Genomic DNA, 121,896 nt, shown 5'->3' with positions numbered 1-121,896 from the left:
GTTGACTCACCTGCTTACGGAGAAGAAAAAAAGAGCGGGGGCGAAAGATGGGAAACAATGACACATCACGGACGGTTTCACAAAACACAACGCGACTATTGAGTAACAATTTCTCACCAAACCACGCCCAATTAATTCTAATTACTGTAAACGTGTGTGTGTGTGTGTGTGTGTAGTCTGTTTTGTGGTTTGCTGAAAATGTTCACCAATTGCATGCTGAATATATACAATGAGCGCGCACACGTCTGAATTTACACACACTGAAACGCTTCCATGTCTCACGTGAACATTCACGCAAATACGTGATTTTAACTGACGAAATGCAAAAATTTGCAACGAACCTTACGTCCAAGCGCCAAAACAATACAGACGAAGTCGCGTTGCTGTGACGTCACAGACGTGACAAATATCAAACATAAGGAATGTTTTCAAACGTTCTTATTTTGTTTGTGTTTCTGCCGCTAGTGCTTGTCGGTCAAAATTAAATCTTAGCCATACAGGAAACAACAACTTCAAGGTTTGTTGCATACATGTCGCACGTGAACATTCACGCAAATACGTGATATTTAACTGACGTAACGCAAAAAATTGCAACGAAGCGTTCGTCCGCGCACCAAATCAATAAGACGAAGCTGCGTTGCTGTGACGTCACAGACGTGACAAATATCAAACATAAGGAATGTCTCCAAACGTTTTTAATTTGTTTGTGTTTCTGCCGCTGGTGCTTGTCGGTCAATGGAACTGCCTCATTTTAAATTAAATCTTCGCCACGCTTAGGAAACAACAACTTCAAGGTTTGTTGCTTGAAATTACACATTGGATCCAGGCAATGGAAAGCATTGCAGAGGTGGTTGGCGACATCAAATGATAATACATTTTTCTTTAAAATATTTGAAATGTCATGAAGGGACCTTTGCTGTTTGGCGCGTGAGGTCGCAAAACTGGAAAGCTGACTTCGGGTTCTTTCGGCATTTTCCGACTTTTCCCGACTCGTGTCACGTCTTTCCGCTTTGGTATAGTGAGGCGTTGAAGTTTAGTTTGTCGCCAAGTAAATGAGCTTTTTTCTCGACGAAAGGGTTTTCGTATGGCATCTTATCACGTTAAAATGCACCTCAATGGGGGTGGGGGGTGGGTGGGGTACAATACCTTGAAGCATTCAATTTTTCATTTATCTTCAGCTAAATGATATTAAATTATTTTAATTTGTATTCTACTTCTCTTTCTATTTTTTACCAACTAATCCTGATTCTTGTTCTACTATGTCTACTTTTATTTATACTTCTCGTTTTATTTTTAGTTCTGCTGAGACCTCTTTCAATTCTACTTCAGTTTTGTTTCTACTTCTGTTGTCAGCTTTTTCTGTTTTTCTTCTTCTAATTCTAGTTCTTGTTCGACATCTACTTCTATTTTTTTTGTTCTACCTTTTCTTGTTTTACTTCCGTTTGTGATCGTATTGTCATTGTGTTTGTATTTACTGCAGGCCAAGTGATGGCAGAGAACTTGAACTCGGAGTCGCTGTTAGATGCGTTTAGTCGTTTCGCGGTCCATGGAGACACCATGGCCAGCGGAAAGGAAATGAACGGGAAGAACTGGGCCAAACTCTGCAAGGATTGCAAGATCATGGATGGCAAGAACGTCAACGGAACTGACGTTGACATCGTCTTCTCCAAAGTCAAGTGAGAATGTCTGCATCGCAGCTTCCCCAGGCAGTTGTTCGGGGAGTGTAGTCAAGATCTGTTATTTTGCTTGTGAGTATCATAGCGTGAGTTGTGGCCTACAGCAGCTTCTAGCAGGTGTTGAATTTGTTGAGTTTGACTGTCCCGTTCAATAAAACGTCTGAAAATGCATTCGCCAAAGTGCCGTTTGCCATTTATTGAATGGCACTGTCAAAACCAACGCAAAATGGAAACACTCACAACGAGCATGATTGAGATGCCAACACTGAACTAACTGCATGCTAAAGAACTAATGCAACCGATTCCAGGGTCTTGATGTCACTCACTTCGTTCAAGGTTGGGGAAAAACTGGTGGTAAAGGGCACTCCAGGCCTCTATCAAGTCATTGAGTCTCCAAGTGCGTTTGTGTATTTGTGTTCGTGTAGGCAGAAGTCATCCCGTGTGATCACCTTCAATGAGTTCTTGCAAGCACTGCAGGAGTTAGCGCCAAAGAGGTTCAAGGGCAAAAGCCACGAGGAGGCCATCACGGCCATCTACCAGCTGGTAGAGGCCGGAGAGCCCGGCAAATTTGGAGTCACGGTCAGGGAAACACAAAATACGACGACACAAGAACAAGAATCTTGTCTTGAGTTTTTACTGGAAAAATTACATGATTTTCTTCAACGAAAAAAAAAAAGAAAATCGATAAAAAATTGCATAGGGAAAACAAAATCCACAAGGCTTAGCATTAGCGTTTAGCATTGGGGTTAATTAAGATAAACGTTTTGTAAATATGTTAGGTTAGCAATGTTATCAGTATTACAACTCGTGTTAGGATTAGATTTCACAACGGTTATTAAGATTTGAGTGGATGAGGGTTAGCATTAGCATCGACGTTTGGGTTAGAATTAGCGTTAGTATTCTGTTTAGGGTGTAAAATTGTAACTACAGTCATTCCACGGTGAAGTGTGAGTGTATTGTCTTTTTAAAATTTTTTTATTATTATTTTTTTTTTGGTGTTACTCAGAAGCCTGTAAAAGCTGGGGCTGTCGGACGTCTGACGGACACGTCATTGTACACGGGGTCGCACAAGGAACGCTTTGACGAGAGCGGACGAGGTCGAGGACGCGAGGGCCGAGAGGACATCGCCAAAGACTCGGGATATGTTAGCTCCTACAAAAATGAAGGGACGTACGATGCTAAAATGAGGGATGAAAAATGAATCCACTGCGTACACACAATCAGGAAGTATAAGCAGCCTTCAAGTTTGACCCCCGCCTGTTCAATGGGTGCTACTTCCAAGTGAAAGAAAATAAAAACCATAATTAAATACTGTACTTACTGTTGCTACTTTTGTGTGTGTGTGTGTGAGTGATACAGACAGAAAAAGGTCCAACTGCCTATAGATGCCACACGATGGCGGCAAAGCACTTTTTTCCTATTAGACAATGCTATGGCCTGCCAAAATGAAGCTCTTACTTCAGTTCAACATGTTCTTTGCACCAAGGCGAAGCCAGACGCCAAAGCAATATTTTGAGGCTTTTTTTGTAAACATGATTGGTTCTCCCTAAAAAAATCCACTGATATCTATATACTGTACTGTTTAGTTTCCCTCTGATATCCCAGCTAAATCAGCGTTTTATTTGCGGTATAAGATGTATTGTCGAAATTCCCCACTACATCAAAGAAGTACATTTTTGACATCACATTTCCACAGTTGTCAAAGGTCATCATCATTCAGTGTGTTTTTTGGAGTTACGAATGTCAAAAGAATGAATTGAGCTTGTATCTCAAAGCACCACTAGTCCTGATCATATACTGTATTCAAGCAGGGGTCTTATAAAATAATAAAAAATTCAATTGCAACTAGAAGACGCTTAAAGGCAGTATTTCTTGTAAATCATTTTATTCCACAATATAAATTTTGCTCCTCTTGAGTACAAACATTCGATACAAGCTATGTATTTCAAAAAAATATATTTTAAATATGAGACCCAAAAAAAATATATTGATATAAACAATATATGGAAAGCATTAACAGCTGGATAAGTGCTAAGCGTGATCGGGGAATTTTTGCTCCTGTCTCTTTAAGGCACGATGGTAGATAATAATACGTACATTTTTTAAGTGAGTAACACACACCTTCACACACACACACACACACACACGTCCTCCATATGTGCTGCATTAAAGAGCCATGACGATGTAATGTGTGAAGCAACACTGGCACTGAGTGACCCACCGGCCGGCCTGTTGGCTAGCTTGTGTCCACATTTCCTGTTATTGGCGTTGGAAGTACATCGGTGCAAAGTATAAACAGCTCGGCCACATTAAGGACGCCCTTTGAGGCAACTTTTTTTTCTCTCTCTCACACACACAAACGCGCACACACACACACCTAGCTATGTACATGACTTAATGCGTCTGAACAGAGCGACTCATTGGCAAGATACCCTCCCTGAAGCTTTCTGGGAAATTGGTACTCATGAGCGCAACGGTGCACCAACTTCTCGATTGTGATGAGGATGATGACGACGATGGTGGTGAAAATGTCATTTAAAAATGTGAAAATGTCATTTAAAAACGTAATATAGTTGTGCCTTGGCTGGGTTTACATTATTCAATGTATCTATAGATTTTTCATGAATGTGTAGCTTTTTGATGAAATATGTTATGATTTAAAAAAAACAAACCTGTGTATGCAAACTCAAATTAAAGCTAGATCTGATCCTGTTTGCGCATTTAAGCAAAATAAAACATTGCAAAATCCCACCGGCGTTTATGACTGCCAACACAATTGCATATTCATACATATTCATGCATGCATTGTTCAAACAGGCTCAATACATACTGTCGGATATCGAACCTGTTTGAATCTGGATTCAAACCAGATAATGTCATTTAACATGGTCAGGTGCTTATAGGTGTGTCACCTTATATCCAATTTGGACGAAATTGTTTATGTTCATACAGGCATTCAACACAATGTCAAATCTATCTCAGTCTGGATCCGATCCAGATAAGTCCTTTTAAGTATTTTAAAACTCTTTTTTTTGTGGCAATTTAGAAGGACTTCTCGATTGAGGTGTACACCTTATAGGACACACTAACGGAGTAAAACGTTCTGAAATGTTTTGTCTTGATCTCATTTTTTTTCCCCACAAAACCTGGCGGTTCAACAGGGGTGTGTAGACTTCTCCTATTTAGATATGAATGCTCAAACGGTTTGCCACAGTGCTGCGAAACTACAAAGTCATCACTGTGGGTCCACTCGGCTTCTTCATCGTCGTGCGGTGGCGACATATTGCGAGCTCTCCTATTTTATGATCAATAACGTACGGTATGGGAAATGTACAGTATGCTAGGCGGAGACAGACTTTGGCTGCGTTACGGCGGCGGACGCTCAGAAGGCGTACGCCCCCACGATGACGGTGAGCCTCAGCAGGGAGCTGGAGTGGTAGTTCATGGTCAGGTGGTGCGTGATCATCTCCAGGTCCACCACATACTCCCTGGGGCCCGACAGGGGCTTGGTGAGCACCAGCATGGCGCTGGCGTTGCTAGAACGCTGTGGGGGTGGGGGGGGGTGGGGGGGAAGAAAGTTCACTCACTTGGCCACGTCCATTAAACGCACACATACACCAGTTGGGGCCAATTGATTGAAGTAGTGGACCGGTCCATTCCCCCCCCCCCCCAATTTTTGACCCAACAGTTCTTCAAGTGGATGATTTATACAATGCGGTACTATTTTATAAAATTAAAACCGTATCACCCCTCCCCCACAAAAAAAAAAACATTGAGGAGGGGGGGCTGGAATATTTTAATTCATTTCAATGGGGAAAATTGATTCATTATTTTTAATTGAGTTCGGAACAACACATTGTTTTGTACAAAATCTCAGCAAACCGTACGACTTACCCGAAGGAAAAAGTCACCCGCCTCATTACCGGCTTTGATCCTGAAGGTGTTGTGTGTGTTGGCGTAGATGTTGGTGGCTTGAATCTGGAAGATGTCAGCGGGCACGGGCCGCTCGGCCTGGATGCTCATGTACTTGTAGACGATGGATGGCGGCAGGCCCTGGCACTTGGCTTGAGAGCGGCAGATGCAGCGGCTGCCCAAAGGCAAAGCAATTGTCCGACATTTAGTGACCGAGCAACAACGTAGGCGCAGAACGAGCGTGTGGCATTGACATACTTTTCTGAGGATTGGGTGTAAGGTGCCGCGCAGGGGTTTCTGGGATAGCAGCGGAAGCCGCCGTAGTAGTTCCAGCACATTTCATCGTCTTGGCAGTTGTGTGTGCCCGCCTCACACTCGTTCACGTCTAGTCATGACACCACAAAGAAACGACTTTGTGTGAAAATAATGGAACACAAAAATTGTGTGTGTGAGCCAGAACCAGTTCAGGGTGTCCCCCGCCTAATGTCCGAAGACAGCTGAGATAGGCTGCTGCATGCCCGCGACCTTCATGAGGATAAGCTGACTACAAAATGGATTGATGGAGAGTATTTGTTCCGTTGTATTATTTTTTAATTCCCGACAGCCCATTATTTTCATTTCGATCTCATCAGTGGTTATTCAGCGATTAAGATGCTCACTAAGCTAGTTAGCTGTGCCTGCAGCTCTAATATGCATCTTCCCTTTGGATATTCTGCTGGTGTGATGACTTTCGAGTGCCTTATTGCCTGCCATGAGTGCGCACGTCATGCAGAGAAAAGGTAGACGAGCAAGGAGGGAGGAAAAAAAAATGTCTCTTGGTAGCCAAAGGAGCTACTACGAACACACCAGAAGGTACCAAAATATGCAGCCTGCCATTCAGTAGGAGTTCTGGGGGGAATCCTGTACGGCTGACGGCAGTTACGTGAAGGGGTATTAGGAGCAAGGCCGTGAAAAAAATGAGTCGGGTCACAGGTAGCCCAAACCACAGGTCTATTTGTGGCACAGCAACGTGGATTCATCTCCTTCCTCGCACAAATGGCACGATTCATGGACACCCCTTGAGAGGCCTGCACCTGACTGAGGCAGCGGGGGCAAAAACATAACATCAAATAAATCCACTTAAAAAAAAAACTAACACCAAGTGTGTGTGTGTGAATTCAGTGAGGTGGCTTAGAGGGGAGACACAGTGTTGATGTGTTGGTGGCTTGTTGTGCTGTTTCAGAGGGTAGGCCTCGTTCTAATCATGAGCCGCACAAAATAATTGGTTCATTGATTGACATGGATTCTCTTGATTTTCTTATCGGGTTAAAATGTTACTTACATTTTTGCCTGTAATATTAAAAAATGTGGGCGGCCCGGTAGTCCAGTGGTTAGCACGTCGGCTTCACAGTGCAGAGGCACCGGGTTCGATTCCAGCTCCGGCCTCCCTGTGTGGAGTTTGCATGTTCTCCCCGGGCCTGCGTGGGTTTTCTCCGGGTGCTCCGGTTTCCTCCCACATTCCAAAAATATGCATGGCAGGCTAATTGAACACTCCAAATTGTCCCTAGGTGTGAGTGTGAGCGTGGATGGTTGTTCGTCTATGTGTGCCCTGCGATTGGCTGGCAACCGATTCAGGGTGTCCCCCACCTACTGCCCGGAGACGGCTGGGATGGGCTCCAGCACCCCCCGCGACCCTAGTGAGGATCAAGCGGTACGGAAGATGAATGAATGAATATTAAAAAATGTTAATGATAGAGGTAATAACAATGACAGCTCTGATCATGGTGACAAATCATATCCGCCTGAACACAGAAGAAGATAATCTCTCAGTTTTACTGTGATCCTTACATGTGATGCTAAGACACAAGTTCATACACTCATTGGGAATCTCTTGTACTACACTACACTAAACTAATTCAAGTTCTGGATCGAGGACAATATAAACCTCAGTGAAATTTGTACCAGTGTCTCAGATTAAATGGCTATGACCAGTGGTGTTTCCCAGGGGTCAATCCTGGGACCCCTATTGTTCATTCTGTACATGCTTCCATTAGGCCAGCTAATACCTAGCTATAAAGATGACACTGAAACCTACATGTAAACTGGGATAGACTCCAGCTAGTGAGGATAAGCGGTATGGAAAATGGATGGATGGATGGATGGATGGATGGATGGACTATAGCTTTAAGTAAAACTGGTCAGCGACGCAAAAAACGGTTTTGGGAGTACTGGAGAAGACTGACTGATTGAGGACGTTGCAATACCTTGACACAACCTGTTGCCCTGCAGCTGGTACCCTTCTGGGCACTCACACGAGTAACTTCCCGGACTGTTGATGCATTGGTATTGACACATGTAGCTGGAGAAGCTGCATTCGTCAATGTCTGTACAGAAAAAAGCAACATACATAATGACGTCACGATACACAAACATTTACGGATAGTGAGCTTTCGTGTGTTTTTGTTTGTTTGTTTTTTAATGAACAGGAATTGCATTACTAACTTTCTGGATGAACTTAATTGTTGTGAATTTTGCCATTCAGCTCCTTATCGGAGAGCAGCAAGCCATGCAAAAAGCAGTGAAACACTGAATAGCGAGAGAAGGTCAAATTTTACCTTCATTCGGAAATTTCACCCAGAAACCCAAATTTTCTCAAACCTTTGGGAAAAGCTAGTGGCGGTGCATGGATGTGATGTTTGGCGTTTACCTTGGCAGGAGATCAAATCCGGGGCCAGCTCGTGGCCTTGGTTGCACTGGCACATGTAGGAGCCAATCAGATTGTAGCAGTGGTGCTGACATGGATTCTGCGTGTCGCATTCGTTGACATCTGACAACGTCAGACAACGCAAACGGTTAGGATGCGCATTCCGCATTAATGAGTTACATTAATACACAGGTAGACAAATGCCGGGCTGGCAGTCTGTCAGCAGGAGGACCTAACACAGTTTCCCATAAAAGCAAGGGCTGTGTTGTACTGCACAAACAACACCATTGAAAAGTTTGAGGCCAATAATTCATTCTGACTTTTAATGTCATTGATGATCGGCAGTCCTTTCAGAGCCTTTTTTGGCTCATTGTTCTGGGACCACCGACTAATTGTGTGTTCTGTGACCGCCAAAAGAATAAAAGTAGAATCGCTTCTTTTACCAGAAAAAAAAGTGTGTTTCGAGATTTTTCAGTTCCGTAGTAATTAGCAGTCGAAAATGGGTTGGATGGATGTTGACGCAAATATTTGTTTGCATTTGCGACATCTCAAATGACAAAGTACAAATCAACAAAAAAAAACATACCGTGAGAGATGGATTTTGACGACAAGATATTACACAACTATGAAATATGCAGCGAGTGACGCGATCTCACCACATGGTTTGTTAGTGACATTTTTACATGCCGTTTGTCATTAACAACTTGAACGGCATCCTCTTTTCTCACAATCTCAAAAACACACACTTTCTACTACCTATACCATACTCAATTTATCCCAGTCATACAAACACTCTGTTGAATGTGAGATGTCCGAAATTGTCAATTACCAATTGAGGTGACAAGCCGAGTTTCACTGCCTTATTTATATTCAACCCACAAACTGTGACAATCTGAAATCCAATGTGATGCAACGCTGCCATCTAAAGGCACCTGCTTGTCATTACGGTTATGTAAAAGCTTGACTTTCACAGATAAGCTGAGCGAGACGCCCCCACCCCACCCCCCTCCATGTCGAGCTGGTGAAAAATATACTTAACAAAGATATCCATACGAGATGACGAATATAAATGTCCATGGCAGTGAATGACAAAATTTTTTTTTATGAATAATGTTTTGAATAAATACTTAAAATTATGTCAGCGGTGTCCGTAATAATTTGGCCTGCTTATTCCACCATGTCGTGCCGTGATTTCGTCAAGATGTGTGTGGTCTTATTTCCTGGTCTTTGCAAGCATTCTAACATACGCGATGACGATGACAACTAACAACTCCTGCGGTTCACTTGGCCTCCATATTATGGAACTTGGCAGAGGATAAATAACGATGTCACCGTCAACGAAGCATACCGTGTTGCTTTTTTACTATTTCCAAACACACACACACACATTCACACACACAGACACACACACACACACACACACATGCACGCATACTCGTCCTCTGCGTGACTTACCAATACAGCTGTGGTTGTTGTTGGCCAACTGGTGACCTGCATTGCACTCACAGTAGTACGAGCCCTGAGTGTTCACACACGTGTGCATGCAGTAGTTGGACAGCGCACACTCGTCTCTGTCTGCAGAGAGACACGCGCACACACACGCACCATGTGAACGGTTCCTTTGAGGGTCGTCGATTTACAATCCATCTGCTTGAAAGTCATGTCCGAGGCAATTTTTCAACGTGGTGAAAACGGTAATGCGCTAGTTAGTAATCAGAACTATCTCTGTAACTTCCTCAAAAGGAAATACGGATGTATTTCATGGCTTTCGGGGACAGCGGTTACTCCAGTGGGAAGTGGAAAGTCATTTTCCGTTACGCCACTAGTATGCGAGGATGTATGTGTCGCAGTTATGATGTTTTAGGAAATGACAAAGACTGACCTACACATTGGTTTCTGTTCCTCTGATAGCCCGCAGGACACTGGCAGCTGAACGAGCCCCTGGTGTTGAAGCAAGTCTGCTCGGGCCCGCAAGTGTGTCGGCCTGTTGCGCACTCATCTATGTCTGCACTCCACACACACACACACACACGCACGCACGCACAAACACAGGTGTCCTCAAACATATGGCAAACAAAGCCGAGCAATGCTACGCAAGATGCATCGTAAAAATACAACCTTGGATACGCCGTCAGCCATTTATTGAAATGCAAACTATCAAACACACAAATAGAAAATGAAAACACTCTCAAAAAGCTGCTGTAGGCCACTACTCACACCCAGTCGTGCATACATGGACTAATTTGGAAAACGGTCACATACTTCCAAATTTCGGCTTGTCTGACATCAACATGACAGAAAAAAACAAAACTAAACTGAATGCAACCCTTGAAATTCATGAAATACAAGTCATGAAACACAGTGTATGATTGATCACCATCTGTTGCATCCCTCCCACCTACTCTCTTCTACTCTTCAAAACATAACACACACACACAATGAGCATCCAAATACGCCGATGCACTCCCATCCCAGCAGGCCCACCAGCAGTCCTCCTGGGTGGTCCCTCCAGTGCAGGCAGCCATTCGGCATCAGTTTCACAGTACGTCAAGTCAGTTATCCCCAATACCACACACACACACACACACACACACACACACACACACACACACACACACACACAGGATTAGGATAGAGGGAGTCGTTATTTTTGTGATTTGGCATGTGCACGGACCAAAAATAGTGCAAAAAAAAAAAAAAGGATGTTTGCAGTGAGTGGAAAAAGCTAAAAATGTTCTGCTGCTGCTATTGCTGCTCGTTGATGTGAACAATGTGTGACGAAAAGAAAAGAGCCAAAATCTGTCAAAAGCGTGATGGAATTGTTCGGGTCATGTTACGCGTTAGACATTACGGGAAGTTGACTTTTAAATGTTAAAACAAATAATACTAAAAACAAATTGTTGGGTCCCTGGAGTCAGTCCCTTGCCATCTATCACATGTGAAATTCAACAAACAGTGATAGTGGTGGTGAAACAGTGCTAATTGAGTTCATCGTACATAAAAATTAAGAAATCATCATATCTTGTTGCGCCAGTACTGGATCCATTGCTTGGCAGCATCACTAGTGTCTAAGAGGTCCTGATCTTAGACATAATTAAGAAATATAATAATAGTAATAATATCATCAAGCCAATTTAGCCCACTGAAAAGGCCAATCACGGCTCACCAGTTTTCTGAAGCTGAGCCACGATTGGTTGTCACCTGAGCGCCGAGCAACTGTAATGTCAAAATGGCCGCCCCCTGACGTGGCTATGATCGCGGGGGATTTTGCTGTTTAACTCTTATTCCTCAAACACAATACTGTATTAATCACAATGCCGTGTTTAGACGAGTGGGGCGGCATTGAACATAGTATGGTCAAGAAAATTTTGGGCTTGACTTCCCCTTTAACTCATTCAGTACCAGCCAATTCTAGACCAAGTCTGAAAAGACGTTTAAAAGCGTCTTTCGGAGTGAATGAGTTCAGAAAAGTCATCAAAAATCAGAGAGAAAGATATTTGGGGTATTTTTTGTTAGCGTTTCATTTTGACCGAACAACATGTAAAAGGTTAAGACACCGGGTCAAATTGTGGAGAAAAAAAAGCATAATAGGTCTCCTTTAATACAAACCCAAGCACGGAAGACCAAAGCTTTTGAAAGCGAGTGTCGGCCACCTAAATGCACCCGTAGTATCTGCTATCGGTACACTTTGTGGCGAGACAAAGCATTTAAGTGTGTTCACAGACAAAAGCGAGCTCGGTCCAAAAAAGTGGCACCCTGAGAGACATCAGGTGCAAACTTTATACGGGCACACACAAGGCTCCCCCACACGCCACTATATATTTAAATTTAAAAGAAAAAAGGGATGAAAGCAGTGTTGTGGCGGAAATCCACGCTCACTGATGTGGCTTGGAAGGCGCCCGTGACGGACTTCAATAGCACCACGGTAAAAGAAGGTACCGGTAGTTGTCAAAGCCGGGATGTGGTATTGCTGTTAAATAAACGACGGCAGCACCTGACCTCCTCTCTTAGTTCTAAATTGTCATTGACCTAATTAGTCGAATATAAGGTGTGAGTGTGAGCGAGGATGGTTGTTCGTCTATGTGTGCCCTGCGATTGGCTGGCAACCGATTCAGGGTGTCCCCCGCCTACTGCCCGGAGACGGCTGGGTTGGGCTCCAGCACCCCCCGCTACCCTAGTGAGGATAAAGCGGTACGGAAGATGAATGAATGAATGAATAATCAGTCACAGAAATAATGACTCCCCATGTTTCTTTATATTTTTTTGACACAGTTTCTCAAAATTGTGGAGGATCATCATTGAATGAGTGTCAATAAACAGACCAATGTACTTTTAATGTCAGGATCAAGTCAGGACCGCACCTTGCAGCTGGAGGTATGTGGTGATTCACAGGGACTGGAAATGGCGTGCCTCCTGTCAGCAGCCTCGCATAAACAGCGGCGGTAAAAACTTGATATCACAATACTGACGTGAAGCCACTAGAGCACCACTTCTTTAGATCACTACCTGCTAATTCCTGCCAGGCACTTACGGGTCTTGACTGAGTGGTGCTTTTTAACACTATGCACAATTGAGGCAAGCAGAAGCGCAAGTAGGCAGGCCTGACTCTGACTGGATGTTTTTATTGCAGAGCTGGGCAAAATGACTTTTAAGTCAAGTCAAGTCAAGTCAACAGTATTTATAGAGCACTTTCAAACAGCCATCGCTGCATACAAAGTGCTGTACATGGAGTGATTTAACATATACAATAAACAGTAAGACGAATCAGTAATAATTTTAGGAATTTTAGCCAAATTCCTGCAGATGGGGAAAGTTGGTGATTAGGGGCGGATGCCTTCATTTGTCCAAACACATTTTTGGAATAATGAAATATAAATCACACGCACACAAGTTCGGCATATTGGGCTTTGGGGTGAAATTTCAGGATGAACCTAAAATGCAGTCTAATCATCCGAGGTGAACTTAATTTGACCTTCTGTCAACTTTTGAATGTCAAACTTTTTATGCAAATAAATAATGTCGTTTCAGTTCTTTTTTATACTTTGCTTTTCGTTTCGTTTCGTTTCTTTCTTTAACTATAATAAACTAGCCACTGAACTTAGAGAGTCACAGAGTGTCATGAGCAGGTTGCAACAGGGAGATCGGAGTTGTCACAGGAAGGAATATAAGTAGACTTCCTTACAAGGCAGTTTAGTCCAACTTTTTTCTGATGAAAAAACATCTTAAGAAAGGAAATTGTGTGTGTTTTAGGGGGCTGGAACGGATTAATTGGATTTACATTCATTTCAATGAGGAAAGATGATTTGAATTTTGATGGACTTGAGATACAAGTGTGGTGATGGGACGAATTAAAATTGTCTCTCATGGCGCCGTTGCAGATTTATTGGTGACGTTCTCTCCCACATCCTAAAAACATGTATGGGAGGCGAATTATCTGTAAGTGTGATTGTGAGTGTTAATGGTTGTTCGCCTAAGTGTGCCCTGCGATTGACTGGCAACCAGTTCACGGTTTAAGGCCCCAGCATGCCCACAACCCTCTTGAGGATAAAGCGGTTCAGATGATGAATGGCTAAAAAATAAAAATAAAAATAAACGCTTTCTTAAAAATCTGCAATACAGCACAGATGCGAATAATGAACCACTTGGTCTTGATTTTAACTGACTGGGCATTTTGGTTTCAATTTGAAATGACATCAAGATGAACTTGAGCACGGTTTCGCCCTGTCATGATTAAGACGAGAGACCCTGGCATACAGTACTGTACATCGAAAAGTAAATTATTAGTACACGTGTGCGCGCTGTAAGGCAAAGAACGCTCTAAATAAAAGCATATGTGCAGCCGGGGGAACATCTCACACACTAACCGCTACTTCGCCGCTGAGCCTTTGATGCACTCCCAGTACTCTGTGCGTGTGTGTGTGTGAGGTGAGGGGGCGGGAGGGTTTAATCCCATACTCGGTGGGCTCTCGGGTCCAGTAAATCTGCCCAAACTGTAACTTACTGCATGGAGTAAGTCCATATAGTTGACACATAAAACTTTTTTTTAACTGCAACAAGCCACCAAAAGTGATGATGTGTGAGGTCATCCGCATTTGCTTGACACAGCTCTCTTGTTAGCAACACGCTCGAGTGAGGCTTTCCAAGGGACAAGTGGAAGTGGAAAGAATGAGGAGAGAGAGGGAAAAAAAGGGTGGAGGACTTCTCATATTTTATTTATTTTTTGTTGTTGTTGAAGATTTGAAGTTAGATTTATGGCGTGATGTCAGAATTTTAAAACTCCCTTCGCTCTTTTCGGGATTAATTCGAAAGGCCTCCTGGGAGTTTTGGAGGGGGAGCTCAAAGAATGCGTGTGCATAATAGTGTGTGTGTGTGTGGGTGTGGGAGTGTGATGTGGTTGCACATGAAAGTGCAGTGCTGGGAAGTAAGAATTTAAAAATATGATGTTACTTTTCAGGTATCGGTATCAATAGTTTGGGAGTTTTCATGATCATTTTCACTGAACACCAGAGTGCAAAGAACAAGTCCAAAAAGATGAAAAAGTGCATGATCATTAATTTTTTTTAATTTTATTTTTTTTAACTTTAACAGATATATTCACTATATGTCGGGGCCTGGTGTAATTATCACTGCAGAGCATTTAGTCTTGTTTTCACTGAAGTGATCGCAATGGAAAAGCAGGAGGATATCCAAGGAACAGTTTGGACAGCATCGCTTTCTCTTTATGTATCCGGGATTACTGTATTGGATAATTGAATCTTTGCTAAAGGAAAAAATGGGGGAGTGGGGGGGTGTCACGCGGGCAAGAAGCGCGATGCTAGTGCAAAATCACATTTATGTCAGAGCTAAGCTGTAATGCACTGGTTTGCCACGGTAACACGACACACACTTTCAACATGCGTACATGTATAGGTTGATGTATTGTGCATAAAAAAGGCCAACAAAAATGTTACCAAAATAAATGTAGAACAATAAACAATTAAAGAAAAGTTTGTTTCGTGCACGCGCAGTCTCATGAAAAAGAAAAAAATAATAATTATTAAAAATGGGAGTGCTTCCCTTTGATAGCAAGCCGGAGCAGAAGGAAATCAAACGAAGCAAAGACATAACTCTTATTCGCATTAGAGCGTGAAATATTTCCGCGTTATGTTGTTGAGAGGGGAGTTTTAGTTACGCTGAAAGCCTGGCTCACTTTGATTTGTGCTCATACTCGGTCAGAAACATGCCCGATGTGTGCCAGGAACATTCCCTCTTTCACTGATCTTTGGTAATAACCTGTCTTGCTCCCTGGGAAGTATGAATGCACCAGCAAAGACATACCACAAGAAAAAAATGATTGCGGAAAAAAAATTAAATCAGATTCATAAGTGTACTACAACATTAACTTCAAATTATACAATCTCGTTACATTCAGTGTTTGTTCACCCGTAGCCGAAGGAGAACAAGTTGATGCCGGAACATATTAATCGCATTTCTATTCATTTCAATGGGGAAGGCTGATTTGTACAACAGATTTAATAATCATGATGACAGTAATCTCATAAAAATATAATACGTAATGTATTTGGTATTACCTATGAATCAATTGTTCGGTTCAGCAACAGGTGGATCTCCCCCCCCCCCCCCCCCCCACCGTAATGTCATAGCTATAAATTACAATGCATTGTCGAATCCGCAAAAAACAAAATGAATAAATAAAGCGCTGCGTGGGGATTTATAGGCACTGTGTATCCCTTTCCCGACATGAGGTCAACGGAAAGATCAGCACACGGTGAGCAGATGAGTGGAGGAAGCAGCTGGCCTCTGGACAGCCGCCACCAACAACAGCAGAACAACAGCTTTGTGGACACGTTCACCTAGGACACCGCGCAGAGGTGCTTGATCCCCGAGCACCCGTCGCTGATGTCAGCAAGCGGGGGGAAATACACAGGTGTTGCCTGCACCATGGATATGTGCGCCACAAAAAAAATATATATACGTATATTTTGGGGTTACTACCCCCACCAAGTGCAAATGTGGCCAATTATGGACCCGAAGTCGTGAAATTAAGTCGGGCCCCTCTCTCTTGAACGTATCACATCTATCATCATCATATCTAACTACATTTAAATTCCTTATTTCGATCCAACATCAGACCTGAGAAATGCTTGGTTTATTCCCGTTGACTGTCGCAAATTGCTGTCAGTTTCCAACTTTGAAAATTCCTAAAATTTCGCAACCCTTTTCCTGAGACTCAGATTTCCTTCAAACCAACTTTGCGCACCGCTATCTGGCATCGAGGTGCAACACACCCTTGCAGATAGACTCGCAGGCAAATATTCTATATTCTCCGTGAAAAAAAAAAAAGACTCATGTTACTTACTGAGTCACTTACAGTCGTTGGTAAGCATGACTGTAATATACTGCCCCTCGGAGGCCAAATTGAAAACACCACAAGCAGCGGCAACGAATTAATCGTGACGCTGTTTACTCCTTTACATTCTAGTTAATTGTGTTATTATTAAGCACATTACTACAGAGTGCCATTTTCCCGATTTAAAAAAAAAACAGACTTCAAAAAAAGTTGTTATTATAATTTTTTTTTTTAAAGGTTTAACCCTGGGACAGCGGTTACTACAATGGACAGCTAATTATGTCTTCAGGTGACAGGGTGCATGAAAGGATTAAATTGAGCGGGAGCGGTAAAACTAAAAATGTTTGATTTGGTCTGTATATGTGAGATGTCCGATGAATGGGGGTTCACTGTCAGAGAAACATGGTTGCGTGTCTCCTTCCTCCAAATATCATCGGGTTGTCAACGCGAGAGGTGAAACTGTAAAGTCAGCGTGGTGTTCCGCTCCCCCCGTGCTCCTTCCCCCACCTGCTGCATTCCAGCTTCCCGCAGATCGATGTGATGGTTATCTGTCAAGGTGGTGAGTAATTTTTACCATCACAAAAGACGGCAGCAAACGAAAAAAGAAAAAAACAACCCGCTTTGACATTCCAGAGATACTCCTCCCGAGCCATTGCATGCTAATGGCAAAATGTTAGCACTCTGGGAAAAAAAAATAAAAGTGTACAGGTTGCCCTCGTCTTAGCGGCACTAATACTTGGGAAATATTTCCATTACAACAGGTGAGGAAGTCGGTGAAGTTCGCCAGGCACATGGGTGTTAATGTAGCCGGCGTGACCTCGGCAAAAGAAGACGGGTAAACAGGAGGGGCAAGTCTGTTCTTGCCCCGCGCTGCAGTGCGTGAGTGTCTAATTTCGACCATGAAAAATACAATGATGCCACGCCTTCGTGTCATTATCTGTTTTTTTAAAGTGTTTTTTTGGTTCTTTTTTTTCTGTCTCAAAAACAAAACAAAGGCAAATAAGAAATAACCACCAATATTTTAGACGGAAAGAAAACAGGGATCTGATTGCTTGATGTAAGGGATCAGGGCTGATGAGAACACATGGAAACAAAAACCGAGGAAGACATGACAAAAGGCAAAAAAAATAGCTCCCAAAACACGATTTTAAAAAAATATATAATGTCTAAAAAATTCATGGATTATAAAACAGTTATCTATTAATTTGATCATTCAATTGGCTGTCCGTTGATTTATTGGTGTGGCTCGAATGAGTGTTATCAATGATCAGGATTTTAGTCTAGAGTGGTACGTTATGTATTTAATTTGTTCCAAAACCAACTGAATTCAGCAAAAATAAAGATCCCCAGTAAAATTAATTGACAGGGTATTCATCCAATGTGTCTCTTTTTAATTTTAAAATTAATTTTTAAAGACAAAATGCACTTTAAGTGAAGATACTGCCGGACTCAAAAACAGCACTCCGAAGTAAAAAGGGGGGGAAAAAAAATTGTCATGGGCCACTCCAAGTCGCCTTTGAGGGTGGTCTTGGAAGGCGTCCCAAAATAATCACGCTAACCGCTTGTCAACAGTGCTAATGACTAATTAGACCACTTTTGATGGACAACATTCATTTGTGGGAGAGGGTGATCTCACCACTGCTGGAAATAAGACTTAAGAAGCGCAAATAAAACTTACAGCCAGCCACTTGAGGCCATCTTGCGTGCGCGCGCCTGTGTGTGTGTGTGTGTGTGTGTGTGTGTGTGTGTTTAGTGGGCGGGCGAGGTCATGGAAATGCAAGTATCATTAAGCTGTCACACTCGCACTTGAGTTTTATAGCTTGTGTGGCTGTTGAAAATGTCGCTGCCAATTTGTGTCACTACAACAACAAACCGAATGGGTTCAACATGAAGGACAAAGGGTTGGGTTTTTTTTTCTTTTCACTTACTTGTCAAAAGATATCTGCAGGGTAATCATTCATAAATAAAGAAGCTACATCTATGACTGTCTCAATCAAAGGCCGACATTTTGGTAATTCATCATAGCGGATAATGAATACATGCTTGTGAGTAGTGTCGTATTATCTGTCTTCATGTGTCACCCCGCAGTTGTCCGTTGCCTAACGGGTGGTAAAAGCGCACCTAGCAATGCTCGTTGAGCAAGTTCTTCGGACTTCTTTGAAAATGTTCACCCTCCGTCTACTATTCGATTGTTGCCTTGCTGTGGTTTAATCCAGCGGTCCCCAACCCCCGGGCCACGGACCGGTACTGGGTCCATGGGTCATTTGGTACCGAATCGCACTGGAAGAATACGTAACTTACATTACTTCTGTTTTATTAATTTTTGGAAGCGTTTTTTTTTTTAATGACCAGATTCTCTGTTTCATCCGTCTACAGAAGGTGTCACCAACATTTTTGAGGGTGAGAGCAACTTCATGTGTACCGATTGTGTGAAGGGCTACCAAATTGATACACGTCTGAAATAACATATTTGTCCAAAATACCTTCAATAATATGAGGATGGGTTATTTTTAATACTTGATGATTTAAATTGTCAGACTTTGATCGTGTTTCGAAATGTCTCACAGTACTGCCAATGTTTGCATTTTTAAATCATAATTTCTACTAGCAAATCACAATGTCCAGGCACTGGCGGGCTACTCAAGTGGTCTTCACGGGCTACCTGGTGCCCGCGGGCACCATGTTGGTGACCACTGGTCTACAGTATGTCACTCTTGACGCAGGGGCGCGCTTCTCAGTCACGTGATAGCTTACCGCTAAAATGAAACCCAGGGGCTCGCTAAACGAGTGAAAAACAAACGTCTTTGGAAAGTTTCTTTGGTAAGGGGAAAAGGCCCAGCCAGGAGACAGAAGAGGAGCCTACGACTTTCAAGAAAAGCGCTTTACAACATTTTACTTGACAAAAACATATCGTAATGGCATAATTAAAATAGAACGTAAAAGAAAGGTTTTTGTCCCATTTTGGGCTACAATTACACAGGCGTTGCGCTGCTCCTTCTGATGGCCACCTGGGGGCAGTATAATGCACAATACGAATTTGCATGACGGTTTCAGCCACTCAGTCAAATTAGTAGATCTTTGTAGAGGATAAAGACCTCATACCCTTTTGAGTATCATATTGTCTGTCTAGGAGAGTGTTGCTCCACAGTTTTTGTTCAACTGCCGGTTGCTTCACGGCTTACAACACTGTGACATATATCAAACCTATTTTGACAAAGTAAGGAGTAGAAAGTACAGACATTTGTGTTCACATGTGGGGAGTAATAGCAAAATAATGAAGACTCAAGTAAAGCACGGATACCTCATAAAGTATTTGTACTTCCCAACGCGGCTCTTTCTTGTCATATCATCATTTTTCTGTTCAAAACACTCCTTTGGCAGTCCAACATGTGGAAAATTGGCCGTGTCCTTTTCCCCGCCGAGTGTTTCGCTGATTTCTCGGGTTTACTTGCCACACACACACACACACACACACACACACACACACACACACACACGCATGCACGCACAACATGGAGTCACCGGAAAACAAGTGAGGCGGCCCGTAAAAGCCGTGACGTTATTACGAGCCTTTCTGCAGTTGGGCGCTTTGCTACCACACTTTCATGTTTCCTTCGGGTTTTTTTTTGGGGGGGGGGGGGGGTTCTCTTCTGCCCGGCCTGACGTTGCACTCCTGCTTTGACTCAACAGCAGTGAGTGCTGCCATGCACGCCCCAATAAAAGCTTACGACTCACAAAAAATACACACCTGAGGAATACCTTTGATTAACCCCAAGTAAGGTTCATCTGTTCTAGTAGGCTTTTCCTGGCATGTTTTGTGCGTTCTAGCAGAAGCATGAAGGACTTATATATTTAAAATTAAGAAAAACATTTTAGTCAGCTCCTTTTTACTTCTTTACTTTGCTTTTAAATGCTTGAACTCTTGGTTGTCAATGCGATAAAAAATACAAAGCACATTGGTTTGACCTTTGAATGAATTAATAAAGTTGCCTTGCCTTGCCTCACGTGGAACTGTTCATAATTTCCTCCACCTTGACCAAAATACCCAAAATGAGTAAAAACTATTTAAAAAAAGGAAAAGAAGAATAAATCCATTTCAATGAACCAATTTTCTTGGGAGAAATTGGCACAAATATTAGAGACTTTGGCAGTTCCACGATATTTAGAACCAGAATGGTCATTGAGTTTGAGCCCCCCCTCAGAGTCAGGGAGCTCAACACGTTCGTTTGCTTTCTGAGGAGATGCCAAAAACATCATGCCACAAGTTTTATAAAACGTGACATCACACAAGCTTGCAACACATCTGGCGCGCACGCGTGCATGTGTCAAGCAGATGGATGAACACTTCACCTCTGGAGCGCTCAAGTCATTAACAAGTAATTATCCACCAGCGGCCCACGCTCCTGCTGTATTTGGCCAAGTGCAACAGAGGCATACTGATGATATTTTGGGAGATAAGGAGCCCCTTCAGGCCAAATATTTTTGAAGCGTGTCGAGTACGGAGGTGCTACGCAGATGTCGGTAATGGAGGATTCCAATCGGCAAGCGAGATGCTGTAGGCCACCCTGGCTACCAGTCAATTCGATCAAAGAGTGCAATGTTTAAAGGGGATGTAGAATGGAAAATGGACATTTTAATGACTTACTAACACATGCTAGTATATCTTTACCCATCAAAATGAATGAAAATGCTCCCACAGACAAAATTGTGTCATGTGTGTTTTTTTTTTTTTAACGAGGAAAATATTACCCTATAATAAATTGTTCTACTCATTCTGATGAACGCACGATGGTCTCTTGGGAGGTTGAGGGCGGGCAGTGTAATACAGAAATACGGACATACTTGGAGACAGCAGAGATGTCACAATGCTCAGGCAGTAAAATTAGTCGTTCTGCACAGAGGATAAAGAATATATCACGGAGTACTGTTGTATTGTCTGTCTACATGTGCTGCTGCCATTCTTGTATTAAAATTGCTTGAAAGGGTAAGAACACAGCCATGCAGATGCTAACAGTTTGCCCGGACGTATGGCATTTCCCAATGTTTTTGCGTTAATATTAAGCTAGTGGCCGAAAGGATAAGCTATGACCTTGTTTTACTCAACTAAAGTGTATTTATAGAGCACTTTAAAACAACCACCGCTGTATACAGTCAAACTAAAAATAAAGTCTCAGCATGAGTCAAAAGCCAAAGAATAAAAATGAGTTTAAAGAAAGCAATGTGTAATTCTCTGTACCACACCCACACCAAGGTCCTCTCACTGATCAACTTGGCTCGGATGAGCTCCACAGAAACTTTCAAGATGGACAACCAAGCACTTTCGCAACAATGTCCAACTATCAAGCTCATCCACACCAACGGGTGCATCGTGTCAAAGCCAAAAGGTCAAAGGGGACATCATATGGACAATTGCATTTTTTAATGACTTTTATACAAATAGTTGGATCTTTGGAGTGCATGCCCATCCATCCATCACATGTTAAGGCAAACAAATGAGTATTTTGTCAAACATCTATAAATGAAAATGTGCTTGCAAGTGATGAATTTTGCTGAATTATGACAATTTACACAATACAGCCCAACCACCCATTTTCTAACTGGTCTGAAATGTATTTATTTATACATACAAATGATGTACTGTATCTTTGTTTAACTATCTATGCCAGTAAGATAACTATCAAGTCCTTCGAGAGTATGTATGTCTTAAATTAGGAAAAGAGAAGATAATAGGGATAAGGGAGCTAGTCTACGCTCCTGCTGACTGCCCGACCACAACAGTTAATTTTACATTTCCAGAAACATGCTCTTACCTCTGCAGATGTTCTGGTTGTCAGCCATGAAGCCAGCGGAGCAGCGGACCGTGTGAGCGACCCCCCCGGGAAACAACCGAAGGAGCTGTGACTGACTGGGTGCTACAGTGGGCTTTTGAGGGGGCACCTCCTCGCCCTCCTTGGTGAAGAAGATGTGGGCGTTATTGGGAAGGCACAGGTAGCCGCCGTAGTTGTTGACGCACAGCAGGCCTCCTTTGCAGGCGTCATCTAGCAAGGCACACTCGTCGACGTCTAAATGAGGAAGACAAAAGGGCGGTAAGTGCACCGGACTGTTCGTTACAATTGAATAACTTTCATAATATGATTAAATGGACTCTAAGCTTTCATTTAAGACGTATCATAAAAATATATCATTTAGCTTTCAAGAGTTACAGACACTTTTTTTTCACCAATATCCAAAGCATACCACATAATGTACCAAACATTGCATGGGCATGTGTGGCTGTAATGTATTTAAGAGATGACACGATAATATACGGATTTACCATGAAGTAATTCCAGCCATTTTGAAGCTGTGATCCAAAGCATACCACATCATGGGTCTCGCACTGAAGTCTACAGTTCAGTCATCTAAGGGTTTCCACAGAATGTTTCATTTAACATATGGGAATTACTTCCAGTTTGGAAGTACAATCCAAGGCATACCACATCATATTTCTACAACTGAAATGTAGAGTAAATACAGCCATTTTGAAACCATGATCCAAAGCATACCAAATTAATCATATATTACCAAAGTGTAGATCTTCAGGTTTCACTTCAGATGTTTTACCAAAATATGGCAATTACTATTAAGAAGTTAGAAAAGCATGATCCAAAGCATAACACATAACGCAAGGAAAATGGTAAACTCTACAATTAAATTGAGCGAAGAGGAACGTGCCAGACCCTGTGCTTTGTTGTGATTGGCCGGACTATATTTTGGCGGTGTGGTTTAGCAGAAGCGCAATTACCAAATGGTACATGCCGTGTTTTGATCTTACATAACTCTCCAAGAACTTGATTATTATTTAACCTGTCTCTGAAAAAAAAAATACTGTGAAGATTAAAATAATATTTTGTCGACCAGTCTTACCTTTGCACTGATCACTAACACTGTCATACTCGTAACCTTCAGTGCACTGTGAAGGAAACACAGTCATGTTAATGACATAAATCGACCAACAATCACAAGGTAGTCATTGCTGTGGAGTTGTCATTATATACTGTATATATTGTTTAATTTAGTCTGTTCTAATTAGTTTAAACAGCAGATTTGATGGTTGTTATTTTTTGGGATATGATTTGTTTTTGGTTTAGGAATACTTTGTTTTTTTTTTTTTTTTTTTTACATATGAGGATTATATGGCAACTGCAAGATTAAAAATGAGCGTACTTCAATGTCCTCTATGTCACTCACTTGACCACGCCCCTCACAGGCACAGCTCAAGGGCACTGTTGTTGAGGTGACTTTTGACCTATGCCCATGTGCAGTAATTAGACGATCGAAAAGTCCGGTACTTGATTTCTTTACATCACACTCACTCATTATTATTGTGTTTTATTTTGTTTCGAGAACAGATTTATGGAATGGGTGGGAGTGGTATGTGAAAAATTGCCATCTAGGTACAGATCAGTTGTATTTAACTTAATATTTAAAATCGGATTTTCTTTTTATTCAGGTTTTTTTTTACTTCTATGTTCAATGCATTTACATTGGATCATTAAAGACGTTTTAAATTGTAACGTTTGTATATTTGAACTCAGTGTTGTTTCAACTTAATTTAACTAAGTTACGGCCTTGGTCCCCAAAGAAATTCAACTTGTAATTCAAGGTACTTCTGATGTTATTTTCTGCAATCTTTTTAAAACCTTTAAGACGGTTATTCATTTTCTGCCATCCAAATGACAATTTCTTTCATGATTATTAATTTTTTCTTTATTCTTTGCTTACTTACCGAGTAAGAGATTGGCTCCTGAGCCTCCTGGGGGAGGGCACAGGAGAAAAGAGCAGCGAGGAGACCCATGCAGATCCACAACATGTTGACGTTCACTGTGGAGTGACACAAAAATGAAAGAGAGAAAAGTCAAGTTTTAATAGCATGTATGATGACGTCTTCAACCAGTCTTGACATCTCCTGTAATATCATGTTGACGCTGGAGCCTGGGGGTATGTGACCACAAAAAATGAAGGATTGCAGCGTCAAAACCTTGCGGAAATACGCACGGGTTGGTAGAACTTGCCTGGGTTGAAAAATAAAAAAATCGGACGATAGCTTACCTGGGGAGCTCGCGCAAGTGGATGCCAATAGGAAGGTCCGACACGGTGGAGATGTTAAGTGTAGTTCTGCGTGGATAGTGAGCGGGTAGAGCAGCATTTGGGATGAACACGACTGGGGTGAGAGGATGACATGCAGGGGGCGGTAGTCGGGGGGTGGTGTGCCGGCCAGGTTGGGTCTCGCTCACCGGGCTGTAACTGAAGCAAACGAAACAGCCTGCAACGGCGACCTCTATCGACTTCTGTTGGTACTGCAGACCTGAAATTCAGCATTAATCATAACAGGCTTATCACTTTTCAAAAGATTTGCTAGTCCTTGGAAGGTGAAATTTATAGGTTTATGATTTCAATACTTGTTTTAAATGATTACAAATATGGTACAATAAATTGAAAATAACCGTACAAATGTAAGCATCGCTCCGGGATAAGGCTGTGACGGCGTCCTCTAGCGATAAGATGCGTTATTGCATACACGAAACGCCTTTTGACCTTTTTACGGTGTCATAATTTTTATTTTTTTTGGGGGGGGGGGCATTTAAAAAACAGCAAATTGTGTCACCCTGCCTTTTCAATTAGTTTAATTTTATTTAATGAGAAAAATGAAAGTATTTTTTCAAGATTTTTTTAGTCAGGAAAAAGTAACATTAAGAATTGTTAAACTACTATACAGTATATATACTGTATATATAAACTATTTTTTTTCAATGGGTTCATTCATCAATAATGACCAAAATTAAATTCAAATAATTTGTCATTGACAAAAAACGTTCATAATACTTTTTAAATTAGTTTAGGTTATACAAAATTACCTAAAAAAGTGTTAATTAAATATAAAATTCTTCACTTTTCCAAAGCTAGTCTCCCCCCAACTCCCCATTAGAACCTCAAATATAAATTCAACAATTTATTTAGATCTGTCATTGAAAAGGCAAATAAAGCTCAGGTATAATAACACCAAAAATTAATATTTGTTTTTTTTTTAAATACGAAAACATTAGTCCCCCACAGAACTACACAGATTATTTGAGTGAAAGAATATAACAGTAGCAATCACACACATTCATCCTCTAATGTTACAACGGCACATAACAGAGTGCTTACATGGAAAGAATTAATCAGTGATTGCCTTCCAGTATGTTAACATTTGATTAAGCAAAACTGTCAATGCCGCAATATCAAATCTTTGCACTCTGCACTCATTCCATTTGACTGAAATAATTATTGACCTTTTTAATATTCCTCAATCATCATTGGCTTGTGTCTTGCAAATGCCGACCTTCTCCTGTGAGAGGCATGCTATGGTCAGCAGGTGGTCAAAGCCAATGATGCGTCAGCAGCTTTGGGGATGTTTACTTGAGGAACATCTGCTGTGATGACGTCACTTCCTGCTTGTCAAAGTGAGGGGGGGGGAAGCGAGAGAGAGAGAGAGAGAGAGACCCAAACAAATAGGCTCTTGCTTAAATGTTTATTTGAGTTGGCAGTACACGGACAAAAGTAGATACAATCACCTCCGCGATGATTACAAATGAATGGTTGGTAGTGTTTCAGAAGTCCAACAAAGTCATTAATATGTCTCAAGTATTAAACTTCAAGTTTCAAACTTCAAATCCCACATTACAGTGGTACATTTTTTTGAGAGGCTAGAATGGATTCATGGCACTTCCATTCCGTTAAACTCTTATCTCAAAGCACTACTTTGGTCTCAACGAAGCGCCAACTCTCAAGTTCCTGAGTCACCCAGCTGAACTGTCAAGTTATAGGTGGTCCGTAAGCGGGTGCTAGCGACGTTTCTTTCGATGCTGAAGGCAATGCATCAGGTACTGTTGGCATTTGGAGAGTGGGCCAATCAGTTCCTGATGCAGTATCATCCGCATCAGAACACTCTTCCTTAATCCCATCATCATCATCACCATCACCATCACCAGCAGTGCAAGAGAGGAAAATGAAGCACTGTTCTCAACTGGTGGTGTGAGGCCCAAATGTTGGCCCAATTCTGGCTTGCTAAGTCAAAAATGAATATCAATGTGTCATATTTAACACACACCCAATTTGGGACTTTCATATTTTGAGAACTGCTATTTTAAAGTACCACTACTCTGACTTCAGTGTAACGTTTGGCTCCTCTGACCATCTCTTATTATGTTAAGGCAATAATTGGGCGCTTTAATGGACATGGGAAAATGTGGCCGAGTGTACAGTACACATCAAGTAAAGTAAAGATGGCAGCGCAAGCATCTGGAAAGTGAGTGCATGCAAATCCGAGAAGAGGCATCCATTATGAAAGGAGGCTGTGCTTCAAAAAGATTTTTTTGATGTTTTTTTTTTTAACCAAAAAGTGCAGAAGGAGGGTGGCTAGGAAGCGCAGACAGGTCCTGGGTGAGAGGCTCTTGAGTAATCGCAGTGACATCTTCATTGAAGGCGCGCGGCCTCCTCGCCGCGCGCCCTCCCAAAAAGGGCGTTGTTGATGCTGGTCGATGGGCACGGGAGAGCCAGAGGCTGAGGCACCGCGTTTAGCATAATCCCAGAGGCCATTGTGAGAGGAGCAAGTGAACGACTCACAGTTGCCAGCTGAGATTTCACCAAAACACGGCAGAATAGATGTGGACGGGGGCGCAACGAGACAGTGGGGATAACACAAGAGGAGGCAAAAGGGGAAACGGGAGAAGCAGGAGCCTTGAGGAGGGGAAAATGCAGCCCTGTTTTACCCTCTGGGCTCTGAACGGGCCATTTGGGGCCATCTTGCGTCCTTTGTTTGAACCATTTTAGCTTTGCTAATGCGAATGATTAATGTCACTATAAAATGCCTTTGGTGTGCTGTGTGCAATCACTCAGTCGCCATCATGTAAAAGTAATGAAAATCGGAGGTGGTCAAAGCGTTGCACACATGCTAGCACAATGAGAAGTCTCTTCAATGAGTTTACTTAATTTTATAAAAGAAATGTTTTCAGCGAAATTAAGCAGCATTTTGTCTCTCTTCAATGAAGGCTGATATAGCAGTTAATAACACAATGAATATACTTTCGTCTTGTGATTTAGATTTAGATGTAGTTGGATGTTAAGTTAAACAACTTGAGGGGAGGCATTAAAGGGTCCACATCATGCTATATGAGGCATCCCACAGTTAACTATTGGCATTTTGTATCGAATTACATATTACTTTAGGCACAAAGTAGAGGCCGTGAAAGCAGCGATGCACCACTGTGGAGGCTGGAGACCTCGCATTCAAGTGAATGGGACCCACTGTGTGAAAGGGGCCACTTTTCACCAACTTCGGTGTAAAAATGAACGCGTTTAACCGGTGGCTGCTTTGAGAAAGTGGGCGGGGCACAGGGTGGCTCCTCACTTTGTGACATTTAACAGTGAGGACCCCGTGGGTTTCTTGGATCTTGGAACCGTTGCATAGAGAGGAGGAATGAACACGAATACTCAAATGGCTGAGTTGAGTATGATAATGGTCCCTTTAATGTAAGCAGATGCTTGCATGTTTTCCGAATATAGTCTAAATCACATCAGCAGCACTACTGATTGTGGAGGTCTTAGGTAGATTAAATTGACATTGCAACACAAAAGCTGCAATCTGACTGGATAATAAAATAAATCTAAGAAAGGACCCCCATTGATTCAGTGCAGCTCTGTAGCAACTCTGTTGTTGTCTGCCTGCGTTTAATAATCTTCCATTAGCCCATGCTGGCTGAAGGTTTTGCACGGTGCAATCTCGACAGAGTGATGATGACGATCAAGCCACAATTGTGAGACAAACTGCAGAATCTCTCCAGGTGATTGTGAGAATAAAAAGCACCTTCACAGTTGCCTGCAGAGATTACCCAGTCAGCCACTTCAATGGTGGCGAGGATGTGTCCTACGCATCCACGTCAATTGGCAGCAGATGGTTAACACTGATCACAATGAAGGGACAGCTACGACCGATACACCCCACCCCACACCGTCTTTTGCCCTCTCATGCCAAAAGGTCCTTTGTTACCATGGTGACCAGGCCAAGGCACGTGCCTGGCTATTGTTGCGTTGTATCCTCCAGGGTTGGACCGCACGCCCAGTTAGGGGTCAGATGTCACTCTGGCCTCTCTGTGAGGTCACCACTCGCCTGCCTCCAACCTTTGACCCACTGCCAGCACTGAAACAGTTTGAGAAAAGAGGTCGAGATGAACATTTGATGAACATTTGTGCCCTGAGACAGGAGAGTAAAGGATCTCGCAGGACACTGGAGAATAACTAGGTGCTGCAATATGTCGCCCTCTTGTGGTGACATGTAACCATAATATTTATGTATTCGATACAACCACAACCTGCAGGAGAAAGGAAGTCTGATTCAAGACTTAATGACCTTTTTTAAGGCCACTTCATTAATTACGGAGTAGGCTAAAATTAATAAAGACCAAGTAGTTGAAGAAATTATGAGATAAAATTGTATGCACATATTGGTCATGGTCATATTTTGACCATGACGGCAGACCAATTACAAATTCTTCACTGGTAAAGACTAAAGAACATTTGTATGTGTGGCATTTTTAAGACATTTGAACTGCAGATTTAAGTATTAAGTGACATTTAAAGGCCTTCAATTTGTAATTTTTAGGATTCGCCAACAACCTGCTTTCATTTTGAAAACTTTTGTGCATTCAAGGATATTGTTGGGGTCACCGGGTTGTGAAAAAAAATGTTGCTTGCATGTCGACAAAAAGGAAAAATCTTAAGTTTATTAAACGGAACAGGCTGACAGTCCCCACTTTGTTAGGCGCTAAATGAACAGAGTGGTTTTGACAGGCCTAACCTCTTAAGCTTTGGGTCCCACTGAGCTCGGCACAGCTAGAGCTAAATGCCATCTGTCCCAAAACTAGCCCCCCCCCCCACCAAAAAAAAAAATACTGTCTCCTCAAAACAGTTTAGCACATTAGACATAGTGGTACTTGCAGCAATGGTATTTGTAGTAGTAAGAGCATGAATTGTAGTAGTGGTGTTCATGGTCATATTAAGTATTATTTGTAGTTTGAGTTGTTTTTGCTTTAAGCTGGTGTAGTTTCTTGGTCATCCAGGTCACAGTAATCCACAAAAGGTTGAATCAAGGCAACGCGACCCCTTTCTTCGAGGCAACTGCAGTGTTCGTTGAATTTGTTGTGTTTATATTCCTTGTTTTTCAGGAATGATTTGGACAATTAAATGATTAGGTTAATGATGTGTGGCCCGGATATGCTGTGTCGTTAGCCCAATAGCATAGCCGTCCAAGTCAGATTTTTCTTTTTTAAAGAAAGAATAAAAAGGTTTGATCTTACTCGATTGGCTTAACGATATAAATCAAAAATCCCAGTGCACTTTTGTGTTTTATTTTTTTCCCGTCGATTTTTGGTTCATTGTAATCCGCAAAAGGGTGAATGGAAGCAGCTGCATTGTTTGTTGAATTTGTTGCGTTTTCTTGTTTTTCGAAAACACTCAAACGACTCTGGCAATTACGTAGGTTAACTACGTATAGCCCTAAATGCTATATCATTAGCATAATTGAATTTGATGGGTGTTTTGGGTGGATATTTGAAGTTTGAAAATTACTTTGGCCATTATGCTATTAGGCTAAAGATTTGAATTAAACTAGCTAAAATGGTTGTTTAAAAACAAAAGACAACAAAAACGGTTGTCATCAGGCCGAGAGGGTTCATCCAAGTACGGCTTCTTATGTTCCCGTAACTCATTACGGATGAGCCACTCACATCTATTGTCTCCTTCAGTTAGTCTCTCACTGCGACTCAACGGATATTTGGCAATTCAGTCTTGACCGAGTTCATTTACGCTTTGCTGACCTCAGCGTGTACATGGGTCCAAACAATGCTGTAATGATATCATCCTGTGAACTTTAGTCTTCGGCTCTATTCAAAAGCGGGTGTCCATTCCGTTAGCTGTCAGCAGACGTTAAGAGAAATAAAACGACCCCGGTGCCCTGCAGGCAATATGTGCGCTTTAACACTTCATTAAGGGCCCGAGGATCTCCGCTGCACAAGCAATTGTCTTGGGCCCGAACAAAAAGACTGACGCATTGTATCAGCTGGATGTAAAGTTATCAAAGAAAGTCCGATACAATGGCAGGAGCAGCCCAAATTATGAAACTCGTCTGGAAGGGGCCTCCTGCCGTGGAACCGTATTGTACCGTTTGTTGACGGTCCAGTTTCAGACTTGAGAGTTGAGATTCAGATGGGAAAAGCTCATCAGAGCTCATGTGCGAATGCTGTACACTAGGTTTGTCAAACTCATTTTCATCCCAGGTTGTAGTTATGGTTTCCTCAGAGGGCCGTATTAAGTACAGTACTGGTATCCACAATTGAAACTTTCATACACAACTCGTTGGAGGGGGTGGGAGGACTACTGTAAAAGTATACATTTATCAGATTTTGATAATAGATTGTTTTGAGTAAAACTCAGGAAGGACTCATCCAAAACAAGACAGTGGTTTCATTCCTAAAAGTACAATTGCAAGGACTGAACTAACAGTGGTTACACTTAAAAAAAAAAAAAACTGAAAATGATTTAAGGTGTATTGCAAGCCAACATTAAAAATGACGTACCTAAATATATGTTTGTTCTTGAAAATTAAATGCCTGCATTGAACTTTAAAAGTTGCATACAGTCCATACAGGAGCAGTGATTCATTTGCATACCACTAGAGGGAGCCCCCCAGACTGAGAATCATTGAATAGTTTTGCTTCACAAGGCAAAAATACATTCAATGTGACACTCACAATCTAAATGATATTCAGATTATTATTGAATGGAATAAAAATTAAGCAGATGAATTCAAACATTTTCATCAATCTCATGTCATTTTTCTTCTTGTACCCCCGTCTGAAAGTCTCCTCTGGCTCGCAATACAAACATCAAGTGACCAAACCCAGGATATAGGTGAGCCATGATGTTCCTTTGTAGTCAATATTTTCAGCCAAAAATTGTAATTTTTGTTCAATTATATATCTGTTACTTTACCTCCCTGCCTACCAAATCCCATTTTCACATAAACCGAATAGTGATATGCTAAACATTTGCTTGCCACCCTTTACCTCTACTTTTAAATTTAACTTGTTGCTAAAAACAATGTCATGCAGAGGCGATCGTGTGTGACTTAATATGATGAGGTGAATATACATTTAAATGATTCGCCTCAGAGAGAAACCATAGCTACAATTTGACCTGCAATAAAAAGGAGTTGAAATATCCGTGCTTTAGCTCGTCAATGTCACTACATCGCCATTTGATTTTCTTGAGGAGGTGCACACTGGCGAAAAACAATTGGTATCGCCACAAACTGATTTGCGACATTTGTATCACTCCAGATTTACTATCAGGAGTGGGACAATTTAGAGTGTTCCATTAACCTGCCATACATGTTTTTGTAATGTGGGAGGAAACCGGAGTACCCGGAGAAAACCCACACAGGCACGGAGAGAACATGCAAACTCTGCAGGGTCATGCCTGCAAGTATGTGCCAACTGATTAACACGTTCTAAATCACACCATGATTAGGGTTAGGTTTTGGGTGTTGTTTTTCCTTGTGCGCGGTGGTTTTCGTACCGGTATATCAAATTACCATAGAGCCACAAAATGGGACAGTATGATTTTAATCCCAGATCATATACTAACTACTCAAGTCGAATGACTGTTTTAACAAAAAGTGTTTTGTCTTGGCTTTTAATTACTAATCCATCTCATCTCTATGGAAAGTTTCCACCTTTGAAAATTCCTATAATTTGTCAAACCTAATTCCATTGCGATCAAATATAAAGATTGTTAATGTGGTTTTCACCTCAAACAAAGCAGCGCATTTTATGTACTGCTTCTGTGTCAAAGCATCAGAGCACGTGGTTGACCGCAAGCCAAAAAGGAATCCTCTGCGTCATCCGAGGGCAGACGGCGGCTACTATTAGCCTTTTTTTTTTCATACATAGCCCCCACCCCGAATGGCATGCAGTCTGTTGGCAAAAAGTTCAACATTAAATTAGTGCCGTTTCACAGGGTCACTCAATGGCCGTTTAATTGGGTACAGGCAGTTAACGCATGACCTTTACAAAGAGCATGTGTGAACATTACAACAGCCAAGCGCCATTAGAGGACAAGGCCACGTGTTCACTTTTGATACGACTCCATTGCCCAACACTGGAAATTAACACTGGTACCAACTAACAAACGGTATAAAAGTAGAGTTGCAAAATATTGTAATGCTTCAAAGCTGGAGACTTTACATGGTAATTAAGAGGACATTTTTGAATGGGACTGTGGTAGTATTTTTGGATTGGGTCGAGGGGCGACTACAATTAACGCATCCTTTCTGCTTTTGTTCTTACAATGAAAGAATCGATTGTTCAATATAACATTATGCTTGAAAAGAAGAGCTTCCCACTAAATTAGCCTCAATTCCCAGTTAATTCTAACAGAATGGAAGAGTTAAAACACACCCAGGAAACCTCCCAGGAGCATTTCCCCTTTAGACTTTATAAAAATTTACTGGAAATGTTGCTCCTCCATGCAATCCAATCTAAAAGTATTATTTATCATTATTTAATTTATTTTTAATAAAGTGTGTTGATGGAAAATCTACAATAAGAAACCGAGTTGGTCACATTCCTGCATAACTTTAAGTCTTGCATATGAGTAGCAGGGGTGAATAAACCCAACTCCAAAATCACCACTGATCAGGAACCACCCCGAACCCCCCCCCCCCTCCCCCCCCTCCCCGACACGTTTTGATCTATTACATCATCAAAGAGAGCAAGCCATTTTCAACTTCAGATTGATCAACAATTTGTGAAAATAACACAACCACGTGATGGGAGGTTTTCGTGACGATATGCAACTTGCTTAAAACTGACTGATAAGACTGTCGCGTATGCTTGTGCATGCGGGGATAGTTCCATTTGGATTAAAATGGAATGACAAAAACCTGACGTCACCAATTTGCCAGTATTTTCTATACCTTCTTCGATGCCTCCTGTAAACAAGCAGTCGAGCTAAAACACTTGGGGTAACACATCTGGGATGTCGAATGTTTCTGGGACTGGAAAATAAATGAATACATTAAAAACAATGGCGGTCAGAGCACGGTCCATGTTTGGTGAGGACAGTGTGGCATGACTTGCACAGTGACGAGAAGTTATCTTTGAACATCCACTGTGCACGCTGCTTTTGTTCCTCCTCAAAAAATATATATTTCATGACGTTTATCCAGCTCCTCTTGATATTACTGATTTTAACGATTATACGTAAACCTTTCAGCTGATCAAACTACCTGGGAAGACCTTGACCGTGTGATTGATCAGGGACACGTTATCAACATAGCAGGCGCACACACCTGCCATTTGTCACACGCCCTCTACTCGGCCGCACTCGCGACATTGCGTGACACCAACACGCCAGCTTTTCCTTATCCAAGGTCTTGATTTGCATGTCTCGAAAGCAGATGGGCTGTACCCACAGTATATAGGTATTAATGCAGTTAAAATTTTGATTTCTTCTTCCGCTCACATTCCCAAAACATGCATTGAAGTTTGAATTGTGACTAAAGCACTGGTCGGTGTGACTATGAACGTGCCATGTTAGTGGCTTGCGACTCGTCCAGGGTGTACCCTGCTTGTCGCCCAAAGTTGGCTACGATAGGCTCCAGCTCACCCGTGAAAGTAGATTTTGTATAATGTATATAACTCATTTTACAAGGGAGTTGGAAACTACAGCCCCACAGGAGCACTTAATGAGGCTCACCATTCGATTCTGGGTAAATACTAAAACTTCCCGATTGGAAAACATCTCACCTGCATACTGCAAAGCAATAAAGCAAATTAATTTAAACACAAACATTTTTTAATCACACTAGAGCTAGTCATCATTTTACTACTTAAGAAGCGCCAAATATTACCCGGACAAAAAAAGTGTACATAAGGTGGTCTACACCACACGTACATTATTATGTGGCTCTTCTAGTACTTTGTTATTCGATGACAAACGCAGACGCAAGTATGTTATTTTTCGACTGAAGCATATTTCTCAATTTTTTTCACCAAATTAAAAGAAGCGCCAATACATGAAGACTAACAATGCAGGGCTGCGATGAAGACAACCCCCACCCCAAAAAAACCCGAATGCTTACACGCTAAGGATCGTTTAATTTTACTTCAAGGAAGGATTGTGTGCACAATGTGCTTTTTATTTTTTGTTTTTTTTTGATTGATGGTCTGTGTCTGTGTGAGCGCTGACCAAGCAACGCAACCCCTCCCCCCCGCCCTTCCAAAACACAACCTGAAATGTACATGTGTATAGTGGCCATTTTATAGCATGTACTCTACAATACATTCACTGATGAAACTTACCTTTTAAACAATCACGCTCACTCGGTTTGCTGGGAGCGACTTTAGCCTTGCATCGTTCCATTTTGGCTTCCCTCCATGGCACACACTGTCGAATCACAAGGAACAAGCATTAAAAACATACATGGTTACATATTGATAACAAGAAACGCTAGTTTTTGGCCCCTCTGAAGCTTCCATAGTTTTTTTTTTCTTGGTCATCATCAAATGCCAAGACATGGCTTCACTGTCTGGCTTGAGGCCACCTCGGCACAAGCAGCCCAGTATAATGCTGACATCCAGGTAACGTCGGCCAAGTGTGTGTTTGTGTGTGTGTGTTGGGGTGGGGGTGGGGGCGGGGGGGGCTCGGTTGATGCTGAAACACAATTGCGGGCATACATTTATCTCTTTTGGTATCCATCTAGATTGAGGATGTTCCAAGTCTCCCCCCTCCCACCCCGACTAAGGGCCACATTCAGAAAAAAAAAGGAAAATAAAGGGGGTGGGGGAAATTCACTAAGTGTAAGGCCATGATGGTAAGACCAATTCAACATGCGGTAGGCCAGCACAGCCGAGCAAATGTAACATTTATGGGAGAAAAAAAAAGTTGAAATCTCACTTGCTGTTATCCGTGGGGAAAAAATGCTTCTTCCACAACGACTGCAATCGGACCTATTGAGGTCGACGATATACGAATTCTGAATCATACACTCATTCCCAACCCCCTAATCACAATATAGGGATTTTTAGTGGCTCAACATGATTTATTTTTGAAACCGAAAATAGATAAATATCTCCTTATGTTCTAATTAATTTACATTTAGAGAAATTGTAAGTTGTTTATTATATTTAAACAAAAATTGAAGATAGTGTCACCCCTTATAAAATTCAACTATTTTTGGTACAAATTTGTGTTTAATTAAAAAAAATACTGCGATATTTTTCAACAATAACCTTTTCTAGTAACCTATTGGTGCAGGCCATTTAATTTCATAAGAATACGTGACTGGCCAATGGGTCTGTGGGGCGGGGGGGATTTGGAAAGAAAAATGAAAAAAAGACTACTGAATCTACTGAATACATATCGATGCACAAGTATGTTTCAAGATAGTATTGCGCCAATATTGAGCATTTCCATGTGCTTAAAATGAACAAGGATCTTGAAAATAGAAGAAAAATGTTCCCCCGCCCCAAAAGTCTAAACACAATAAAACAATAAGTTTCGTGAAAAAATAAATTTAAAAAAAAAAAAAGGGGGGGGGGACAAAATTATGCAGGCAGGTTTTTTTGGGGGGTGCGGAATCATGCCGCATGGCGCTGAAAAAGGTGTGGCTTGTAGGATCTGCAAAAACAAACTCCAACCTTCATATTGGGTTCCATATTTACACGTGTCTTGATGCTATAAGAAGGCAAAACAACCATCATCGAAGTTGGACCAAACAACGAAACCTTTTATATATATTTTTTGTGGTCCATATGTCCGATCGTATCAGCCCAACAGTCCTTAGCAACGCATGCAAATGAGCAGCAGGCCAACTGATTGATGATGCAAACCTCCTCGCTACAGCCTTGTTGGTGACCCCTGACTCCTGCTGCCTCCGGGGGTTAAACTTATTACCCTTTGACTTGTGTGACCTCTGCTGTAAAAAATAAATAAATAAATGAAATGAAAAAAGGTGCAAGGTTGAAGGATGACCGCCTCTCCGGCCAAAGCGTGTCCGGAGGGGCTGACCATCCAGAACCCAAGAGGGATGTGACCCCGGTGCTGCTACACACTCCCTAGATAATACTATGAGCAGGTCAATATAAGCTTGTGTGTGATTTGGGATGGGGGTAGGGTTTTTTTTTTGTTTTAAAGGATGAGCAGAATATATGTAATTGGGTGTCCATATGGAAATTGAAGCATGTATGTACTGTATTTCTGATTGTACTTCTTGATGGGATAATTTCTTTTAGGTAATGGTGAAGCTGTTGGAATGGAAATAAGTTTTAGCTTGTTCCTCCTACTCCTTATAGAGTAGATTTTTTTGATGAGGTTTCCAAACAGCAGCTGGACCCTACACTACTTTCAATGAAGTTAGGGTGCAAAAATATGGAGGGAAATGGCCAAACCATCAGCCCAGTTGAGGCAAAAATTGTAACTAATAGTTTAAAAGAGTAAAACTAAATCACAAATACTGAATGGGATAACAAGCAGAATTGTCCATGGGAGACACGCGGAGTCCAATTTGTAATCCAAAGGGCGTATTAGGTGCTCGCCAATACGTTAGAGGCAAGCCACTGCGTTCCAGCAGTCAACGTCCTGACTCACTCATTGTTTCCAATCCACTTGGACATACAACAAACTACAACAACTGAGAAAGTTCGCTTGCTCACTTTTATAATCGCCGCAAAATGCGGATGTGGAACAAGTACAAGATAAATAAAACACACAGCCAGAGCACTTTGATGGATTTCAGTTTTTACAAAATAATGAAATGTATTAATAGCAGCCAACTGTTACCCATCGAAATTTTGTGTGTATTTATTTATTTTTGGGGGTTTATTTTCATCACAGCTCCTGAGGTTTTTATTAGTTTTGAATCGCATGGCGGGCCAGATAAAACACTCCCGCGGGCCACATGTGGCCCATGAGCCATAGATTGTCCACCTGTTTTCTATACAAGAGGTTAAACAAAAAAAAAAATAGAACTCATCTAATAGTACAAGCAGATGTAGGTTACAAAAAAAGTAAACAAGCATGGAGGGAACCCGGCATATCCACACGCCACGACCGCACGCATGCTGACCTATTAGGCGAATCACGAGAGGACATCCAACAATGCAGGAGGAAAACTTTACGGGTAGAAGAAAGTATGCAAGAGAAAAAAAGGGAATAGTACCGTCATGAAGCATCCATGAGGAGGAAAAGGAGCTGGAGGGTGGGACACCTGCAGACGCTGGCGTGTTCTCTCTCTCTCTCGCTCCCTCCTCAGCCGCTGCTCCCCTCATGGAGCAGAGTGCATGTATGAGCCAGGAAGAAGTGAGTATGTATGTGTGTCAATGGGGGCTGAGGGGAGGGGAGCCGACCCCTCCCCTGTTCCTCTCTTCCTTCTTCTTGGGACTGCCTCCTCGACGGGATGAAGGGGTAGGTGGGGCCACTGCAATAAAGCAAACACACACACATACACACACACACACACACACACATCATTTTGCTATGCTCCTTCATTTTCACATTCTTTCCCGCCTCATGCTTCCCTCTCAATCCCGAAATGCCCCCCCCCCCCCCCCCACTCCCGCCACTCTTGACTGTACGATCATATTAACACGCTCCCATTAATCCTGAGAGGGATGCATATGCCATTTTATGGCTGGTGGTGGTCCACAACCTGCTCCACTCCGGCACGTCCCATCGTGATTGAGCGGGACGGTAAAAAGGCGACGGTTGTGTCTGAGAGAAAACTGATATAGGGAGATGAGGGATGGAGGAGAAGAGTTGTGCCAAGATGAACAGCAGCAAAGGCTTTTAGGTCTTCCTCTAGGGTCTCGCATAGTGCCAACATCACCCCCCTCCCGATCCCTGTCCCTGTATAAATCATTCCCATAACCCGCCGCTACATGTTACATTCAAAATATTGATTTTCCTTCCCCGACCGCAGCGCTGATTGCGAGTAAACCCTTCTGCAACAGTCACAAACAGGAAGTGGCGAAGGAAAATCAGAGGAAGGGGGGGGGGGGGGGGGGGAAATTGGCGTACTAGCAAGATGGGGTTCGGTGCCCTGCTGCAACAACGTAGTTTTATTTTCATGGTTTAGCCACCTGACATACATCGATCATTGTGTCGATTCTAACACCTCTTAAGTACAGACTCAAAGTACGTTCAAATTCACTGAGGCAAATGTGTGGTTTTCTTCGTTGCTTCGTTTTTTTTTTTTTTTTTTACTGTATGTTGGTACTTGCTCCTTGAAACAGAATCACTAATAATCAAATGAATACCCTCACAAATGATATCTAGCGACAACACTCTTCAAGGGAAGATAGGGTTTCCTGTATTGCGCTCTTATTCTGAGAGACCAAGATAGACAAAGTGCACCTTTCAAATGGCTTAGTGATCAACAGACACTCACGAACAAATATCACGTAAAACGCTCAAAATATTTGGGTGCAACAATAAATTCCTAATGCTAACAAGGCCCTTATTATTCATAACGCTTTACATGCCTTATAATCGACAAGATGAGTTGCACCCTTTGTGTTCAGCTACTATGCACACATCACATGAACTGGACTGCTTGAATAGCAAAATGTGCGCAAAAAAAAGTCATAAATGCAGAATAATAGAAATGTTCAACTGTGGAGCAGCATCCCAGTGACTTCACAAGGCACATTCACAAAGGACCAGAAGGAAAAGTATCAATTCTACTTCCTGGTTGACTGCAAAGCAACTACAGCCAAATATGGGCAAGCTTGCACCTGCCAGCTGATGAACACCAAGAAAACGTTGTGTTAAAAGGCCCTAATGAATGTCTTGTACTATTTTAAGATCTACACCTGTTTGAATGTTATAGATGTTATTTTTCCAAAAGCCTATCTAATAACATTTCCTCTGTCCACCTTATATATTTCCACAGGGCCCGACACACAAAACAAAAACAGGGTGGCCGCTGTCCTAAGATTGAAAGTGACCATCAGCAGGAGCAACCGCTGCCGTTTCCATGACAGCACAGCTGAGGACACTTTGCCCTTTGACCTTATGGACCACTACGTGTGCTCTCAGGCGCTGACCAAATCAGGGGTCAATTAAAGCCAAGGTCGACAGGGGTCAAATGTTAATGACCCCCTACTCTCCGGTTACGCAACCAAACAGTAGTAAAGTGCCCCCGAGAAGCATCATTCATCCTAATCAGAGTGCCGCACCTTGCACAAATAAGACACCACGCTCCCTGCGCGTGATGGATGCGTGACATACGCAAGATGCATGGGGGATAAATGTACACATTTACGTTAATGAAATGTGAAGGTCATTCATAGGATATACCTGTACAGTGAGACCCTGCTTTATCGTAGTTCATTGTTGGCAGCCCAAGTTCTCATGGATTTTTTTTAAGCGATCTTTTTAGTCCGAAATTAATGTTGCTTGCTTTCAATGTAGTGTCACGCTAAGCTGCACCATGCGAAGCAGCACTGTGGTAAACTGTAAAAGATGCAGTGGTAATTACCAGTAAGAAGAGGAGGCAGAGAAGGTCCCCAATGGAACTCCAACGACGGTTCATTCGCACTGGACAGAGAGAATATGTGCCTGTGAGTAATGTTGGATGCTTTGTTTGTGTTATTACTCTAATGTGTTCAAGTCACAGTTGTTTGAAGGCTTCATCCGTGTCTATATTTTACATTGTTAGCCTTCAGCTAGCATACTTTGATTTTGAGATTTGGTTGAACATTTTTGCATTTAAATGTACAATGTCCAAATCTCTGCTGTTCTATGTTCTGTTTGTATAAGACGTGATGCATCTTATTTGAGAAGCAGTGTGATGCTTGTATTTCAAAGTCCGTGGACTGTTGTACAGTATCTGGATTTAATTTGTGGATGGTTGTTTTGAAAATATAGATTTTTAATCGTGCACAAAATCAATGAATTACAAAAAACCCCCACAACAATAACTAATTAAAACAATTATTTTCCGTACGAGAGAGCATCCTGAAATTTAGCAACAACATCTGGTGTGACGTATGAAATACAAAGCACTTATCAGACAGGGCGTGAAGCTTGGCAGCCTTTCTTTACAAACAGCCACTGTGCTGACTTGGGTCGAGCTATGAAGCTGCAGCCCATGACAGCATATCCGTCCCAATCTGAACGTCGGCGAACCCGCCGCTGTCAGTCGCAGCTCATGCCTACTCAAACGGACTTGCCGACATCACACGGCAGCCAGCGCTTGACCAGACTGATACTTCAATACATATGGTATTCCCAAAAGGTATTCGTTATTTTTAAAAAGTCACTTGTAATATCAGTTAAGAGTGAAGAAAATATTCTGTATAAATTTCCTGCAAAAAGAAACAAACCGACTGTATTTAGCAAGAAACATAAACGTACCATTATTTACTGTACTTCAGTGGGCCATGAAAAATGATGTGGCAGACCAAATATGGACCCCTAGGCCAACAGTTTGTTAACACATGCACACACACACAATATATAAATGGATTTTCTGGTAGCAACAAACAGGGAAGGGTGGAGTTCACTCGTGGCTGATGTTGAAGAAAAAGGATGACACCGTCTTAGGCGTTGAGAAACTGGGTTGGGATGGAATGGGCAAAGACAGATGAAGGGGGCGGAGGAGGCGATCAGAGGGGTGCCAGACACAAAAGAGGCCAGGCCGCGGCCGGTGGCACGCGATGGGCAGATTAAGCAGCGTTTCCTCCCCTAACTGAAGCATTAGGACACCTGACTGAGTCCCGCCAATGGCAGCCAGCCAAGGATTTTTTTATGCGTGTGTGTGTGTATGTTTGAGATGGGGCAGGCGGGGGAACTGGGGTTCGCCTTTCAGCACTCCTCAACAACACAAAGAGCAGTGGGGTGGGGAAATAAGGGGTGGCTTGGAGTAGAGATGGGTGGGGTGGTGGGTTCAAGCCTTGCCCCTCACCATCTGCTACCCAGGCTAAGTGAGGACAGAACCGGACGAGCAATACACACACACGCACCTGTTAGTGTTTCAGTGGGCGGGTGGGCGTTGTGGCATATGGGCAGGGCACCGTCCTGGCACCCACAGACAGCTCGTATTAAAAGAGAGTATTCCTTGAGCCCCTCCTCCTGCCACATTCCCAACCCTTTCCAACTGATGCCAGCCAATTCTTTATGTTTTGCCCCTTGATTAAGACATCCATGATTAGAGACATTATGGCCAGAGAGGGAGGTGGGCGGGGTGGATCATTTATCCACAAGGCTTTTACTGTAAACAAACATGGACCACTTTTGCCTTAATGCCACATAGCTACTGTAGCTCGCAGTGCTAGTGCTAATATTTTCACCAACGAGATCAGGGATTCTCAACTGGTGGGTCGTGACAGGTAGTAAAGATTTGCAGGGGTTCCTTAGGTGTTTAATAAGGTGCCCTAAAATGCACTTTGAACATGTAAGCCTAAGAGGATGCAGTTAGAATATGATACACGCATTTTAATTTATTTTTTAACGGTACATTTCCTCTTAATGTGGTTCATGATTTAGCTAAAACAGGAAAATGAGACATGGCAGCGAACAATCCAAATGCTTGACAAGATCTGATGTGAATGAAAAGGTCCTCATACTGGTTTAAACCAGGGTCCGGTGACACACTTCTAACCACGCAACTTCACCCCCAAAAAATAAAATATTCATTTCCAGGTATTAAAAAAAAATCCAGAAATGTGTTTGCAATAATACTTATAATAACCAAATATGTTCAATGTACCAGTGTCTAAAAAGCCAGGCGTGGAATTGATAAATTTTTTTCTTCAATGCACATTGTGCTATGCATTTTGTTGTGTGTGTGTGTGTACACCTTGCCTACCTGGGACAAGCATACAACATGCTGTACTGAAGACTCAGCTCCTCCCTCGGTCTCCCAGTACAGCAGTAATATTGGGTAGCTTTAGAGCATAGGTGTCAAACTCAGGTCCTGCAGGGCCGCTGTCCTGCATATTTTCCAAGTCTCCCTGTTGCAACATACCTGATTCAAATGATCAGATCATCAGCAAGCTCTGCGGAAGCTTGACATTGAACCTGTTCATTTGACTCAGGTGTGTTGCAACAGGGAGACTTGGAAAACATGCAGGACAGCGGCCCTCCAGGACATGAGCTTGACACCTATGCTTTAGAGCAAGGGGTGTGCAAACTCGTTCCTCAAGGGCCGCTGTGCTGCCCGTTTTCCTTCTCTCTCCCTGCTACACACACCCGATTGAAATGATGAGGATCGTTCTCATGCTTCTTCACAGCTTGCTGATGAGGTGACCCTTGGAATCAGGTGTGTTGCAGCAGGGACCGATGGGAAAACAGGCAGGATAGTGGCTCGCGAGGACCCGCTTTAGAGGATAAAGACAATATGCCTGCGAGCACCGCTATGATCAGTTTTGCTGCTTGGAAAAACTGGTAAGCAGGGTCATTTGTATCTCAAGCTGCCACTGTAGTTGACCTGTTCTACTTTTGTACTGAAATATTTCTGTGACCACTTAAGATGGACTTAGGAGAGTCCACTGCATTTGATTTTATAGCAAGTGAAGTGATACGTCTGTTTAAAAAAAAACCCAAAACAAAAAGAGGTCAGAGAGGCAGACAGTTCAGTCTTGCTGAGAAATAATCTGAAAACACCAGTAATCCTCCACACACACACAGAGTCCTTCTGGAGGGTGATGCGACGGCGGCAGTAGTCTAGCGTGGCGAGGTGTGGCCCGTTCTCCGTTTAGCAGTCTCGCGTCTGTCCGGGCTTGACACGCAAGCCGGGCTTTACAGCTGCCAGGACTCACACTGGGAGATGAAGCGCAGTAAAGCTGCCCACGGTCACCCAATGAGAATAATTGCCACATTTTTTGTGTGTGTGTGGGGTGAGGGGGGGGGGGGGGTCGTCCCCTTACAATGTAGACTGAGTGCAGGTCACTGAACTCATTCAAGTAGAGTATCAGAACAAGTGGCTTAGATGAGTTGACGCTTAATGAACGTAAAATATTGTTTACATTAATAAGCACTATTTTCCTACCAACACATGAACACACTTGCACAAAACTGATAAGTTCACTGAAGGAGCAATTGCAGCACACATGCTCTGAAAGAGCACACAAGTACGCTCATGGTATTTCTGGAACAATGAAGCTGCACTGAAGCTCTTTCCATTACAATAAAAAGTGAACACTTGAACGAGCTGCAACAGTACAGTGAACCCTCGACCTCCGCGCTAATTTGCCTGTAGAAAAGTATTAAAAATGATCTGCTGAAAAACGCACCTATTCACACCGATTTTAGGCTTGACTGCATACAGCATAATGCAAGATTCCTGTAGAGGTCACACAGGCAGGCGAGGATCCCTATGGTGTTGACGCCAGGAAAAGCAGGGTGCTAAACATCTCAAAATGATGCATAGAAAGGTCCGGAAATCTACTAGAAGTAGCTAATAGGTAGCTTTTTTTTTGCATTTATATTTATTTCTCCATTCAATTAATTGATTCAAGGTAGCTCCATCTACTTACTTAATTGGTTAATTTAATTGTCCAATTCAAAGTAAAATAAAATGTACATACAAGCACATTTTAGGAAAAAAATTACCGTGCCCTTATGTCAGTGTCCAAAATCAAATGTTTGTCCAATATTCATCAATTACTCTATGTGATTTAAACAATGTTATTTGTACCATGATACACATTTTTTCTCATTACAGAGCATGTTGTTCCCTCACTTCTGCAAATAGCGAGAGTTTCTCTGTCCTGTAGGGTTGAGATAAATGGAGAAAACTCGCCTTTTATAGAATGAGGTGAGCGCAAGCGTGCAGGGACATGTTCTTTCCACAGACCAGTGCACGGCCCAGCTGCATAGCCAGGAAATACTCCAAGCCTGACACCACCTATCAACAATAAGTTACTTAAAATATAGTAGTAATAGTAGTAGTAGTAGTAGCAGCAGTAGGAAGTAGTAGAAAACTAGTACTGCGAAGAATACATAAATACTTGGTTACTGTACTTTTCCCCAGTTATCTGTACTTCAAAATAACATTTTTTCTGAAGCCTCAAGTTTTAGTGCCGACATTTGAAGTTTCTACTCTTTGTCAAAACAGGATCGTAACTTTTAATACAGCAGTGCCTTGAGATACTACCAATGACAAAACTAAACTAAAAAGGCCACGTTTTTGTCAGACTGCATCAAGTGATGCTCCTTGTGGTGGCAGTATAAGACAGACAGACATACTGTTCAGTGAGGCGTCATTATGAATCCCATTTGTTTTGAGACAGGATGAGCCCAGAGGCAATGATTGGCTGCCGCATTCAAGCAGAACTGCATTCAACAGCCAATCATACTGCAGCGGATGGTGTCCTGCCTGAAAAACAAGTGGGATTCACAACACCTCGAGTCCTCACAGCTCATCAGGGCGGCACTCACCCCCCCAAAAAAAGAAAGCGAAAACAACAACAACAAAAACAACCAAACAAACAACACTGCAACAAATATGCAAACAAGCATTGACATTAACCTAGCAGACTGAAAGGCTCTTTTAAAATGATGTTGCACTCTTTGTTTTAGGTTTACTTTGACAGCAAACTTAAAATGGGAGTGGTCGCAAACACCTTGAGGCCTATTTTTTTGAACAATTTGTTAAATTACTCAAACAAAATTGCTATTGGATATCAATGGCAGTGAGTGACATTCTTTGTTACTTTTGTACTTGAGTGCATTTCTGAGCATGTACTTTTACCTCACTAAGTCTTAAAGAATGTGAGTACTTTCGCTACCTGCTTTCAACAAACACCTTGAAAGTTTTTCTCTTTTTTTTGTTTTGTTACCTGAACTTTGTCTGACGTTTTCAAGAAAGTGTTCCTCGGTAAGTCGTGACTCCGTTGAATTCGGCCACGGCGAAGCGAGCCGCCGCCGCACTCCACCACCACTCGGAGGCTGCCCACCGGCAGGTGGTGGGGCTCACCCGGCATCTTGGCTCGACGGCCAGTCATAACGGTTCCAAAAAGACACCCAAATACGAGTAATAAACACACCTTCACGAACATGTCGAACCGAACTTACGTTCAGTTGGCATGTTCCCCTAGCATGGGCCAGAAAAGCGAGTTTGGAAGACTTGTAGGCAAGTTAAACACACCTGCGTACTATTAGCTGGTTTGACCGGAAATGTCGTAGTTGCCAAGCAACCGCGGTTGTTGCCGTCAAGGTGGTCGTGGATGGAGTAAAAGTCAAGGTTTAAGTTGAGCCGTTCTCAATTTTTACACGAATACCACCTCAAAAATGCTTTTCCACATTACATATTTGTTCGAGATGAAAAATGTGTTTTAATGAATAAATTTGCAATGTTTGAGAACATTTTAGTGTTCGTTTTCTAATATGAAGGAGGTAGCTCTTTAGAATACCTTAAAATACTTGACCCTCCAGGCACCATCACGACAAACATTAAAATATTTGGATTGTTTCTTCACCAATTGTACTTAAATGATTCAATTAAAATGAGATGAAAGTGAAAAGATATAAACATATAAAACAAAAACTTAAAAATGATAGCATGTCAATTTTACTCAAAAGTTAAAGACGACTGAATTGTACTAAAATGTTGTGTACTTTAATGGATTAAGAAAAAATTAAACACTGTAAAGTCATGCATAGTATGAATATTTCATTCAGCGATTGTTTCACATTCTACTAGGAGCCTGTGTACCACTAGTCATACTCGTACAACTCATCAAGAAGTACAGCAAAACGTTATGGTTGTATCTGTGAAATAGTGGTTATCATGTCACAGTTTTGCAGTTTGGCATTAGAATTTTGGCTTTGACTTCCTGGAGTTGAGAGGTGGCCAAAGTACTTCTCCTAGATATTAATTTTTTTTTTTTTTTTACATTGTGTCATCATTCAAAAAGTTTAAACATTGTAATAAGCCTATATTGACAACTTCAAAAGTAGAAAATCTAAATGTTTTGAAATGTAAAGGATTTAAACCAGAATTGTTCACTCATAATTTTCATTTGTGTACATAAACAAAAACCTGCAACTGTAATGTTTGTGATTAAATGACACGCTTCCACATAATTCACTCTTGATCTTGAAGTTTGTTTCTAAAAACATTCAATCCCAAAATCGGTATTTTAAATGTACTTTAAAACCTGTTTTAACATTTAAATACATTTTCTGCACGAGAGGACAAAACAGTTTTTTTTTATTCAAAAGCAAACTATCAACCACACTAAACGTTTACAGAGGCTTTTCCCCTTTGTTTTTTTCTTCCAAATTTTAGTGTTACAAGCAATTACCACAGAGACAGTTGTGAATGTTCCAAGGGTCCGAGTCACTTTTTCGGGGGGAACAAAGGTTCGAGCTGCGTGTTTCTTTCTGCATGCTTACAAAAAAAAGTGAAGGGGGAAAAAAAAAATCAAAAGTGCTAAATCTACAAAATGAAAAAACAAATAATCCTTACTTTCACAGCTCATCAGAAGCAGACCACATCAAATGAATATAATACGCTAAAAACAATTCCTTGGAATGTATCACCGGTTCCTTTTTTTTTTTAATATCATGAACACAATTGTCTACCGTTTGTAATGTGGCTTGGTTTAAACATGAGGCACATAATGAAACAAAACATGACAGAACATAAATTAGTACTTGGGGCGCTGATAACAACTGACCAATACCAAGTACTGTACATAATATACAATACAGAAAAGCTTATTTCACTATTAAACGATTTCCATTAAACATCCATTATAGTAAACTTCCTACATGAGGTACCAAATAACAGATAATCCAGAACTATTAATTAATCCAATTGCGGGGAAAAAAGTGTGCACCGTGCCACCTTTGTTTTCCATATAACACACCGTAATGACAATTTTGATACTAAACAATGTGAGCACATTAAAGCTGACTAGTGTGGATAAGAGGAAAATATTACTCCTCATGAAAATTCGCTTGTTTTGTAGTTACAAAACATGCTGTGTAAGAGTGAGAGTAATCATAAGCAGCAGGAGTGAGATGTTGACAAGATATAATTTGCCTAACAGCATAATTGCCCAAGTCATTTTGAACATACTGTCACAAATCAATAAAAAAATAAATGTGTTTACTAAAATTACTTTTATTCATGTCTGTGTCGATTCTAAACCGTCCAAGTAATCCGCAAAGGTTGAGTTGAGGTGACTGGACCTTTTAGCTGAGTTTTTGTTGTTTTACGAAAATGTTCAAAAACGACGCAGGCAATTAGACTTTTAAGTTAACAATATATTGGTTGCAGCACACCTCGTGTCCAGAAAGAGTTCATTAGAGAAGATGTGGCCTACTCTTCCTCCTACAAAAAGTGATTCTCCGAGTCGAAGAGTGCCGTAATCCCGGTCGTCTCATCGGTGCTCAGCACATCCTTGTCTGGCTTCACCTTCTTGTAGAGAGAAGGAAGATTCCGGATGTGGACTTCTTTCCTGAACTGCTGGCACAGAGCTTTCTGTTGGCAGGGGGAAAAGAGAGAAGCCTATTAACGTGCATTTTTCCCCCTCTGTCAGGAAAATGAAAGCACTCTGGAGAGCATAGTTTCTCAGGCTGAGGGTTGGGACCAAAAATGTCTTTCCAGTTAACTCATTCATTGCTGTGGATGTTTCAATTTGTCAACTGGAAGCCAAATGCTGACTCCCACTGATGCACATGTTAGACTGTATATACACGTGTCAAGTAGTTTAGTATGTTGTTTTCCCAGAGGTAGGCATTGAACAGGGTGCAATTCAAAGTTCGGTCTAACCGTAATGACAATCAGACCCCCTGTAGCTGAGGGCGTCGCATCGCTTTGGAGTTGAGACGTTCGACTTGAGCCGTGCAGTGAGTTCACATCGCTCGCATCGTGCTTCTTAGCTGTACAACTATAACGTAAAGATTATTTTGCTTTCAAAGGTTCTTTCTCAGTCTGGTTTTTATTGTTCTATAGTTTGAGGTGTCACACGCACAAAATATATGTGACTCAAATTGACTGTTTTTGATATTTCTTCGCAAAAAAGCTAATTTTCTCCACTTTTTGGTGAAACCAACCCATGTTCTATTGCCGACGACTAAAGAATGGAAAAAGCTAGAACCAACCTTTTTTATGCTGACAAAAAATGTTTATGCTTTCTCTTGTTAAGCTTCTTATATCGTCACATACCACAATATTCTGCAGTTCTTGAAAGACCCGTGAAAATGCTCACACAGCTGCCAATATGGGAAACTCGGCTTTGAAAACGGCTTGAAGTGAATGAGTTAATGGAAGCGTTCCGGCTCCCGTGTTGGAGGCAGTGTGGTACCACTGAGGCAATACCGCCACCTAAAGGACCAGATGTGACATTACCCCAACGGTTCCAGCGATGAGCTTCCTGAACTTGTCTTTCCTCTTCTTCTCGCCGATCTTCGCGTTGGACTCCAGCAGCCTGTGGTCATACGTTTCCAGAGACTCCATATTGATGTTGGGTATCTGGTTCATCACCGTCCTCAGTTCCACGTAGCGGGGGCGCTGAGTAAGGACACGAACGAGTTATACGCACATCTTTTGTTGTGCTGTACAAAAACAGGTACTGTATACACTTAAAAAAAAAAACATTTAAGGAAGGACGTAACGAAGGAATGGATGAAGGATACGAGGAATGACAAAGGGAAAAAAAAAGGAAATGTATTTAAGGAAGGAAGTAATGTTAAATAGCAAGCGATTACAAAGGAAGCAACGGTGGGTTATTGGTTGAAGGAAAGGAACGTAAGAAGGGTGCTGGGGAGGATGATGCAGGGAAGGAAGGAAGTAAAGTACACCCTCGCCACTGTGGTCCACCGAGTTGAGTTGGCCTTACCAGGTTGTCGTAGATTTGCATGGCCAGCTGAGAGAGGCTGGCGTTGCAGACCTCATGCTGCCCGTGCATCTGGAGGCCCTTGAGGACGCTGACGAAGAACCAAGAGACCGCCTCCGGAAGAAGGTTACAGCCCATCACCTGCATATGAGAGAAGGCACACGGAAGCTGATAACCGCTTCCCAGCATCATCCGCTCCACGGAAAGCGTCATATCATTCAAAGTGCATGTAAGCAACAATTCAAAAGGTTGCCCGACCTGCCGCAGAAGGGTCCAGCAGATGAAGGACGCCGTGCGGTTACAGTACGTGGCGTCCTTCCACGAGAGCGAGGTGAATGAAAACGACAACAGGGTCATGTAGATGTTCTGCGGAGAGGAGGAGCAGGAAAAAGTTGAAATGTTCAACCTGTATAAAGAAGTGACCGAGCAGTGTTGAGGCATGGTGACACTTTAAGGGTCTGACAGTTCTGACCTCATCCTTCATTAGGCTTTTCCCCAGTTCGGTGAGCTCATCTGTGGCCGGGGCAGCGGATGATGCCTGCGTTGCATCCATCATCACGTCCTCCTCTACAAAAGACACATTTCAAATAAGCATCATATTCACTTATCTATATGTACATAAATAAAAATATTAAATCAATTTATTGATTTAATATTCATTCATCTTCCGAGCCGCTTGATCCTCACTAGGGTCACGGGGGGTGCTGGAGCCTATCCCAGCTGTCTTCGGGCAGTAGGCGGGGGACACCCTGAATCGGTTGTCAGCCAATCGCACGGCACACAGAAACGAACAACCAGTCGCACTCACACTCACACCTAGGGACAATTTAGAGTGTTCAATCAGCCTGCCACGCATGTTTTTGGAATGTGGGAGGAAACCGGAGCACCCGGAGAAAACCCACGCAGGCCCGGGGAGAACATGCAAACTCCACACAGGGAGGCCGGAGCTGGAATCGAACCCGGTACCTCTGCACTGTGAAGCCGACGTGCTAACCACTGGACTACCGGGCCGCCTGATTTAATATATATTTATATAATAAATGTACTATATTTCTCTTATGTATTTGTCGGTACTTTACATATAAGACCCAATAGATATTAATTTTTGAGGCCATTCCGAGATGTGGTAGAGTAAAAAAAAAAATGTCATCAGCTATTAATTTTTTTTAAATGCAAAATGACTACAGTAAAATCTTTTTGGGTCCCTTAACACTTGCAACAACAAATTCTTAGATTTGACTGTTTTACAATACTTGAGTATATTATTAACTTTACAACAGATTTTTTAAATGTTAATCTTTGTCTTACCTTGTGGTGTGTTATTGTGAAAAAGAAATCCTTTGGAAGAGAGCTAACATCGGCCAACCAATTCATCGATCGGACCCCATTTATAAGAGCATATCAATTATTCTTCCCTTCAATTTTTTGTCAGCATGCAGAACCGCCAAATATGACTCTCACCTTCTATTTCTTCCTTACTGGCAGCCGGCTCGGGCAATTTTCGGGAAATGCAGGTTGCGGCTTAAAAATGACAAGCATTGCAAATTAGTCACAAACCAACACCACACAACAAGAAATCTGGAAAAAAAAAACCTCACAATTCATTCAAAACAGACAAAAAGAAAAAAAAAACATTTTACTTTAAAAAAGTGAGTAATTTTAAACACGTATTAGCTTTTTTAATTTCATTTTGATTGCTGTACGTATATTATATATATTTAAAAATCGATCAATACATTTCTTCCCGAAGTCGATCATACCCATCGCTGTTTTTTGGGGGGCGTGGGAGAGGGTTAGAATGTAAAAACAAAAAAGTGGAGGTTTGGAGGGGAGAGGGGTAGAGTTACTTACTGATGAAATCCAGCACGTCCCTGGTGAGAAGGCGCACCAGCTGCTCTTCCAACATCTCCTGTGTCACCTGACTCTCCTGACACACTACCTCCTCCTCTTCCTCCTCCTCCTCACCACTGACAAAAAAACATTAACTTTGTATTCATTTATTTCACAGAACACATATTCCGACATCCAGCACACAGACAGCGACACACTGTTGACATAAAATAACATTCAGTGCAGGCTTACTTGGCAGAAGCCCTCTGGATAATAACTTGCCACTTCATGTTTAAACGCTACAGAAAGAATAAAAGAAAATGTCACGAAAGGGAGCAACTGCCTTGACAGAAGCTTCACGATGTACTTTATAGTCGAGGATCAAACCTGCAGAATGTAGCTGAAGAGCGGGCCGAGCAGGGGGCAGAGGACACTGTCGTTGTATTCCGCGGGACACGACAGCACCATCTGCTTTAGAAACAACCGTAACAGCGGTTAAGGAAATGTTTGGAACATTATCAGAAACGTAGTCCTCTCAAAAATACACATTGTATATTACACTGTGACATAAATCTGCTCTGAGAGCATAAAAGTTACACACTTCAACATTTTGTCGCCGGTGAACTCAAAAGCTACATACCATGGGTTCAAATGATAGTGTACATGTTAGATGTATGGTGTTAAAACTTTGTTTCAAGTACTTTGCTGCCATCTTGTAGCATCCATGTGTAATTAGCAACCAATTTTGGGAGGCGTGTCGATTACTGTATATGTAGATTTTTGCTATTCGCAGCGGGTGGCCCTGTGGTTAGCGCGTCGACCTCACAGTGCAGAGGTGCAGGGTTCGATTCCGGCTCCGGCCTCCCTGTGTGGAGTTTGCATGTTCTCCCCGGGCCTGCGTGAGTTTTTTCCGGGTACTACGGTTTCCTCCCACATTCCAAAAACAAGCCTGGCAGGCTGATTGAACGCTCTAAATTGTCCCTTGGTGTAGGTGTGAGCGCGGATGGTTGTTCGTCTCTGTGTGCCCTGCGATTGGCTGGCAACCGGTTCAGGGTGTCCTCCGCCTACGACTCGAAAACGGCTGGGATAGGCTCCAGCGACCCTTGTGAGGATAAAGCAGATCTAAAAATGGATGGATGGATGGATGGATGGATGGATATTGTTAAATCGCCGTCCCTCTTACAGTGTCAATTAATTTAAAGTTATCTTTAAGATTTTTTTTTTTAATCTTACGAGGCAGCATGAGTGGTTAGCATTTCTGCCTCACAGTAGGTTCAATTGGTGGTTCATTCAAGACTCTAAATTGTCCTAAGGAGAGGTTGCAAGTGGGAATGATTATTCTTATATTTTTTGGGGTGTCAAAATGTGCCCTGCTATTGGCGGGCGCGACAAGGCCAGATGAATCAATAAACAAAGCAAAAGAGGATATGAATGACAGGGCGAAGTCTGTAATCTGGTACGTGGTCGAGGGAGAAGAAAGTCGAGGCGGAGAGTTCCTCGGCCAGCCTGTCAATGTTGTAAAACTCTTGCTGCAGCGAAAGTCCTCCGTTTCCCAGGAGTTGGAAACTGCAGAACAGGGGGGAAAGGTCACATGAAGATACAAATCGAGGAGGTGACACTCAGAGCAGTGAAGGCTCAATTTACCTGTGGTCGTACAGCTGGGCAAAAAAGAACTGCATGCGTTCCGCGTTTGTTTTAAAGGAAGGTGCGTCATACGAATCCTGAATAGAATTAATCAGACCTGGAGAACATGATACATTAATGCTGGATTTATGTTGTCTCACTTGAACCAAGCAGTGTCAAGCATAAAATGATGTTGATGTCCTGAGTTGCATCATGGGAAAATTAGTTGAAAAACCTCACCGAGAACCACATTCCTCTCTCCGTTCGTCAGCTCGTGCGCTCTGGTAAACGTCTCACTCAAGCGTGCTTTGTTCTCCGGCGTAAATAAACTGTTTTGGGTTCTGTGGGGAGATGGAAGAAAAAAGGTGACTATGTGTAAATCAGATGCCTGGCGAATCCTCGGCCACGTACTTGAGGAGAGCCAGGAGGTTGGGCAGGAAGGCTAAAAACTGGGCAGCGCAGGGGTTTCTGTAAATGGGTGAGCCCAACAGCGTGTGGCCCACAAAGAAGCCTCCGGCCTTGGCTGCTTCCGGGTCCGCAGGCCAGCGCGCCCGCTTCACCGCGGCCAGCATGGCGTTCAAACAGAAGCCCAGCTGGGAGGAGGTTGGAGAGAAAGCATTAGCAATGCAGCTGTTGGTTGACTCTAAATAAGGTGTGCTTACCCTCCCCCTATTGATCCCGGCAGCCTCCGCCTCTTGGTGCTGCTCGTTGACTACTTGATCAGCTCCAACGAAGGATAGGAACATGGCCGGATTGGAAAGCACTCTGTGATGCAAAGCAGGGCCAACAGTCAATGAACAAATAGCCACAATAGGTATTTTCCTTAAAAAAAAAACAGGAGAGACACAAAACTCACTGCTTCATGGCATCCGAAGTCCAGTCGGCAATCACGGAGGCCAGCAGCTCATCTATGAAAGCCTTTTGTTTCTCATAGTCCTTGAACTCGTTACTGATGAGGACCAGAGACTCCATCAGGGCGCACTTCTGCAGAAACGTAAGTGTGGAGTCGCTGGAGAACATCTCCTTCGCGTGGTTGTAAAACATGTCGAAGCAAGGCTGCGACAAGGGAAGGGGGAAAATAAATGTATTGTCGTGCAGTAATTCTCACTTCATCACCGACATGAACATGTATTTAACTTCACGTTAAACGGAACAGAACTGTATTTGGGAAGAGATTCTTTCATGCACCACAAGTGGCAGCCCACATACCATAATTTGAAAACTGCGGCTGGAGTGAATCTGGAAATAAATTCACGGCGCCTCACTTTTTCCCCCCGCCAAATTTTGTCACGTCAACATAATACTTTGTTTGATTTTTGAGAAATTTGCAAAATCTAAAAAATTATGGCGTGTATAATTTTGAGGGGATTTTTCTTTTAATACATTTTAGACAAAGGATGTAACATGACAAAATGTAGGTAAAGTGAAGGGCTGGGAAAACTGAACATAAGAGGTGCAGCATCCCAATGAATTACAATATAGAAAAGTTCAGTTATTCAAGCATTTCAATTTAAAAAATGCAACTCCTATTTTAAAAATTCAATATCTTTAAAATGATAAAGAAATGAAACGGTTAACAGTGTGTGTAGCGAATCTCCATATAATACAAAAGGTCAATTTTTTAATCAAACTAAACGTTTTTTTCCCCCCCACAATATTCCAATTTATTAAGATGCACCTCTCTACATACTGCAATATCTGTGTTGCTTCAACTGCAAATTCATTCAATTACCAAGACCAACTGTGGATAATCCCGGCAAATCTTGATAATGGACGAGCAGGCGTGCCTCCTCGCGTTGTTTACGGCTCGGCTGCGTGGTGTCTGTGTTGAAGTAGAGTCTTTAGTATTTAATCGGCATGTTGTGGGGAAAAAAGCAGTGATTATTCTCGCGCGTAGCAGACCTACCTTAAAATCCGGAACAGATCCAAATGTAATGGTTTCAAACAGCTGCAAAGCCAAATCAGAGAAGGGAAAGTGAACAGGTTGCAAAAATGATCAGAATACTCTCACAATAAATACTGAAAGTTTAACATTGTAAGTGAAAGCGGAGACATTCCTTGCTCAAAAGTGCAGTTGCAAAGTTGATTCTGATTTCAGAGATTATTCTCACGTGTCATCACAGGGGGGTGCGGCCAGTGCGCCCATTTGGTGCTTCCCGTGCTGCGCGGGAGTACGAAATTAGTCAAATAGTCAAGTCTGCAGATTGTGACTGCCAGCTTGGTGGAAGTGGAGGACATAAGTCAAGGTCCTCATTGTTAATGACTCTGCAGACTTGATGGCCGCTCAACTGGTAATTGGTTTATAAACTATGAATGAGTAGAGAAACAGCTTGGCCGTCTTGTGAAGCACTGCGGCAAGGTCGGCGCGGTCCGGCAGGTGTGTTTGTCTAAATTATTGTGGAGCCCTGAGGAAAGCCTGTGACAGCATGCATCATTATTCACGACAAAAGAAGTACACGCTAATCATCCATCGAATTGAACAAGCAAACGGTTCACTTGAATTTTACAAGAAGTCAAGTCAAAATATTTTGAAAAGTGAAGTCAGAGTTTACGAGAACAAAGTCAGAATATTGTTAGTAAATCGGAATATATTACGTGAAATAAATTGACATATGGTGAGAATAAAGTTGTAATATTAAGAGATTTTAATCAGATTACAAGAAATACTTTATAATCAGGCGAGTAAAATCTGAATTTGCCCACCCCTCTGCCCATTGGCCCCGCCCTCTCCACACCCGCGCCTGACCTTGCAAAGGACCTGAGGCAGGAACTGGGGTCTGTGTTTGACGAAGGGGAAGAGCGTGGACATGTTGGTGAGCAAGCAGGACACGATGGGAGGATCTTTGGTGTCGTAGCCCAGCACGGCCTGCAGCAGCTCCACGCTCCCGTCTACCGGTAATTTCTGGACGGTCACATTCAGAAATATTGAGCTTTTATTGAGCCATCTGCTGCCCTTTGGGGCGTACAAGCTATGTTCCGTTACCTCTTCCTCGAGGCTCTTGAGGACCTGAGGCACCACACACTCCATGAACACGGTCATGGCGTCCCACTCCAGCACTGGCGCAGAAAAGCGTGGGCACAGCCCCTCGTCCCGAGCTGGAGAAAGTAGGAGAGAAATCAGCATCACACCATATACTTACGGCGTGGTAACGGCATTCCTCTGACCGGTCAGCGCAAGTACGTACGTGTGGCATTGCCCAGCTGGTGTTGCAGCCACATTGCAGCCATCTGAAAAGCCTCCAAGGGAACGAGGCGACTTGCACACCTCACGCCCTCTCCAAGGTGTGACCGGAACGCTAAGGGGGAGAACGGCATATGCAAAATATGCCGCGACATTACCCGGGGGGGATCCAATTTTTGGCATATCAACAGAAGAAATGCTTACAATTAAAGAAAGCGGTGAAGTCCTCGTCGCTGTCAAAGTCCACACGCGAGTATTGACAACTTGGGTGATCGTTCCTGGTGGGAAAACCCATCTGGATGGGAAAACAAAAACGTGAATGAACACCAGGGTTGGCTCTGAAGCATTCGAGTAATGACACCACACTGACCTTGACGAGGTTGTTTATGGCCGTTCGGAGGAACTTGATGGTCATTTCGACAACAACGGGCTCCTGGGAGAGGGTCTCATGTTTGAAGATGGACGCCCACGTGGGCAGAGTGGACGACCTCAGAAACTGCGGTGCCCAAGACACATTCAGTTCAATCAAAACCTTCTATAAAAGTACCATACTAACCACCAATTTCAGTAAAATAGTCAAGTGTAGGACAGATTCTGATTTTTGTGGTACTGAATAAGTGATACAAGTTTTCTTGTGTCTTGAATTAAGGCAGCGTTGGTCCCGTTTTAATCACTCGCACAGTGGGCTAAGCCTGGTATTTTCTACACAAGGTCAAATGTAGCCGTTTGCAATTAATTTCCTCTCACCAGGCTGGAATGTGTTGTGAAAGCCAACAAGGCTTCCAAGTACTTGCTGAGGTTTGCAGGAACACCCACTTTGACATCGGAACCCTGAGAAGATATTTGACATATTATTTCTTGGAATCAGTATGTGGGAACCATGTGGAAATTTAAAAGCCCCGTTTCCACCAAGCACTGAAGTCGGGTTTGTTTGTTAGCGAATGCAATATCTTTTCTACCTCAGGACTCCAAAAAGTATCGGAGCAAGTGGTCAAGTCAAGTGGTCATGAAGACTGAACTGTATGAACCCCGTCGACCAAAAAGTATAAATCGAAAATGGACAGAAAAATGGAACAAGTAATTGTGATCGATATCACTGAGCCTGCAAATTTTTAGTTTTTTTTTCTTTGTCGCTGCTCTTTAGCTATGCCACAGGCATAAAATGTTACAATTACAGGCTGTTCGTGTGGTGAATGTAACTCAAGTGCTTAGTGCAAACAAGCACACATTTCACACATGAAAAGGACTTGCATACACACCACCAATGAGATGAGCTGATTTCCCAGTGCGCACAGCACTTGACACAACCTCTTGAGGAACACGTAGCGCCGCTCAACCACCTCAACTGGTCTACAATACATGAACACAGTCACCATCTATGTCAGGGATGGGCAACTTAAATGCTGGAGGGTGGAGGGGGGCACAATTTTCCATCAGTGCTACTAGAGGGGAGAGGACCACGTCCTAATCAGACGTATGGGAAATATGCTATTTGAAATATGGACAAAATATGTGCTTAATGCATTTGATTTTTGAGAATTAATTCTTTTAAATGCGCGTATAAAAAAATCTGAACAGAAATATCCTAACCGAACAACCAAATGTTCAAAGCAAACAACAAAATAGCCACATACTGTTATTCCCTCCTCCCCCACTACAAACGTATCTCTTGCATAAAAACTCAAAACGTCACAAAACTGCTGAAGAAGACAAGCATTTTTTTCACAAGAATCAACTCACTCAAAATGTTGTGGAATAGGTGGAATAAGACCCAGTTTAAAGACATGTTTGCCATCTAGTGGTAATTGGTGATACTACAACTTGCAGCTACCCTCAAACCCTGCATATTTGCAGTTGTGCATATATCTTAGTCAGGCAAGCATCAGTGAACTATGGAACACACAATCACGTAGTGGCCGTGGGCCAACGTGAATGTAACCAAATTTTTTAACGACTACTTACTGTGTTTCAGAGGAGGCAGGACCGTCAGCTGACCTGGAAGCAAACACACCAGATTGAAACGACAGCAATACTAAAGAGGGAGCACAACGAGAATCGCAAGTATACTCACTGGGCTGCAGAAAGAATATAATTAATGGCGACGTCATCGAACAGCAGCATGAACTGCTTCCTATCCTCCAGCTTTCCCTGTGCAGTCACAACAAAAACACAGTGAGGAGCTGGATCAAAAATTCGATAATGATAACCAACAAGTCCCCGCCTTGTGGAACCTTGCGACTGATGGCAATAAGGAGACACTCGGCCGCTTCCAACTGTAGCTCCGGCTCGCTCAGCAGCAGACACAAGCTCTCCAGTAGACGGCAGTTGCCAGACGTGATGTACACCAGAAACACCCAGTCGATGTAGCCGGCCAGCGTTCTCAGTGTTGCCACAGCGACTCTGCAGTGAGCCCTGGCCTGAATCGTTCACATTTGTCAAACATTTTGTCATAATTAATTGAAAGGTCATTCTACACTGCCTGTAAAATCAGCATTTTTCCATGTTGCTGTTCTCCATAATAAATAAATAAACACTGACGTGAAATTTTCTAGTGCGGTATTGATTTTTTTTTTTTTCAAGGAGCACGCTATCGCTTTGAGTTGCGAGCACTAAGGAGTAGCTGGGAACATTACAACATGCAGCAGATTTTAAACAATTCTTCATTGCTTGCTTGAAGCTGTCTATTGCTATGCCCAATTCAAGTTTAAAAATGATTTTTTTTTCACATTTCGCATTTCATTCAAACAACTGAATTGTTGAAAGTCTGCTAGCTTAATGCTAACCCAAAGTGGACATTGCATTGCCATAAAAAACAAAACTAGCATTGAGGCTTCATAATTATAACTCTTTAAGTAGCATAGGTTTAAATACAAATGCTGCAGTAAAACATGCAGGGAAAAACACTATAACATTACTCACAGGCATACGCTCCTTATCCTCTTTGAGAACTGACTAATATTACTGCAGGTTGCTGAGTTAGTTGTGAAACTCGTCTTTAATATGAATGTCTGAATTTTACTGCTCCCTGGTGACCGAGGTAAGAATGGCGGGAGCAGCAGTGGGCAATTTTAGCATGGGATCATGACTCACAAACCCACCCCTCACGCTTTCTTTAACCGCTTTCGGTATTTATGTTGAGATTTGTGTGATTTCATCAAATACAAAAGTATAGGGTGCTATCTTTCTTTCTAAAAATAAACAAGAGCCACTTACCTTCATTTCATTCTGTGGCGACCCTTTCTGAAGAAAACAGAAGAGATCAATATTTGGTCATGTTAAAGCAGCTTTTCCAAGGTGAAAGATCTCATCTCTTTGACATCTTATTTTTACCACTTTTCGGTACTCTTCGATATTTTGGTGCAGAATGGCCATGAGGAATCTGAAGATGCTGTGCATGTTCTGCGAAAGTGTCTGCTGGATGTCTCGGCGCCGCTGTTGAGGCAGCGTCTGGAAGGTGATCACATCCTCCGCCAGCCTCAGCAGAATTAGCATCACAAGCTCCGTTTGGGCCTCCTATGTGAATGGTGTCAGCTCCATGAATCAAAGTACGAACTTACTTTTAAAACTTGAATGACAGTAACAGGATACCTACAGCTTGAGGAAAGCTGTGTTCAAGACTTGTTAATTCCATGAAATAAAATTTAAGACCAATTTCATGACCTTCCCAACGTCCCATGTGGGTCAAAATTTCTACAGAACAATTAATGACACGCACCGCCAAATTCAAAGTGTCCCAACTAAAACTACATTATTGATTTGTCAACTTGTGGCATCAATCTGCCATGCGATAAGGGGTTCAATGAACTGTACATACCCCTACGCTTGCAACAGTTTCCATCTCCTCCAGCATATTCAGCCAATTCTGCGGCCATTCCCTCTTGATCATTTCCACCACCACTCGTGAGAGCACATCTTTGACATAGCTTTCCTCCTCTAGGATCGGATGCGTACCCTGTGCGCAAACAGGAGTCAGATCAAAACCAAGCAGTTACATTTATAAAAGTGCAGCAAAGCATCATACTCACTTTTAACAAAAGCTGCATGGTACAGTCTTTAACCTGGATTTTCTCTTGTTGTTGCATATCGTTCCATCGGAACCTGCAAGGGAAGACAATGATGTGTCCTGCAAATATTCATTCTCATTAAAAATCTTACAGCCCCTTAAGATTAATATGACACTCACTTGATGACGTGTTCAAAGATTTGCAAGCCAAAGTGCCTGATTACAGCTGGCTGGGTTTTGTCTGCTAGATGTAAGGCACACGGGACACACAGGAGGCTTTTCTCTTTAAACTCCTCGAAAAACTGTCAAAAAGACAACATAATGTCATGTCATTGCAAGAGACGTTAAAGTAACCACATAAGTCCATAGGTGTAGTTGAATAGCAGAAACTCAGAATAGCAAGTAAAATTATAAAGTTTATTATGATCAACATAAAATTTCATTCCATTTTATTCAATTACAACGGTTTTTCATCAGCCTCCACGTGACGCGAGCGTTTGAATGAACCCAAGTAGACGACGTTAGCATGATAGGCTAACTTTCAAAACATCTGGAAAACAACTGCCCGTACGTATAGTCCAAGAACCACTTTAGAAACATTAATGAGGCAACACTGATGACGACAAAGAGTTTTGCTTCCTAACAACGCTAGAGCTTTTCATAACTCACAATTGACACGTTTAGCGACCGGCTAGCATAGAGCTAGCAACCAAAAAACGATGCTACCTTTAGGGCCTCCAGTCGGTATATTTGACTCGATTCGGCATTCATGGTCACGTTCACAGCCTTGATAAGCTGCTCACACATAGCGACGACATGCTCATCCATGGTCCACACAATACCGGGCTTATGTTTACAACGAGACACGCCGTAAAACGCCTGCTACAATGTTAGACGTGAAGTACAGTGAAAACGTCAACGTGCGGAAAATGTGAAACAAAATAGTTTTGGAACCTTTCGGGAGCCGTAGAACAGAGATTTCTGGGAAATGTAGTTTTTTATGGAGGAAACTACTGTATTTGAAAAATACATACATTGTGGTTCATATATAAGACTTTTGAGTCACAAACTGTAGTATTATTATAAAATACAAGAAATAGCCGTTTGTAAATTGGTGATTACCGTATTTGCCGAAGTTGGCATTAGTAATTAGACGTTTTTCTGCTATCCACAAAGTAGCAACCCTTTTTATGTGTAAACGTTAGTATTTCTTATGTTTTTCTGAGTGCCAACATTTTTTTCATAGGGATAAAAAACGTTTAAGGTGCGTTTTTTTAACCTTTAACTTGCCGTAGGGTGGCAATTCCATTGGTGCACATTTAACAAAACGCAGCAATTTCCTTATTTTTTATTTAATTCCGTCTTTTTTATTTAATTGTGCATAATACATTTGAAATAACGAAGATACAGTATGTCTTGACTGTACACTGGTGGGTGGAGTTGTTTGGGGGGCCGGGCTTGGATTCTTCCTCCTCCTCCTGGCCCCCTTTCCCCTCCTTCTTCCCCACGTCATATCATTCTGGGCTCGGCTGCGAGCAAACGGGTGCTACGATTCATGAAAGCGTACTTTGTGGCTCTTTACCTTCGTCTTTTCACGTGTAAGTCTTACCTCAAACGCGCTCAATACAACCGAATGTGCTTTGATAAACAATCCGTGTGTAGCAGCGGTGATAAAGCGTTTCCCCCAAAGGCGTTCATTGAGCTCGTAGCGAATGTGTGCAAAGTTTAGTCGAAACTTTCCTAGCGGAGGCCATGTTATTGGGAGCAACAGGTCGGCAGTGGAGGTGAGGTTTTTGATCATTCGAAATAATACATGCATTTTTTCTTTAATGGTGGCAGGACGGCGGAGGCTAGGAGGAGAAGAAAGCCGCCTTGCCCAAAGCGGCTTCACGGTCTGTGCAGGGATTAAAGTCGCTCCGCTTTCGTCGAAACTGCCAGTGGTGCGCATTCATGCTGGAGCTAAATGCGGTACGAAGCTAAAATGATGCCGGTGAGTTCAGTAATTTTCTCCCTAAAACGTATTTTTTCCGCGTTCATAATCCAATTTTTGATTGTCAAATTGCACAAAACGTTGCCTCAATTTGATGTGACGAAAGTGCAGACTGCGGTTGTTGTGTCTTTCATGTACGTTGTGTGGTGTTTCAATTGTAAAAGTGACGTGACGTGCTGTCTTTACCTTCTGACGTATGCTACTGTTGACATTCATCTTGGGACGTTTGACTAACGGGTGGGGAAGAGCACAGTACTCGGTTATGTCATGTTTTTCTACAATATAATTCAATGGCGATGCAAGATACTAGTATCTCAAACCATCTGTTCCCCATCGACACGAATGGACATTGCATTGTGTCTACACTCCCCGCCCCAAAACACCTCAAAATTTTGTGTTTGTCTTGGAAAAAGAAATCCAAGATTGTACCTTAAAAATAGAATGTAAATAATGAAATAGTGTGCATTTTCATTAAATGCTGCAATTGATTTCATTATGCTGTTCCCTCTGAAGCTCACACGTTTGCCTATAATTTTATAGTATTTGTTGACCGGGTTTAAGCGAATTCTTAAGTTTTAAAATGCATATTTAATTAAAGCATTGAATAACAGGGCCTTTAATTGGCATTCAAATGTCGTAATCCTGAAAAAGTCATACACTAATTAAACACAAGACTTATGATTGTAAATAGTTTCAAATCCTCAAATAAATGGTATGCCTGTTGTGGTAATAACACACATTCAGAATAGTGTAACCAACAAAACTGATATGGCTTTCGTTGGGAATCTTAAAGGTGGTATTTTATTGAGTGGCAAATGCTTGAGAAGGCAGCAAATATGTTGGATCCTTCCAAGTTTACTGATGTGTGTTGGAAAAAATCGTGGGACTACCCCTGTCTTTTTCCTGCACTGCTGTCTTTATGTCCGTGTTTTGTGTTTATTATTTTACTTTATGTTAACTGTTTTGTAAAGCGCTTTGTTACAGCTGCCGCTGTTGTGAAAGCGCTATATAAATCAGCATGTATTGTATTGTATTGTATTTATGTTGACACCTTTGGATGTATTTTTATGTTCTTTCTTTCAACTCCGAAGGTGCCTCTGAAATGCTCTCCGCCTTCTCAGACATACCATGTTAGCGCAGTTGCAGCTCACATTGTCCACTTGCTGATAGTGTGATGCAAGACTCCAGTTGAGCGCTGACAGGCAAGACAGACCGGGTCGGTGTAAACTTCTAAAAATTATTCAGAGGAAGGTCCAGATTTGGGTGCGGTTATGCGATTTATGATCCATTGGTGGTGTTTGTATTTTAATTTATTTTTGTTCCTTTTCCAGTGTGAGGGGTGAGTGGAATTGTTATTTTATGTGTAATGTCCATTTATCGGTTAATTCCTGCTGCTGCTTCCGATGGATGTGGGCTAATGTTAGCGTTAGCTGGCGCTAAATTGGCCCGGTGCATATTGTCATAAGTTTCTGTCGACCACAGTTAAATGACCCTCTATCTGTTTTAATTTAAAAATATATCCCCATATTCAAAATGTCCCACTTGTTGCACTCCTAAGGATTCGCTTTCCTTCCGCTCGAACTGGTGATTCTAGTAAGCCACCTCAATCAGTGAATAAATAACTGTTAGCGGCGGCAACGAGGTTGCGTTTAGATGACTTCCTCCTGGCGTGTGACCTGCGCCCGCTACTCCCTCGCCACAGCCTTTATTGACGTGCGGATGACCATAAATATTGGCATCCTTTCAAGATTTCTTTCATTACCGAGCACATTTACCTTGAGGCTGTCAGTAGTTGAATTTATACGCAAGTGTTTAAATGAGATAGAGCCCCTGGGTTTTGCCTGATTAAAAAAAACACACACACACACAAATCGGCATCTGTGCGCCACCTACGATGTGAGGTATTGTCTCGAAATGACAGCCGTAACCCATGGCCCCGCATGTACAGGCTAGCGAGCTGGAAGAGAATACAGTGTTGTTATTGCTTCCCAGGATTGTCAATGGCGGGGGAGGGACCTCTTTAGTGAACACAATGAGCTGCAAATACTCATCAGCTGTGTAATGTAGAGAGCGGATTGTGTGCGACTGTGCTTTCGCAACATAAGTGACAGGCACCCTGTACTTGAAGCAGACTCGCTGCTAATCACGTTTGGCAGCTCGTTTCCCAATTGGCAAATTTACAGAAGACAGAAACTGTTTTCAGCTAAAACAATAACATGTCTGTTTACAACGCTTTGAGTAAGAAAGCGTTTCAAGCCTCTTCAATCCCATACCATGAACTTAAACATGTCATACCACCACAGTTGGGAATCCAAACCAGGAGTGTCAATTTTCATTTGATAAGTTGTTGCTTTCTGTACGAGTCAGACTGGTGCCTTACCTCTTGGTGGTGGTTCACCAATACACTGAGAATGTTGACTAGCTCAACAACACCGTTAGGAAGTGCGTGTGAAACGGCACTGAGCAGCTTCTTCAAAAACGCTGACATTGTTGGCACATGGCTGCCATGTAGCGACCATTTTCACGCGCTGCAGCAGCATTTTTGCCGTGGTTTTATAAAGGGAATGCTGTCAATGGGCTCATTTATAAATATACATTTGGAGGTAAATATTGATTGTATGGACTAAGCTATGACAAGAACTAAAGTAGGGCTCAGTCACCCAACCTCTTCCTCATTCTTTACCCATTAAAAGGAGCAGCTTACTGTATAGAGCAGATAGAACACACTGTTGTAGCATATTTGTCCTTTTTTTGATACTTCATCAACACATCTCCGGTGTGTTATGTTGGTGGGAAAATGTGTGTGTGTGTTTGTCAGAAACCCGAGTGCGCCGTCTCTGCAGCCTTGACAGGCTTCGTTTTGGTGTTGTGTGGATGTTACGTAAGCATGTCGTCACTCGGATTGATCGACTGCAATGTTTTTGACTTGTACCTTCAGAGGAGGAGGTGTGAGACTGACTTATGGATTGCAAGGGGATATTGATGCTTTTGGTGTTTGTCAATATGTCGTCTCGGTGCTGACTGCCGCGGTGGTGTTCTCAGCATACAGCGACGCACTGGCGGGGTTTTTTGGGGGGGGGGGGGGGGCGGGGGGCTTGTGCTTGTCCAACTGCTTGTAGTACAGAATTTGGCGCCCGGGTGGTACAATTCCATAGGGCATTGTGGCGGCTCTGTATGAGGAAACACGAGAAACATGGAGGGAACTTGTCATTTTTGGTCCGTGTTCAGGTCTTAAAGCGTTAACCAGTCAGGCGATCGATCACTGCTGATCCTGCTTTCGAAGGATTGTTAAAAGCCGACAAAGCAAATGTCCTTAGATCAGTTCCTTACAAAACACCAGGCAAAAACCACTTCTCAGAGAGAACATGGACTAAAGGGGGCAAAAAAAGATGAGGACACAGTTAAAGGTTAAATGACCATTTTTATTCTTTATTCTTCATTTTTTTTAACATTTATTGTGCCAAAATCTAATTGCAGCATGTATTTGTTACATATTTTTATGCTTTAGGAAACATTTTTGTCAATTTTGGTTGCGTGGAATGAATTACGGCATTTGAATGGAAAAAGCGTCTCTACTTAAAAAGATTTCTCATGAAGAAATTTCTTCCAGAACCAATTAATTTTGTAAGTAGAGGTACCAATGTATACTGTTTTCCATTCAATGGCTGGAGATGAGACCTCTGACTAGGGCGATTGATTGAAATCGCACTGCCGGTCAGTGCAACCTCTACTGTAAAATTTCTGACCAAATCAAATTGGCATGAATCGCTTACCTTGTAACATTACTTGTGTGTGAATAACTTTTCATTATTTTATTTTATTTTTTGCTGTGCTTTGATGATGCTTTATGTAAAAACAGGCAGTGGCACGTTGTAACAGTTTCTTGATAATCTACAGTATGTCAGGCTTTAATCAGTCATCAAGGCAATTTGTAAGACACGCTGCCCCATTCTGTTTAGTTCATCACCACCTGATGGATGACAATGTAGACCAGGTTTCAGAGAGGACGAGAAGTCCATTTGGGTGGCGACTAACAGTCCCATCTGGGCGCTTTCTGCTGCCGTGCCTTTTTTGAAGGACTCATGATGACACATTGGAGCTGTGACAACTCTGAAAGCTGTGGCGGGGACAGCTGTGGCGGCCACCCAGGGAAACGCTGCTGCAGTGTCTCACCACCGAACAGTAATCGCATTCAGAGGTGACTCTTCGAGCGACTTGATTAATTCGCTTACCTCAGCTGGAAGTAAAAGTGTGCCATGAGCCCAATAAGATTACTCTCCAGAGGGATCTGCAAGGAGGTGACTTTTGCAGTTGCTCCCTGGTTTTTCCCCCTTCCAAGGCTTTCGACTGGATTTTCTGCATCCAAGTGTTATATACTGTAACAAAATATGGATGGAATTCGCACGGTCATACGTAAGCTACTGCGAACACGATTGACACCCACGAACCCAACACGCAGACTGGGTAACGGTTAGCCAGTTGACAGCCAGCCGCTAGCATGCGATTGTAACGGGCAATTCTTCAATCTGATTCACCGACTCCCATGTCACTCACCAGGCCTGGTCCCACCCTGATAAGCCACAACATCAGAATTGGAGCCTCAAGTGAACAACGTTTGATACCTGCACATATTTTTATATCATTGAAGAATCCACACGTTCAATCCTAGGTACATATTCATATATATATATATATATATTTTTTTTCACGTAGGGTTATAGAGTTTCTGAAAATGACTGGCACTGATTCAAAATACAAAGTCACATTTTATCCGATTAATCGGTAGAATAATCAATTATAAAGATTCTTCGGTAGCCCTGCAGATCTCTGGTGATTTTGTTTTTTTTGTTTTTCCTAGCGCTTCCTCTCTTGTGTCTGAAGTATTGAAGCAAAATGGTGGGTTGACATTCATTCATTCATTTTCCAAGCCGCTTGATCCTCACTGGGGTCGCGGGGGGTGCTGGAGCCTATCCCAGCTGTCTTCGGGCAGTAGGCGGGGGACACCCTGAATCGGTTGCCAGCCAATCGCAGGGCACACAGAAACGAACAACCATTCGCACTCACACCTAGGGACAATTTAGAGTGTTCAACCAGCCTGCCACGCATGTTTTAGGAATGTGGGAGGAAACCGGAACACCCGGAGAAAACCCACGCAGGCCCGGGGAGAACATGCAAACTCAAACACAGGGAGGCCGGAGCTGGAATCGAACCCGGTACCTCTGCACTGTGAAGCCGACGTGGACTACCGGGCCGCCCTGGGTTGACATCAACCCACAAATTAGTACGAGGCTCAGCAGACGGAACGCCGCCAGTCTGTAAGAGGCCATTGCTAGCCTCTAGCGTTGGCATTTAGTGTTGAAACTAATTGTCGCATCTAATTGTCCGATTGTGCCAGGCTGCTGCAAGTGTCGTTTGAAAGGGCTGGCTCCACCGTTGGCAGTAAAAGTTTACAGATGGGACTTTCGTAATTCACGTTGCTGGCAGAATAGCCAGGGTCTAGTCAGCCTCACCCTTCATTTAGTCAGTTGACATAGACTGCAGCCCCTGCGCCGTACGCCTACGATTAAGAGAAAATGCGTATCTGCATAAATCAATATTGTTCCTGATACTACAGTAAAAAGTTAACTTTCTCTTCCTATGTCCCAGTGAGTTGAATACAAAGAACTAATTGAGAGCACAAAAATGTAGCCCGGCACAGATCGACAGCCCGGATAGCTTATCTCACTTGGACCAGTTTCCAAATGCCAAATGAAGATAACAAATTCCTTCTTGCAGCGTTTTTTTTTTTGTCCTCCCTAGCCAGTGCCAATGTGGAATGCGAGAGGATGACCTTACATTTGCTGCTTACCCTGTTGTTGCAGAGTAACTCAATTACAGAGCCATCCCCTGTGGTCTGGCTGTCCCCCGCAAATAGGAAAGTGCCCCGTCAGAGAGGCTTCATCGCAATGTGCGACCAATCACGTTTGAACAGCGGTCTTCAGAGGCGAATTGACCCTGACAAGGAGAAAGAGGGCTTCAAGGCTTGACATGTGGATTGAGATTGATGCCGGCGCTTTTCAACCCACCTATGTTCGAACTGCAAATTCAAATGGCTTTCAAGTTACGGATCATAAATCATAAATCATTCGCCAACTGCATTACGTGCTTGCAACTATTGTTCTGCTGCGCATATCTGAATCATCAGCGTCAGACTGCTACACTCCTGCAGAGCGGGCGAGTATTTCCTCCCCCCGGCTGTGATTGGCTGTCGCTGTGGTGTTGATGTTTGAAACTCTGATCATCTCACAGTCAAATAGCTCTCTATATGAGACACAGTGGAACTCTGATGAATTCCTCAGAAGTCAGACACTCGTGCTGGCGGTATGCAAACAAGAAACGAAATTGCTTTTCAATCCATTGAAAATCTCGAATATTTACATACCTGCCCAGAAACGTGAAACGCAAAGAGAGGAGCGCTATTGTTTCTCGCGTCTGATTTGCTTATTTTATGAACCCTTTGTAGACTTGGCACAGCGCCTTCCACAACATTGCCTGGTCATGTGACCTTGTAGCAATAAACTATCGGCGGTTCGGATATGACCGAGAACATCCACAGTGTAGGCCCGTTCCATGATTAGGCTAAAATGCGCTATAATGAGCCACGTTCACGTGTCAATGTTAGCTAATTTGCACATTGATCACGTGACATGTTATCGAGTACCCAATTGAACGACGGGATGATCGGTAGAAAACTCTCGCATGAAAATATGCGCAGCCCTACTCGGAGACACACTTTTGGACAGTTGCCATATTTTTCAACTGCTCTTCGCCAGTTATTTGTTGATATGCGGCCCACATTCCATCACGATCAAACTGGTACACCCATATGGACAACAGAATCCCCCCAAAAGGATGTACGGAACCAAACCAAACTGTAGCCGACATGGCTTGACTGGCACCAAGCCCTGAACAATGACCCACGCTGACGCTTTCATTCACCACAAGCTCAATGTGACACAAAATGTTAGCTTTCCCTTTAGCAACCAAGAGAAACTGCTCTGGTGTCTTTCGTGTTCCTCTCACTCATTATCAGTTTAAAAAAAAAAAACAACAAAAATCTGCTTTGTAAGAACTTCACGAGAATGCACACTTGCAACATTAACAGTATTAATGATGCGTCAGCTGCTGGCACAGTCACTGCCCATAGAATTTCATCAAGCCCAGTTTAATCTTACCGTTGTGATAATGAGGCAGTATCCTTGTGAGAAGATTAAAAAAAAAATTTTTGTTATATATAGCAGATTAATTTAATCCCTGAGATGTGGTTGCAATGTATCGCAGCTCGACTTTAAGAGTATCTACCCCACTGATTTGAAGCCCACATGCACTCGCCGTGATTGTCAGTTTGTCATTTGGAAGCTGTCATAATCAGTCCAAAATGTTGGGAAATGAGTGCCGCATCTGCGATTATGTTAGAACTCTTATCACGTTCATAGTGATACATTCCGCTTCTTCGCTCGGTCTCAGGTCTTGCTTCCCGTATTTCTCAGTAGTCAGTTGTTTGGTTACCTAAGGCGGTGCGTTCCCGTAAGTTCTCCCGTTTGTTTTGATTGCGTCAGCCAGTTGAGGTTATTTTGTTTTTAAACGGGAACGTCCTGTTCAGATGAATGTTAACGTGAACATTCTTGGGCCAAGAGCAAATAAATGAAGAAACCATTTTAACATGTCATAAACTACGAATGGGGTCAACTTGTTAATCAGATGGATAATATTCAACAAGGATCAGGAGTCAACAGCTAACTTTAAATAAATTATTACGGATGACAGTACAAAGATTTACTCAACTGTGGCCCAAAATCCAAGGTACACATCGTGGGTTCCCTCCATCCACGCCTATTTTCTAGGAGCTAATCAACCAAACTTCCAAGCGTGCTGGTCTAACACCAAAATATTGCGGGTTTGCGTCTTGGTCACGGAGAATTGGCATCGCTGAAATTCAGAGAGATGTGGATGATTGTTCTGGCTTATTTGGTTATGCGCATACTGCACATGCCTGCAGTGCCCTGCGTCAAATATTGACTTGCTCAGTACAAATTCATTTTGGTCCTGGTACATTACCTTCAGTGCGGAGAGGAGTTGGCTTTTCTGCAGGCACCACCCCCCCCCCTCCCCCGCCGTGCCTCCTTTTACTGTTTTCTCACCCTCAACCCTCCCTTCCCCTCGCCGTCTTGTCTCTCCTTCACTCTCCAAATATTAACAGGGTCATTTGAATGCCCTACATTGCTGGGAAGTTTTGATGATGTCAGCTGCTCGGCTGTACCTGGAATCGCGAGTAAAGTCAATCCGACCGTGAGCGTAGAGCATTCGTCATGGTAACTAACCAACAATGGTGGTGAGCAAACGGGAGTAGGAAATGGTGGGTTTTGTCGGCATTCTCATGACCCGGCGTTGTTTATGGCTCTCTCGCCGGCTGTGTTACGCCTGATGACTCACTAACTGATTGGCATTATCAATGGGGAACCGGGGAGGAGGGGAAGGGGGTGGGGGGGCTTTTATCTGCATCCGAAGGGAGCAGAGCATTTTGGTTGTGTCATCCACTCACCTTTCGCTGTGGAAGACTTGGTGCTAGTTGCTAAGGAAACGTGACACCCCACCGCGTCACCGATCTACTTGAAGATGAAAAGGGGAGGATAAAGCCACTTAAGGCTGTGTCACATTTGCCCTTTCTTGCGGCGCAATTATAAAGGCAACCCCAATACTTTTGTTTCTGTCGAATAGCATTGGCCACCTTGCATACCCGCTCCCGTGAATCCTATTGTATGTGTGACCTGGCTGACCTGATGTGTTTCCATCGTGCCCCTCACCCCCTTCCCGTGGGCTGCAGCATACCGAGAATAGAAAACATTTAACAGCCCGATCCGGGTTTCTCAGGGAAAATGACGAAACACGATGGACCACTTCTCCATAGCAACAAAATATAAACCGGAGCCTGATGCAAGCGTGGCACTACATACACTGCTTTTACTTAAGCCTTATCAAAGCTTGCGAGTCCTACCGTGTGATCAGATGACATCTGAGAGCATATTCCTGTGTTGGTTCCAAAGCCTCTTAAGCATTAGATTAGACTAGATTCTGTTTTATTGTCAGGCCACGCCACTATTAAATGCAGTCTTAGCGGAAGTGTACAAAGCGTTTAAAATGCTAAGAAATGTACACAGAGAGCCTTTTTTTTAAAACAAGTGTAACAGCAGTGCAGTGTGAAATAAATGCATACATATGCATCCGTCAGTAGTTGCATAACTATATCGTGCGTGTGTATGCCTCTGCTCATGCTTATAGTTGCAGTCCACACATTTTATTTATTTTTTTTTATGTCGGGCCTACTTTAGGCTTGTTGTGTCGCGTTATGGATCACTTTGGATGGCCCTTCACTGCCTTTGACACATCTCTCTCGGCAGCCCTGTATTTTTGGATACGTGGCAAGTGCAAATGAAATTTACCAGACCATGTTAGAATGTGATCAGTTAACCAGTCATTGTCTTTAAACATGGTAAAGCAAAATGTGGCTCACTAGCTGAGGTTATTAAAAAAAAAAATTCTGAAAGAAATATTTAAATAAAAACACAGGCTGTTAGCTACCGTGATACTGTGCCTTAGCTCCTGGCGAGGCAGTGAACCGCCGTTATTTGCTAGCGGCGCGGTCTTAGCCCTGCTGAAATATGGCAAATAATTGACGTGCACCCGAATAGATACGTGGTTGCCTACTGATACCACAAGATGGCAGCAAAGCACCCTCTTCTATTAGACAAGACTACGGCATGAAGAAAGGAAGTTCTTTCCCCTCACTTCAGTGTGGTTCCTTGGCCCCAGGATGCCATCAGATTTTATGTGTGGGTTCACTGTACTCCACGGTCTCCACTTTGCTTCAGTGGCCCTCGTTGTCTTCTGAAACATATATTATTTATTTATTTTCCTTTGTTAGCGCGTCTCTTTCAAACTGATGTGTTCAAATTCCACTATTAAAGCAGAAAAACAGTTACCCCCAAATCGAGACACTAGGCCTTAGCTAAGCCGGCGAAATTGTCACAGTGGTGTCAACACTACTTAGCGGATGCATGGCACCGGGTGAAATGGAATTTTGGAAGCTGGCCTCTGATTTCTGTGTTGACACAGAGGAATGCACGCCAGCCTGCCGATACTGCTGTCAGTGAAGCAAAACACACACACAGAAATAAGATGCTTCCACATTGAACACCGGGTTCTTATGCTTCTGTAGTAGTACCTCGACTTGTAGAGGTTAACAAGTAGCACCTAGCGTGGCAAAGAAGCGCAAGGTTTAATATTTTCGTTTTTATTCCCATTTCCGGTTGAAGTTTAAACATAAAGGTACGATCGTTACGCATTTTTAACTAAGCCACATCATCTAGAAAATTCAGCTAGCTTAATTTTAACTCACGATTCAAAATTCCACAGACACGGTAGCAAAACTAGCATCAATATTTCGGTAGTCATAATGCTCGAGGCAGGGGATATTTGCGCACAAATCAGGGTGGAAACATGTACCTGGTGGCCAAGGCGCACACGAAAAGGATCACAATGTCATTAGCCATTGAAGCGTGAACTCATCATGTGTACCGCTTAATACTTTACCAAAGAGCACTGTTTTTCTAAAAAACAACAACAACAAAACACCCACACACTACTGTTGATTGTTGGGCTGGAACGGATTCAGGAAATTGCCATTCATTTCAGTTGGGAACGATGATTTGATATAGAAGTGTTTTGATGATGGTCAAGGAACAACTCAACTGGAAGGCACCACCGGGATTGTATGTGAACGTTTTTGTCTAATCTCACCTCTCTGTCTCTTTGCCCTCAGATGTTCCTGACTGTTTACCTCAGTAACAATGATCAGCATTTTACTGAGGTTCCCATCACTCCGGATACGCTATGTCGGGACGTGGTGGACTTGTGCAAGGAGGCGGGCGAGACCGACTGTCACCTGTCAGAAACGTGGCGCGGATCCGGTGAGCGTTACCTTCTTCATGTTGTTTCTGAGAAGGAGCCTAAAGGAATATTGGCGGTGCATTTGGCTGTATGGCAATTTGTTTTTTCGAGGCCTCTTCATGCTCTCAAATGCAAATGGATTCCATAATCTCCATGACAAACCCAAGCACACAGACCCCTTCGAGCATCTTAACCATTCCTGAGAAGCATTCCCATTTGGAACTGAAGGAGGTAGTTGCGTCTGTGTTGCCACGGTGACGCCGTGCCAATTATCATGTTTGGGGACTTGCGCAAGTAGCGTGAAGGGGGAACTGCTCCAAAAGCCATTTTGCAATGCAGAGCGTTCTCTCCTTTTTCGTCAGCGGGTTGACTGCGACGCGTTATGATATGAGGATATGAGAATGGCTTGAATCAATTGATACCCGAATGGGTAGTGAATGACTTGTCTCAAAATGGGCAACGGTAATTGACAGCACGTCAATCATATTCCCTGATGTCTTTTGAACCGTACACTGAAGACGCTGATGGCTTTGATTCTGTCACCATACTGAATGAATGTGACGTGTCGTTTATATGTGTTGACTTGGTGCTTCGCACCCAAGTTAACGTTACTTAACCTCTTTGTTGCAGAGCGAGCCGTAGGGGACGGAGAGCGGATGCTAGATGTGATCCAACGAAGGGGACAGCACAGGTCGGATGTGCGCTTCTTTCTGCGTCACACCCGGGCCCCAAATAGGGAATCTGGTAAGTGTGGCCACCCGACCTTTGTTTCTTAAACTCACAGAAGTATAAAATTACCAGTTTAATCCAGTAACGTCCCCCTCAAAAATATCTTATTTGAGTATCGATGGACACGGATCAAAAGTCTGTATCACAGCTGCCAAATGTAGAATATTTGTTCGATGACCACGCTTGTAACTCAAAACACTCACAGAAATGAATGGAAATACAGTTACACCATTCCAGCAGTAAATAAAAATATTGTCCTTTATAAAAACAGAGTAGGCGGCCCGGTAGTCCAGTGGTTAGCACGTCGGCTTCACAGTGCAGAGGTACCGGGTTCGATTCCAGCTCCGGCCTCCCTGTGTGGAGTTTGCATGTTCTCCCCAGGCCTGTGTGGGTTTTCTCCGGGTGCTCCGGTTTCCTCCCACATTCCAAAAACATGCATGGCAGGCTGATTGAACACTCAAAAATTGTCCCTGGGTATGAGTGTGAGTGTGGATGGTTGTTCGTTTCTGTGTGCCCTGCGATTGGCTGGCGACCGATTCAGGGTGTCCCCCGCCTACTGCCCGAAGTTAGCTGGGATAGGCTCCAGCACCCCCCGCGACCCTAGTGAGGATCAAGCGGCTCGGAAGATGAATGAATGAAAAACAGAGTAATGGCATACTTATATAGAATTAAGAGCAATAAAACAATGTTTACTTTTTTTAATTTTTTTTATTTTTTCTCCAATCAATGAAGAATGTGCTGCTTTTTATGGTCTATAGCCCCTGGTCACATCGGGGCAGTATAATATATGGATATCTATAAAGGATTGCTCAGTAATTGGCGGCATTAAAACTCATTCTTTGCAGAGGACGAAGAATGTATGCCTGTCAGTATTCTTATATTAACCGCATGTGTTTCTCCAAGGTGTGTTCAAAGATTCATTGCGCCCAGTGTTTCACCACGGATTTTATTAGCCCGTCTGTGGCTTCCGCATTATGCGTTTGTCACACACACCGTGTAGTTCTTTGTTTTATGCACATTTGACAGTGAACTGCAACTCGGAATGGCAGTAAAGGTTGTTTTTTTTTTTTTTTTTTTTTTAGGAATTGCACACCAGCTGCCAAGGCTTTGAGTTGTGGTCACTGCAAACATACAATGCTCGTATCTGAAATCCGTTCTCCCAAGTCAACGCAAAACATGGTCCAAAACATTGACATCGTATCCCCCAAATACTCTGAAGTGCGGTCACTCGCATCTCAAGGCACCACTTTACGATAGACTTGCTATTGTGTTCCCGTCTGAGCGCGATTTAGAACACAAGGGTCCCAGTCAAGTTGGCATAAGCTTGTTACCTTTCTGTTTTCCTTAAGAACGCCGAAAACCCGAGTATTTTTGGTGGTGTGCGATCCTCTCAGCCCGCAGTTGCGTAACTAAGCCCCTTCAGCCCCCTCACCACTCGAGTCTGGCCGAGAGATTAGACGCTTCTTTTCTCTTCCTGTTATCTTATCCTGTTATCTGAGCCCCTGTTATTTTCCCACAGTTTGGCTCAGTTCTCGCTTAGATTTATGACACTTGTCGCTTCATGCCTATTTTTTTTTTTCATTTTAAAGATAATTCTAGTCGATATGTTGTTGTCGGCGGTGTCATCTTTCCCAAACTAGATCTTGGATCATTTCCCTGGCTAAGCAGTTGAATACCAAGAAGGCAAGGAAGCAGAGATTCAGGAATGAAAACGTAATATTGGCTTTTATGTTTACCTGTCTGTCTATTTTACTATGTCAAGGGTCGTCCAAAGATATTATGCAAAGCCCCCCCCCCTCCCCACTCTTCAGCCGAAAAAAAAAAAAAAAATCTAACAACTTGTTCCGGCAGTCCAGAGCGTCCTCATCTCCCATGTAGGCGAAAGTATACTTGCTTGACACGCCCACCAACCACTCGGCTACGTATGACGTGAAATCCCGAGACTGCCAGTCACAAAGAATGCTCTTGTTTCCCCGAGGAGGGGGGGAGATCATTGAGCAGCAGCCAGCCTTTTTGGATTGCTTCCTATTGATGTGCATCTAGTACCGTACTGCCAGCAGCCGCGAGATAACAGAAAGGCGTGTGCGTTTCTGTGTGTGCACCCTGTGTTGTTAGGAGTGTCAGAGCTGCCTGTGAAGGGGAAGGCGCAATTACAGGGTTTTTTTTTTGTTTATGTACTCATGTCTGACTGGGTGTTCCACCATTTTACTCCCATAGGGGGGTCCAGAGGTTTAGAGCCAAAGAGAAGTGGCGCGAAAGGCCCCTCAGACAGAAGGATGGAGAATGGGGTGAGTACCTGAATTTCATTACTTTTTTTTAAAAACAATTAATCTCAATTTGTTCAAAAAATGTTGGATTGAAGACGATAAGAAGGACCTTGATCAGCAACTGTGGGAATTAACAAGTTGAATTATTAAATTGTCTGCATTAAAAAAAAAAAAAATAGATCTTAGAAAGCACTGGACTCATGTAGTCGTCCCTCATTGAAAGCACATTGGCTTTATTGACTTGCCATTCATTGTCTTTGAGCACATCATGTTCACATAAAGTATGTGACCCGATATCTCGTTTGATTCAACTATGTGACCCACAATCTCGTTTCCCTCTCATGTGCAACGAGGGAACTCATTAATCCCGAAAATAAATGCAAATTTGAAATGGAGTGGGGGGCGCGTGTACAAAGACTCGCTTGTTCATGCACTTAACCTCCAAGGTCTGCTTGACTTTCAAGTTGTTCCAATTCCATGAAAGAATACCAAAAGTTGTGCAAACGTTACCTTGAAAAACACTGCTCATGAATGAATGAATATTTTTATTGTCAATTGTCATGCATGGTTTTAAGTTGCATTTTTCGCATTCATCCCCCGTAACTGTCTTACAAGTTTAAATGGAATATGGGATAGGCTCCAGCACCCCCCGCGACCCTAGCGAGGATCAAGCGGCTTGGAAGATGAATGAATGAATGAATGTAAACACTTATTGGTTAATGACCTTTGATACATTTTTTTGACATTTGTTTTCCACTTTGCCCCGTGTACAAGAATTCAAAAGGTGTCATAAATTCAATGCCTCATTTTGACAGTGCAATGTTGATGGTCGCATAAACAACACCGCCTGGATTTTTCTTTTTTTTCCCAGGTGTCAACTCCTAGGATGGACATGACTCTAGCCGAGCTGCAAGAAATGGCAGCCAGGCAGCAGCAGCAAATCGAAGCCCAACAGCAACTCCTGGCTTCCAAGGTACAAACCGGCGCGAGAGAAGGAAGATGAAAGGCCAGACTGGGGCTGGTTGAGATGATTGGATATGGAGGATGAAGAGCTTAAGTGGCGGTAGAGGTGGTGGTGGCGGTGATAAAAGTAACAGTAACAGCAAGCGGATACGAAATAGTGAGAGGAGATTAAAGGAGGGAAAAAAAGAAAATGAAGATTTTAAGATAAGGAGGTTGTTCTTCACAGGTCGGAAGAATTGCTGCAGGTGATTTATTTTTATTTTTTTTAAAGAACCTGAGATGCCCGAGACACGTGCCTCATGCATTCTCATGAAACATGCGCCATGAGTCTTGTTCATGCTCTCAGACAAACCGGAGTAAGATCAAATAAAATGCAAGATTTTATACTACACCTTTGGATATTACTCCATTCCACGATGACTGATACCAGTTTTTTAAAAACGTTGTTTTTTTTTTAACAAACCTTATCAATTTTCGCTCAACCCGCCATTTCTGCAAAACTGCATCAGCCAAGGAATGTAAATTAAAGCGATCATTTGCGCTCACCTCAATTCGTTTTTAAAACTTGTAAATGCGTGAGTTGATCAATGCTTCTCGGTTTACTAGACCCCCCCCCCCTTTTTTTTAAATAAAATGCAAATATCTGTACTTGCAAGAGTGTGAGTGCCTTTGTCACCTGCGCCACCAGGAGCAGCGACTGCGCTACTTGAAGCAGCAGGAGCAGCGTCACCAGCAACAGGCCTCCGAGCAGGAGAAGCTGCAGCGCCTGCGTGACAACATCGAGAACCAGGAGGGTCGCCTCAAGAAGGTCCGAGCCCTCAAGGGCCAAGTTGAGCAGAAGCGCGTCAGCAATGGCAAGCTCGGTAAGCTCTCAAAAGCAGCAGATGTGTTGTCGTGCATCTTCTAATGTTTTTACATCAACGCGCCATGTCGGACATGGATTTAGAAACACAATTGGCTTATTTTTCCTCACCCTTCCTTTTTTGTGTGCAGTGGAGGAGATCGAGCAGATGAACAACCTCTTCCAGCAGAAGCAGAGAGAGCTGGTGATGGCCGCGTCCAAGGTGGAGGAGCTGAGCCGACAGCTGGACTTGCTCAAAAGCGGCAAAGTGGATAACTTCCATGACAACCAGAGCTCCGTGGCTGAACTGGACCGCCTCTACAAGGAGCTGCAGGTGTGTGCTTGGAAAGAAAAAGCAAGACAAAGCTTTGCCTTGTGCAGTAAATAATGACAAGCGAGAATAATTCCCACTAAGAGAATCATTTTCATATTTTTTGTCCGTATGGCTGCAAAGAAGCCCAGCGGAAGGCAATCATAAAGTCGCTTTGAACGATGCTAATGTTCAAATGACCATGTCTGTTCTAAGAACGGCGATTTATTAATGTGAATATAAACTAAAAAGAGAATATATGCCAGTGTTGGAGTAACTTGTTTGAAAATAAACGTGTCAATACTTTTGGTAGCTCAGAAGGAGAAAAAAAACTAGCAATCCTCCCCCCTTATTTATTTTTTTTAAAGTGTCATTCCATTTGCATTTTGAAATCAGTGAGGGAGAGAGAAAAAAAAATTAAGGCCATCTCCGTTAGGTTGAACTTCAGTGAGCCTGAACTCTTTTATGTTCGCCAGCTGAGGAACAAGCTCAACCAGGATCAAAACTCCAAACTGCAGCAGCAGCGCGAGAACCTGAACAAGCGCAACATGGAGGCGGCCGCCATGGACAAGAGGATCAGCGAGCTGCGCGATCGACTCTGGAAGAAGAAGGTGGCGCTGCAGCAGAAAGAGAACGTCCCTGTAAGAATGACTTGCATTACTCAGACGCCCTTGTACTCAAACGTTTATAAGGCAGAACACAACTTTCTTCTCTGTGTAAGACTCTGCCGTTTGCTCCACTCGTGTTCCACATCAGCTTTTCGGTTGAGTCCCATTTGGAGGACAACACTCGCCCGAGCATGCCAGTGAACTTAGAAGTGCCCTGCCGACATTGCAGACAAGCAGTAATGTCAGGGGAGATGTTATCTTCTGTGGTTTGCAACAGGAAAAGGGCGAGATTGATGATTTTTCCTTCAAGGGTACACAACATCTATTTTTGGGCGGGGGAAGAGGAAAACAAGTACCAGAGGAAAGGGATTGTTGGAGAAATGAACATGTTAAATGTATCCTCAATCATCACACAACTGTTTAGGGAAAGTGTGAAATAATAATTTTAAAAAATTATTATTATATATGTTTGTTTTTAAATAAAATATATATATTATATATTTTATTATAATTATTGTTTTAAATTCTGCCAAAATGTCATGATAGATGAATCTGAACCTTGTAGCTTCTAACATGTTGTGATATATTTTAGTTTTGTCAGTTGTTTTGCGTGTAGTCTAAACTGATGTGGCGATTTTTGAAGCGTAGGCAAGAAGACAATTTCAAATTTTCTAAAATTGATTTATTTTCAATCTTTTTTTTTAATGATTAAAATTATTCATAAATGTGCAACTGAGTGATTCTGCAATATAAGATAAGATAGCCTTTATTTGTCCCACACTGGGGAAATTTACAACCTCCAGCAGCAAGAATGTAGGTAGAAAGAAGAAAAAAAACAACGAACACCGTTCAATTAAGTGCAATATAAACACAAAATGGATAAATCGCAGTGCTATTTACAATTATAGAATATGAGTATTCTCGTATGGTTTGACTAAACACCAACATGACTTCACCGGACGGGAAACAAATGAACTTTTCTTTGATATGCTAATTTATTAGGATGCACCCGTTAGATTCCACTGAACCCTTCTAAAGTATTTTTCCCCCTTGAAAAACCCCATTTATTTTTTTGCAAGCACAATAAAATAGGAATAAAGTGTCTCATTAAGGCGGGAGGTCCAAAAAAGGTTCGTGCAAGGACGTGATTCACCGATCCTGCCTGGAATCACAATGAGTGGGCCTTTTTCACATCCACACAAAGACCTTCTCCATCCCAAGCTGCTCTCTCCTGACATAACACATCCAGCTCTCTAAAGCTAGCCTTTCTCAGTGAGTCACAGAGCCCAAGAGCAGGGGTAATACTTCATAGGAACTAAATACAAAGGCAGTGTTGGCTGCTCTTTTTTTTTTTTTTTAATTTTGAACTGCTGTTGCATGTTTGTGCTTTTGTTCTCCCAAGAATGGCTATCCCAGTAAAGAGAGGGCTTCAAAAGACACACATCCTCAGGTAATCAAAACTAGCGTCGGCAGGAACATCCGTTCCCTGTTTTTTCCTCTGATATCTGCAATTTGACTTTGCACAGGATTTGCTGGCTCTTAAAACAGAGCAGTGATAGGTGTAGTGTGTCAGTTCCGTCCAGCTTTTCAGGGATAGCGCATGCTGACACATTGATATTTTGGTGTTGGTGTACTAATCCACTCAAATTGAAAGGGTAGCGAGTCATGGCTGTGTATTGGGGCGAGAAAAACTAAGTCTGGGTGCTCGTAAACCCAAGATAGCACTGTAATTTTTTTTTCTTAAAATGAACAAATTGACAAAAGAATGCCACCTCCAGGCTGAATTTTAATGGCAGTCAACCTCGGCATGCTCGACACATTACTGTGCTTTTACCAAACCATTTCAAGCAGTCAGTGTCCATCTGATTTATGTTTTTTGGGTTCTAAAACCGTTTTGTTTTGGCTGTTCTCCCCTTCATACGGGATGTATGAATCCTAAATCATAATCGCATCTCTTATTTGCTGATCACCAGGTGCCTTCCGATGGCCCAGCCAGTCAACAACAGTCAGGTGGTCCGTCTCGTGTGGCAGCTGTCGGCCCGTACATCCAGTCATCCACGCTGCCTCGCGGTGGCTCGGGCAGACACGAACTGCTTGTAAAACCAGCCTACCCGGACGGCACCTCCACCTTGCCGACGCATGATCAGCAGGGAAAGCAGCAGGGAAAGGCCGGAACAGGTGAGCGAGCATGGGATATGTTGGCTTTAAAGACAAAACCACAATTTCCCGCTTTCTCATTTCCATCCGAAATAGCCTCTTAAAGAAGTGGAAAAATTATGGCCCGTTCTTTATTTTCAGGTTCTAAACCGCACACAGTAAATTAAAAAAAAAAGATGTGCAATTAGATCGTTCTGGAGGAGTCCATGTTGTAAAAATGGATATTTACACAGGAACATATTTAAATCTATGGATGACCTTGTCCCATCTGTCTGAAATAAAAAGATGCATTGGTAAAGAAATTTGCCCATCATCACTACCTTGTTAACTAGTTAAAAATCACATGGCTATAACAATGATAACAATGACGTAGTCAAGCCGACAAACCAACTTTTGGCATTTGACAAGATTGCGCTGCCCCCAGCAGGAGCAGAGAGGTGTGACGCTTCCAACACGTGTGACGTCACTCTGAGCTCAGAAGGTAGCGAGTTAACTGCTTGGTTTGCTGTGAGCTTCCCCCCCCGACCTGTTGATGTGGGCTGTGTTTTAAAAGAAAAGTCGTAATTAAATGCTCTTCGTACCGCTCTGATGATCTTGTTAAAAAATGTATATGCTGACCTATTATCTTTAATCAGTGCCGCAGAATCTTTAAAATCTATTTGCTCAATTAGCTTCCTCCTCTAATTAGCACTGAATGTGCCAACATAAACAGACATGGCATCTGTCAAGCCAAAGTTTACAGCTCCCTCTGAGAAAGGAGACTATATCAATCTCCCGTCCCCAAGCAGCCATTTTGTTGCCATCTACCAAGTTGTGGATTTGGATTTGGAAACTATTGACTTCTGTAGCATCTTAGGCACTTGCTATGACTAGCTAACGTTTACTGCGCTAATGCCATAATGTGTTTTTTTTTCTCTTTATTTTTGTTTGTTCCCTTTGGAATGCATCTTCCTCAGAAGCCATGTTTTTACTTGAGCCTTTGAAAGAACTTCGAGCCAAGAGAAAAGGTAGAGGGGAAAGAAAGTCTTGTTTGGTGTGCTCCTCACTAGCTTTCTGTCGAAATTTTATTTTTGTGAGTGGTGAAAAGATGACTTGATATTCTCACGCAATCTGTTTGTTGCGTGTTTCTCTTTTGACGAGTGCCTTTGAAGCGCACCCCCCACCCCTCACACGGCCCCCAAATACTAGTTTCCTTCCACTTGAATGGGTGAACTGCCTTTGTGTGGCTCAGATTATACCCAATGTGTTTGTATTTTTGAGAGAAAGTGTTTAGACTAATTAGATGGAAAGCTTCATGATTTATTAGAGTTAAATAGTCATGTTATCACTTTGTGCATTTCTTCACCAAGATATTGATAAGTCCCACCTTGCCCTATAGAAATGAACAGCAACACTGGAGGGAAAACCCCCTGACTCAGGAAAAATTGCAAACATTCAGTGCTAAGAAACAATGGGGCGTGGACGCGTGCTCAAAATTTAGTGTGCCGCCTCTTCTACGAACTGCCTTTCCAAATTATTTTATTCATTTTCTGCTCTTTTGTGTCTTTCAGGAAACCAGTCATCGAAACTGGAGTCCAACGGTCATGTTCCAGCTTCTTCAACGCTTCCACGAATGACATCTCACTCCCACAAAGACCAAGGTAACAATCTCCACTAGTACAAAGTAGGGCCGGAATAGTTTCTGTTTTTCTCGTTAAGCCGAGCAGTGAACAAAGAAATTGAATTTTATTCTAAGGTCTTACCACTGATGCCTACAAAACGGTGACCACCTTTCATCTTTAAATCGTATAGAGACATCATCATTGTTGTTGTTGTTTTTTTCCTGGTCTTGTGATTAGATGACACCGAGCCCAAAAGGGACAGGAAGGTGCGTCCATTTTCCATGTTTGAGCCAACCGAGGTTCCTGCCACCTCGCTTCGCAAAAACCAGAGCAGTGATGACTTGGTCAGAGATGCCCAAGTAAGAAGCAAAGCAAATATAACTTGCACCCTTTGCAAAAATACATTGTCACACTCTGCCCTAACTGGTTTCACCTTCTTGCCATCTTAGTCTGCTCCCAAGGCGCCAGTTAAAGTCCCACCGCCCGTGCCTACCAAGCCAAAAGGCCCAAATGTCATCCCATACGGCAAACAGGGCCTCAACACAGGCACCTTCCCGAAAGCGAAGCCACACAGCAGCCAGCCCCATCCTGGCCACGCCCACGTGCCTCTCACGCCCTCCCAGAGCCAGACGCTCCCCCTGCCTCCAAAGCAGGACCCTCCGCCTGCAGCTACCGTGCGGCCTTTCACCCCGGAGCTGCCTTCCTCCAAGCCGCAGACCCTCGCCGCCAGCTCCATCTACTCCATGTACACCCAGCAGGCTGGCATCCAGGGGGCCCTCAGCAGGTCTCAGAGCCGCACCAACGGCTTTGTCAGTGGTAAGCCTGTCACCAAAAACATGTGACATACCAAAAAAAAATGAAAAACAGTTATGCAATTTAGGGCGGCAAACTGGGTTGCATTTTGCATCCCACGATGCAGTTGATGGTAGTTAAACATGTCATTGTTCTTGTCAGAAGCAGCTTTCACGCAAAACATGGTCATGATACCCTGACTGACCGCTAGTCAAATAACAAGCGTTCATGTTCTACAGACAAGTTAGAGAAAAAGAGAAATATCCATGTGCAACACATTTTTCTCTAGATTCATACAAGTGTTTACATTTTCAAATGAATCACTTCCTAGAAAATCGCAATGTCCCCTCATGTGGTCCTGTAAGGGCTCCCTGGTGCCCACGGGCAGCATATTGGTGACCCCTGATTTGGATTCTTCAATAAACATGTATTCATTGTCCATTTGAGAGGAGCGAGGAGGAAGGAAGGTGGGCGGTGTACCACTGGTTGCCAGCCAATCATGTGGCACTCGAGGAAATATATTGAGGGGTGCATTCAGGGACTTGCCTTTGCACGACTGATAATCACTAACACCAGATGTTTTATTTGCAGTGTATGGAAAGCCGGTGATTCCCAGCGGAGGCTCCCAACACCCAGAGAACCCCTACCTGGACCGTCGCTCCCCGGCGCTTGAATCCGAGGTGGACCACGGAGCCAACCACACGGGCCCTAGCCCATCTGAGGGCGGCCAACCGGAGACGGAGCGCATCCCGCGACCCCTCAGCCCCACCAAGCTGCTCCCGTTCATTTCCAACCCCTACCGGCACCAGAGCGACGGCGACCTGGAGGCCCTCAGGAAGAAGCTCTACAACGCTCCCAGGCCCCTGAAGAAGCGCAGCTCTATCACGGAGCCTGAGGGACCCGCGGGGCCCAATATCCAGAAGCTCCTCTATCAGAAAACCACTCTGGCCGCCATGGAGACCACCGTGATCACGCCGGGCACTCCCACCCTTCCAGGTGAAGCAGAGAAGGGGGCGGAGGTACCTATGAAGCCATACCTTCCGGGCCCCTCGAACAACACAGAGAACCACCCGTCGGATGCACCCATCGAGGGGCCGCAGTTCCCAGGCGGGAACGTTCACGTTCCAGCTCCCGCTGAACAAAGCAGGCCGCCCTCCGCCATCCTGGCCGCAGAACACATCGTCCCGCCTCCTCCTCCGTCACACCCGGCCCCTCGCCCCGGAGATGCGCTCTTCCCACCACCGCCACCCCCCGCCAGTCTGGATGACCCGCTGCCCAACCTCCCCCCTCCACCTCCGGAGGGCTTCCTGGAAGAGTTCCCACCGTACCCGCCGCCACCGTACCCCAGTGGAGCAGAGCAGGACAGCCTGGGAGAGGACACCTTTAACATGAAAGCGCCCGAAGTCACTGGGCAGGTTGCTCTGCCCCCGGTAAGAACCAACACGCGTCTCTGAAATGCACCCCCTAAATCTTTGGTTTGAATCCCTTATTTGATTTTTGGCCTCAACCCCCGATTTTAAATCGTAACGCTGCCCTGGAACATTACTTTAAAACCCCAACCATTGCTTGAAACTATGGCCGATCATTTGAAAGCCCTGACTGACCTTGGTGTGTGTTGAGATCTTGGCTTGAAAACACTACTTTGAGACAATAAGTAGGCCTCAACCACTGACTAATTGACGCCCAATTCTAAACCTCCACCGTGGCTTGTAGCCCTAATTTGAAACCCTGTTGTTTGCGTGAACTCTTGACTCACACATTCATTCATCTTCCGTACCGCTTCATCCTCACGGGGGATGCTGGAGCCTATCCCAGCTGTCTCCGGGCAGTAGGCGGGGGACACCCTGAATCGGTTGCCAGCCAATCGCAGGGCACACAGAGACAAACAACCATCCGCGCTCACACTCACACCTAGGGACAATTTAGAGTGTTCAATCAGCCTGCCATGCATATTTTTGGAATGTGGGAATGTGGGAGGAAACCGGAGCACCCGGAGAAAACCCACGCAGGCCCGGGGAGAACATGCAAACTCCACACAGGGAGGCCGGAGCTGGAATCGAACCCGGTACCTCTGCACTGTGAAGCCGACGTGCTAACCACTGGGCTGCCCGGCCGCCCACTGACTCACACATAAACTTCTAATTTGAAACCCTTAACCAATTTGAAGCCCCAATTCGAAATATTGACCCGCGGTTGAAACACGAAATCTTGACTTGAAACCTGACCACGGGTTTCAGTCTCCGTTTAAAACACTACCCTTCGCTTGAAACCCTAAGCCCAGCTCGAGACCCCGTTTGGAAATCCAAACTGTTTCATAAAACTCTGGCCCTTGCTCAAAATCCTAATTTGAAACCCTGACCCAAACTCCAATTTGAGATCCTAATGGGAAAACCTAATCAAGGTTTACATAACCGAAAACTAAATTCATGATATAAATAACTTGTTTTTTAAAATAACTCCAGGTTTGTTGGTTTCTCAAAATGTTGTTGAGTCATCTGTCACGAGCTGGGTCAACGTTATATAATTAGATAATCCCCATCAAACAGTGCTATTGTTTCTTGGAAAAACACTCCTTGTTCTACTTGGACAAAGTCGAGGTTCAGCCTACTTTTCTCCCAGATTTCCACACTCCGCCTTATTTGCTAAGACACCCTGTGTGTTAAATATAAACCCCCCAGTTTACACGTCCTTGCGATCCTACCGCCAGGAGGAGTATTTGTGTTGGTTTTACCCCACCAAAAAGCGACCAATTACAAATCACTGTTGCGGGCTTCGTCTCGACCCTTGCCCTCGCTTTTCTTTGTCCGGCTAATCAGGTTGCGTAACGCTCAATTAAAAGAGGCGAAGTTGTTTCTTTCAGCTCGGCTTCAATTGTGCAAAAATCACGTACCGCCCTCCTCCTCTTAGTTAAGCGCGAACGCGGCGTAGAGAGGTCGCCTCGCAGTGGACTCATTGCTGCGTTCGTTTCTGAACAGGGCAAAAGGACCAACCTGCGCAAGCTAGGCTCGGAACGGATTGACCACAACATGAGAGTCAAGTTCAACCCGTTGGCCCTGCTGCTAGACTCATCTCTGGAGGGCGAGTTCGATTTGGTGCAGAGAATTATCTATGAGGTAAATGCTCAAACCCAAAATGTCTGTGTTTGGGGTTCACACTTTGCCTGAATGTTTTCCTTCCCCCCCTTTGGCGCCGCGCTCAGGTGGAGGATCCCAGCCAGCCCAACGACGAAGGCATCACCGCGCTACACAACGCCGTGTGCGCCGGACACACGGAGATTGTCAAGTTTCTCGTCCAGTACGGTGTCAACGTCAACGCCGCAGACAGCGACGGATGGTGAGTTATTACAGCTCATGAAGATCAAATCAGATTTCCAATTTGAATACATTTTCTCCCAGATTTTATAGAAATCAAGTAGCAGATTAGAAAAATATTGTTCTGGGTGCTGGGGGGGTCTCTTCAGGGATTTGCTTTATTCCTCCTGATACCAAATGAGCTTTGATACTGTCAATTTCTCAGCAATCACATGTAATTCCACCTCCACAAAATTTAAATGTAAAAAAATATATATATATTTTTTCAAAACCGATAGGTATACATCATCATTAAGATTTCCATTTTATCTGTGAAATTAAGATCCTTTATTTGTCCCGCAATGGGGAAATTACAATCAGAATTCAGAAAGGAAAACTCTGGGTGGGGAGAGGGGAAAAAAAATGTCAAATTCGTCAATGGTACCTTGACTTCATTTAATTTTGCTCATTTGAATTCATTGAAATATCATTAATCAATTTCACCCTTCCCCAAAACACAGATTTTCTTTGTGTTTTAATGAAGAGAGAAATAGTGCTGTATGAACATAAAAAAAAAGTCGGAAAAAATAACTAAATAAAACCGTTTGGGTTTTTAAAAAATATTTTGCGATAGGTAGTGTTGAATTTTTTGTTGGATTTGTACCTTTTTAACGGCGTGGCATCTGGTTCCTGTGAGCTGTCGAATTTTTTTAATTTATTTATTTTTTAACATCTTTTACGTTAGCGTTGGTTACTGCGGCTTTCCCTACTGCCATATACAAGGATCTTAGGGTACTTATAGTTGGCTTCAGTTTTTTTCCCCACCCCCCACTTCACTGAAGCGGCAGCATTTTTTTAAGCTTGCCTGTACTCAAATTTTGTCCAACTACATAAAGCAACTGTCCATAACTTGTAAACATCGTACGTTGGTGCACCTCTATCAGTCAACCACACACACACACAAAACTTGAATACATACAAACATTGTGTTGCTTTCCCCACAATTTCTGACCCAGTCTCTCTTCTTCTCGGAGCGCAGGACGCCTCTCCACTGCGCGGCCTCCTGCAACAACGTTCAGGTGTGCAAGTTCCTGGTGGAGTCGGCCGCCGCCGTCTTCAACACCACATACAGCGACATGCAGACAGCAGCCGACAAGTGCGAAGAGATGGAGGAAGGTTACACCCAGTGCTCCCAGTTTCTCTACGGTCAGTTGGAAATTCATTTTTTGGTTGACTGGCCCGCAATACAGAGAGGACCACATCATTTATTATAATCATATTGTATGTGCAGCAACATCCACAGGCAGAGGACACAACGAAAGAGAAATAACGATTGCAAATTTTAAACACCAAAATATTAAACAAAACCATAAAATGAAAGTCTGATAGCTTTATGCTAACATATAATGAAAAATGGCATAGACGGATGGGCTAATGAAAATGAACAGTATGGTAATTACAAACCCTCAAAACAAACTGCTACCTTGGATACACATGAAGCCACCAAAAAAAAAATAAACATGACTTAAAGTTGTATAGGTTGGTTTGTCCAGGGGCTCATTTTTATGTGTACCTCTCCCTGCAGGCGTTCAGGAGAAGATGGGCATCATGAACAGGGGTGTTGTTTATGCCCTGTGGGACTTCACTGGCGAGAATCCCGACGAGCTGTCCTTCCGCGAGGGTGACTGCATGACCATCGTCCGCAGGGAGGACGAGGATGAAATCGAGTGGTGGTGGGCACGCCTGGGAGACAATGAGGGCTACATTCCCCGCAACCTACTTGGGGTAAGACAAAATATTGAGCCCCTGAAGCCGGTTTTGCTCAGCATCATAAAATTCAGGAGGTGTGTTTGTCTAAATAGAAGTGAAGAAGAGAATAAAAGTCTCAAGAAGCCATGCCCAGAAGAGGCACAGGAAGTTGTTTGGTTTTGTTTCAAAGCATCCCTGTATGAGTATTTGTTTCCCAAAACGGTTTCATCAGCACTCTTTGGATTCAGGTGTTAAATTTCAAAAGCAATTCCAGTTTTGCTGAGCAACATGAAATTTTTGAGTAGACCCACAAAAAAGTCTAAAGAAACTATGCCCAAATTGGCACAGGAATTTGGCCATTTTATTTTGAAGTCTCTCTTGGGAATGTTTTGCCAGATTTGGAAAAGGTATTAAAAATGCTTTGAAGCACATGGGATGTCAGCTATTTTAGGTCAAAGCAGGCACAATGGGGGAACAAAATGCGGGTTGGGAGGTCTTGCTCGTCATTTTGTTGCATTGTTATTAATACTTGGTGTCATCTTTTGCCTTTTGCAGCTGTATCCGCGAATAAAGCCACGACAGAGAAGCCTCGCCTAAGGATTCCTGCACATTTCAACATCAGCACACTAACAAACACACTCAGACACTACTCGGTATCTGTCTTTCGGTTAGAATTTCAAGATCTCAGGCTGAAGGACTCACAAAAAGACATAGAAGTGGATGTCGTCGTCTTATATGGGTCAGACACCTGTGGAGAATTTGGCCATCAGCTCCACTGAAACACTGAACATTTTAAAGTTTAGAGCCCAATGTCACTGAAGTTTTTGTGAGTGGTGTACACACACACACACACACACACACACACACACACACACACAATCCGGGAAAAGAAGGAAACTGCTGCAATGAAGGAACACTAAAGCAGAGGTGGGGAAGCCTGCAGCACCATATGGGCCAGTTAGAGAAAATACCCCCGCCGAGGACCTGTTGGGGGGGGAAAAAAAGTTCAACATGTCGTATTTGTTCATAATTTCAGTAAGGCCCGGCGAGGAATTTTTAATTTTTTTTTTAAGACTCCCCACCCATGCGCAAAAATGAAGGATCAAATAATAAACACCTTTTAGCCCAACTGTGGCACTTTTCTCCACACTAACGGCATTTCTGGCCCAGTTCCACATTTTGAAAAATATATAACGGTATATCACTATTTTCTGAAGTCCCAAAAATGACCAAAACTGTAGATGTAAACACATCAACACACATGTTTTTTGTTGTTGTTGTTGTTTTTTTTTTTAACTACACGGCTGTTATGTTCAGTACAGTTGAATGCGTCAAATGCTCAGTTACCATGACAATCTTAAAGCAGAGGCTTGTTTCTTGTGTACCTTGCCTCTCTTTGGATATCCGCGCTGGAGATCTAAAGTCTCCTTTGCAAGGGGGGAGGGCGAATCTCTGTAAAATTATATTCATTGCTGTTCATCACGTGGCCGATGACGCCGCAAAGCCTTTGAGCATTTGTTTGATATCCAGCTTAAGATCCTTGCACTAGTATGCTCTTTATCCTCAAGAGTCACACAGTCCAACACACTAGGCTAGTAGAACGGCTAACTCCTTCCTTCCACTGCTTTGGAATATTTCTGCATAGTCGTAAGATGGCTACACACTAGTAGGACTGCTTGGCATACTTGTAGGACAACTAGTAAGGGAAAAGCTGTGCACTAGTTGTGACATGCTAGTTGCTAGCATGGGAAACGATTTGAGCTCACGTTCACTTATTGGGGATATCGCCTCAATGCTGAAATAACTTCTCATAAAACAGTTGGATAATCACTTGAAGGCACTAATAAGCCAAAAGTCAACCTGCTAGTACACTGAATTGGCTTACTAGTGAGGGTAGAGAGCATACTAGTACCTGGACATTGAATAAATGCTCACACAGATTTCCCACATAGCCATTTAAGCATTTATTCAATGTCCTTGGTATCCAACCTAAACTCAATGTACAAGTAGTACAGTCACACTACCATTTGTTCTGAATTGTCTGAACTAGTGAGGACAAAGTGTAGTGGATATCCTTAATATTTAATAAATGCTCAAAAAGCTTTCCATAGCCCTTGTGCTTTGGCTGAAATGCCACCACTACTTGTATCATTGTGCTTCTTGGTCGCAAACGAGTGATTGGATGCCGCAGCTGGGACGTAAAAAGAAGACGACTCCCAATGCTCTAACATTCCCCCCGCTCTTAAAGTAATGTATAGTGACTACCACAAAACCGGAGTTAAGATGACTTCACATGTTTTCCTAATTGGACTGTTTTCTCAGCCAAATCTCACAGAATCGAACTGGCATACTTACTACATGCATATCTCACAGTGCAAGATGTATTTATTTTTGTCACCACTGTTTCCTTATGCTGTCTCAATATAATCTCAAATGTACTGTAGTATTTTCAACATTTATAATAAAATACTTTGTACCACGCCATGCCTTCTGTCTCCTTCAAAACTTGCTCATTAAGTATCAAGACGGATTTACCTCATCAGCAAATTCAGATTCAGAAAACTTTATTTATACCCATGGGGCAATTAGAGTTGTGTGAGAGCGGCTTATTGTAGAGACAGTCAAAGCAAAGGAAAAACAGGATGAGAGTAGGGCTGTAGGCTTAGCTCTAGTATTGCACAGTGGAAACGGTATTTCTTTTGTCTGTAGGCTTGAAAAGGGCCATAGGTGGAATGCGCAACAATAGATTCCCAATGAGCTCGACTGAGCCGTTTTTTTTTAAGTACGTTAATTGTGCAATACTGACTCATCAAGCCCATAGGCAAACTTGGCTACATTGGTTCCCATAATAGCTGATCTAGCGCCTTGCAAAGCCACAGTAATTACCAACATCAATAATGTATCAGTTGGGAATGTGTCCGAGGATTTTTTTGTTTTTAATCCCAGTTTTATGGACTTTCTTGCAATTCAAAATATTTTCATATCGCTACCCAGTACAGGTCAAAGTCCGTCCAGCAGATGCCACTGTTGTACCATTTAGCGATGTTTGGCATAAACTGAAACGAATACAGTACTGTATACTGTACAGTATTAATGATAATATTTACATTGATAGCATGTAATAAAGGACAAATATTTTGTTACTAGGATTCATTTTTATTTTTTGATGACTTTTCAATTTCACTCATTTACAATAGAAAACATAGTTACTTGTTCTTTTATTGTTTTTGACTTGGTTATTGTTTACTGTTTCAGTCTCTTGTGTTTTACGTTCGTTTTATTTTTAATGAACAGTACTTTTTTGAGGTACGATTGTATTCTAAAGAGCTCTATAGTGGTTCTCAATGTGTGGTTAGCAAGCTCTCTAGCGGTATGTAGAAGAACCACTGAATTAAATGTTCAAACTGCATAATGTTGCGTTTTTTAATACATTTGTTTATTTCAGTTGTAGTTAAAATTTAGACACAATGATTTAGCATTTTTTGGGGTTTTGCCTTTTTATTGATTGCCAGTTCAAGGTTGGTCATCATGGTGGTACTAAGTGGAGTTTTTTTTAATTTTTATTTTATTTTTGAGACGGTAGCCTACGTGAAAACTGAGTAACAATCATTTATTTTGGAGTGTATAGCCTGTAGTTCTGCAAGTGTCCTCCTGGTGACACTGCTGCCCCTCCCACTAAGGTTTAAACCGACAGGTTGCTCGAGTACACCTTTAAAAAAATATCTCTCGTCCACCCGCAACACACTCACTCCCACTCAGCCTCATTGTTAACAACGTCTCTTCGCCGGCCTTAAAAAGACGCTTTTAGACAAGGAAGGGTGTAAAGAAGAACTAAGATTTTTGGAAGGTACAAGTGCGAGAGTCGTGGGCGGGTTTGGTTCGCAGAGTGTTTCCATTTGGTGACTGTTGATTATGCACCACTGTCAAAAGGGACTAAAGTCCACTTGGAATGAACGGCTCGAGGAAGACAATATATTTCCTGCTTTTTTTTTTTTTTACCCCCGACGATTCTACGCAATTAAGGTAAGACAAAAACACCACACAGTCGACTTTCCAATGCCTTCACTAAACGTCAGTTCTCTTCAAATTATGCTTAACCCCCCCCCCCCCCCCCTCCTGGGTTACACTTAACAAATCAATCAACAAGAAAGTGATCTAATCAATTGAAGCCATTTTGGAAGAGAAAATATTTTTTTAAAAGCACAGGTGTCAAACACAAGAACCGGGGGGCTGAATTCCACTTGCTACAACAGCTATGTCGGCCACAAAGTGTTTACCACAGATGTCTCGTCACCCTGAGCTGTTTGTTTAATTTTGGCTGGAAGTCTGTACCGAAATCACAATTGCCGTCCGCTCAAAGTCTGCTACTTTAATGATAACACACACAGTGTCTTGAGAAACATGTGACCTGATTTCGAAGTTTTTTTGAGATACGAGGGGATGTCAAAGCCATCACATGCGGGCTCATTCTTAAGAACTCAAATCAACTCACTTCACAGTAAGCAGTAGTTTGTCAAGAAGTGAACAGTTTTTCAAAAAAAGAGTTTATGACAACATATAGATAAATAAATTTGATCGGACAAAAAGTCAAAATACACATCCTGGAAGCAGAGCAGGCAAGAAAACGACTCTGAAATGAAGATAAAAGACTGCTGTGATGAATTATGAGTGAAATGAAACTTTTTTTTAATCTAGGTTGTAATTGTAGGTCAGTGCTTCTGATTGTGTTTAAGCCATCCGAAAATCCTACTACCATTACACTGGCGACGCAGTTTAATGAGTTCCGTGGATCAACATGAGCATGTTTGTGCTGCGTGTCGGCGGTACAATGTTTCCATTCTTCGATTGCACATTGGCAGCATCTTTGTTCCCTTACTCCAAACAAAGGCGCACAATTTGGCCATTTTGGGTGTAAGACTGATGACAAAGCTCTAGCAAAAGCGATGTGATTCATCTCCAACTGCTGCTGTCTTTTGTCACAGCGACCCAAGCCAAGTATTACAAAGTCTGCAATAGACTCGATACAAACAGAAAACTACACAGTCAAACAAGGAGGCTTATTAAAAGTGTGCAATGCCTTTTTGACTGTCGTCTTTTCTACCATTTGTCTCCCAAAGACACACATGCTTTGTCTACACGCCTAAAAGCAAAGTGTGCCAAGTCTTTTTTTATGGCTGTTAATGCAGTCGCCTTGTCATTTTTCAACTGCTTTGTAGACACTAAGGGTGTTCTCTCAGTAGCTCACTTTGGTCAAATAAAATGTTTTGTTCCTTTTGTTTCATCAGGTGCAAAACAGTAAAATGGAGTAAGTGTTTCGCACACAAAGAAGGCTTAAGTTTGGAGTAGTTGAGGCAAAAAATGTCATGCTTAAAGATTTTTTCTATTTACAGTTCCTCAAATATATTTTTACCCGGAAGTGTTTGCGCATGTATGAGATGTTTAGCCGGCTATTGGGCAAAACATGAAATTGTTATGCACTCTGGCCTTTAAGTCCATCTAGGCAGTGTATCAACGCCTTTGTCGTCACTGCGCTCTTGGCCTCTGATGCCGTGCTAGCACAAAGGGAGTTTGCTAACCCGAATGCTGGACAGGTGAGACGGCTAGCTTACCGCTAGCTAGCTGATACGACACAACATAGATGGATTTGAAATGTTGACAAAAGCGTGTAAACACCCTGTGTTCTGCCATTGGCCAGTCTATGGCGAGGGATCCTCGAGGTTAAAGTAAGTTGTTTTAAATTAAAAAGGAAAAGCTTTCCATAGGTTGACGCAAAGTACAATTATTAACCCATTCGAGTTGATTTAGGATTTGTTGCTTCAACGGTAAACTAATAGCAAATGAGGATTTTGGGTTTGAGTTCGAGCTCTAGTTGGATATGTGCCTTTAAGGGTTGTGGCCTAGTCAGGGTTTCATTCCAGAGGCTGTTGGAGTGTCAGACATTATCCCCCCCACGTGGCTCGTTACTTCCGACACATTTGTGATGTGAGGCTTTCTTTTGGTACTTGTGTCAAAGCCTGGCATCTTCCTTCTAAAGACCACATTAGCACCACTTTGGCAGACTGATGGACTGGCCGTCTGAAAGCATGGAGGGATCATGACAGCCATTTGAGTGCGCACGAGCCAGATAAATGACTCCTAAAGGGTTCCTCAGCAAGCCTCCCCCGCAACCCGAAGCATAGACAGACCTCCAAAGGTCTGTCTAACTGTCACCTTTTCATTGCAGTTGACAGCTGTCAGAGTTGAAGTTGCTCACGAGAACAAAGAGAGTACAGAGACCTGGGAAGTTTTTTGCGATCATGAAAAGTCTGAATAAATAAACAGGAAATATCCAATTTTGGTTCAAAGAAGCCAGTTTTGGGGCAATTTCCAAAATAAGATGGGCAGCACCACCCTTTTTGAAATGTGCTTTTGATTGATTTATTTAGTTTCAAGTTCAGCTCACAAAGTTACATACAACTAAACATGACACTTGGTAGATTTATCCTTTATTTTACGGTCATTTTGGTTGCAGGATAAAATAAAATAATATGCAACATTGTATATTTCAGCATCAAAATGTTCAACCAAACCGCAGTTTGTCGAACAAAAGTCATAATGCTGACCCCTAAGGGGAAATTGATGGGCCATGAAAACAAACACTTTGAAATACGGGATATTTTTGACTTGGTTGCACGCCACTCTGCCGTGCTGTTCGGTGCATATTTGAGAAGTCAAAGGAGCATGCTCAATATTTGCACATGTACGCCTGCGTGCTTGTCACGATTTCCCAACCCCTGACGGACATCTGGGGCTTTGTGCGGAAAACGAATGGTGCGGACATATATTTTTTGTAGTTGTTGTTTTTTTTTAATATGTGATGTTTCAAACATTGAGAATTGTGTCAGTGTCCAAATTTATGGACCTTACTTATGAATATGTTGATGTAATGATTAGCTATTACTGATCGTTTCAAAAATAATGATATGCTAGTTCCTGGTATTAAGAGGTGAATTAATTTGGCTAAGTCACCAAATGAAGGCACCTGAGTGATACTTTATTGTCCCTGCTGACTGTTGGTGGATGCGTTTTCTCTTCTTTCAGGTCCTTGCATTGAACCAGGCAACCAGTGTGTGAATATGTTTGTGTGAGCTTTTATTTTTTATTTTTTTGCTGCTTCTGCTGCATGCATCCTGCTTACCGAGTGCGTGTGTGTGTATGGAGATGAAGGCGGGCCACTCCTCATCACTGCGGCTCTTGCTGCTGGTTAGCTGCTGTGTGTGTGTGCCAGCCACCTACCCATTCGGACCGCCGCTGGATCTCGATGTGACGCCGCGCGTCACCATCCTGAGCAACAGTAAGCGTGTTTTGTGTCACTCTCTCACCAAAGGTGCTCATTAACCACAACATTAGGTACACTCGTAGAGTTTATTGCCACGCCCGGTGGGAGTCGACTGTCAAACTGAAATGAAACAAAAATAATTAATTTGTGGTCAATAAAAGCACGCCTTAAGCTTTACGCCCACGCTAAATTGCACCTATTATGTGATGCTCTAACAGTTTATACAACAGATGGAACACAAATGGTGCAGTAACACGTCGGTCAGCAGTACAACCGCACTCAAAGTCCTATTTTTTGTTTTACGAATAACAACTCGTATTAGTGCTGTACTGATGAGATGAGATGAGAGGATTAGAGCTCTCTTGTTGAACAGTTAATCTGTCTATTTTATACTGCCCCCTGGTGTCCGAGATACACACACCAGATTGGCAATTCAATTCCTACAATGTCCCAAAACTAATAATGATGTCATTGTTGTAACATTTTATAAAGTACAATATTATGGAGCGAAATGTTTTTTGGGAGGAAGGCTCACATATACTGTATATCTATTGTGTATCTCATCATCTAAGATTTAGTCCTTTTTATGTGGTCGTTTTGCTTCTTCATCAGATTTCTTTAGTTCCGTGAAATTTTTGCCATGTTTGCGTCACTTTTCCCATGTAGCGCCTCTCTTTCTTCCCCCATCGCGACAACTTCCTGCGAGTATTAACGTAGGTCTTTTTCTTGCATACATGCGTCGTCTGTCATCTCGCCTGTGGCGCTTTGTTTCTCAAAGTCCTCTCGCAGATCCCCCGCAGAGATTGGCGACACCTCTGCTTCTTTGAGGGAAGTGCCGTTACCATGACGACTGTTCTCTGTGCTTGACGTCAGTTACACCTGTGCCGATGCATAATTTTATCAATTTGCTGCCTGCCGTGTTCAGCTGGCATTAATAACTTGACTTTTTAGTTAAATTCAAAACACTTGTATCTGAAATCATCTTTCACCATTAAAGTGAATGTAAATGCCATTAATCTGTTCCACCCTCCAATAAAACACCAACAATTTTAAAAAATGCTTTTCTTAATAAGGAAAGTATCACTCTACAGGATTGTACTATATAAAAACATACAGTAATTACATAATTAAATAAAATGTAAAATATTAGACATTTTTTACAGCATTATTTAATGCTTTAATTCAAGAAACATTTTCCCGGTCCTTCTGGAATGCACACCTTGGTCACTAGTATATAAATATAATTTACTTATAAAGGTTGATGCTAGTTTCATTAGCCCTATATACAGTGTTTTGTATTGTTGGTTAGCATCAAGCTAACAAACATTAGTACGGCATGGTTATGTGTTAAATGGGTTATGGGTTAAATACGCATTTCATTGTCTTTGTTTTGTTTGACATCGTGAGTTGTTCAACCAAAAATGCTGGGGGAGAAATAGCAAATCGAGCAAAAAATCACTAGCAATTTTTGCATGAGTGTCGAGAATGATACAAAATATCAAAATATCACCATTGATAAATTTAGTATTCTACCAATGTGCTATATTTTGATGCTCAGCTATAACCTTCCACTCCAGTGTCTTGGGATGATGTATTCTTGTCCTGCTGGCGTTTGTTTTTCTCCCCAAACAGCGTATTAAAACGTGCCCTTTCACCTCCAGTCTTGAATACAGCGGATACGTGCCTCGGGTTATTACCTCATCGTAGATTGTTAATGTAACCTTGACCGAACTCCCCCTGCATGTCACTCTTCCAGGGTCGGTGCTTTTCGCTAACTCGAATCTCATTTTATTAATTTATTTATTCTCTGATTTTGTTTGCCATAAGTATGAAAACATCGGAATTTTGGCTTGGCCCTATAATCTTATTTATTTATTGATTTATTTTACACCAAAACAAAGCCACGTGACACCTGCCAGCTTAATGGTCAGGCTGCAGCTAATGATTTTGAAAAAAATAATTTGGTAAATAATAATTATTTAATCTTTAAAAAAAAAAAAGCAGTGCATCGCTCCCGAAGTGGTCGCCAGCCAATCACAGGGTACACGTAGACGATCAACCATTCACACTCATAATTCATAATTCACACCAATGATTTTTAGTCATTTACAACTGTGGAAAAATCAGCGAAAATTGGATGAATTGTCTTTTTTTCCGGGGGCAGGGGGGGTTCAATGTCATTAACTTTGTTTAATGTCATATTACATAAAATAAAATTGACTTCATATCAACCGGCCAATTAATCTGTCCATCCCTAGTAATAAAGAGACAAAATGTTTTAATTTAATTCTGAAAAATATATAACTCGCGCCAAAACGTTATTGAAACTTCTCCTCACCGGAAGTCATAGAAATCAGTCGCAATGTTCAGACTGAGCCGACAGATAAATGTATGCCACGATGTGGCGAGTACACAGCAGAATCTTCCAGGTATCGTCTCGGCTTTGTGTTTGCCCACGGTGAGCCGCGCACAATGTGCACACTCACGTAGGCAAAGTTATTGTCCAAGAAATCCCACGCAGCCATCCGCTGATACTCCTCTTCCTCCCGCTGAGAGGGAGTTGGCACACAATCAGACAGCCGGCATGAAACACGACGTGTCGGCAGAGCTCGGAGGAAGTTACAAATGTGCATGTCATAAAAATAATTCCCAAGTTACTGTGGTTAAAGTTCAGCCAGGCAGGTCAAGTCATGACCAATTGATGAGTTTATTGTCAATCTAAACAGTTAGCAAAGAGAATGAGTCACTGTGTTTTTAAATAACCGCAGTCCATTTAACTCAATGCTAACAAGCAATGCAAAATGCCATTGGGGGGCTGTCGTGGTGTTATAAACCCACCGGATAGGCCGAGTACATTCACCGCAGCTTTCTGAGTAGTGACCGTCTCCATCAATATCACTATTTGCGGTCTCCATTGAATTGAACCAAAATGTGGCAAAAACTGTTGAATTCTTTACATTATATGTAATTATGTCAATATTGTATTTTTTTTCAGCACAGTATTATAGTGCGTTTTTTTTGTGTGTGTGTGTTAATACATACTTTTTTTTTTGTTTTGTTTGGGGAGGCTGGAACAGATTAATGGCATTTCCATTGTTTTAAATGTAGCGAGATGATTTGGGTGCGTGCTTATAGACACTGTTGAAACAATTCACCCACTGCTAAAACAACACATTTACCAAAGTGCTTCGCGAGAGGTAATTCAGAGACACAACTGCCACAAGCTGATGGGAATCTCAACTGGCCCAGGAAGTTATTTATTGTACTCCGTGGTCATAAAACCCTTGAAAGTGCAGATTGCATCCGCACTAGTGAATGGATTGGTATTTAAAATGTAAATCAGTAGCATAGAGCGAGCCCAAAGACACTAAAATGCACACCTTCGTTGACACCTGCCCACTTCATACGCCTAATTTCATATCGTTCAAGTGAATCTGGCGAATTAAAACTGATTTTAAAAAGCAAAAAGTCAACACTGTAACGAGAAATCTAACTCTGCCATTTATTCAAGCACAGTGGAATCATGGTTATCACATCTGACTCACAGTCAAGAGGCTCTGGGTTGGAATCTTGCCTCAATCTATTTTTAAAAGTCTTTTTTGAAATGTACTTTGTAATATATTTTTGCAATGTAAGTATTTGCCTGTTGTGGGTGGGTCTGGAGTGTTAACGCCTGCGCCATAGGGATGAATTAGTTTTGTATTTTTTTGTTTTATTTTTGTCTGACGCTGCTCGTACAATATTCTCCCTCAAAGATGTCTGTTGGCTGTGGCTGTTACAAAACGCCCAAAGGTGGTTTGCGGTGTCATGTTTACTCAAGTCAAGGGGCACCCTCATAGAAGGTCCGTTTTGCTTACGCAAGCCCCCCACCTTTTACTATGCGACAAGCACATGCGGAATGCTGGACAACGGAAAAAGTCGGTCGTTTTAAATGTTTAGTTTGCTGTTACACATAGGCTGCAGAAAGCATCAACTGAAAAGCCTCTCCCTATTTTTTTTTCTTTTCTGTAGAGCGCTATATACCGTATGAATATACTCCCTCATTTCTTAGCCGAGCTGACTTTTTCATTGCGGCTGCAGCGCAAATTGAATAGAGAGCAATATAATGGAAAGTATCAAAAGCCTTTCTCACTACTCTTCCAGTCGTGCACTCGGCGATGCGCACTGCGAGATGTGTCGCAGAGGATGAATGCATATTCACAAACGCGCGAGCACACACACACACACACACGCACACAAAATAATGTATATCATATAGATATGGATTGAATGCAAAATCGGAGTACGGTTGTAATCGCATAATCTGCTAAATAAAACATGTCAGCAAATATATATGTGTATATATATATATAATGTGTGTGTATATATATATTCATTTATTCATTCATCTTCCGAGCCGCTTGATCCTCACTAGGGTCGCGGGGGGTGCTGGAGCCTATCCCAGCTGTCTTCGGGCAGTAGGCGGGGGACACCCTGAATCGGTTGCCAGCCAATCGCAGGGCACACAGAAACAAACAACCATTCGCACTCACACTCACACCTAGGGACAATTTAGAGTGTTCAATCAGCCTGCCACGCATATTTTTTGGAATGTGGGAGGAAACCGGAGCACCCGGAGAAAACCCACGCAGGCCCGGGGAGAACATGCAAACTCCACACAGGGAGGCCGGAGCTGGAATCGAACCCGGTACCTCTGCACTGTGAAGCCGACGTGCTAACCACTGGATACCGGGCCGCCCTGTGTATATATATATATATATATATATATAATATGTCATCTCCTTCTCTCCAAGAATGTTCTGTGCTGCCATTGTTAAGAAGCCAAAGTTTCTCTGCATTTGCAGGCGTCTTTTTTTTTTTCTTAAAATATTTCCATTTATTTATTTATTTCAAGTATTGATTGTCCACGTGATGAAATTTGCAAGTCACGATAAAACCGGATTGTGTTGACAAAGTCATTGCCTCGCTGCGTGGTCCAGTATCTCTCCGCCATGGAGTCGGAGTTTATGTTGCAAATGTTTTTTGTTGTTGTTTTTTTTAATAACAAATGCTGCTCGTGCCCGTAGGTCTGCCGGGCTGCAGGCGCTTTAGCTCCCCATCGGCTGTCAACTACAGCACCATGTTGCTGGAGGCTGACAGCCAGCGGCTCTTCATCGGAGCCCGAGGGGCCGCGTTCGCACTCGACGCTGCTGACATCTCGGCCAGTTCTGCGCTTACTGCAAGTTTGTTTGTTTGTTTGTGTCGAAACCGTCTTGTTAGTCTAGCTTGTCTGTGTTTGCAATTCCTTCTGTTTTTGAAGGAAGAATAGTTAAAAAGCATTTTTTTAAATGCTTGAAACAAGAATGACTGCACTACATCGTCTTTTCAGTCATGCCATTTTGGAGCTTCTGACTGCTTCAAAACATAAAAGTCAAAATGAAAAGAAAAACAAGAAAAATCCCACACTATTATAACCCTGCGCTGGACGAATAAAATCAAACAAAGCATGGCTTTTGTGCGGTTGCTGTCTCCGCCCAAATTATCTAAGTGACGCTTTTCTATTATGTAACTTAATCGTTTTGTTTGTTTGTTTCCCTCTTCCAATTGCTGTTTTGAATCTTAGTAAATCAGGCGCTTATGATTTAGCATGAATTAGCATGCCAGTTAAAGTGCCTCAACCAGTCTTTCCAGTCTGGGAAGTGCATCCCTTTTTTTATGCTCAGAATGACCAAATCCCGTTGAAACTCATATTAAATGTGAATCACCAAACGCCTGTCATCATTTATAGTGCCTTTGATACACTACGGATAAAGTTCAGCTGTTCTTGTAATGTTCCTGCCATTTTTGTGCTTAATTTGCTTGAGTTACTTAGTTACGGTTTTAAAGTTGGGAAGTTGCTGTGTTTAAAAAAAAAAAAACATTGTGTTCAAACTCGTTAAAAGGGAGTCAGCAGCAGGCACCCAGCACCCTTTAAAGTGCCTCTAATGAACCCCAAATCAAGTTCAGCTGTTCTTGTCGGCTTTTCCTGACTTTTTTTAAATTTATTTTTTTACTTTGAATGATTTACCTTGGTAAAATTACAAACGGGTGATGTGGTTTTGTTCCATTTTCAAACTCTTGTTTAATGGTAGTCCCCACACAAGTTAAACTAAAATTCTGATTTCGTATTAGGCTTTTCACAGCATTAAATACTTACAAGGTCCAAAAAAAATAATAATAAAGAATTCAGTTCACTTTGCAGTGTGGCATTCATATAAAATGTGTAAAAAGTGAAGCTCTCCAATACTTGCTTCCGGATGCGTCCTTGTGCTCATGCTATCTCCAAAGAGACTGGTTGTGTAGGTGCTAAAAATAACCGCTACGCTAGCATAGGGAGACTGAATGGAAGTCTTTGATCTCATCATTGATGTTTCAAGAATGATTTCAAATTGAGTTCCTAATATTGCATGATAATCACTCGACTCTGGAAATTCCGAACTCAAGGCCAAAAAAAAAAAAAAAATCATTATTCATACATGACTAGTCAGTGCCATGTAACCTCCCGTTTTATTGTGCGTTTCGTTCCATCAGATTGAGTGGGAGGCCTCTGCCGAGCAAAAACGGCAATGTCTACTCAAGGGGAAAGACAACAAGGTGAACATTTAACTTTCCCCTCTTTCATTTAGTATTTATATCCTCACCGAATCTTTTTTTTCCCCCCTTTCCTCCCACCAGACGGAGTGCTTTAATCACATCCGCTTCCTGCAGAGGTTCAATTCGACGCATCTCTACATGTGCGGAACTCACGCCTTCAGTCCTCTGTGTGCATATATAGTATGTCCGGCCCCTGGTTTCATGTTGCATTTAAATTCCGATATCGCAGATTTTCAAATCGGGCTACAGTGGTCTGTCACGATATGAATGTTTTTCTTTGAGTGTCGAGCCGTCGCTTGGTCAAATATTTTGCTTTGTGTTGCAAGCCAGACGTAGTCGGATTTGAACCCTGAACCTCAGAGCAATGAGGCAGAAGTGCTTCGATCCCACCGCTCTATTTCTCTTTGTCCTTCTTTTGATTGCATTTATTTGAATTTTTCCATGTTCCGATCTTGGCGTTCACAAGACTACCTTGCCGCACTGTATTGCAACCTTGGGACTGACAAGGCCCCAAGACTCGGGTATCTGGTTGTTATGACAACTTAATAAGCTAAAATACATTCCTGTATTTTTAATACATGTAGAAGGACTATTTTCACCTATTGCACAGAAATAATTTGGGTGGTACATTCACTTGTAAATTTGCATAGCCATCCTGAATGAGCCTTAAATTGTTTATTGTACTATTAATTCTGTTTGTTTTTTTTTAAATGATTAATTTAATTCGCCCTTCATTTTAGCCTTTGGATAAATGGTCTCGAGATTGCTCTGCAGAACGGATTGTGTTCAACTTTTGAGGCTTACAATACAATTTAATACAATACAATACATGCTGATTTATATACTTTCACAGGGTAAAGTTTTTTTTTTTGGTTGTGTTATTTATTTACTTATTTTTACAGGATGCTGAGACATTTTTGATGTCTCCGCCCGAAGAGGGCCGAGACAAATGTCCCTACAGCCCGACAACGGGATACACCGGCCTGATCGTTGGTAGGGACATTGTGCAGATACCTCTCACCCCCCCCCAAAAAAGAACCCCGAAAACCTCATTTGACTGGTTCTCTCTCAGATCAGGAGCTGTTTACCGCTTCGCAATATGAGTTTCGAAGCTTCCCAGATATTCGGCGAAACTCTCCCACTCTGAAGACTGAAGACGCTCCAACGCGATGGCTGAACGGTGAGAAGCGACTTTTTAACCAAATTCTTTTGTTGTTGTTTTTTTTTTTTAAAATAAATCATCAAGATAGGGTGGTGGTGGGCACGCTGAGCATTTATAAGAGTGGTTTCATCTAAGTACACCCAAACCAACACAAAGCACTTGTGAATTAAAAAATACACAGTTTACATCTTTTAATTAATGTTATTAAATAACTAGTAAATTCATTCTAATTTATTGATCATTAAGAATAACCGTTTTATTGTAAAAAAGTCGAAAACGTGCCTACCGCTAACCTAACAATGTCTCGGACACTATAAATCAGATTTTTGTTGTTGTGTTGGAGTGAAAAAAGGCTGAAAATGTTGCGATGCTTGTCACCGTTTCAGGGGATATTTGCCAAGCCTACTGAGTAAAATCTCGGGCGGTGCATCTTAATGCTTGTTTTCTAACAAGCGGGATCAGCAAGAGCCTCTCTTGTTCGTGTCAGTGACTTTTCGCTGAGACCATGCATAAACATGAGCTCCAAATCTAATTGGGTCTCAGCAGGGAATAGAAATCGGTCTTTTCCCAGCAGTGGGAAGTAGTGCAGATACTTAGTCCCCTCACTGTTTTTACTTTACTCTCCATTTCTGGTCATTCCCGCTTACCTCTTCCAGAGGCCAACTTTATAAGCTCAGCGCTGGTGCGGGAGAGCTTGAGCAGCGGTATCGCGGGTGACGACGACAAGATCTACTTCTTTTTCACCGAGGGCGGCCAGGAACACGGCGCCCCCTCCGGCGGCCACAACAGAGTGGCGCGAGTGGCTCGGATTTGCAAGGTGAGCCGAGCCTTGAATGCCCAAAGAATCCTGAGCATAATGAATGATGGAAGGTGTTTGTCGTGAAGCCCCGGGAATGATTCGAGAAGCCGACTGCGGGGAGGATAAATGTCCCGTCGGGATGGATTATGGAGATGGTGACACATTGTTAAACTTTGTCGCCGTCTTCACGGCAACTTCTTTCATGCGTCTCGATTTGATTGTTGTGCGCTGTGTGGATGGAAGTGGCCATTACGCAGGAACTAAAATGGAAGGAAATACAGACTGACTGTCTTCAAGAATTACTCCCTGCCATTCTACGGGGGATCTTTGGCTATTTTGTTGTGCTGTTTGAATATGTATATATATTTTTTTGTATTCGACCCTCTGCCTCCACCTATTCCGCCTCAGGGAGACAGAGGAGGCCTCCTGACTCTCCAGAAGCGCTGGACGTCCTTCCTCAAGGCCCGGCTGACGTGCTCCCTCCCAGAGTACGACTTCCACTTCAACATGCTGCGCAGTGTCTTCGTTGTGCCCGGAGACGCGCCGCGAGACACACTCTTCTATGCCATCTTCGGTCTGGGCTGGTGAGTTGCGAGGTGCGGGGGGAAAGGTTGATCAAAGTCCGACATCGATGTGTTGAGACGGTCATAGCGAGCTGAAAGGTAGGAAGGGATATGACGGCAAAGACAAAAAGTTATGAGAGGAAAATGTGGTGGAGAATTGATTAAAAATTCAGAGTTTAATCTGTTTCAATGGGAAAAGACCATTTGGAGAGAAATCGGATTTCCTACCATACAGTAAACTCATATTTTATTAAAATAAATGGCAGCCGTCGTATTAAATGAAATATTATTTATCAAAAGCACTAGAGGTATCAGCACTCGGTATCGATGATAATTTAAGGAGTGAAAACTCCTACTGGTATCGGTCTGGAGAAAAGTGATATGGAACATTCCTAATTAAAATCGAAGGTAAATTGTACTCTTTCTTCTGGTGGGCTGTCCAAAAAAAATACAGATACATAATTTTGTGGAGGATAAAGAATATATGCTTGTGAGTTTTGTTGTACGATCTCTCTACTTCTTGTTTTAAAGGTTATAATTACCTTGATACCGCCGCTAGTTTTGTTAGCGTGCGTCAGCATTAAGATAGCAGACTTTTGTAGGATACACTTGATCATTAAGATTTTATTTAATCAGATCCCATTAAGTCTTAATGGGATCTGATTAACTACACAAAGTGTAATTCTTTGTTTCATGTTTAGCTGGGTAGTACAAAATAAACTTCAACTGCTAGCTTAAAGCAAGCATTGGGATGTTTAATGGTAGAATCTGCCAAACTGCCACAGTCACCCAAGCGCTTTTCAAAATGGTGTTTGTGTGTTGTACTTGTCAAATTATGATCTATTGTGCAAATCATTTCGCTGAAAGTGTATGACCCGGTTTTACTCGGCTGCGTTTCCACTTTCTCTACCCCTGCTTCTCACCTCCGACTGCATTTTTGACATGTCTTCTCTCGTCCTCTCTAATCTTCTCCTCGCATCTCTGCCAGAACTTCTCCTGTGCCTTCCCTCCTCTTTCCTCTTCCCCATTTATCTTATTTCATCTTCTAAACTCGGTGCGCCACTGATCTACTGTACCTCTACCGCGGTCGCCATGGTAATACTGGGTTTATCGCTGTTGCCGCTCACGCGATGTGCTCTGCTCTCACTCACTGCGTGTGTGTGCGTGTTTGTTTCTGTTATTTATTTCTCTCCTTTTTTTTTTTTTTTTTTTTTTTTTTTTTTTTTAGGAAAAACATAAAAGCGTCTGCCTTGTGTCGCTTCTCGCTGTCTGATGTTCAAGAGGCCTTCCGAGGGCCTTACATGGAGACGCAGGACTCCAACTGGAAGGAGTACAGTGGAAAAATTCCTGACCCACGACCGGGAACGGTAAACACTCATACACACACCTTGCATTCATGAACCATTGTTAGGTCGACTTTTCATGAAATGAATGAATTATCGGGATGTTGAAAGCCATGTATCCACTTCAACATCCCAACTCTCATCTCCACATCCCGTTCTCCCTCGCGAACACTCGTCCCAGGGTGGCTTACGTTCGCCTCATCAAGCGTAATAAAGACAATTAAAAGCTCCTGCCTCTTGACAGGGATCAAATGCAACGGATACTTCGCAGAGATCCAAAAATGAGGCAGATTAGAAGATGCGGGAGGCTGATATTGAGGATGAGTCCGGAAAATGAAGAAGACGAGACTCCAAACCCCAACCGGCTTAGATCCCTAAAATTAACTGTGGCGTGCAGCTTTGGCGGCGAGGTCTTAGTCGCGCGACAGCCCGGGCCAAGACTCACTTAGCGAAGAGCAGATATTATCCGCCGCGCTGCCACTTGAACACTTAATTTCCAACTTCGCTATTAAAGGCAAAGCCGCAGACGGTCAAGTGAGCGGGAAAGCCGCTTAGATGAGTCGGCCGGGCTCATTTGAGGAAAGGACCCTTGGATGTTCAATCAGGTGTTTAGAGCCGACTGGCTAAATGGGTTGCCATTTCCTTGCATGCTTGAGCACTCTATGAGCCTCTAGACACCACCTCACACTTCTAAGCATCCTTCTTCCCGGGAGCAATTATCGAAGTGCAAAGATGGCGTTACTCTGCTTCAAGTGGGAGTTTGCAGTTTAAAAAATTGTTAAATCTTTTCTGGGTTTCACGGCAGTAGAATTATTCTCAAAATGATTGACAGTTGTTAGTGGCTTATATCTGCACCCTCCATGAGTATCCGATACCTTGAAATCAGGCCAGTATCTGCCTGATACCGATACTTGGTATCGATACTGGCCAATCCCTAAAAGTGGTCTTTGGTAAAATCATCCATATCAGGCCCCATCTTATTTCGCAAAGAAATCTGAATGCATCCAACTGTTGTGATTCACTGTATAAAATGCAAAAACACGCCGAAACCAGTGAAAAAGACATACTTTCCGCCCCCCTCAGTGTATCACAGACACCACAAGGGCCAAGGGCGTCAACGCGTCCACCTCCCTGCCCGATGACGTGCTCAACTTTGTCCGAAGGCACCCGCTGATGTCCCAGCAGGTCCGGGCTTTCGACCGTCGCCCCCTGTTGTTCAGGAGGACCACAGATTACACCCAATTGGCTGTGAACACGGTCCAAGGCTTGGATGGGCAAGAGTACCATGTATTGTACATGGGAACAGGTACGCACCACTGGGAAGCAGCTTGACATTTTCAAACGGTTACCTCAGTATCCTATTCATTTCCATTGAACCCTGGCTGTTTGTGGAGTTGTGGAATTGATCACTTTTATAATACCCCTCCCATGTGAATAGTTCAAACCTCTTTGTGTAACAGAAATATGCAACTGCAAAATTGATCAAATACTGTACATTCATCAGCGTACCTGGTGAGTGTGATGCTATGGATTTGAATAGTTTGTTTTTGTCATGGCCATCCATCCATCCATCCATCCATCATCTACCGCTTATCCGGGGCCGGGCCGCGGGGGCAACAGCTTTAGCAGGAAAGCCCAGACTTCCCTCTCCCTAGCTACTTCGTCCAGCTCTCCCCGGGGGATCCCGAGTCGTTCCCAGGCAAGCTGGGTGACATAGTCTCTCCAGCGTGTCCTGGGTCTTCCTCGGGGTCTCCTCCCGGTGGGACATGACCGGAACACCTCACCGGGGAGGCGCTTAGGAGGCATCCGAATCAGATGCCCATGCCACCTCATCTGGCTCCTCTCGATGTGGAGGAGAAGCGGCTCGACTCTGAGCCCCTCCCGGATGACCGAGCTTCTCACCTTATCTCTAAGGGAGAAAACTCATTTCGGCCGCTTGTAACCGGCCCTGTCATGACCGCTTTGTCATGGCCCTCGATACATAATCATCATGGGAGGGGGGGGGGGGGCTTGAAATGATGCGTGTGGTCACAGTTGAGTGCATAATTCAGCCTCGCGATGTCAACGTGTCCCTCAGATGAGGGCTGGCTGCACAAGGCCGTGCACGTCGAGGGTCAGCTGCACATCATTGAGGAGCTGCAGCTCTTTGAAGAACCGCAGCCTGTGGACCACGTGATCATCTCTGATCAAATGGTAGTGTGTCTGACACACACACACGCACACATACGCATGTTTTTTCACAGCGTTTTTGTATTTGTCCTACGTGTAACAGCTGAGCGTGTACGTGGGCTCTCCGTCAGGCGTGGTTCAGCTGCCCCTGTTCAATTGCCAAAGGTACACTTCCTGCTACGACTGCATCTTCGCCAGGGACCCTCACTGCGCCTGGAATGGTTACCATTGCGTGGACATCATGGTGTGGCCGGACAAGTGCGTTTTCTTTCTCTGATTGTGTGAGAGTGTGACGATGTGAGGGAGTGAGTGAATAAGTGTGAACCGGTGAGTATGTGTATGGGTGAGTGAGTGAACTGGTACGCCATGTCACTCCCATGCTGTGAGCGAGTGAGTGAGCTTGCACGCGACGGAGTGTGTGCATGTCTCAGCACGTTTTTCAACAAGAAGCACCGCACAACAGGTCCGCTTTCCACTTTCAGCAAAGTTAGGATTCTTCCTTCTTGCAAATAATGAAAATAGTAAGACGGCTACACAACGGGGATTAGCGAATGTACGTCCATGCCGGCGTGTTATCGGGTGAGGTGATCAAAAGGCTGCCACTTGCCTTTTGACTCACCTCAAACAGCACTGCGCCCTGTCACTGCGTCTTTTCGAAGAAGTATTACGTAATCGCGCTGTTGGCAGAAACAACCGCTAGCTGAAAGTAAACACGGTGTGCAGCTGTGTACTCCAAACCACGTTTCCAACAAGTACACTTGATCGGCCACGGTATGGTTTGAAATCCGAAACTCTTGCCGCCTCAAAATTTGGTGAATTTAAGATGTTTTGAAAATATTGGTGAGTTAAACTTTATCAAGCATGTACACTAACAGCAAAATATGTTCCATAACCGTATTCGGCAGTTCAATATTTTAGCACAAACAAATCCTCTTTAAACGCGATTCATCCATTTTCTAATTTGTACATTCAAACGTGTTCACTGTATGCCAAATACAGCACAGTACAGCACGTTCCCGTTTGGAGCAAAGAGCATCAAATAACATGTTGATGTTTTGCATTCATGTGTTGTTTTCTCGCCGCACCCTCGCAGATCCACGCTAATCCAGGACATCCAGAAAGGCAACAGAGGGTGTGACAACACTCAAGTCGGTGCGTGGAATTCTCCCCAAAATTTCCCTTCAATGAATATCAGTGATGAAAGAGAAATTAAAGCAAGTCAGACACAAAAAAAAAAGATGCATGGTTGGGCGTGTAGAGCCCTTTTTGAAAGCTGATTATGCGCGCGGTGCTCTCCTCTGTTCTTTTAATCCCGTTCTGAGGGAGATCTGCTTGATATTCATGGCGGGCGAATGCTGCCTTCTTCTTCACAGTTTCAATCTGATCGATTGTGGCAGCTCCTTGTTTTGGGCTGTGCTAGGTGATAAAATGGCTGAAAGTAATACAAGCTGAAAACTTTTGACAGCCTTTGATATATATAATATATGCAAGATGTTCAGGAACTGTTTTATGAAATATGACACGGAGGACATTGTTGACAGGGATATTTTTGAAAAGGCAGCTTGTCCTACCTATTGGTTAGAAAAAAAACATGAGCCAGGGATGTACGGTTCATGTATTTGTCAGATTGAAAGGTGAAGGTATGAACTAAATTGTCATTTTTATTGTACAGCTAGATTATTTTCATTCGTGAAAACTAACGAAATAACTAAACAAAATACAGTAAATCTAAAGGAGTGCTTAAAAAAAATGTGTTTTAAAAAACTAATACTGTAATTATAGCAAAAATGTCTTTTTTCGTCTTTGTGAATTAATTTCCAACATGCTTTCAGGGTTGATTTTAAAAGTATTTATTTCCATAATACTGTATCGCCGTACGCTCATTTTTTTTCTTGATCTTGAACTTGACAAATACTCCATATATAATAATTAAACTAATACTAAAACTAAAAAGAAAATTTTTTAAAAAGCAGCACTATCGTTAAATTAAAAACTAATGCAAACTTACAGACCCACTCTAAACAATAATTAAAATGAACTAAACAAAAAATAAACAGTCAAAATAAAAAGGTACTCTATATTGTATGATGAAAAATCCAAAATAACACGGTTTGAAATTGCACTTTTCTTCCAGACGTGTCCACACGCAGCCGCTTCGTGCGAGTGGGCGACGACGTGCTCCTGCAGTGCGAGCTGAGCTCCAACCTGGCCGCGCCTTTGTGGACGCTGGACGGCCAGGAACTGCACGGCTACGGGCTCAGCTCCGGCTTCCGGACCGGCACAGACGGCCTGCTCATCATCCGGGCCCGCGGGGACCAGAGCGGCCTTTACACCTGCTACGCCTTGGAGAACGAAATCCAGGTTGCCGTGGTTACCTATAACGTCACAGTCGCTCCCGACCTGCCTTTTCCACCCATGGAACACCCTCGACGCCGCTTTCCCGCCTTGCCACTGCCCACTCCCTCCGAGGGGGCCCCTGCCCCGGCGCCTCGGATGCCCCACTCCAAGCTGCTCTCCGCCAAAAGCATGGAAGCCGTGTATCTGTCGCTCATCACCATCCTGGGCAGCCTGTGCCTGGTTCTCACCGTGGTGCTGTTCTACGTAGGCTTTTGCTTGCGAGTGGGCACCCGAGGGAAGTACTCGCTACCCACGGCCACCGCCGTCTATCTGGGCGCGAAGAGAAACCACAGGAAACAGCAGCGCAATTCTGCCAACTTGGAGCTGAAGACCATCTGCAATAACGGACAGGGCGTCCACAACGGCATCTCCAAGCTCCCCAACGGCAACATCCGCGACGGAGGCTTCCTCCAAATTGTCCCCGGAGAGGCTTACCCCTCGCCCAACACTGAAATTAACCTGCCGCCGCCGCCGGCCCCTCCGCTGCCCGCCACGCCAGAGTGCCACTTCGCCAACGGGCTGTCGGCCGCTCTGCCCAGCGTCCTGCGGCGGATGAACGGCAACAGCTACGTGTTGCTCAATCAGAGCGACGCAGAACGCGCCTCGCCGCTCTGCTCGACCTTCGCCGACGAGCTCAACAGGATCCTGGAGAAGCGTAAATGCACTCAGCTGATACCCAGGCCGGACGAGAGCTCTGTGTAGCCCGGACGGAGGACTTGCTTTGTTCAAATTCTTGGAACATTTTGTGGGGTGTGGAAGGGGCAGGGGGGTGACAAAGGAAAAATGGTGAAGGTGTGAAATGGAGGGGTGGAAAAAAAACCTTCTACCTCACTTCATTTGTGCCCTGAGGGACACCTGCAGCCTTGAGGAGAGGACGCTCTCTGGAATTTGGGTTGCAAAATTACGGGACTTTTCCAACTTGGAAACTTCCATGGGAATTCACTGAAATTTATTGGAATAAATAGGAATCTCGTAGTCCGGTTTCCTCGTACATTCCACAAACATGCATGCTAGGGTCATTGAAGACTCTAAATTATCCACGTGTATCAATGTGAATGGGAACGGTAGTTTGTCTATATGTGCCCTACGATCGCTGACTATTTCCAAAACAGACCTTTTCAAACGGAAATATTTATTTGATGATAATCTGAGATGATAATTTTGGCCAGTTAGTGAACGCTCAATTCACATTTTATGTATCGAGCATTTGATGAACAATGGCAGCAAGTGCTGTACAGAAATCAAAATCGAGAAGAAGACAATTGAGCATGTTCAGTTTTGGTCTCCCTCCTGTGTGCTCTAGTTCAACCGACAAATAAGACAACATCGATTTTGCGCTACCAGATTGTGTAATGATGCGCGTTCCAGGGTTAAGGTTCAAGCCAATGTTTTCTGAGTCGAGTTTGAGTGAGTCAAGTGGCCAGCATCATTTGCAAATTGCACCTTGAAACATGCACTCTTTCGGTTAGGGGTGTCAAATTTAAAACCCCTCCGAGACTGGAAGCAAGGTTATTAGATCATCAAATATGCTCAAGTCAGTTCCCTCTTTAGAGTTTGACCGTCAACAAGTGAATAATCTACCGTAATTAACAAATACGGAGAAAAGAATTGCTGTGAAGAGCCCAGCCTTGTCGTTTCACTTTCAGCTTCATCGTTGCGCCCTGATTGGAAGTTGTGTCGTGAAATGAGACAACGGAGATAAACGAGACAGTTTTACTCCTCCTTAACTGTAGCTTATGGAAACACACAACAACATACATATATTTTCAAATATTTTATTGTCGTGTTTCCTTTTCTTTTTTAAATTGTTGTCTTGTGCAAGATGACTTAGCTTTGTGGTGGGGACGTGGCCATAGCGCCCTCTCTTGATTGGTCGCCTCTGCCCCAAAAAATCTTAAATTCCCATGGAAATTTACCAGTAATTTATTTGCAACCCGATGGGAAATAGAAATCAGAGTGCTTGGAGACATCCATATTTGTCTGGACTCAAATCAGTACGGCAGCTAGCCAAAGTTTGTCTGCACCAACTCGGTGCAAAGATGGACCTACGCATTTTTCAAATGTGCCACTAACAGTTTTTTTTTTTAGGCCCACAAAAAATTAGGGCACTGGCAGCTGAGCGGCAGTTTTCATGCGGAATGACTCGGGTTCATTCACTGATGGGACAAGCTGAAAGTCACAAACAACAACTCGCAAATAGTTGGGCTATTGTGGAAAATTTCCAGATGAACGTTAAAAAGAACTCAAAGCTTTACTCAACTACTCAACCAGTTCTATGCCTTTCAGTGACTCCTCCAGTCGCTATGTCGTAACCTGCTGATGACATTCTGAACTCGGTGGTCACTTCCCTTCTGTGACCAGCCCGCCTGGAGCAATCCTTGGACCCCAAAAGTTTGAGAACCTCTGTTCTATCAGAATAACGTTCGACACACATATGCATGTAGTTGCCTTAATTAACAATATGATAAAAATATTTGGATACTAATATCTTGAAGGCTTTTTCAAATTTTTAAACTTCTGACTGAAACTCATACTAATGATATTGCATTTGGTGTACAGTGTACTTTAAATTTTTTTTATAAATAAATACATTAATAAAGAATAATACTTTAAAAAAATATTAAAGCGAGTTGCTATTAATAACTGCAAAACAATCCGAATAATAATATTGTATTAAATGCTGTACTGTATTGTTTTTATTGCAAACTACAGTTGTTAAAGGCTCTGAAGGATTTGAATGCCAACAAGCCACAGACGTCACAAGTGGAGCAGCAGGACAACACTGGACGTGGGACAGTGGGGCAATGTTTAATCTTTTTTTTTTTTTAACCCTTCTTGTGTATTATTGGGCAAATGTCAAGATTTAAAACTTGAATGCCCCCCAAACGGAATTTATGGCTAGCCCAAAAGTGTAGGTGCCTAGTCCCCATTTGTACAAAATAAATCAACACATAATATCGAAAAAAAGTACATTCGTTTTGGTTATTATTAATTTGGTAACAATAAGGTAAAAATGACTCGAGCAATTATGCTATTAAGCTAACAAGTGTAGATTTTTTCCCCTGACCACATTCATCACTGAAATCTTTGTTTCTCAGACCAACTTTTCAGTTTGAAACAAATGGAGGTTGTTAATCCGGTCCACACCCCAAAATGTTTTTTCTCATTACAAAAAACATTTTATAGTATTGTATGAAAAAAGCCAAATACCATAATTTTGTTGAATGTAAAAATATTGAAGCAGTTTTTGCATGGTGATTTCACGCCTTCACCCTTTCAGGGACAGTGGTTACTACAGTGGACAGCTTATCATGGTTACAGGATGCATGAAAGGGTTAAATCAATGGACTTTTCATGGTGTGCGCCCCAGCTCGGCTACCAGGGGACAGTATCATCCATACATTATAATAAGAATCAGCAATATGGAATGAAACTGTCGGCGCACACTTTATTACTTAGGCCACAAAGCTTGTCTCTTCTCTGCACTATATCAATTTCTCATCTCTTATGACTCAGCTTGTTATTGTTATTGTCACGCATTCTTTTTTCTTTTTGCATGTTCCTCCACTCCTGTGTGTCCTTTCTCGTTTTTCACCGGCGCCAAACATGGCAGAATGCCGTTGGCTTCTGTGTTTCACTGGAAATAAACTTTCTACTTCAACCTTCCGGCTTCTCCTCATTGCTTGTCTTTTTATCTCCTTTGCTATTTTTTTCTCGCACAATGTCTTGTTGTTGGTTAGGAGCTTCAAAACGTCTGCTTTCTTCTCACGCTTGGTGGTATGGCTTCAAATTTTTTTAAGTCATGGCTAATTTTAATGGATTTTTATACGCTTTGCTGACAGAAACGGCTGACATGGTTCCCCATGGGCATAAAATTGTTGTTCGGTAGAAAGTGAAAAATAAATAACAATAAAGTTTCAATCTTGTTCTCACAAAATTAGAATAGATATTTTTAGCCTTCAATTATGGGGGAAAAAACCCCGTTTTTTCAAAACAAGTTACATGCACGCTTTTATGATGTGCTTTATTTCCTCTGATACCAAATAAGATTTTAAAATGCCCCCCCCCCTATTCACTATTATCAACTTCCACAAAAATAGGAGAACAATTCAAAATCACAAAATGTACCTCTCAGAGCCCGAGTGAGCTAACTCAATTTTTGTGATTCTTAAAATCAAGTTCAAAAAAGAATGAATCTGTCCATCAATCAAACTTATTTAAAATAAGCATAGATACAGAAAAAGTGGAGCAACACATATAGGTAAATAATACAGCTAGTATTCTTTATCCTCTGCAAGGATCGACTAATATTAACATGCCTTACTGAGCACTTATTACGGTCTCCATGTATATTTGTATATCCGTATACTACCCCCAAGTGGCTAAAGCATGCACACCATAAGGAGCAGCACAATGGCAATTCAGTTGAAACAACTAATATTGAATTAACATCCATTCACTGAATCCTGCATGCTGCAGCCTATCCCAGCTTTCAATTTGTTTAAATATCTTGTTACAAGGCTAGTATTATAAAGTGGGGGGGGGGGGGTTTGTTGGTGTCATTTGTTTTAATAAAGACATTACACATTTTGTTCATGTCTTGTGGGGCAGGCTGATACGGATTAATGGCACCACTGCTAATTGATGTCATGTGACCTGATGTTGTTGATGACATTTTGCCCTGTGGCTGTAATGAGTTTGTTGGCCGAGCAAGGAATGCCCACTCGTAGTTGTACACATAGTACACACGTGATTAGGCATGCGCGCCACGGTCACGTCTTGTACTGCCGTGTTATTATTTATGTCAAGGCGCTTTCTCTGAAACAGGGTCAGCAGGAAGTACCGGTTCTTACCCGTTTCGTTTTTCTCCACCGGCACAATGAGAGTGGATTTGGGGTTTTTGTTGTTGTTGTTTTCTCGCACTAGCCATTCTTTTTGACAGCAATTCTCTGTTTGTGTTCATCCTCTCAAGTAGACAGAATGTCAATTTTTGTGGTGCTTTTAAGATAAAAATATATCCAGCTGCCAACAGCAAAATAGCGTTTTGGAGAGAAGTGATGGCACCAAAACTGGTTGGCCTCATCGTACAGTACTTAGTAAAATAAGATTCTGGCGGAGATGAGTTGACAGATGAGGTTTAAGAAATGGATTTCAGACATCAAGATGAGCTTCAAGAAGGCTGTGGAATGAGAAACAATTAGCTGAGTGTTAATTTGCTGTTGACCAGCGTAATTAGTTGATTGATTAATTGTCACATTGAACATGAGAGGATTGAACAAATCTAATACTTCATTTTAAAAATAGATTGGTTAACTTATTTCTAGTAATCAATTACAAATAAAACTATTAACCTGAACTATTTAACATATTTTACAGGTACATTAATTTGAAAAAAAAATCTAAATCGAACAGTGAAGTGGCCCCTGTATACAATTAAAATTTCAAATGTGGCCCTCGAGCTCTTGCTCCAGCCGAGTCCTGCTAACAATATCAAGCAGTGCCACCTTGAATTTCATGGGCATTGCTTCGTCAGTGTTTCCATTAAATGTTGTGGACGAGCCTGTTTACGGAGTCAACACGGCGTGTCTCATTGAGACAACAAAACAAACTATAGTACATGCATGCTAACCAGCAGAATGTGTGTTGTACCATTTTAGACACTTTCTCTCCTTGCATTTGGCGACATCTAGCGATCGTCTAAAGTCACGCTGGTACACTTCCGCTACTACCCACTGAAGGTCGCCAAATGCTCATTTATTGTTGCAACTGCACTTTCGACGTAAGTTTTCTAATACAGTAATGAAGTGCGTCGATGAAATTAATAATTTAAACCATTTTTAATGATAAAATAAAGCATTTAGTTCAAGTTTATATGTTAATTATAATCAAAAGGACACAGGGCATTACTTGACTGGTTCGTGGTTACCTTTTCAATATCAATTTAATGTCATTCTTCAATATCATTGTTTTCTTTATACATTGGATGGAGAAATCCCACAGGCATAGTTGTACGTTTAAAGAAATGTTGTTTTAACTGAGGATGTAAAGTATCTTATGTAATTTTGCTGCTATAATTTAATTTCCATCCTCTGGATCGCTAAAAGATTTACTCATTAATAATTCCGGTTTCCTGGCAAAAAAAAAGGGGGAGATTGTGATGATAACCATAGAACAGGAAATAAAAGTGGAATGAAAATCAAAGTACAATTAAGTGCATGACTGTCATGGCTGCTTAGTGCAATACTGCAAAAGCAACAATCAGGTGACTGTAATATTCAAACACGAGAGTAGAATGTTACAGATATCCACACGCAACAGTTCTACTGAATTCATTCATTCCATGGCAGTTTGGACTAATACTAAGTGACTAATCTCTCCGCGCAATTTTGGCCTGCCTCATTTTGTATGCGTGTGTGGAGTGAAACTGATGTGTGTCTAATTGAGTTACTGGAGGCAGCTCCAATCCAGTGGATTAAAGCTCATCTTTGTGTGTTTACCTCCCAGCGGACACGGGGGTTTGACCCACTTACGTGCACACATACGTGTACATTTGCCCAGCATTACTACATAGAGCGCAAACCGATATAACTTGAAATAATGCCAAATGTTGAAAATAACACCAAAAACAAAAATGGAGCAATTGAAGTCCAGTGATGCCGTCACGTGTGGGCGAGGAGTGCCGCAGTCTTTGTTTATTGAACGGGATGAACAATCACAAGGTCACTGTGGTCTATGTTGAATACTTGATTTTATGACTATAGTTTGAGTAACACGGGTTCATGATTGTGTATGTACTTGAGGCATGGTGTTGATGCTTTATGACTGTTATTGTTAAGTATTTGGCTGACATCAAGTGGCAACTATATGTACAGTGGGCGTTCACCGTATTCTGTTACATGATTTCATACCACACGAGGCTTTTTCTCTTATCAACACGTAAAAAAGAAATGGTGATGGTAATTGAGAAGGATTTAACAGATTCATGGAATTTCAACGGGGAAAACTGATTTTACATATGGATAAATGCATCATGTCATCAAAGTGACGGTCAATTGAGGTGTGAGGTTTATTTATTCAAAAGGGCGGGCCGCTATCTGAGGAAATATGCTGTGAGTATTGGTGCTTTATTCTCACAGTACCCCTTTCCTTTGCAGCAAATCTCTTATGTAATTCAAATACAGATTAATGCCACACACACACACTTGCACTTTAAATAATTTCTCAGAGCTCCGCTGTAACAGTGCGCCAATATTTTTATAGCCCTGTTATGCTGCGAAACAGGGTAGCCTGGGGTGACCCTGAGTTGCAAGGAGAAAGAGCACATAGTGGGAATTGTGCTGCTGGCTAACAAGAAGACATTCCCCAAGCGCTGGGTGAACTATTTTACACAATTTGAGTTACTTTGAACACAACGGTACACCATCTACAAGATGCTCTGGATTGTATTTATTGTAATATTAATTTATATTTTGGATTGATTGATAGAATAATCATTTTTTTCGAAAGGCAAAGCTGTTGTTTTTAACTATATTTAGTGCATTTTACACACAATGTAGCTCAATCACGAGGACGCTATAGAAACGCATCAATCTGTTCATCTCTCGACAGTAGAGCCATATGGTAGAAGTCGCTCTTAGCCAATGGGATGCCAGGATGATGCTCGGGAATAGCCAATGGAAGAGCAGCTATAAGTATGTTGCGTTCAGGAAACTCCGAGCTGCGACTACCAGGCCGTAATGTATTTTTACCTTTCGTATCTTGAAATATTTTTCATAACAACACACAATATTTTCCCGTTGAGACGTTTCTTAACTTGAAAATTTCGTATCAAGAGACGTTCGTAAGATTTATAGACCAGTAGCAGAATTGTAAAATTAAAAAAAATCTATTCGCCAGCTGACTGTAAAGTCTTAAGTACTAAAGTTGTTTGTTTTTTTTAAATCAGAATTATTTTTTTAACAAGACTGGCGAATTTTTAAGTTGTCCTACTGTATGCCGATTTGGTCAGAAAGTTCAATTTCATTCGTCGTTCAATCTGTCATAAACTCTATGGAGGTCATGTGCAGGGCATGGCACAGTTGAACAGTTGGCCACTTATTAAAATGTATTAAGAGCATCTGGATGGTGAATAAAGGGGAGGATCAAAGTGGTGGCTGGCGACTGAATATATTGCACTTCCCCTCTCGCGCTCCTAATGAGCAGATATGAAATAATCATTCCCTCTCATGTTGGAGAAAGTGAGCCGTCACGTAGATTGACCTCGACAGTGACGAGATAAGAAGCTTCGCTTGTACACAACCCTACAAGCTCAATATTGGATGAGCTGCCTTCCGAAAGGGAATCGAGCATTTCATGCTACGCTGCACCCTCCTCATCAGACCATTATGGAAATATGCAAATAAACTCCCCACGAACATGCACGTTTCTAATTGATGCATTTTAGAGGGACCAAACAATGGCTTCACTGTGTCGTTTGGGAGCTTTCCCAGACTCAAAAATAGCAATGCATGTGGCAGGTAAAAGTTGCTAAGAATTTAGATTTGGTAGTTGTATTTGAAAAATTCAACACCCCCCCACCCACACCCCCCGAAAGCCCGTTTCACTAAGCAAAATGAAATTTGGTTGACATCTTTATGATGGTTAACTTTACAAAAAAAATCTCAAGAAACATTGCCTGATATGTAATATGCACCTGTTTTATTTACCATCATGAATTTTGGTTGATGAGTTTATCATGAGTGTAGCTACAAAAAAAGTCTCAAGAAACCATGCCCGAAAAGAAACAGGAAGTCGGCCATATTGGTTTGAAGCAGCCAGTTTCAAGAGCCAAGTGGAACTTGGTAGTATCCCTCAGGAATTATTTGAACATTCATTCCCGTTTTATTCAGCATCATGAAATTTGGTAAATCGGTCGACCATGAGTGGACCTACAAAAAAAGTCTCACGAAACTATGCCCAAAAAGAAACAAGAAGTTGGACATATTGATTTGAAGCAGCGAGTTCCGATTAAGTGGGACATTTCCAAAATTGACTTGGGATCAATGGACTTTTTATGCAAGAGAAGTTTGATAAGTCACTCATGAAACACAAAACACTAAAAACTAAGTGCCACTATTTCCAATTCCCTTCACACTATAAATACTCGCATTCAGTCCTCCATTGGATGCAACTTTCAAATTTTCCACTCGAGTGTGGGAGTGCAAGGGCCCATTCATCACTGCCCACCGTTTTTTCTTACTCATAAGCCAGAAGCAATCATCACTGCTTCGTCATGAAACATCCACAGTGTTTTGTGGTGGGATTCAAGTCGTCACCCACTTGGCAGTAGGTGCTGTTTGTTTGCTATTTATGAATCACGCCGAGGCAGAAGGTCGAGCTTCGGTCAGGTGTCTGATTAGGGGGGGGGGGGACGAAAACCCTCGAGGTGGGCGACAAAGCCCGGGTGAGTCATATGATCCGCTTCTTTGGCCTTCGCAGACACTCACCAAAGAGGATTGGGAACAAAAGCTGAGTGCATTCTTTCTGCAGAGGCATGAGAGCCAGCAATTCCTTTCAAGAAGACTTTTCATGCTACAATCGGTTGGTGCCGCGTGTACCATAAAACTCTCAATAGTAAGTCCATCTTGAATGGAACTATTTGATTCAAAGAAGGGGGTGGGGGAGGTGTCATAACTTCATTTTAACCCTTTCAGGCACAGCGGTTACATATATTATGCTATCAGGTGACAGGTTATCATTATTGGTGCCCTTTTATGAACTGGCTTCTCTCTGTTTGCAGCCATGATGTTAGTGTAAGCATTGCACATCAGTGAGGATGCACTTTGAATAATGGAATTTAGAAATAATAGTCATTTAGAAAAAAAAACACTGAATTGCCTAGTCGTAGTTCCCCCTTTGTCGTGTAAAAAAAAGCATAAATAACAAAAGGATCCAGGTGGAATTTTGAGATGCTCTAAAGGATTTATTTTTCTTAGACCCTTTCTAATTGTCTCCAGCTCAAGGGGATAAAAAATGCAATGCCCACCGCGACATGATAGAGTCGACTTTTAAAGGCGGGCCCGTTGGGGATGCGGCACATTTGCACGTTGCTCATTTCAGCTGGAAATCATATTAGCCTTGGCGGGCTTGAAATGAAGCGTGGAGTACATTTAAAGGGGAACAGCTCGGAGGGAAGAGGCGCAAAAGGAAGCCAGTGACTGACGGACGCATGCACGGCAACGGATCAAACGGACGACACTTGAAGGCATCGGATGAAAGTGCACAAGACAGGCGTCAGTCACGTCCTTGGCAGAGACGCGGGAAATGAAAATGTTTCACGGAGGAGTGGGGCGTGGGTCACTGAGAGTTCACCATCCCGAACATCAAACCGGTCAAGGTGATGCTCTGATCCAATGGGATCAATCAATCTACCGTCTATGACGTATTGTGCAGTTCATTTTAGAGCTGGTTGATGAATTCATACATTGAATTTGATTTGATTAGAATTTTCTCGACAGCTTGTGTAGTTCAAAGCGCGTCACTGCTGATGTGCACTACTTACACTGACAACATGGCCTCATGAGTGAGTAGTTCCAAATTAACAACTTGGTCACTCTCGGGACTTACTGAACCCTCTAGCATCTCTCCATCAATCGATGTAATCTATTTATATCTTCAATAAAAGAAAGTTATATGTGGGGTGCGACACCATTCAAGAATGACACATTTTCAAGTGGAATGGTTCTGAGAAATTATGATTCGATTTGATTATGGTACAGCTGTAGCTTTTTGTTGTGTTTATTACAATGTAACAGTATGTACAACCTTACCGAAGACCAAATTAATGAAAAAAAACCCAAGAAATCACTGGATTGATATTGATTCATACCTGGAGTGCGGCACTCATAAAAGATCGTTCGATAGCATCTCAGACCGTAAGTGGTATGCAGACTCTCTCTAGTGGCATTTGTTAAGTAGAGTTCAGTTCTTTTTAACTTATAAAAAAACATTTACATTTAATCTTCTAGGTATTTTCAAAAAATATTTCCAGTGCAATAAACTGGACTTTTAAATTTCCCTTTTT

At 42.7% G+C, this 121,896-nt stretch overlaps 5 protein-coding genes and 1 long non-coding RNA gene across 12 annotated transcripts; 3 read left to right on the top strand and 3 right to left on the bottom strand.

The window, feature by feature from the left end:
• The first annotated feature begins 459 nt into the window (after positions 1–459).
• On the top strand, positions 460–2,992 carry LOC127610825 (tubulin polymerization-promoting protein family member 3-like). Of its 3 annotated transcripts, none has more exons than XM_052081277.1 (4): positions 460–517; positions 1,481–1,676; positions 2,102–2,255; positions 2,683–2,992. In XM_052081277.1, the coding sequence occupies exons 2-4, from the start codon at positions 1,489–1,491 to the stop codon at positions 2,875–2,877; spliced, it is 537 nt and encodes a 178-aa protein (XP_051937237.1). In that variant the 5' UTR covers positions 460–517; positions 1,481–1,488; the 3' UTR covers positions 2,878–2,992. The 3 variants fall into 3 exon arrangements, with proteins under 3 accessions (XP_051937237.1, XP_051937238.1, XP_051937236.1); XM_052081278.1 differs by lacking the exon at positions 460–517 and adding an exon at positions 667–847; XM_052081276.1 differs by lacking the exon at positions 460–517 and adding an exon at positions 669–794.
• Positions 2,993–3,544: 552 nt separating this feature from the next.
• efemp1 (EGF containing fibulin extracellular matrix protein 1) lies at positions 3,545–24,916 on the bottom strand. 3 transcript variants are annotated; one of them, XM_052081273.1, is made up of 11 exons: positions 24,713–24,916; positions 24,390–24,484; positions 23,528–23,573; positions 22,432–22,683; positions 10,154–10,276; positions 9,727–9,846; positions 8,275–8,394; positions 7,832–7,951; positions 5,847–5,973; positions 5,571–5,763; positions 3,545–5,220 (listed from the first exon to the last, which is right to left on the bottom strand). In XM_052081273.1, exons 1-11 carry the CDS (start codon positions 24,807–24,809, stop codon positions 5,059–5,061), a joined length of 1,455 nt encoding a protein of 484 aa, XP_051937233.1. In that variant the 5' UTR covers positions 24,810–24,916; the 3' UTR covers positions 3,545–5,058. The 3 variants fall into 3 exon arrangements, with proteins under 3 accessions (XP_051937233.1, XP_051937234.1, XP_051937235.1); XM_052081274.1 differs by lacking the exon at positions 10,154–10,276 and having other exon boundaries at positions 24,713–24,914; XM_052081275.1 differs by lacking the exons at positions 9,727–9,846; positions 10,154–10,276 and having other exon boundaries at positions 24,713–24,896.
• A 3,228-nt stretch (positions 24,917–28,144) lies between these two features.
• LOC127610822 (exportin-5) lies at positions 28,145–61,136 on the bottom strand. Its single transcript, XM_052081269.1, has 36 exons — positions 60,915–61,136; positions 60,369–60,490; positions 60,211–60,283; positions 60,000–60,137; positions 59,516–59,698; positions 59,399–59,425; positions 58,417–58,602; positions 58,257–58,333; positions 58,148–58,180; positions 57,445–57,535; positions 56,933–57,016; positions 56,556–56,681; positions 56,390–56,480; positions 56,190–56,300; positions 55,988–56,100; positions 55,751–55,906; positions 54,911–54,952; positions 54,737–54,826; positions 53,861–54,060; positions 53,667–53,769; positions 53,416–53,597; positions 53,245–53,345; positions 53,026–53,122; positions 52,812–52,947; positions 51,769–51,867; positions 51,634–51,680; positions 51,403–51,518; positions 51,013–51,072; positions 50,024–50,118; positions 49,810–49,917; positions 49,555–49,692; positions 49,065–49,226; positions 45,544–48,194; positions 37,920–38,177; positions 35,062–35,146; positions 28,145–28,841 (listed from the first exon to the last, which is right to left on the bottom strand). The coding sequence occupies exons 1-33, from the start codon at positions 61,014–61,016 to the stop codon at positions 48,045–48,047; spliced, it is 3,639 nt and encodes a 1,212-aa protein (XP_051937229.1). The 5' UTR covers positions 61,017–61,136; the 3' UTR covers positions 28,145–28,841; positions 35,062–35,146; positions 37,920–38,177; positions 45,544–48,044.
• Positions 61,137–61,672: 536 nt separating this feature from the next.
• LOC127610823 (apoptosis-stimulating of p53 protein 2-like) lies at positions 61,673–90,952 on the top strand. 3 transcript variants are annotated; one of them, XM_052081271.1, is made up of 20 exons: positions 61,673–61,786; positions 62,028–62,178; positions 73,037–73,184; positions 73,795–73,908; positions 76,111–76,181; positions 77,032–77,133; positions 77,815–77,986; positions 78,117–78,298; positions 78,751–78,915; positions 80,285–80,332; positions 80,856–81,060; positions 82,590–82,679; positions 82,878–82,999; positions 83,090–83,456; positions 84,024–84,862; positions 86,408–86,545; positions 86,632–86,765; positions 87,762–87,928; positions 88,308–88,507; positions 89,027–90,952. In XM_052081271.1, exons 2-20 carry the CDS (start codon positions 62,152–62,154, stop codon positions 89,066–89,068), a joined length of 3,333 nt encoding a protein of 1,110 aa, XP_051937231.1. In that variant the 5' UTR covers positions 61,673–61,786; positions 62,028–62,151; the 3' UTR covers positions 89,069–90,952. The 3 variants fall into 3 exon arrangements, with proteins under 3 accessions (XP_051937231.1, XP_051937230.1, XP_051937232.1); XM_052081270.1 differs by having other exon boundaries at positions 77,812–77,986; XM_052081272.1 differs by lacking the exon at positions 80,285–80,332 and having other exon boundaries at positions 77,812–77,986.
• LOC127610827 (uncharacterized) lies at positions 65,263–66,554 on the bottom strand. Its single transcript, XR_007965044.1, has 2 exons — positions 66,411–66,554; positions 65,263–65,348 (listed from the first exon to the last, which is right to left on the bottom strand). It is a non-coding gene; the product is annotated as an uncharacterized LOC127610827 (long non-coding RNA).
• Positions 90,953–92,172: 1,220 nt separating the features above from the next.
• Positions 92,173–114,497, top strand: LOC127609838 (semaphorin-4G-like). Its single transcript, XM_052079362.1, has 15 exons — positions 92,173–92,494; positions 95,672–95,804; positions 100,856–101,007; positions 102,339–102,401; positions 102,483–102,581; positions 103,304–103,394; positions 103,474–103,581; positions 104,220–104,380; positions 104,771–104,946; positions 106,154–106,292; positions 107,352–107,574; positions 108,346–108,461; positions 108,541–108,695; positions 109,531–109,589; positions 110,572–114,497. Exons 1-15 carry the CDS (start codon positions 92,384–92,386, stop codon positions 111,534–111,536), a joined length of 2,751 nt encoding a protein of 916 aa, XP_051935322.1. The 5' UTR covers positions 92,173–92,383; the 3' UTR covers positions 111,537–114,497.
• Positions 114,498–121,896: the final 7,399 nt, after the last annotated feature.

This window comes from Hippocampus zosterae, chromosome 11 (assembly GCF_025434085.1).
Source record: "Hippocampus zosterae strain Florida chromosome 11, ASM2543408v3, whole genome shotgun sequence".
Taxonomy (NCBI): domain Eukaryota; kingdom Metazoa; phylum Chordata; class Actinopteri; order Syngnathiformes; family Syngnathidae; genus Hippocampus; species Hippocampus zosterae.
Note: the sequence above shows the minus strand (reverse complement) of the source record. Positions and strands in the feature narration are given on the sequence as shown.

Bases quoted from the DNA above. Each gene is read 5' to 3' on its own strand.
- LOC127610825 (XM_052081277.1), top strand. From the start codon at position 1,489: ATGGCAGAGAACTTGAACTCGGAGTCGCTGTTAGATGCGTTTAGTCGT. The intron at 1,677-2,101 runs GTGAGAATGTCT...GTGTTCGTGTAG, and splicing joins ATCGTCTTCTCCAAAGTCAA to GCAGAAGTCATCCCGTGTGA. The intron at 2,256-2,682 runs GTCAGGGAAACA...GGTGTTACTCAG, and splicing joins CCGGCAAATTTGGAGTCACG to AAGCCTGTAAAAGCTGGGGC.
- efemp1 (XM_052081273.1), bottom strand. From the start codon at position 24,809: ATGCTGCTCTACCCGCTCACTATCCACGCAGAACTACACTTAACATCT. The intron at 23,574-24,389 runs GTAAGTAAGCAA...TTTCCTTCACAG, and splicing joins AGGAGCCAATCTCTTACTCG to TGCACTGAAGGTTACGAGTA. The intron at 5,974-7,831 runs GTATTGCAACGT...TGTCATGACTAG, and splicing joins GGGCAACAGGTTGTGTCAAG to ACGTGAACGAGTGTGAGGCG.
- LOC127610822 (XM_052081269.1), bottom strand. From the start codon at position 61,016: ATGGATGAGCATGTCGTCGCTATGTGTGAGCAGCTTATCAAGGCTGTG. The intron at 59,699-59,999 runs GTATGTACAGTT...CCATTCACATAG, and splicing joins AAACTGTTGCAAGCGTAGGG to GAGGCCCAAACGGAGCTTGT. The intron at 51,681-51,768 runs GTTTGATCCTCG...TTCTTTCTGTAG, and splicing joins TCTTCAGCTACATTCTGCAG to CGTTTAAACATGAAGTGGCA.
- LOC127610823 (XM_052081270.1), top strand. From the start codon at position 62,152: ATGCGGTACGAAGCTAAAATGATGCCG. The intron at 81,061-82,589 runs GTGAGCGAGCAT...TGTGTCTTTCAG, and splicing joins GCAGGGAAAGGCCGGAACAG to GAAACCAGTCATCGAAACTG. The intron at 86,546-86,631 runs GTAAATGCTCAA...CGCCGCGCTCAG, and splicing joins TGCAGAGAATTATCTATGAG to GTGGAGGATCCCAGCCAGCC.
- LOC127609838 (XM_052079362.1), top strand. From the start codon at position 92,384: ATGCACCACTGTCAAAAGGGACTAAAGTCCACTTGGAATGAACGGCTC. The intron at 95,805-100,855 runs GTAAGCGTGTTT...TCGTGCCCGTAG, and splicing joins CGTCACCATCCTGAGCAACA to GTCTGCCGGGCTGCAGGCGC. The intron at 102,402-102,482 runs GTGAACATTTAA...TCCTCCCACCAG, and splicing joins TCAAGGGGAAAGACAACAAG to ACGGAGTGCTTTAATCACAT.